Source organism: Solanum dulcamara, chromosome 7 (genome assembly GCF_947179165.1).
Source record: "Solanum dulcamara chromosome 7, daSolDulc1.2, whole genome shotgun sequence".
Classification (NCBI taxonomy): domain Eukaryota; kingdom Viridiplantae; phylum Streptophyta; class Magnoliopsida; order Solanales; family Solanaceae; genus Solanum; species Solanum dulcamara.
Genome location: NC_077243.1, coordinates 14,281,434 through 14,404,232, shown reverse-complemented (window position 1 = coordinate 14,404,232; position 122,799 = coordinate 14,281,434). Strand labels below are relative to the sequence as shown.

At 35.7% G+C, this 122,799-nt stretch overlaps 8 protein-coding genes and 1 non-coding gene across 13 annotated transcripts; 2 read left to right on the top strand and 7 right to left on the bottom strand.

The window, feature by feature from the left end:
- Positions 1 to 13,416: 13,416 nt before the first annotated feature.
- On the top strand, positions 13,417 to 17,253 carry LOC129896592 (protein VASCULATURE COMPLEXITY AND CONNECTIVITY). Its single transcript, XM_055972529.1, has 3 exons — positions 13,417 to 13,709; positions 15,274 to 15,476; positions 16,774 to 17,253. The coding sequence occupies exons 1-3, from the start codon at positions 13,614 to 13,616 to the stop codon at positions 17,105 to 17,107; spliced, it is 633 nt and encodes a 210-aa protein (XP_055828504.1). The 5' UTR covers positions 13,417 to 13,613; the 3' UTR covers positions 17,108 to 17,253.
- Positions 17,254 to 18,592: 1,339 nt separating this feature from the next.
- Positions 18,593 to 21,563, bottom strand: LOC129896582 (cell division cycle 20.2, cofactor of APC complex-like). The gene is made up of 5 exons (XM_055972519.1): positions 21,049 to 21,563; positions 20,283 to 20,552; positions 19,891 to 20,160; positions 19,227 to 19,808; positions 18,593 to 19,114 (listed from the first exon to the last, which is right to left on the bottom strand). The coding sequence occupies exons 1-5, from the start codon at positions 21,142 to 21,144 to the stop codon at positions 18,971 to 18,973; spliced, it is 1,362 nt and encodes a 453-aa protein (XP_055828494.1). The 5' UTR covers positions 21,145 to 21,563; the 3' UTR covers positions 18,593 to 18,970.
- A 1,947-nt stretch (positions 21,564 to 23,510) lies between these two features.
- On the bottom strand, positions 23,511 to 31,440 carry LOC129896581 (uncharacterized protein At1g51745-like). 2 transcript variants are annotated; one of them, XM_055972518.1, is made up of 4 exons: positions 31,064 to 31,440; positions 30,708 to 30,897; positions 27,907 to 28,943; positions 23,511 to 25,012 (listed from the first exon to the last, which is right to left on the bottom strand). In XM_055972518.1, exons 2-4 carry the CDS (start codon positions 30,893 to 30,895, stop codon positions 23,907 to 23,909), a joined length of 2,331 nt encoding a protein of 776 aa, XP_055828493.1. In that variant the 5' UTR covers positions 30,896 to 30,897; positions 31,064 to 31,440; the 3' UTR covers positions 23,511 to 23,906. The 2 variants fall into 2 exon arrangements, with proteins under 2 accessions (XP_055828493.1, XP_055828492.1); XM_055972517.1 differs by having other exon boundaries at positions 30,708 to 31,440.
- A 2,974-nt stretch (positions 31,441 to 34,414) lies between these two features.
- LOC129898062 (U4 spliceosomal RNA) lies at positions 34,415 to 34,567 on the top strand. Its single transcript, XR_008768980.1, has one exon. It is a non-coding gene; the product is annotated as a U4 spliceosomal RNA (small nuclear RNA).
- Positions 34,568 to 35,395: 828 nt separating this feature from the next.
- On the bottom strand, positions 35,396 to 48,330 carry LOC129895844 (serine/threonine-protein kinase TIO). The gene is made up of 23 exons (XM_055971614.1): positions 48,126 to 48,330; positions 47,710 to 47,820; positions 47,554 to 47,628; positions 47,194 to 47,286; positions 46,964 to 47,038; positions 46,731 to 46,823; positions 45,329 to 45,392; positions 45,114 to 45,198; positions 44,756 to 44,828; positions 44,603 to 44,671; positions 44,438 to 44,518; positions 44,253 to 44,352; positions 44,030 to 44,176; positions 43,000 to 43,138; positions 42,106 to 42,277; positions 41,684 to 41,782; positions 41,094 to 41,603; positions 39,087 to 40,187; positions 38,417 to 38,650; positions 36,760 to 36,903; positions 36,501 to 36,581; positions 36,201 to 36,389; positions 35,396 to 35,957 (listed from the first exon to the last, which is right to left on the bottom strand). Exons 2-23 carry the CDS (start codon positions 47,797 to 47,799, stop codon positions 35,709 to 35,711), a joined length of 3,963 nt encoding a protein of 1,320 aa, XP_055827589.1. The 5' UTR covers positions 47,800 to 47,820; positions 48,126 to 48,330; the 3' UTR covers positions 35,396 to 35,708.
- A 534-nt stretch (positions 48,331 to 48,864) lies between these two features.
- LOC129895842 (uncharacterized) lies at positions 48,865 to 58,071 on the bottom strand. 2 transcript variants are annotated; one of them, XM_055971612.1, is made up of 18 exons: positions 57,569 to 58,071; positions 56,782 to 56,840; positions 56,567 to 56,698; positions 56,240 to 56,380; positions 55,730 to 55,786; positions 55,147 to 55,241; positions 54,801 to 54,933; positions 54,533 to 54,712; positions 53,703 to 53,893; positions 53,533 to 53,599; positions 53,158 to 53,291; positions 52,824 to 52,890; positions 52,642 to 52,704; positions 52,248 to 52,492; positions 52,038 to 52,167; positions 50,618 to 50,710; positions 50,181 to 50,384; positions 48,865 to 49,439 (listed from the first exon to the last, which is right to left on the bottom strand). In XM_055971612.1, the coding sequence occupies exons 1-18, from the start codon at positions 57,912 to 57,914 to the stop codon at positions 49,152 to 49,154; spliced, it is 2,625 nt and encodes an 874-aa protein (XP_055827587.1). In that variant the 5' UTR covers positions 57,915 to 58,071; the 3' UTR covers positions 48,865 to 49,151. The 2 variants fall into 2 exon arrangements, with proteins under 2 accessions (XP_055827587.1, XP_055827588.1); XM_055971613.1 differs by having other exon boundaries at positions 56,567 to 56,702; positions 57,569 to 57,707.
- A 1,016-nt stretch (positions 58,072 to 59,087) lies between these two features.
- On the bottom strand, positions 59,088 to 68,258 carry LOC129895841 (uncharacterized). The gene is made up of 7 exons (XM_055971611.1): positions 67,863 to 68,258; positions 66,354 to 66,444; positions 65,364 to 65,479; positions 63,706 to 63,765; positions 63,555 to 63,620; positions 59,611 to 59,810; positions 59,088 to 59,531 (listed from the first exon to the last, which is right to left on the bottom strand). The coding sequence occupies exons 1-6, from the start codon at positions 67,917 to 67,919 to the stop codon at positions 59,619 to 59,621; spliced, it is 582 nt and encodes a 193-aa protein (XP_055827586.1). The 5' UTR covers positions 67,920 to 68,258; the 3' UTR covers positions 59,088 to 59,531; positions 59,611 to 59,618.
- Positions 68,259 to 69,263: 1,005 nt separating this feature from the next.
- On the bottom strand, positions 69,264 to 86,090 carry LOC129895840 (protein EXPORTIN 1A). Its single transcript, XM_055971610.1, has 32 exons — positions 85,773 to 86,090; positions 83,523 to 83,639; positions 82,320 to 82,412; positions 82,130 to 82,201; positions 81,858 to 81,965; positions 81,692 to 81,774; positions 80,785 to 80,923; positions 80,596 to 80,664; positions 80,422 to 80,499; positions 79,128 to 79,190; positions 79,008 to 79,052; positions 78,780 to 78,887; positions 78,605 to 78,706; positions 78,315 to 78,518; positions 78,075 to 78,134; positions 77,379 to 77,489; positions 77,045 to 77,142; positions 76,686 to 76,794; positions 76,182 to 76,247; positions 75,982 to 76,080; positions 75,595 to 75,675; positions 75,345 to 75,434; positions 73,268 to 73,353; positions 73,005 to 73,085; positions 72,748 to 72,930; positions 72,513 to 72,579; positions 71,861 to 71,971; positions 71,590 to 71,697; positions 71,371 to 71,508; positions 71,165 to 71,296; positions 70,956 to 71,060; positions 69,264 to 69,830 (listed from the first exon to the last, which is right to left on the bottom strand). Exons 1-32 carry the CDS (start codon positions 85,869 to 85,871, stop codon positions 69,708 to 69,710), a joined length of 3,228 nt encoding a protein of 1,075 aa, XP_055827585.1. The 5' UTR covers positions 85,872 to 86,090; the 3' UTR covers positions 69,264 to 69,707.
- Positions 86,091 to 102,059: 15,969 nt separating this feature from the next.
- Positions 102,060 to 109,277, bottom strand: LOC129894394 (ERAD-associated E3 ubiquitin-protein ligase HRD1B-like). Of its 3 annotated transcripts, none has more exons than XM_055970068.1 (8): positions 109,076 to 109,277; positions 108,041 to 108,585; positions 106,980 to 107,156; positions 105,624 to 105,773; positions 105,342 to 105,535; positions 104,512 to 104,671; positions 103,237 to 103,477; positions 102,060 to 102,541 (listed from the first exon to the last, which is right to left on the bottom strand). In XM_055970068.1, the coding sequence occupies exons 2-8, from the start codon at positions 108,571 to 108,573 to the stop codon at positions 102,434 to 102,436; spliced, it is 1,563 nt and encodes a 520-aa protein (XP_055826043.1). In that variant the 5' UTR covers positions 108,574 to 108,585; positions 109,076 to 109,277; the 3' UTR covers positions 102,060 to 102,433. The 3 variants fall into 3 exon arrangements, with proteins under 3 accessions (XP_055826043.1, XP_055826042.1, XP_055826041.1); XM_055970067.1 differs by having other exon boundaries at positions 102,060 to 102,492; positions 104,515 to 104,671; positions 109,076 to 109,270; XM_055970066.1 differs by having other exon boundaries at positions 102,060 to 102,492; positions 109,076 to 109,269.
- Between the last annotated feature and the right edge of the window lie 13,522 nt (positions 109,278 to 122,799).

Genomic DNA, 122,799 nt, shown 5'->3' with positions numbered 1-122,799 from the left:
CCTTCTTCGGGGGGCTGCGTTTCGTGCCCGCAGGTACAAATACTCATTTTGGAGAGCCGCCACCTTAGGATTCTACTCAACGGGTTGAAGTGCTCCATTGTCTCGGAGCCTAAACTTTTGGTACTAATCCTTATAATGTATATATTTATGTATTTAGGGGTACGGCGGGGCCCTGTCCTGTCATATGCTATTGTTAATCCTCTTAGAGGTCTGTAGACACATGAGTGAGTTGTATGTAGATGTTGTCTGGTGTACTAGTATGGCTTATATTTTTGGACATTTACATTCAGAGTGAAAGCCTTGTCGGCTTACGTATTATGTTATCTTATTTTTGACAATTAAGACTCCCCAAGAAATAGCTAATTTTGGTATATATATAAGTGACCGTTTGAGACAACGTGCTACCCATATAAATTCTATATCATGTTTAATTGTCGATTGACAATAGATAATATGTGTGTATACGAGTGTCCAATTCGGACACTAGTCACGGCCTACAGGGCTAGGTCATGACAAAAGTGGTATCAGAGCAGTTCATCCTCGGAGTGTCTACAGACCGTGTCTGGTAGAGTCTTGTTTATTGGTGTGTTGTGCACCACATCTATAAACAGGGGGCTACAGGACATTTAGGATGTTATCATTTCTTTTACTTTAAATCGTGCGATAGAGCTGTATTATCAGGATAATTTCTCCCTAACATACTATTATATTTACAGCGATGCCTCCAAGAAAAGCTACAGGTGCCCAAAAGGGAAAGTCAGTAGCAGGAGAGACTAGCCGGACCCCGAGGATTACTAGGGCCCGTGCCCAGTCTATGCCTGAGGTTGTGCTCCAGTCGGCGAGCTCTACTACGCCGCCATATGAGGAGAGAGCGGCAGCAACTGACACTATGGATCGGGGGGTTGCTTCACCGCCAGCTCTAGAGGCTCCAGTACCTGAGCCTACAGCTCCTCAGCCAGGGGCAGAGGATAGGGCTATGAGAGATGCAGTTCAGTTGCTGACCAGAATAGCGACAGGGCAGGCTCGCAGGCATGGGTTAGGGGTTGACTATGCTGATAGACATGATAGTTTAAAGGCTCGTGATTTCTTGACTTGTAATCCCCCAGAGTTCTATGGGTCAAGGTCTGGGGATGACCCACAGGAGTTTATCCGACAGGTGCAGCGTACGTTAAGGATAATTAAGACTTCTGAGACAGAGTCTATTGAGTTAGCTTTCTATCGGCTGTGTGATGTAGCTGTTAATTGGTATGAGTCATGGGAGTTATCTAGGGGCGAGGGTGCTCCTCTAGCGGTGTGGGGTGAATTTGTGGAGGCCTTCCTTGGCCACTTTCTACCTCCAGAGATGAGACGAGCTAGAGTAGACTGGTTTTTACAATTGAGGCAGAATGGCAGGAGCATTAGAGATTATAGCCTTGAGTTTGACTCGTTGGCGAGATATGCGCCCGCTATTGTAGCTAACATGGCTGATAGAGTGATCGGTATGTGATGGGGCTGGATCGTTATTTGATTGATAGCTATATGGCAATGGCTTCTCATCCAGGTATGGATATTGCTCGGGTACAGGCATATGCACAGGGAGTAGAAGATCGGCACAGAGGGTGTCAGTCCGATAGAGATCATGATAGAGGCCAGCGTAAAAGAGCTAGATCGGCTAGTTATTCTGGGGAATTTCAAGGCGGGCAGCCTCAGCAGTACAGTAGATATCCTTCTCAGCCAGCTCGAAGTGCACCCCCATAATTCAAAGGTAGTAGATTCGATAGCACAAGGTATTCAGGATCCGGTCAGAGCTCCAGGGTTTCAAGTTCACAGATAAACAGGGGTTCGCGTCAGTCAAGACCACCTTTGCCTCGGTGTCCTCGTTGTGGTAGGTCACATTTTGGAGAATACCGTTTTACTACAGGTGCATGCTTTACTTGTGGCCGTCAAGGTCATATTATGAGGAAGTGTCCATTTAGGGGTAATTTAAGTGGTGTAGCTCAGCCTACTGGGTCAGTTGTTGGCTCATTTTCTTCTGTAGCTATGCGCCCTGTGGGGCAGGGTATTCAGATAACAACAGGCCGTGGTAGAGGCCGTGGTGGATCTTTCAGTTATAGCGGTCCTTCGAACCGCATATATGCCTTGGCTAGTAGACAGGACCAGGAGGCGTCGCCAAATGTGGTTACAGGTATATTATCGATTTTCTCGTAGGATGTATATGCATTGATAGATCCAGGTTCCACCTTATCATATATATCTCCCTTTGTTGCTAGTAGAATCAGAATAAAATTTGAATCAATAGAACCATTTGAGGTAGCTACACCGGTAGGAGATTCTGTTATAGCCAACCAAGTATATAGAGATTGTTCGGTGATTATATATAGTCGACACACCAAGGCAGATTTGGTAGAGTTAGCTATGACAGAATTTGATGTTATTATGGGCATGGATTGGCTAGCTTCTTGTTATGCTAATGTTGATTGTAGAGAAAAAGTAGTTCGATTCCAATTCCCAGGAGAACCAGTCATAGAATGGATGGGCAATACAGCATCACCGAGGGGTAAGTTTATTTCATACCTCAAGGCAAGGAAAATGGTTAGAAAGGGTTATATTTATCATCTGGTTCATGTCCATAACTTGGAAGTAGAGGAATCGACTCTTCAGTCAGTTCCGGTAGTTAACGAATTTACAGATGTATTCCCAGATGAACTTCCAGGTCTTCCTCCTGAGCGGGAGATAGAGTTCAATATAGATATATTGCCAGATACCCAGCCTATATCTATTCCTCCCTACAGAATGGCATCCGCAGAACTGAAGGAGTTGAAGGAGCAACTGCGAGACCTATTAGAAAAAGGCTTCATTAGGCCCAGTATATCACCTTGGGGAGCACCGGTATTATTCGTGAGAAAGAAAGATGGGTCACTACGAATGTGTATTGATTATAGGCAGTTGAACAAGGTGACAATAAAGAATAGATATCCTCTCCCCAGGATTGATGATTTATTTGACCAATTGCAGGTGCTAAGTGTTTTTCAAAAATAGACTTGCGGTCAGGCTATCACCAGGTACGGGTAAAGGAGGCAGATATTCCAAAGACTGCGTTTAGGACCCGATACGGGCATTATGAGTTTCGAGTGATGTCTTTTGGGCTGACCAATGCCCCAGCAGTGTTTATGGATCTTATGAACCGAGTGTTCAAGCCATTCCTAGACCTGTTCGTGATTGTATTTATTGATGATATTCTGGTCTACTCACGATCGGAAGAGGAGCACGTAGATCATTTGAGGAAGGTACTTGGGGTGCTCCAGCACCAGAAGTTGTATGCTAAGTTTTCTAAATGTGAATTCTGGTTGACTTCAGTAGAATTCTTGGGGCACATTATTGGAGCTGATGGTATTTGAGTAGATACACAAAAAATCAAGGTCGTAAAGACTTGGCCTAGACCTACGACACCTATTGAGGTACGTAGTTTTCTTGGGCTAGCAGGATATTACAGGAGATTCGTTGAGAAATTTGCTTCAATTTCAGCACCTTTAACAAGGCTAACTCAGAAGGCCGTCAAGTTCCAGTGGACCGATGCCTGTGAACAAAGCTTTCAGTTGCTGAAAGACAAATTGACTACGGCCCCAGTTCTAACCCTTCCTGAAGGACCAGATAGCTATGTTATTTATTGTGATGCTTCTGGTGTTGGGTTAGGTTGTGTATTGATGCAACATGGTAGAGTCATAGCTTATGCCTCCCGACAGTTAAGGAAGCATGAAAGAAATTATCCAACTCATGATCTGGAATTAGCAGCAGTAATTCATGCTTTGAAACTATGGAGGCATTATTTATATGGTATACATATTGATATCTATACAGACCACAAAAGTCTCCAATACATCTTTAAATAGAAGGACCTGAATTTGCGACAGAGAAGGTGGCTAGAGTTGCTGAAAGATTATGATGTTAATATTCTATACCACCCAGGGAAAGCAAATGTTGTAGCAGATGCACTTAGCCGTAAATCCATGGGTAGCCTGGCAGATGTACAACCAGAACGAGAAAAGATAGTCCGTGATATTTGCCAGTTAGCTAACCTTGGAGTCCGTTTGGCTGATTCTAGTGATGGTGGAGTTTCTATTCGAGGAGTTGCTGAATCCTCTATCATGGAAGAGGTAAAGCAACGCCAGTATGAAGACCCTATTCTGGCACAGTACCGGGATGAAACCCTTCAAAAGGAAAGGACCCCATTCGAGGTCACACCTGACGGAGTGCTAAGATATAGAGGCAGATTATGCGTACCTGAGATTATAGGGCTACGACAATAGGTTTTGGGAGAGGCACACTATGCCCGGTATTCTATGCATCCAGGGTCGACAAAGATGTATCATGACCTTAGATGTTTATACTGGTGGAATGGCATGAAGAAGGATATAGCAAAGTTTGTAGCCCAGTGCCCAAACTGCCAACAAGTTAAAATTGAGCATCAGAAGCCTGGCGGACTATTACAAGAGATGGAAATACCGACTTGGAAGTGGGAAGCAATTAATATGGATTTTATTACAGGCTTACCTCGCACTCCACGGAAGTATGATTCCATATGGGTGATTGTAGATAGACTGACAAAATCAGCCCACTTTCTTCCAGTTAGAACTACATATTCAGCGGAGGACTATGCAAGGTTATATATCAAAGAGATAGTAAGACTTCATGGGATTCCCATATCTATTATCTCAGACAGAGGGGCTCAGTTTACAACTAGCTTCTGGAGATCATTTCAGAAGGGATTGGGAACACAAATAAATCTTAGTACAACATTTCACCCTCAGACTGATGGGCAGGCTGAACGCACTATTCAGACGCTAAAAGATATGTTACGGGCCTGTATTATTGACTTTAGAGGTAGTTGTGATGACCATCTACCACTTATTGAGTTTGCCTATAATAACAGCTACCATTCTAGCATTCAGATGGCACCGTATGAGGCTTTATATGGCAGAAAGTGCAGGTCACCTATTGGCTGGTTTGATGTTGGTGAGGCTAAGTTAATCGGACCCGATATGATTCAACAAGCTGTTGATAAAGTGAAGCTTATTCGGGAAAGGTTATTAGCAGTCCAGAGTCGACAGAAATCATATGCAGATAATCGACGTCGACCCTTAGAGTTTAGTGATTGGGTGTTTTTGAATGTGTCACCCATGAAGGGGGTAATGAGATTCGGTAAGAAAGGAAAGCTTAGCCCGCGCTACATTGGCCCTTATTAGGTTACTCGTAGAATAGGCAAGGTTGCATATGAGTTGGACCTACCATCTGATTTGGAAGCAGTGTACCCTGTTTTTCACGTGTCGATGCTTCGCAAATGCATTGGTGATCCTTCTAAAGTATTCCCCATGGATGATATCCAAGTGACGGAGGAGCTTTCTTATGAGGAAAACCCTATAGCTATACTTGATCGCCAAGTCAAAAGGTTACATACTAAGGATGTGGCTTCCGTCAAAGTATTGTGGCGAAATAACAATAGAGAAGAGATGACCTGGGAAGCCGAGGAAGAGATGAAGGATAAGTATCCTCACTTGTTTTCTATGCCTACAGGTAATCTAAACCTCTCGATTAATTATATTGATTGACATATGAAACTATTTGTTGTTGCAAAAAAAAAGACTATTCCCCCAAATTTCTTATAAGACTTTATGAGGCGGGTTTAACATTCGAGGACGAATGTTCTAAAGGGGGGAAGAGTGTTACATTCCGTATTTTTGCATTTTGGATTATTCGTAAGCTAACGATTATAAATTCAAGGACTTTTAATTTTAAATTTTAAAAGGACATGATTTGTTGTAGATGCCAAATTATATGAATAATTTATGTGTAGTAAAATACATCTCAAGAAGGACCCTTAAGCCAAATCAAAATAGAAGCCATCAAATATGTTTTTCTTAAAGTTACGTTTCGGGTAAGCTGACTTCGGGAGACCATAACCTCTTTATAATTTGAGAATTTGGGAAAACTCTCAACATGAAAGTTGTAGATAATTAAAATATCTTTCCAACCATAGGTCGTGGGATGAAATGTGATATCGAAATAATAATATATAGACGTTTTAAGTCTGACAGGCCAAACTAAATAGTGAATTCGGCCCAACCCAATTCTAATTCGGGTCAGGCCCAATACCCACGAAATTAATCTAAATTCTATGTCTTTCTTCATAGTTTAGACTAAGAAAATATCCAGAAAAATTTCTAGAGAGAGAGAGAGGGGAAGTTCTTGAGAGAAAAACTAAATCCGACCAAAATTCGAGTCCCAAAATTCGAAGCTCATGAAGAGAAAATTGTTGTACGTCGCGTTGGCTTCAATTTGAGCTAGAAATCAGCCAATAAGGAGAAGATTTTATGTGGTGCTGCAAATTTAAGGTAATATTAAAGTCTCCTTTTTATTGTTAACAAGTTTAGTTAGAGTTTTAACGAATTAGAACGGAGAAAATAGTATTATAAACTAGTTTGGTGATTTGTTGAGAGTTATGGGTTAAGGGGTTGTTTTAGGTAGATTAAATAGATGGAATTATCTTAGTGATGATGTATAATAATGGTTGATATTGTTTTGATGTTGTTGATGAGTTGTTGTTTTTGAATTTGGAGGAAAAAGGTGTATGAGGATTGTGAATGTTCAAACCCGTTTTTGGAATTGAGTAGCTGGTAGTAATTCTGGAATATCTCAATGTGTAGATCTTCGATTTTAGATATTAAACATGTTTTGGAAAGCTAATACACGTACCTACAACTCTTATGTTTATGTCTTAGTCTATATCTGCTGTTATTAGGTCGAAAACTGAGCATGAATCATAAGACAAATTCTGTCCAGATTCTGGATTGAAAAATCCTTCATGTATAGCTGTTCGTATTTTGATGATATCTCTTTGTAGAAAATGATTTTTGAGTTGATTTCTTTTGCATTGGAAACTTAAGACAGAGATATAAATGTTTCATGAAGGTCATAAAGTCCAGTTTTGCCGTTTTCATTTTCAAAATTTAGATACAACGTGAGGTACTTGACTTTCCGAATTTACTGCTTTGGTAACATGAGTCGGGTGGCAATATTCTAGGCTTATTGTCAATAATAAATCTTATTTTGTATCAATATTTTGGATTGTTGATGTTGATTGATGATTATATGGCTGGTTTGAAAGTGGGAAAAGTGAGCGGTATAGGGGAGGTGCTGTCCAATTTTTTTTAGAAATAACCTACTAACGATAGACTACGTTTTATTCTTGTCCATAGCTTAACCATAGTGCTTAACGTTTTAATATAGGTTGAGACAATATTGGACAACATATACGTATAAACGCTAAAGGTATGTAAAGTTAACATTTTCTTCTTTTGGCATGATCCATATGAAACGAACGAATGACGTATGCTTAAATTCCAAAGAAACTCTTATTCGTAGATATACTCGAATGGCTACCATTCTTGATTTTCAAAAATTTATATTGTTATGCCTTGACTCATGTGTATGATTCCAGCCATCCTAGTTGGTATAACTCATGTTGTGGTATAATTCATATTTTAGTATAATCCATAATTGGTGTGATTCATAATGACTATTGTCTTGGTTTTCAAATGATGGACTGTTTTGCTTATTCTATTAAGTCTCCGATAATGATCAAATTTCACAAGGTTGCTAATGATACCTTATTCGTGCATATTATTATGGTATTATTCACTGAGTCCTACGATAGGCCGGGTATGTTATCATGTATGGATTCCACTACATTATTCACCAAGTTCCTTACTAGAGGGCCGGGTACGTGATATGATAATATGATATTATGATGATATGACGATATGATTATGGCATCGAGTCCCATAATAGGCCGGGTACGGTATTAGTGTACACTACTCTATTCACCGAGTCCCTTGCTAGAGGGCCGGGTATGGTATATATATACATATGACGATATATTGATATAATTGTGACACCGAGTCCCATAACGAGCTAGGTACGATATATGATGATGATATGCATGTCTTTATTTTATAAGACACAGGTACAGTGATTTATTGATTATGATACTTGACTCTTGAATCTTTATTTCAGATGTGATCTCCTTTATGATATTTTATGCTTTATATACTCGGTACATATTTCGTACTGACCCCCTTCTTCGGGGGGCTGCGTTTCGTGCCCGCAGGTACAAATACTCATTTTGGAGAGCCGCCACCTTAGGATTCTACTCAACAGGTTGAAGTGCTCCATTGTCTCGGAGCCTAAACTTTTGGTACTAATCCTTATAATGTATATATTTATGTATTTAGGGGTACGGCGGGGCCCTGTCCCGTCATATGCTATTGTTAATCCTCTTAGAGGTCTGTAGACACATGAGTGGGTTGTATGCAGATGTTGTCTGGTGTACTAGTATGGCTTATGTTTTTGGACATTTACATTCGGAGTGAAAGCCTTGTCGGCTTACGTATTATGTTATCTTATTTTTGACAATTAAGACTCCCCAAGAAATAGCTAATTTTGGTATATATATAAGTGACCGTTTGAGACAACGTGCTACCCATATAAATTCTATATCATGTTTAATTGTCGATTGACAATAGATAATATGTGTGTATACGAGTGTCCAATTCGGACACTAGTCACGGCCTACGGGGCTAGGTCGTGACAACCGCACCGCACAAAGATGGGTCCCCAAAGAAGGTTGAGAATATATGTTGGGTATGAATCTCCTTCAATTATAAAATATCTAGAAGCTATGACTGGAGATTTATTTACGGCAAGATTCGCTGATTGTCATTTTGATGAATCAGTATACCCAATATTAGGGGGAGAACATAAGCAGTTGAAAAATGAGATAGATTGAAATTCATTGTCACTATCTCATTTAGATCCTCGAACAAATCAATGTGAGCAAGAAGTTCAAAAGATGATTTATTTGCAGAATATTGCAAATCAACTGCCGGATGCATTTACTAACCTTCCACGGGTTACTAAATCGCATATCCCAGCTGCTAATGCTCAAGTTTGAGTTGATGTCCCGGTAGGACAACTTGTTTAGGCAAATGAGTCTAGACCACGCTTAAAACATGGAAGACCATTTGGTTCCAAAGATAAAAATCCTCGAAAAAAGAAAGGAATAAATGATCAAGATGATCATAATTTGGAGGCGAGTACTCAAGAAGAGCCCAGAGACACAACAAATGGTGATACCACCAAGGAGGTCCAAGTACCTGAAAATAATGAGAATGAAGAAATCTCAACAAGTTATGTCTCGACAGGAAAACGGTGGAACCGAAATGATATTGTGGTCGATAATATTTTTGCTTATAATGTTGCCATTGAAATAATGCAACAAGATAAGGATCTTGAACCAAAATCTGTCGATGAATGCAGACAGAGAAATGATTGGCCAAGATGGAAGGATGCAATTCAAGCAGAGTTAACTTCACTTGAAAAACGTGAAGTTTTCAGATCAATAGTTTGAACACCTGAGGGTGTCAAGCCAGTAGGGCACAAATGGGTTTTTGTGCGTAAACGAAATGAAAAGGGTGAAGTCGTAAGATATAAAGCACGACTTGTAGCCCAAGGTTTTTCGCAAAGACCTGACATTGACTATATGGAAACATATTTCCCTGTGGTGGATGCAATTACTTTCAGGTATCTAATGAATTTGGCAGTTCATGAAAAGCTTGAAATGCACTTAATGAACGTGGTCACTGCCTATTTATATGGCTCATTGGACCACGACATTTTTATGAAAATTCTCGAAGGGTTCAAAGTGCCTGAAGCGTACAAGGATTCTCGAGAAAATTGCTCAATAAAACTTCAGAAATCCTTGTACGGGTTGAAACAATCAGTGCGAATGTGGTACAATCGTCTTAGCGAATATTTGCTAAAAGAAGGATATAAAAATGATCCAATTTGCCCTTGTGTCTTTATGAGAAGGTCTGGATCTGAATTTGTCATAATAGCAGTATATGTTGATGATTTAAATATTATTGGAACTCCAGAAGAACTTTCAAAGGCAGTAAAATGTCTGAAAAAGGAGTTTGAAATGAAAGACCTTGGAAAGACAAAATTTTGTCTTGGTCTACAAATTGAACATTTTATAAATGGGATATTTGTCCATCAGTCAACATATACTGAAAATATTTTAAAGAGATTTTATATGGATAAAGCACACCCATTGAGTACTCCAATGGTTGTGAGATCTCTTGATATTAATACAGATCCGTTTTGGACTTATGAAAATGATGAAGAACTTATTGGTGCTGAAATACCATACCTTAGTGCAATTGGTGCATTAATGTATCTTGCCAACAATTCTAGACCAGATATAGCTTTCTCAGTAAACTTGTTAGCAAGATTTAGTTCTTCACCAACACGCAGACACTGGAATGGAATTAAACATATATTCAGATACCTTCGAGGTACCATTGATATGAGATTGTTTTAATCAAATGATTCCACGTCACAATTGATCGGTTATGCAGATGCGGGATATTTATCTGATCCCCATAAAGGTCAATCGCAAACAGGCTATTTATTTACATGTGGTGGTACAACTATATCATAACGTTCAACAAAACAAACTATGGTTGCCACTTCCTCAAATCATGCAGAGATAATAGTCATTCATGAAGCAAGTCGAGAATGTGTTTGGTTAAGATCAATAACTGAACACATTCAAGAAACATGTGGTCTTTCTTTGACAAAAGACGCTCCAACAATATTGTATGAAGACAATGCTGCATGTATAGCTCAACTGAAGGAAGGATACATTAAAGGAGACAGAACAAAACATATTTCACCAAAATTCTTTTTCACTCATGATCTTCAAAAGAAAGGTGAAATAGATGTCCAACAAATTCGTTCAAGTGACAATTTGGCGGATAGGGGTGGGCATAAAATACCGAAAACCGAATTACCGAACCGAACCGACTATTTCGGTATTTCGGTATTCGGTATTCGGTACTTCGGTTCGGTATTCGGTACCGAAATTTAACATTTCGGTATTTCGGTTTCGGTTTCGGTATTTATTAATTATCCCGTTCGGTATTCGGTATTTACCGAATACCGAAATTAAATGAGTAAATTAGTCCAAGCAGGCTGCAGTCCATTATATTCTGTTGGGCTAAAAGAGTGTAGAAAAGGGCAAAGGCCCATTGTCAAGAAATGTTTAGTCCAGCCCAAATGAAATGCCTAAGTAACCCTAACTCCCTAAGTTAACTCTTAGTCTCTTATAGTGTTATTCACAATGAATTCACAAATACAGAGGCAGCTCAAGCAGGTAGCGACGTAGCATCTTCACTCTTCACTCTTCAGTGCTTCACTCTTCAGTGCTTCACTCCTTGGTCTCCTTCACAGCTTTCAGCCTTTCAGTGCTTCACTCCTTCACAGAGGTAGCGTCTTCAGTGCTTCAAGCCTTCACTCCTTGGTCTCCTTCATAGCTTTCAGCCTTTCAGTGCTTTACTCCTTCATAGCTTTAGTGCTTTACTCCTTCACAACTCTATTTCTCTGGTCGGCGCTCGCCCTTCAGTCCTTCACAGATCACAACTTCACTCCTTTAGTCTTCACAGCTTTATTTCTGATTTCTCCGCTCGCCCTTCACAGTAAAGGTGTTGTATGATTAATGTTAATTTTTGCATAGGATTTTCATTGTATAAGAATATTAAGTGTTCAATTTTAAAAAAATAAACGAGGGGTGTAGCTGCTGCAGCTTATGTTTTTTGTTGCTGTTGTTGTGTGTTGCAGGTGTCAATTGGTGCTGCTGTAGGTGGCTATTGTTTGTTGCTGTTGTTTGTTGATGTTGTGTGTTGCAAGTGTAGTGTAGCAGCTACTGCAGGTGGGTGAGAGTTAAGAGTGTTGATAAGGAAATGTAGGATTTATAGAATATGTATATATTTGTCTACAGATTTCTGGATAATGTTGAGAATAAATGTGCAAACATTTTGCATAAACTGTGAATAGTTTCGGCAGACACTATGTTTCACAGAATACAGTATTGGAGGGAGAGGAGAGAGCACTATGCCATGGTGTGAGTTGTATTGATGTTCAGATTCTGATTTGAATAAGAATGTCATAATATCAGCATGAAATGAATAAACCACATCTTAATATATTTATGTACATTATTTTGATAAGAGTCTTGGTCAAGTACTGAAGAAAGACTTCTGCTTTTTCAATCCTGCAAAGAAAAAAAATATATCAATACTTCAAGATTGGCTTATATGCCATCTTTCCTATTATTATATAATAGATGCTGTAGAAACACAACAGTTTCCTAGTTTTTATGTTTTGCACCCTCCATAGGTGTACATTGCAATTCAAGGCTTGAGAATAATTATTGGACTTAGGGACTTTGTATTCTAAATTGTAAATTCTAATCAAGATTCATGGGATTTGTTTTAGTCTTCATTGTTAAACAGGTAAATGAAATATTCTTAGACTTGAGTTTTTTAGAATATTTCTTACATTTTTCTCATGCTTTTAATTTTTAAATGAAATCTTCACATCTTGCTAATGTGAATATGATTTACTAACATATTCTGTATGGACTTCACTTTAATATGGGATTACCGAATACCGTACCGAATCGAATTTTGATTTACCGATTACCGAATTACCGAACCGAATTTTGATTATTCGGTATTTGGTATATACTTTGAATTACCGAGTACCGAATAATCGAACTCAAACTTTAAAAATACCGAACCGAATACCGAATGCCCAGCCCTATTGGCGGATATGTTCACCAAAGCATTGCCAACTTCAACCTTTGAGAAAATGAGATACAAAATTAGAATGCGTCGTCTTCGAGATATTAAGTGATATTTTCATCAGGAGGAGCAAAATACGCGCTGTACTCTTTTTTCCTTAGTCAAGGTTTTGTCCCACTGGATTTTCCTGATAAGGTTTTTAATGAGGCAACACTCAAGGCGTATTATCAGATTTGTGTACTCTTTTTCCTTCATTAGGCTTTTTCCCACTGGGTTTTTCCTAATAAGGTTTTAACGAGGCACAACATCTATGGATGTTCAAAATAACAATGTATATTATTTTATTTTTTGAAAAGTTTTAACGAGACACATTTCTCGTGAACATCCAAGGGGGAGTATTATCAACCAAGTAAAATTGTTGTCCACTTAAAATGGTGGATAATCCATTTACTTTTTAAGTGGGTAAATTGTCCACTAATATTTTCCTCCACTTGTAAATATGGCTATAAATATAGCCTTAAACTTCAATGTAAAAACACACAAAACACATAAAAGAAGAGAATTACTATTACTCTCTCTATATTACTACTCTCTCTATTAATACTTTCTATATACATATTCTCTTGTTCTTCCTCTTTTATAAAATTGTCAAGTTAGTTAATTTATAACATTCATATATATATATATATATATATATATATATATATATATATATATATATTTTGCACTAAAAGACAATACACAGTCTCTCTGTGTGACGAACTCATCCAGTTTCTGTGCCACTTTTAAAATTCACAAGCTTTTCATTGCTTGCTCTCTACTCTTTTTTCCTCTTTCTTCTTCTTCTTCTTCTCTGTTTGCTGCTCTTTTTTTACTTTCAAAAAGATCAGTTCTTGAGTGACACCAACACTTTAAAACAAGAAATAAAGAGTGGATATGGAGAGAAAAGTGATAATAATTTGTGGGGTTGTGGGATTTCTAGGGTTATTATCTGCTGTTACTGGTTTTGCTGCTGAGGCTACAAGGATTAAGGTAATTCATTTCCCCCCTTAGAAAAAAACCCCCAAGATTCCATTTTTTTATTTTTGTTTTGGGGTTTATAATTTTTTTACTTTCTTGGTTTAATAGGCTCATGTATGGGAAGCTTTAGTTCATCTGTTTAATCTGGAAAACTGTTATGGTTATACTCTGCTATCTAATTATTGTCAAATCTTTGTTACAAATGAACTGAAAAAATTTAGTCCACTGTTACAATCTAAGACAAAGAATACTAATAGGTGGAGGGTTAAATGATGAGTTTTTTCAGTTCTTTGTCATTTGGGTATCCGCCAAAAAAAGAAGGAACTTTGATAAATTGCAGCTGCAATACTTTTGTGGTTATGAACAATGAACAACACAAATTCTATTCCTATTAGTTTCATTATCATTCCAAGCTACTCCCACAAAAAATAGTAATTGTTTTTTTCTTGGACTATTAGGTGAGGTCAAATTTGAGCTGAAACTCCATTCTGCCCTTGAGATGTTTGCTCCTAGTAGAACTTATTGGTTTTATGTGATAGCCACTGTAAGGGAGCCCATCATTTTTAATTCAACTGTTAAAGCCTGGATTTTTATCGTCAAATTTGCTTGTCTTTGGAAAAAAAAACTTTTTAGGCCAGTCTGGGCATATTCAGCTGAATTTTCATCGGAACGACCTCTCTGCCTTCACAAGGTAGGTAGATGTAAAGCTGCGTACACACTATCCTCCCCAGACTCTACTTGTGGGACTACACTGGGCATGTTTGTTGTTGTCTGGGCGTATTCAGCTCAATTTGAATGGTTTCTGAATGTTAAGACTTTGAGCATCTATATATATATAGAGATCTATGTTCACATATGTGTCACTCTCGCTCCATGAGCTGGTCTCGTCCCTGCTGATCTTGGTTGCAGTTCCATATGATTATTCCTTGAATCAGGAAATAGTTAATTTTCATTTGAATGGAGAGAGGATTTCAGCTTATACTGGACAACACAAGCATTTTCTGACAACTTGCTGAATTTCTCCCCTGTCCCTATAATATGTCTATGGGTGAGGTGTATCACAGGGGGTAGGGAATGAATAGTTTTTAGGGGGTGGAGAGTGGAAGAAATTGTTTAATAATATTGGCTTTTAGATTATTGTACTCACTGCGCTGCTACCATTCATAATTACTTGGGAGGAGTTTTACAGGTGGGAGTTGGTAGATGGAGAGAGTGCAAATGCATTAAGAAAAAGAGACCTTTGATGGTAATTTGGTTGCATGCTAAATTTCATATGCCAAGGATGGTTATTACTATCCTGTTATTAGTTCTGCTTGTGTTAAGCTTCCTTTTTAGTTACTCATTAATCTTCTTGTTTGACTATATTATCCAAATTGAGTGATTTCGATTATTGTTAGATTTTTGGTTCATATGCCAAGGATGGTTACAGGATTTAAGTTACTTTCATTTCATGTTTGCTGTTGGGAATTTTGGTTCACTAGAATACTAGAATATAGGGGTAAAGAGAGTTTATGTTTCCTTGTTTGCTTAGAGAGTCGTAGTGACTAATTTACAGTACTATCCAATTATTCTTCAGGGTTCTCAGGTCCAGGTTCCGTCTCCTTCAGAATGTGTATATCCAAGGAGTCCTGCACTGGGTCTTGGATTGACTGCTTCTGTGGCTCTTATGGTTGCTCAAATAATTATCAATGTAGCAAGTGGATGTGTCTGCTGCCGGAAAGGCCAACATCAATCAGCATCTAATTGGACGCTAGCACTAATATGTTTTGTTGTATCCTGGTAAGTTGGTTATGGACTAAAAATTAATTTCAAGTTCAGTAGTCATTATTAGCAATACATGTAGATCAAAAGGAATATTTATTTATTTCTCTGTATCCTTGTAATTTGGCTTACTGTTAATTAGATTCAAGTTCAGCTGTTCGTTATTGTAGTGGATCAAATGGAGGTTGACCCTAATAGCAGATAGTAATTGCTTGTTCTATAGTTTCTGTGAGAATCTTGCTTGTATGTGTTGGGACATATCAGAAACCTTATATATATGCAGTCAAGGCAAAGTAGACGTTCATTATTCCCACATTCGAAGTTGATAAGCTTATTCTGTGTTGTCGCCTCTTTGACATGACAATACCACTTCTTTTTTCGAGAAAGAAAAAAGGCACCCTTTGACATCAGTATTAATTTCACTGGTAAAGTTGCTGTCATGTGACCAGGAGGTCACAGGTTCAAGCCTTGGAAACAACCTCTGGCAAAAATGCAAGGTAAAACTGCGTCTACTAGACCCTTGTGGTCGGGCTCTTCCTAGACCCTGCGCATAGCGGGGGTTTTAGTGCAACGGACTGTCTTTCCCTTACAATGTCAAATCTTGACCAAAGAATGAATGTTGGACCTATTTTGTCTTATATACAAGGATGATTACATATCTATCAACATTCTTGAAGCCAAAAACTTGCCTTACTTCGGTAATGCTGGCTCACATACTAGTAACAAATGCATGTGCAAACTTGTTTAGCAATTTTTGGAAGTATCAGAATTTTGACATGTGTTGTGGCTTGTGGATATGAGCATTTTATAGTGTTGGCCTTCTACTCCTCTTTTAAAGGACGGCAATTAATCCAAATAAAAATATACCATATCGTTCTTATGACTTCACCAACCAATGGTACCTTGTTGGTCCTACAGATGCAAGTTCCACTGCACTGTGTTGAGGTGGTGATGTGCAAGGGGGGATGGACAGAAGCCTACTTTCTTTTGTCTCCCTTTTTTCATCCTCAGCCTCTTCACCTTCAGGGAATGTAGTCCTTTTTGATTACCTCTTCTGTATGTCAATTGGTTCACAGGATATCTTGCTGTGATTCCAAAAATGTGGTCTAGCTGATGATGTTGAACCTCAAGTTTTTGTATGGACCTTGAGATATCATTGCCCCCTCAAACCAGTTTTTTTTCCTTCTAAATTTGCATTTGTTTTGGTCCATATGCATTGGAATATACCATCAGAAGTTATTTCTCTGGTGGACCAATTTGATCTTCCATACCATCTGAAGAAGCCCTAATACAGGTCTACTTGCCACTTATGCAGGTTTACATTTGTTATAGCATTTCTATTGTTGCTAACAGGCGCAGCATTGAATGATCAGCATGGTGAAGAGAGCCTGTATTTCGGCAACTACTATTGCTATGTTGTAAAGCCTGGAGTATTTGCTGGAGCTGCTGTCTTGTCCCTTGCCAGTGTTGCTCTTGGAATCACCTATTATATTTCCTTGACATATGCGAAGAACATCAACCATCCATGGCATCCACCAGCTCCAAGTCAAGGTGGCATTGCAATGGGACATCCACAATTTCCTTCACAGACCAGTCAGGAGCCAGTTTTTGTACATGAAGATACTTATATGAGACGCATATCTACATGATTGTCCCTAGACCTGTATAAACATAAGGAATGGAGGTTTGAAGGGTGAAAGAATACTCTTCTGTGTGTGAACCACTCCTTTGTGAGCTATATCATACTATTTTTTTGTTTTTTCATTTGCTATGGTAATGATAGCTTAATTTTGTCCGGAAAATTGTAGCCTGTAGCATGTATCTGGAGTTGATGTGTTTATGTAATCCAACAATCTGTAGTTTTGGATAGCTACTATTAGTAATGGTTCTTGCTTTAGTTTTACAGGGTTGGATAGCTACTATTAGTAATGGTTCTTGCTTTAGTTTCACAGGGTTGGATTGTCGGTAGAGCAGAAGGAAAGCTGTCACTATTGGTTTCACCTACTTGAACTTGATATTTCCAGGACAACTGCTGGATGTGAATATACCTGCTTCAATTTGGAGCAAAAGTCCCATTTTATGACTTATTATGCAACATGCATTTGATTACCTTAGAACTGGGAACTGGTTAAAACAAATCATTTATGTAGATTGTTTGAAATGTAACATAGATCGAGTTGATGGATAATGGTTCTTGCTTTAGTTTCACAGGGTTGGATTGTCGGTAGAGCAGAAGGAAAGCTGTCACTATTGGTTTCACCTTCTTGAACTTGATATTTCCAGGACAACTGCTGGATGTGAATATACCTGCTTCAATTTGGAGCAAAAGTCCCATTTTATGACTTATTATGCAACATGCATTTGATTACCTTAGAACTGGGAACTGGTTAAAACAAATCATTTATGTAGATTGTTTGAAATGTAACATAGATCGAGTTGATGGATATTTGTTCTTGCTTTAGTTTCACAGGGTTGGATTGTCGGTAGAGCAGAAGGAAAGCTGTCACTATTGGTTTCACCTTCTTGAACTTGATATTTCCAGGACAACTGCTGGATGTGAATATACCTGCTTCAATTTGGAGCAAAAGTCCCATTTTATGACTTATTATGCAACATGCATTTGATTACCTTAGAACTGGGAACTGGTTAAAACAAATCATTTATGTAGATTGTTTGAAATGTAACATAGATCGAGTTGATGGCACATATTGCATTTTCATCCTACTTTGGTAGAATAAGATCTAGTTTAGCAAATTGCTGTCTTGCAATAAATAGTCAGACATACAGAACATGCTTGTCCTTTACAAAGTTTTGCCTTTTGATCTTGAAGGTCAAAAGTTTCACCACTCATTTCCAAGGTAACATAAATTCCCTCTTTGGTGGCTGATGGAGGAAATGTGAGGATGCTGCTAACTTGAAAATATTCTCTGTGATCAATGGCCAGATGACCCCTTGTAAACATCTGTTTACTAGTTTGGTTGTTATATAGTCTTGCTCAGTGATGGAGAAATTTGGTTGCTTAATGAAAAATATTATCGAAGGCCACTAAGGCAGAGCAGGTCGAAGTTTCACCTATACAGAGAAAAAGAAAGGATTTTGGAAAGATTCAGTTCAACTGTATTTATTGGAGAGAGTTTCAACTAAATCAATCACGTTTTTGTTGTATTGATAAATACTAAGTCATATTTATGTATTGAGAAATACATCATCATCAGAAAACTGTACAAGGGGATTATTTCTGGACAAGGCCTTTTGTCACTATTGGTGTGCAGCCACTGTAATAGAATCAAAATATCAAACAAAGAAAAAAAGAATCTCTTCTACATACAGCAGTTGGTCCCGTCCAGGATTCCATCCAATACGTTAATGAAATTTCAACTGAATTTACAATTGTCTTCTTCAGTCAGCAGTCTTTTGTTCCAGTATATATGTTCTTCAGTCAACAATCTTTTGTTCCAGTATATATGTATTGACTGTACAGAAATCTTCAGCATGCAACTTTCCATAGTCATTCAGCGAATACCACGGTTCAGGTGAGCGAATGGTTCAGGATTTGCCTTTGGTGCAGGTTTTGCTACTTCAGGAGTCCCAAATACATTCCAGAATCTGAGAGTTTCATCTCCAGCTGCAGATGCAACTGTGCAACCATCTGGACTCTGCAAAACCGATAAACAAGAAAATGAATACAAAAACAAACCTTCTTTTGGCATTTTTCTTTCAAGAGTTAGACATTGAATGCAAAAGATACAACAAACATGAGATTTTTACCTGAGCCATGAAAAGCACTCTGGATGTGTGGCCAGTAAGCTCAGCTACCTTTACCATAGAAGGGTATTTCCAAAGGGTGAGCTGATTCTGAGTGAAACCATGAGAACTTAGCAGCTCACGTTCGTTCTTGTTCCACAGCAGGGAACAAACCTGAGATCCTGTATCAATTGAATTCAAGCAAGCACCAGTGTGGGTATTCCAGAACTTTATGCACCTGTCACTTCCACCACCACCAGAGGCCAATAAGTTACCCTGGAAAGGGCACCAAGCAAGGGCTTTAACAGCAGCTGTGTGATCTTCCAGCCTGTGAAGCCACTGTGTTGTAGAGTTGGAAGAAGCAGTTGATCTGTCCCATATGTGGAGGAGGTTGTCATTTCCACCACTAGCTAACTGCTGGCCAGAAGCTGACCATTTTAGACCACAGACTTCTTGATGATGTCCTTGGAAAGTGTCAACAATGGGATTTCTTATTCTCACATCATTGTTTATGATTTGACCATCCATTCCCCCAGTTGTCAAAATGTGATTGTTCCAATCTAGAGCACCAACTCGGGATCGGTGACCGCCTTTCAAAGTTCTCAACTGCACCACCGAAGGGAAACATTTTATTAGCATATGAACACCTGGACTAAACAATTGAAACATACGACTTAAAGAAACATACAAGTCGATTTGCTGTGGTATCCCAAAGCTGAACTTCAGAACTGTTAAGACCAACAGCAATATGTCGACCATCAGGGGCCCATTTAATACTTGTAACAGGGCCATTTTCTTCATCAACAGTGACTAGCTCTGAAGTAGCACCATCAGATGCATCCCACAGATATACAGTGCCACCAAGAGCAATGGAAAGAACATTGCTGCTGCCCCAGTCTAACAAATTCAAATAGTAATCATCCATGATATCTGGAGCATCTAATGTCCTCTCAGAGGTCTGCATATAGACAAATTAAACCTTTAAGAACTTTTTACAACAAGTAAATCGATAAAAACTCTAATTTGGTGCAGATTGTGTTTTTTCAGCAATTGATATTTGGACTAGGATAATGCAACTACCTGAGGAATGTATCGACGGGGTTTTGCAGTTTTGACCTGTTGAACAGCGGCAAACTCATTAGGAATGGCCTCAACAGGAGTGGGTGGCTTGTTCTTGAAGGCCAGAATGCGAGTCCTGTTCATGTTAAAAGTTTCTGCAAGCTGCTTCCTGTATGCCTCTCTGGAGGGAGAGTTTACAGCTGGGTTTTCCTTACCTTTTCTTCCCTCTGTTAGCATGTAATGTGCATAGTCGAAATCCATCGCTGATCGATTTGGAATAAACCTATCCAACTGTTAAAAGACAACAAATCAACAGTCAGTACGATATTCCTTTTTTCATCCCCACTCCCTACGGTGTTCATGTTTCAACTCCCAAAAGGAGGAAAGAGAGCTTCTTACTAGCAAACACCCATTCCACCCATCCACCCGCATAATTTGACACAAGACAATGACAGATCAAGGGCACCACCACCAATCAAACTATAGAAAACAAATCAGGCTAAAACTGGCATATTAGAGATGTTCAATCAGATCAAAAGCAAAATTGGCAAATTAGATGAAAACTCATTTCCTCTTTTTCTCTAAAAAGGAAATCCCTTTTATTGAAAAGATGAATTCTTGAGATATGGGAAAACCTTATAGTAGCTTAGTTGTTTGGCTACCCGAACTTTCATCCCCTCCCACATTTCCCCTTCTCCTACCCCCAATTAAAAAAAAAAAAATCTTGAGACACCCATCTAATCGAAACAATTAATAAAGATTATGATTCGTAGTTTAGAAGGCATACATTATCACGAGAATTTTTACGTTGAAGAAGTTGTTCCTGGAGAGGGCAACGAGATTGTTTCTTATTCGATGAGGCAGAGTATGATCCTGCATCCATTACGTTAGCACAAAAAAAAAACACAAATATTGACAAGAACAAAGATAACAAACAAAAGAATCAGAAAACTTGATTAAGAAACTCTGCAAAATCAAAATCAGGTTATAGATTAACAAATTCAAATGAAACAGTTATAATTGCCCAGAAAAATATAAATCACGAGGATGAAATCGCTTGTTGGTTTGCTTGAGAAACTTAGAGAGAGAAAGAAAGAGAGAGATTGATGAGTTTCTTCTCAGTTCATTGATGGATTTATATAAATTTTTTTCAGAATTCTAGGGTTTGCACTACTGTAAAACCCCTTCTCCAACGGCTATATCGCATGACATTAGCCGTTGTATGTTTTTTTTGGGACTAAATTGCCTATCCACGGAAGGAGCACTCTGCATATTCTAGGGGTATTTTAGGTAACTTTGATAATTATTTATGTTAATAACACTGGTAAATACTTGCAAAAACACAATATTTACATCAACTTGAGTAATTTGACTTCATTAGTGATTAATAATTAAAGAGAGAACACATATCTATCAATTATTTGGGATAACTATAAAATGTGTGTGTTGAAGATATATATAAACAATGTGAGCAAATAAATTTTTACCATTATGCACCCTACAAGAAGAAGGTTCAAAAATTGCCCTTGAGCTTTGTTCAGTAATTTAAATTTTCCGTCTGTTAATAGTTAGATAAGATATTCCCGCTTTACAAAATTGATTCAAATATGTCCTTATTTATTAAGATTTACTTTCTAACATACCGTCTTCTTCCTCATAACCTATGAATCTACAGACTAAGCTCAAATTAACCACTCTCAGATCTATGGTAGTGGCCAACTTGATCAAAGACAAGGATACCAAAAACTTGAAGTTGAAAGAAATCATTCGAGACATTGACCAAGCCATGATTGGGGCGAAAATAAATATTTCCCACTTTATATAGAAGCGAACCAAATAGCTGACTTCTTTGCTAAACAGACCTCTTCAAGTGGAAGTGGTACCTTCTATTATTCTTTTCATCAGTTTCCTAAAGAGTTGAAGGGACTATTTCTACTATATAAGCGGCAACTTCCAAGCATAAGGAAAAGATACGACAAATGTAATTTTTTATTGGTGAAACCATTGTCTTTTACTTATAAAATAAAAATTTATGTCACTTTAGACTCTCTGTAGATTGTTTAGTTTATCCTCGTTATTCTCTATCAGAGGTTAGGTCCATATCCCCCTCTGCTTTTGTAACTCTTTGGATTTTATAGACATGGTAGGGGGTTAAGCCTAATCCCCCACACTGTTAAGGTGATGGCTTAATTATTTATTTTTTTTGAAAAACCCTTCTGATGCTTAAATAAACCTAAGTACACAATATTTAACTTTTAAATCATTTGTAATAACATTGTATCGGTCAAGCAGGCTTATACAGTGATTGAGAGATGGTGCTCTTACGTATTAGTATAATAATGACGGAAGAAAATGATAAAAATGAAGGTGTGAGAAAATGGGTGATATTTGTGTATCTCTTAGGCGAATGTCTCTTGGGAGTGTAGAGAATTAATTGTTATGACGATGATTAATTTAGAATTTTGATTGATGGTGGCTGAGCAAATTGAAATCTACACAAGTTGACCACTTTTCCTTGTTAAAAAATCCATATTTTGGAACAATTCGGTCGTTTGTGAATAAGAATATTTGAACTAATTTTACAACGATAAGAGTATATTTACCCCAACCATCAACATATTTGGACTAAATCTTATATCGACAAGAGTACATTTAGCCCAAACATCAACGAAGGGCACCCTTGAACAATCTCACTAAGTTCAAGGGAAAATTTGAATTTCTTCCCTGTTATATAGTTAGCCACATCTGAGTGGCCAATCTATCATCGGATTATCCAATCTCGACTATATAAATGTTCCTTTCTTCGTTGCGCTAGCTTTTGGCTTACTTGCATAAGCCAAACGTTGCTAGAAATTATGGTCTTAAATTAACAAAGTTCATCGTTCAAATAATACTTTCAAGAAAAGAATAAGTATCATACATTTAAAAGAGAAAATGTCACGTCAAAAAACATGTAATGGAAAAATCAAATGGATCGAAGAGCGATTTCCCCACTATTTGTTTAGTTAAACAAAGAAGTATGAATTATACAAACATAATGCATGCCCGTTTGGGTAACACACTTATGCACATAAGCACTCCAAAGTAGGCCTAAATAAATAAACTTATCATAAGAAAAAAAAAAGTATCGAAGAAAGTTCCTTAAACTCGAGTCACATTCTTCACAATATAGCTGAATTTGAGCAACCCCAATCCATGCCAAGGGGTGCTGGCGGATATTGCAGAGAAAAGGTGTATTTTTTCAGCAAATTGCAGAGTTAAAGCCACCAAGTCTGTGGCACCAAGTCATTGCATAATTTCTGTTTTACATTTACAGTCATAATCTCATATATACGAAACATCTAAAACCTGCCTACCCAACCTCAGAGCACCACACGTTCCCACACCTTGAAAACTAAAGAGAAAAATTACATAAGGAAACCCAATATACAACTAAGTTAACATCCTAAACAGAGTCCCAAAGCAGAGCCTACCCGCTTTGCCTTTAACATTCAAGCTGGGGACATGAGACTGCATTTGCCTGGACAAAAAGATTAGCAAGAGATGGATGTACTAGCAAGTAAAAGATTATTTCTTGTAAAATTTTACATGTTACTTGTATATTATTGTCTGTATTGCCTTCCTTTAGCCCCTGCTACAAAATTATTATGGACGACGGCCCACTAACTCCTCATTCAACCTACTGAAGACTAACTTTACCGGAATGCAAGCTACAACAGTTGGCAGTGTCTCTGCTTTGAGTGCCCCGTCCACTAGATAACTGTTGGAATCACTACTTTGTTTCTGCTGTGAAGCTATCGAAGAAAGCGTCCTTATCTTTTGGTTAGAAGATAAACTAACCTTTTTCCCCGGCTTTCTTGAAAATGTTCTCTCTATGGGAGGCCGGGAAGTGGCCTTCCTCGTTGTGCTTGCCTTCTGTACAGTAGGTTTTCGAACATTTCTGTGATGATCAGAACCCTGGACATGCTTGATTCCTTCAGGATTATCCGGTGCTGATGATACATGTGGCCTTGGAACACGAACATTGGCAGTCCTGCGAGCAGTTCTCCATGTAGGTTGGAGTGATGTATCATAATCCAATGTTTCTGGACAATTATCAATATCCCCAAGGAAGCCTTCAGTAGAACCGTTTGCAAGGGTTTCAACTTGGATAGGATGCCCTATTATTGCCTGCCCATTTAGCTTACTCATCAATGAAATCATAGGCACATGTTCTCTCTGATAGCTTGACTGAACTTTCAGATCTACATCTACCAGCATGGTCCTGCCACCAACATGACGGTAGCTATTCATAGGATCAAAATACTCGTCAGCCTCCTCCCAGTATCCTCTAATTGAAGGCTGATCATCCCAAGACAAATCCCCCAAACTGAACATGTTTCGGCTAGCTCTACCAGGAGCTTTAGATCCATATCCAGCCATTTGCACCCTGGATTTTACAACCACATCATCCTGAAGACAAGCATAACCTCCCTTTTCTTTGAAAGCGGACATATGACTGGGTCTCCTTGCAAGATCTCCATCAAAAGAATCACTTAGCCTCTTGTTAAGACTTCGGTTATTCCTTTTCCTTTTTAGTTTCCATTTAGACATCCCAAAACCAGCAGAGGCAGATTCCTGATGACAAGGATGAGAAGTGCCATCTGCGAGTGTAAAATCATCAACCTCCTCGCTGCTCATGCTTCCATGTTCAGGTAGTGCTTCAGATCTTCCAACATATTTGGGTTCTAATTCTATAGATACAGCACCATCTGCACATCAAACTAACTACATTAGCCTACCTAAGCATATTATTCTTCACTTGCCTTCTCTATTTAATGGGAGAAAAAAGGCCACCTGAAGATGGGTGATCTCATTTATTGAAGTGTCATAGGAATTTCAAGCAGCAATATGCGCAGAAGAATAGATGAATAATGTATTTTCTTCATAAACCGATGTGCAATGTATATAAGGGTAATGGGTAGTAAAATGGCACATGGAGCCAGGGGCGTCAGAAAAGGTATTTTTACAGTTCACGGCCACATTAATGCGTTATACCACCCATGTTATGCCAAAATTATGACCAAAAATGATCTACCTTGTATCCGACATAACTAACTTCTAGCATTGTATATCCAGCACTAGTAATGATGCGAGTTCACCAAGACGTAAAATCCCAAGTATGAATATGAAGCATACTACAAATAAAACCATCTATGATAGAAGAACAGGAAATTGAGCAAGCAGCAAACTGTAATAGTTACACACAACAGACACTGTTACATTTTTCGTAATAAGTCCACAGAATATGGATGGAAGGGAGCTCAACAAATTAAATTCAATCATCTGTCATGTACTCTTACACCAATCTATTTTCTTTGAGAAGGATTAAGCATTTTTTTCCCAGATAAGTGTAACTGAGAAGGGTAAACCATTGCAAGTTTAAAACCTGAATACAAAAAGGAACCGACCCGCTGACCCACCTAGCAACAAGAGTCGACTAGAATTGGACAAATCAAAAATAGTACTTGTGCTCACCTAAATGGCTAAGTCCTTGTATGTTAAAAGATCATACAGCATTCTGTGAACTTTCAAATAGGTTCTTCCCTTTCTCTCTCATAAAAAAGGTTGTTCTCTGTGTAAAAACTTTTTTTCCAAGTCTTTTTCGTTTTTCAGATATTTTGTATTAAGCACCTTCTTTATACTATTCCTATTACAAAGTTTGATCAGTTACTTTTCAAAGAAACATCCAACTATGTGGGTGTAAAATTCAAGGAAGTCAACAAGTCCATTCTGGCAAACCCTTCCAGAGAAGTCTTCAAGAAAGGGACCTAAATTATTCTATTCGATGCTTCCAAGTTTTTTGATAAATTTTAATGGATGATTCTGATTCTCTTTCCAATAAACTCCACTGAAGAATGCACCACAGAACAGAATATAAAACACCACAATTCCAACCACATAACATTAGTTGAGACAAAAAATATCATCCGCTTCAGAAGGTAGGTCAAGTCTTTCAGATGGCATCTGCGTCTTAGATTCTATCACTGCAAATGGAAGTCCTTAATTGAACTTGCACATGCTTAGACAACTACATACTGCTTGCTCACTGGTTATGAAGAAGTTTCTACACTAAGAATTCCCAGTACAAACCTGACTCATATGCCAACAAGAATGACAATGATCATGGGAAAACATGTGCGCTAATAGAAAGAACCAGAAAATGGAGTATTAGTTAAAATTTGTTTTGAGGTTCTGGAGTTTATGTTATAACTTGATGCATAGAAAGGGATGAACACCAAAGACGAAATGTTCCTTAAGAAAAATTCAGCACTTTCTACTAAACAAAGAGTAGATCATGCAAAAAGTGACCCAGGCATTAATAAAATGACATAGCTCAGCTAATAATATCTTCTTTCATTCCCATTGTTAATAATATTATTTACCTTATCCAAAAAAATATCAATAGTTCAACTAATTCAGTAATCTTCAAAGACTCCAAATATTTAACTTCTGGTAGGGCTGTTCACAGTTTTGGTTAAAACCAAAACCAAACCGAATAAAAAAACCGACATTTGGTTTGGTTTGGTTTTAAATTTGAATAACCGATAATATTTGGTTTGGTTATGGTTATAGGAAAAAATAACCGAATAAATAACCGAACCAAACCGATAATTATATACATAAAATTTATAATTATTTATATGTATAATATTAGTTTTTCATAAATAATTAAAGATATTCTATACCTTTTAATTATTAATTTAATATTAAGCTACTTATTTTTAAGGCCCAACAATCCAAGCCCAATTATAAATTCTAATAAACACTAAACAGCAGTCCAAGTCCAACAATCCAAGCCCATTAGCCCAACTCTCAAGCCCAATTCTAAATCCTCAATTCTAAATCTTAAATTCCTAATAAGCACTAAGCACTTAAGCAGCAGGCAGCAACATAAGGTAAAAGTTAAAACTTTAAAACCCTAGTATCTATTTTTCTTTTACATTTCTGTTCCTCTCATGTTGGTTTCTCACAAAGTCACAGACTCACAGTCATAGACTAATAGTGAAGGCTCAAAAGCAACCTCAACTCCTCAACCCCAAGTACAAGATTGTCAAATTTTGAGAAGGTTTATAAGAAGTTTTTCAAATTTTAAATTGATTTTAAGTTGTTTTCTTTTTTGTTTCGAATGTTTAAGTTGTTTCCTTTTCTGTTTCGAACCTCTGTGGGCCGTGAGGAAAAAAGAGCTTCGTAAGAATTTGAAGAATGTAGAGAGAGAATATTTGAATTGTCTCGGCTAATCATAAATCGAATAACCGAACCAAACCGACAATAACCAAACCCATGGTTATTATTTTACTTGGTTTGTTTATGGTTTTAGACATTTAATAACCGATTAAATTGGTTTGGTTATGGTTTTAATCAATAACCGACCCAAACCGAACCATGAACACCCCTAACTTCTGGAGCGATTGGGATCAAAGATTTAAATAGTATAATTCTGCTTAATACCCTCTAAGGGATGGCTAGTTCAAGATGCTGAACAACAAGTTTGATTTTGGAATCATTTCTTAACTTGTATTTTCTTTTATCTTCAACTGGAGAAAAATAAATAAGTAAATGATGCACATGTAAGGTTCAAGGGTGAAGAGTAAAAATGGAGAACCTGAGAGTGTAGCCAATTCATCATCGGTATCTGATTCCAGAGAATCTGACTCAGTTGAATCAGTTTCAGTGAACTCTGTTGATCCAGAACCATTCTGTTCACACAAGACAGCAGGACGAGAACAATTGTCATCTTCAGTCTTCAATGTTGGACCTTCAATCTGGGATTGATGACTCTCGTCAACACATAAATTGTTGCTAGGTTCAACTGCCAGATACCTAAACCTGCTATTCTTTGTAAGTGATTCAACTCGAGGCAGCTCCTTTCCTGTACCAGAGGTGGAAATGGAAGCCGACTCCGGCTGAGGGAGAGAAACTGGCAAATTTTCAGAACTCTGCAAAACATGAGCAAGAGGGCGGCGCCTATCGCGTCTCTTGACAAGGACATCTTCTACCAATGCTTCATCTGATGGTTTCCTTTTCTCCAATGTGCTTCTTTTCTCAACATTAACCAGGCCTTCTGCATTATTACTCCCATCAGGAACAACATGAGCACTGCTATCAAGCACAGGTTGGTCCGTATCATTTAAAGCAAGTGATGGAGAATGGTTATGGTCTGAAGGAGCAGTACTAAGACCAAAATCTTGTAAACCTCTCATTCTCGGATGTACACCAGAATTATCAACATCCCCACTAACTTGATTTCGATCTTTGGGTATCTCTTCGGATGAAATATTTAATGCGGTCTTGTCCTCGAGGGAGGCAACAGATTTAGTAGAAACTTGATGGCACTTGGGTCCTGTGTGTCTCCCATTCCCATTTTCTGGGTATTCTGATGATGTTACAGACTCTCTTCCAACAAAATCAGCAGTAGATTTATTGTTCTTATCAGTGGATGAATAACCTGCTCCATATTTTTTGTCTAACAATAGCCTCTCAAGTTCAAGAGCATGAAGTATTGCATCTTCTCGACGTGCATATTTCTCTCTTTTCTTTGGAGGCATACCTTGGGAAGCTTCAGCCCGTTTAATACAATCATCAAATTCACCACAACGGAATGCTTTGACACGTTTTGACTTCTCCAAGTTATACCAATCCCTGGTAAGAAAGAAAAATACCATGGCAGACCATACTAAGAGTATAAGCTGTTTGACCCTTTTAGCCAAAAGTAATAAAGATAGAGGGCATTGGGAATGAAAATGCAGTATTTGACCAATTACCAAAAGCATTTCTAGCAATTAAGAGTGAACAGAACAATTAAAATATGAAATTATTAGTTGTCTTTGGCTTCTTTGTTCTTGCTTTTTCATTTAGCTTGAACATGTGAAATTTTACAGTTCTTTTACCGCTTATCATCACAATTGACTCTTTCAAAGGTCTCAACTATTAAAAAGGCAGTAAGGGACCACAATGAACCCACTTTCCAGGATAAGCAACAGCAGTTCAACAAAAGTTAACCCCATCACCAGGCCAAATGGTTAACAAACTTTACCAGTAACTCATGCAATAGGCAGACTCTTCTCTTAGAGAGAACAAGCAAAAACAGGAGATTAAGCCAAATGTCTGGTCTATTACATGGGTAAAAAATCCTTGCAGATAAAAATGAATTGAGAGATATTCCAATATCAAAAAGAGTTCTGCATTGAATAAATTAAATTTAATCCCCAAGATAAAACACTGTAACAATTCCGAAGTTTTTTTCCCACCTAAAAGTAAGCTTTTCCCTAGCATCACCAAAGCTTGGCTGAGAGGTATCCTCCTCCCCCCCCCCCCCCTTTTTTTTTTCTAAAATCAGTAGTAAAAAGATCTCCCATTTTCCAAATTCCAAGCAAGGTCGCAACTTTGCCCTTTCTTCCTCTTATGCCCTACTTTCTGTCCCTCTTAATTGTGTGTTAGTGGGAGTTTTAGAGCTTCCACAGTTTCATTATAATAGCCTTCCCCTCAACTCTCAACAGTCAAGCTAGACTCCATCAATAAGCTTTGCATGCTTTGGTCTCAACCAATATATTATGAGTAAAAGGCCTACCATGAATATAAACTGTGGAAAAATATGACCTATTTGCTATCTAAGCAGAAGATGAACATAGGACATTGCCCTACCAAAAATCTATGCACAACATTTCCTTTCAGTCTGCACAAAGCAAAAGAAATTTCTTCAACCACTATAAATAAATTTGGCATCCGAATCCATCCAATGTGTAGTGTAGCTGTTACTGATAGCCTTGGAAATTCTCCAGCTCAGGAATCTTTGCAACAAATGCCAAAGAACTAGTGATACCACTCATGTTCATCTAATGTACCATACGACAAGTTTCATAGTTTTGGCAAGAGACTAAATGGGGGCCCAACAAGGAGACTCAAGCAGGAAGCACATTGAAGATACTTGCAAATTCTCTTCTTCTTCTTTTTTTTTTTTGGGGAGGGGGGAGGCAGAATCACTTAACCTATCTTCTTTTTTTTGTTTCTTTTGGTAGCAGATAAATCCATCTTTTTGAGCATTGAAACTTGGAGAATAATGATCCTGCCCTCTACCTTTCCTCACTCAAATATTCACAACAGTGTGCCTACATCACATGCCACATTGTACTACCTTTTCCATTGGACCAGTGCCCAGGGGCAGAATTTACTTCATCTATCTTGATGAAGCAAGAACCTCCAACTTTTACAGTAAACTTATATTTCTCCGCAATAAAGACTCCATGTTTGTCATAAAAAACCATAGTAATACAAAAGTTGTTTCAATTACAAGTCTTCAACAACCAACATACAGTAGTTAGGTTGAGTAAATACTGGAATCATATTTTTCAACAAAATTGAAAGTCTTTCAGGAGAAGGAAAAAAAAATCAAAAAAAGGGACTTACACACTAGCATCTTCCCTGCCAAGAAGCTTGACTGGAGTTCCAGATCGTGGAGACATCAGATGAGAAGCTGAAAGCTCATTAGTCCCCAATATTTTCCCAGGCCACCACGACCCATTTCGCCTTCGGACCCAAACAATACTTCCAGTATCGCATTCCAACATCCCTCCTTCTGTTTCTGAGCTTCCCATTCCTTAAACAAGTATATATACAATCTATAAACTGCTAAAAAGATTATCGGTTCCTTCTTTCATATTTTTCTCGCCAAACCCAATTCTGTACTATAATCCTAAACCAATACAATCTCAATTACGTTTCAAATTCATGCAAACCATAAATAGTTAGGGCCACCAACTCACCTAACCGTCTTCAAATCAACAAAACTCAACGACCCGGCGAAGATTATAAGGGGCTTTGATCGCTCACCCTCCGGAAAAGAAAAGACACAACTGGAATTGAAGAAGAGCAGAAGATGAAGATCTAATAGAAAAAATGAAATCTAGGGTTAGGGTTTCCATTCAAAATTAGGGAAAGTTCATATCTATCCGGTTCTGGAAAAATTGATCACCCGAGGAATCCAAGAATCGCAAGAATTAATCGGCGGAATCTGTATTTTGGCGATGTGAATTGATGAAGGAGGAGATTGAGTCAAGTCTAAATCAGTATTTGACTCATTGATTAACAGTCTGAGAAGTAAACCGAACGAATTGTGTCTGCAAATACGGCAACGCGTGGGGCGTATGTTAGGCCCACTTTACCCTTCACTTTGTCAACTGGGCCCAGTCCATTTTTCACTTTGTGAAACATAAAAGGCCTGGGTGAATGTGAAATACGTGGCATTTTTTGACAAAATTTTAGCTAGCGCTTATAGTATACTGGGAGATTTTAAAATATTTTACGAATTTTTGTTTGGACATGACGGGGTTGCACCAAGATGAGGTGTCATAGTATAAGTTATTCACAGATGACATAATACTGATTGATGAAATCCGCAGCAGAGTTAACGTTAGACTAAAGATTTGGAGACAAACTTTGAAGTCTAAAGGATTCAAGTTAAGCAAGACCAAAATTGAATACTTAGAGTGTAAATTCAGTGATGTTATACATGAGGTTGGCGTGGAAGTATGACTTGATACTCGTGCCCTCCCAAAAGAGGATATTTTCAAGCAGTGTTTTAAAAGACTCTGTTGAGACTCGCCTCGGAGCTCGCCTTGAGGCGGGGCTCTAGCAAAACACCTCAAGACTCAAGTGTGAGACTTAGTTCTGTAAGACTTACGCCCTAAGCGCTCAACTGTACGCCTTAAGCACGCCCAATGCTCGGGGCTCGGGCTAACAGATCTTAACATAAATTATGTGTTAAAATCTTCAATTAACATTGTTGACCCTCATAATTCTTGAATAAATGAATGATACTTAATAATTTTTAATCTATGGAGATAAGAAGAATGAGAGTAACTCAATTAACAAGTTGTAGTATCACATCTTTAATATTTGGTGACACTATGAAGGTTTTATATATTACGTAACATTTCTTTTAAAAATTCGTAGCAAATTTTACCTTTTCACTTATCATTGGTCTTCATGATTTTGTCATATGTCTCAAAATTATTATATTCTATTTAGCTATTTGAAAGTAATTTTATCTTTATTCATGATGGAGTGATATTTTTATTATAATACTAGTAAGTTTTATTGATTATTTTCTTTGGGGGGTATTGTATAGTCTGATAAAAATATTTTGAGAAATAATGGTTCTTTTATTATTAGAAAGTTAAGATATTAGATTATTTATACTTGTATAGTCATGTTAGAAGTTTTATTTTTTATGAGTTTCCTTAATTATATTTGTAATTATTTCAAACTATTGATGTATTTTTATAATTTTGTGTTGTTATATTATTATGCCATATTGTAAATTAAAAATTTAAAGATACATAGGGCTTACGCCCCACGTCTCGAGGCTTACGCATCGCCCTATACTAAGTAAAATGCCTCGCCTCACGCCCCCGCCTTTTAAAACACTGATTTCAAGTACTTAACACTCTTTAATTCAAGTTAACGAGTAGATCAATGATGACATTAAACATTGTATTAGTGTAGGATGTGTGAAATGGATGCTCCATCTAGAGTATTGTGTAATAAGAAGGTATCACTAAAACATAAAGGTAAATTCTATCTAGTGGTGGTTAGACCGGTTATGTTGTATGAGACAGAGTGTTGGTCAATTAAGAAGTCACATGTTCAAAAGATGTAAGTTACAGAGATAAGGATGTGAAAGTGGATGTGTCGGCATATTAGGAGAGATAAAATTAGAATGAAGATATCCGGGACAAGATAGAAATGGCCTATACGGTGGCTAGACAAAATGAGATAAGTGAGACCGACAGTTTAGGCATGTCAAGAGAAGAGGTGTAGCCCCAATAAGAAGGTGTAAGAGGTTGGTAGTGACGGGCATCATGAAAGGTAGAGGTAGACTGAAAAAGTATTTGTGGGAGGTAATTAAACAGAACATGATACATCTTAAGCTTACCAAAAACATGCCCTTAGATGGGAGGGTTGGAGGTCGTGGATTAGGGTAGAATATTTATTGGTAGTTGAGCATTATCTCGCTTTCTTGCTGGATAAACTAATATGGTCGTACTTGGACATCCTATCTTACCAGTAGTATTAGCACTATTTTTGTTCTTTGGGTATTACCTATGTTTTTGGTGCTTCAAATATCACTGTCTGTCATATTGTTCATTCCTCTATATATTATTTTGTTCTCTATATTATTTCATTATTGTTATTAGGTTTTTTTTTTCCGAACAACTTGTATATGCTTTATTTTAAATTAAGAGTCTATCAAAAATAATTTTTTTATTTTTATGAGGTAAAGATAAAGTCAACATGCACTTTACCCTCTTCCAACCCAATTCCATACCAAACGTTGCATAAATCAATATAGATTTGTCCATGATTGGTTTGACTTGTACTTCAAAGCAAAGGGTTTAGGCATTTATACTATGGTATAAACTCTTTAATATCCTCTTAAACACAGGCATTTGGCAATTAACCTCCTAAATTAAAGTTGACAGCTCACTGGCAGATAATTGCAATTTGAGATCATACGCCTCAAAGTAAATGAAATTCATATATTTTCTGAGTCACAATTTAAATGACACTTTTTTTTTTAATTGTCCCAAAAAATAGTTACTTTTCTATAATTAGAAATAACTCAACTTTGCTATGATTAGAGACAACTCAACTCTAAAATTCTAATTTTTTACCTTAATGAAATGATTTATAGTCATACAAATATCTAATGTTTGTTTTAGAGCACAATTTTCAAAAGTCTTCAATTTTTTTAATTTTTTTATGTCAAATTAAACAATATCACATACATTGGGATCTCAAAGTATTTTTTTTCCTTTTTCACCAAGTGTGTCTACCCATTCTAAAAATTCGACTAATTCAAATTCATGCCGAAAGTCTCACTTTAAAGGCTAAAACACTCCCCCCTAAAGGTAATTTCATAAATTGGGAATACTTATCACTTTAAATTAACTCATATATATATGATCAAACATGGTGCTTTATTCGAAATTAAACAATCCATTTCAAATGGTGTGTGTCAAAGACTTGCCCAGAGCGTCCCATATCGAGAAATAAGTGAAAAAGCGGATCTAAGAGAAGATTACAAAAAGCGAAGGCAATACAGAGTAATAGGCATCTTTGCGCTTGGGGCAATGACGCAGCTAGTGAGGTTCTAACCGAGGCGCGTCTATTGCTGGTTGAAAACTATTTCCAAACCCCCTCTTCGGCCTTGGTTCTGCCTTGGCCGTCGAGAATTTTTGAATGGGCTCTCCCTTTTGGGTAAAGCCTTCCAATTCTAGTTCAATATTTATGGCTCTCGAGTGTAAAATGGGAAATCCCTTCACTTATAGCATCCTTGTAGAATATATACTTGCTCTGGGGAAAAAATCGTAGTTTTTAGTGCTAATTTGTGGAAAGTATTAAGTAAAGAGTTTGGGCGATTTATCACAAATTTGCACGTGATATTGTTTGTTATGGTCGGGACTTGAGTTCCCCATCGATATATATTAGTGATTTGTTATGGTCGGACTTGAGCTCCCCATCGATATATATAGCTCAGTGATTTGTTATGGTTGGACTTGAGTTCCACATCAGTGTAAACAGCGTTGTGATTTGTAATGGTCTATTGCAAGTATAGAAATAGGCTGACGTGAGGTTTATATATCCTAGTTCTTCTCCCTTCTTCATGATAAGTAGTGGGTCATAACACTTAGCTCTCCTACCTTAATAACTAGCATAGAAATAGGCTGATGATGTGAGGTTTATATACCCTGAGCTATCCTACTACTTTAGTAACTAGCTTTTAGCTCTCCTACCTTAATAACTAGCTTAGAAATAGACTGATGATGTGAGGTTTATATACCCTAGGCTATCCTACTACTTTAATAACTAGCTTTGGGTATGTGGTCATACCTAGGTTGTATCATTGTTGTTCAAGTTGTGCATCATCAATCAATTTGAAGCATTGAAAAGCCCTTAACAAGGAGGATTATGGAGCAGCTATCTTTAACCCAACGAAATCAGCCATCTTTAGTATTTCTTGCGAGTTACTATAAAGGGATGAGCTTTAGTGCAGTGTAAACAAAAGAAAGGATACACAGAGCTTTGCATCCGAGTTTAAAAGTGGATAACAGCATTATATCATAACGCATAACAATACATAACCGTGAAAGACAAGAATGTAGCAGCTGCCAAAAAAAATCACTAGCTTGTAAGGGTGTTATTACATATTTTGAGACACTTGACAAGTTCTGAAAGCTAGTAGTTACATATATACTTTTGCAACCTCAAGTCATTTAACCTTACGTTGCTCGAACTGAACTAAAGCAATGCATGATAAGCTGACTGGGGGTGGATCAACCTTTTCATAGAGGCACATGAGAAATGAGCTTCAATTCAGTAGCTGGTATATTTCGAGCAAATCAATAATTAATTAACTTCTGCAACTTTCTTGACAATTACAGAGGCATAATTAGCTATTGTTGATTCTGGTGACTGCTGAAGCTGCCTAATAACTGGAAATAGCTCGGATGTGCGCAGGAACTGTCTGCAAGGTGGATGAGCACACATCTTCGCCAGGGAAAATAATGCTATCTTTAAAGGTGACTCATTTATGGTATCTTTTCTACTGGGGCTAAGAGCTACGATGGAACAATCTGTCACCAGCTTCAGTAACGCCTGGAAAAAAAGCACCATCAACTTCGGTAAGGGGAGTTTGTTGAACACATTCAGCATTCTCTATTAAGATACAACACGCATTAAGGCATTTCCATCCAGGCACTCGAAACTAGTATAAAGTGATGTCTCTTGAAACATTCTGGTTTAGAAACAGTATCTTCGCAAATAAAAAGAATCAATAGGTTTGGTTTGCTAAGCAAATAAGGAATTGTGAAAGTAAAACATGATAGGGGCATTATAAACCTGCATGGCTCCTTTAGAGACAATATCTTCGCAAAGCTTGTTGGAGTTGCGGACAAGGTTACTCAGTGCCCCAGCAGCATTGGCCTTAGTTTTGTCTTCCTCTGCTGAAAGCAGCAGATATGAGAGCTGAGGAATGGATCTCCTGAGCTCATCATACAACAGCTCATTATGATAGGCAGCATTGCCGATCTACAAATGGAGAAAAATCTTTCTCAGCCAACCATTTATAACTAAAGTTTAATTGAGATTAAGAAGTAATTTGATTCTATCAAACAGTTTGAAAGCAAACAAAAGGTTTACTGCAAAGCAAGCAAATTTCCGTGTTCTTTTGTCAGAATCAGCACATCGGTCAATGAGAAGACTAATGATACCACGTTTTGCCTACAAGATAAGGAAAAAAAAACAATTGTGAGTTCGAAGAGAGATAGAATTATATTGAAGAGGGACAAATTATAGAACTGCAAAACCTCAATACAAAGTAATGTCAAAACTACAAAAGAAAGATCATTTTGGTTTAAACAAGATTTAGATGAAACCAGAGGTTATTCAGGAAGATTACCAGCGATGCGTAGAAATAGGAGCTGTGACGACACATATTTCCTATAGCACTGCATGTTTTGGCACGCACATTAGGATCTTTATCAGTTAGGAAGCCTTTCAGAAACTCCAAGATAGCTGCCCCATCAACGTATTCATAGAAGGCCTGGATGCATATGACAGATAACCAGCGTCAGCATAGTTAGGATAACCTATGTGGTACAATCAAGTTCTTCAATGATTACGCACATCTGTGTCGAATAAGTATCAATAATTGAGTCCACAACATAGAATCATGCTTTAATATGTCACACTATTTACAAGGTACTCCCTTAATACCGAAACAAACATATGACCTGCTTCCCATGAGCAAGGTTTGAGACTAAGGGGTCGTTTGGTGTGAAGGATAACAACAAATAGTCCCGAGATTAAATTATAGTGCCACTTAATTTGTCGTTTGGTTGGCAAGTCCAGGATAACTTATCCCGGAATTAATAATTAATACCGGAATTCCCTCCTCTTGGGTGGTATAGTAATCCCGAGATAAAATAGAGAAAATGCCAAAAATATCCCTTTAAACCATTTTTATGCATCACTTTTCACATTCATGTGTATTCACATTATTTTTAATTAATAACATATACAATCTTCACTACTCCTTATTTTTATATTAATTATATATTTTTTTAATTAAAAAAATAGACTATACAAATATAATTTTTATTTACTAATTTATTTGACTAATTCTTATGTTTATTTATGTTTTGATTTCTCTACAATTAAATTACATATTTTTAATTATATATTTTTTAGTCACTTGAAAGCTTGTATTTTATATATCAACTAAATTGAAAACTTTAGTATTTTACAATTTAAGAGTGATATGTGCTTAAATGAAGTGATATAAATAATAAATTCTCTTTTACTTTAACAAATTTAAGATGAAAGTTCTATTTTTAAGCTAAATAAGAGGAAGATTTTATTTTTAATTACATATGGCACCATCATGGGAAAGCACGCACAAAAATATTTAGGCTAAATATGATGAAAATTTTATTTTTAAGAATGAATAACTAAAGTTTGCAAAGAAAATATAAAAAACTTGATAAAGTGAAAGGTATTTTTGTAAACAAACAACTTGTTCTCAAAATTTATGCAATGAATATAATTTTGAATACAACAAACCAAACAATCAATAAGAAATAATCCCATCATAACTAATCCCAGCATAACTTATCCCATCATAATTAATCCTATCATAACTTGTATTCAAACTAAACGACCCCTAAAATCCTTGATTGAACTATGATATCACGTTTGATATAGATAACAGATTTAAACACAAAAAGTAAACAATCCCTAACAGTTAAAATCACTTAAAATGAATACCCACCTTCAAACTTACTTTTGACAAATTTAGTTAACTATGACCATACAAACCCAACTTTAAAGATCAAACATTCCTATTTTCCACATATTGCAATTAAAAAAATCACGAATAGTAGAAGAGGTATCAAAAACGTTTAAATAATAATCAAGGATACATCACACAAGAAATTAAACAGGCAGTAAGACAGCCCACATTATCAAGACAGCCAATGACATTATTAATAAAGAATTAAAAGTCACTAAAGTTCACCATTGATCAACTAAGAGAGTATGTGCAGTTAAGAATTGACCTTATCCATGCGGGCTAAATCTGAAACAATCATAAGAACGTCCAGAACAACTTCTCCAGAGCATGAACCATCCAGTAGAGACTTCATTCTTCTAGGATCCAACAATCCTTTACCCAATAGTTGAACAGCAAGAGGTCGGTGAGCTGTCATTTTAGCAAGAAATGCAACAGGTCTCGCTTTATCTCTGGATTCCATGTGTTCCAAACACCGAAGAATAATGCCTGGAACTCCTACCTGCAAGCACAAAGCATATCTATCATGGGTTATCCAATCCAAAGTCACTTGCCATCAATGCTATACAAGGATGTGTTATCTCATTAATTTTCCTATAGAGAGCACAAAAGGTGAAATACAGAGGACCATGTGTGCCATCCATGCAGTTGAACGATGCTAGGAAATGTGTCTCTATATACAGACTTGGTAATTCAAAGCTTAAAAACTATATGGAGAATCATTTACTGATGACACATATAATGACTCCTAGTTAGTATAATGCCCAACTTGCAATTTGCTTGGCTCAATGACTTGTACTTCTGATCGTTCATGCATACGTTTCCATGATTATCTTAAGAATTTTGGCCAACAAACTGTAAACCACAGTCAGAACCTAATCCTTGAAGTACACAATATTTCAAATAAAATTATTTGAAGGGAAGATGCAAAGTCAAACCTCCAATAGGATCTGAGTATACTTTCCCAAATGTGATTCAATTGCTTTCACCATGTCCTTGTCTTCAGGACAAACTCTTCCACCAGGTGAACCAACATTAAGGAGAAATCCACTATTCACTGAAGCAGTAGCAGATGGCAAACCTAGACCATTCTGTACAGCCACAAAAGGAAATGCCAAAAGATCTATAACTGTATTTATTGTATCCCTAACCCCATCCACCCCGCCACCAGGTCCACTCCAAGATTTGATTAGCTTAAGATGCATGTCCAATATCAAATCTGATATGAGGTTGACATGCTCCGTCTTGAGCAATATATGACGAAAAGTGGATACTCCCCCAGTAAGGCATTGACAAAGCAATGAAATGCTCCATGGAACTCCGATTGGTGATAGCCCAATATGATCTTTCGAAAAATTGGATTCTTCAGAGGCCTCTGTAATGTTGCCTGATAACAAATCAATAAGAAGCTGTGGAATACCACTTGCACAGGAGTGTTGCACAGCCAATGGTCCTTCCTTCTTCAGTCGTATGTCCAATAACCCAATAGATCCATCTCTTAGGCCATGCCAATGTGAAAGCATTCCACTAAACATACTTATTCCATCTTGTTCATTAACAGGATTCCTAAGGTATTCGCATAACTTGGCAGTCCTAGGGATCATTGGCACAGCTATGTCAAGAATGGTAGTTTCAACTGTGCAGCCAGTTTCAAGAGACAGAATGGATGCTAGAGCTAGCATTGCAGATGCAGAATGAGGTTGGCATAATGACTGCACATCAGCAGAGAAATAATGTGCAAGATCAGAGAGCCGAGTGAGCTGCTTTCTTGAAGATGTAGTTAACATGAACAAGGCAGAATTCCTTCCTGATGACTTTAGACATTGGGCGATGGTGGCAAGAAGAAGGCTTAAGTGCAGAACCAAGGTATTTGCTTCTCCTCCACGTGATTTCTTAGCTGATGATAGTACAGAGAAAAGCTCTGAAACAATAGTGCCATCTCCTCCTCCACTCACAACTGTAGTAACAGGAAGAGAACTAGGCAGACCACACAGGATAGTGGCAACAATTCCACTATGCAAACAACACCTCAGAACAAGCTGGAAAAAAGAAGCATTAGTTAATAATTTTGACTATGCAAAATATAGCTACTTACTCATCACACATAAAAACTAACCTACTTTTATGGTGCATTTTTATGTGAAAAAACAGAACAGAATAAATTTTCACAATTAGATGTTTCTTTAAAGACTATGCGTCAGTCTCATCAAAAGTCATTGCTTCGTCGCTTAAACCAAAGCAGCAAAGTCAAGCAAGGAGGTATCACTTTAGAGAAAATGAACCTAATGAAAACTGGTTGGTTCTTTGAATATTAATTTTGAAGAATTGGATAAATATCAGCATTATTATATATTGGATACGGATATCAATTATTTTTATTGTAATTTGACCGTCATAGTACTAAATTCATATATGTTTGGTACTTTAGTGTCATGAATTGTGTACTTCACTTCAAAGAAGCACCCATTTCACTTCTTGATTTTTGCTTCAAGCTCAACGGACCTTGTCCTGCTGCTTTGACATGCATTATTCTTCCTTTTCATGCTACATTATCAGAGGTCGTGTCTAGGAGAAATGAAGGAGAGAACAGTCTTGCTTTACTGCATCCGCTTGCTATAAGTGGGAACAAAAATACTTGGGCAACTAACTATGCAAGACCAGGAGCACCAAATAGATCTAATGGTCAATGGCTGAAATATAATAATAACAATACTAATAATAATAATAGCACAGAACCTTCTATCAAATGTCAGTTAATGTTAGCCTAGACATGGTAAGGTTAGCTGCGAAACAGACATTGGTGATCTGTAAATAAAACTGAGAGAAACAGAGAAAATAAAAGATCCAAGTTACTGTGCTTCATACATCCATAAAAGTCCAACAACTGAAAACTTATTAAGCAAGTACCAGTAAAACATAGTAAATGACAGCAAAGAGATAGACACCTGTACTCCACCACAAATAGAAGCCTCAAGACGCTGATGCAGACAATAATAAACAGCAAGTTGTACGGCTTTGGACCTTAGAAATGCTTTTGTCATGGCATCAATAATTTTTGTTGAATCTCCTCCAAGTAATGGACCTCGCTCATGGTCCTTGATGTCAAGTCGATGTAAAGAAGGACTTCGCAAAGAGCTAATTGGAAAATAGTATCTATTTTCTCTTAGAGAAAGAAGTTCAAATGCATCCACCAGCAACCAAAGAGCCCTGCAGGCTTCAGCAGCAGCTCGCAGTAAATTTGAGGAACCTGACCCTGATGTAGCTAAGCACAAAATCAAAAGGTCCGCTATGCCAGAATTGCTAGCATGGTCTAGAAGCTCTTTCAGAGTTCCTATTAGGGTTGGTGGAGAAGATGATACTTTAAGAGCCTGAGTCACTCGAAACAACATAGCTGCAATGCAACCAGTTGACTCAGACAGAACTCGACCAGAAGCATCATCCAGATTATTTATGACCTGTACATTTGTGTATAGCAGTTCAAAACAAATATACAAGTTGACATAAGTGCATAATCTTCCATGTTCGAAAACCTAACCTGTGAATACAACTCAAGAAGAGTTCTCCAATGCCCTAAACATGAGCTACCAATAGCACCTCCACAGATATCTAACATTTTTTTGGTGACTGAAAAAATCTGCAAAACAGTCAGACCACAAGATCATAAATTTTTTAGGAAGCAAAACAAAATCAGAAATATTAGTGAAAATTGTATTGAAAGATATATGTTATTAAAAATGCATATTAGTCCTAGTGAGACGTGGCTCTTTTTTTCTTCTTATTTAAACATTAATGTTTGGACAAGAATGAAGATGCAAAATTTGAGATTTTAGCTATATCATCGAAGTTCATGGAAAAGATGTGTAATTAAGGTTCACAAGGACAGAAACCCATATCAGGGAAAAACCTCTTCCTTTTCAATTTTGGTCTGGTGAATGAGGATGGTTCTCACAAAATTACCTTCATCAGCAATTCAGCTGCATTAGAAGACTTGACTTTAAGTACAGTAGAAGTCAAACCAAGAAGTACACAGATAATTTGATCAAGTGTCCCACTTGAGTTGATGGCACCGGCTGCAACTAAGTTTGAAAGAATTCTAAGTGATTGGTTTAATATGACAAAATCGTGATCCCTGTGCAAGAAGCAAGCAGGTTAGTAATATCAAAAGTATCAATTTTGTGTCTACTTACTTCAACCAGATGTCAGTTCTTGTAACCATAAAGTCTTATCAACTTTGGCGTGATAAATGATACAAAAAGTGAAACAGGAGTAAGCAATGTTCCTAAACAGATCTTCTAATACATGTGATACATAAAAGCAAAACCTCTGAAAAATGAAAACTAATCTTTCTCCTATAATCATTTACAGACACACAGATGGAATTTATTCAAGTAGCATTATTGTAGCAGGGTAAAGGAATCCTCAATATCATAAACTCTATCAATTGGAGGCAAATTAGACAGTAAGAACGTCACAAAACAAAGGCGAACAATTAATCTAGAAACTACCAAGCACTCTCTCCATTTCAATTTGTTCGTCTTAATTTGACTTGGCACAAAGTTTAAGAAAGTAAAGAAGAATTTTGAATCCTGTGGTCTTAAACTAAAGATATGTATAATGTACCGAAATGACCTTTAATTTTGTGGTCTTAAACATCTCATGCGGGATACTGAAATTAAAGAGTTTCCAAATAAGGGGAAGAGACATTATTTTTGAAACAGACTAAAAGAAAAGTAAGATAAACAAATTGAAACAGAGTAATAATTAATATGATACCTACTTGTTGAATAAATATACTATATCATGTCTAATCAAATAAGATGCTACACACCTCTTATACAGAACTCTATATACCTGCTAGGAATTTTTAATTCATCACACAAGTTTCTTAGCGGAACTAAAATAGCTGATAATGCATCATTATCTTGACCAATAACTTTTGCACCCTTAACTGTTCGGGAGTTGCTTTCCAGTCTGTCCAAAACCTGACAACCTGAAAAGACAATATATATCATGGATATCTCACATGGGAATATCTATTATAAAATACTGTATGTGATTTAGGAAAATTTGGTAAAGATTATTTGATCCTCCCCTCTCCAAAACAAACACAACAATGAACAGAAACATATGAATGGGATATCATTAACTACACAGTTAGAAGCATAAGGGAGAACTAACTTGTGATGAAATTCAAATGTCATAAGAAGCTAAGAAAGATGAGCTAAAGAAACTGACAGAAAAAGAAAGAGTTATTACTTGTGCATCTAAAATTCAGATAAGTAATAATATTACAAATATTGTATAACATGCATACAGCATCAACAGACAATTCTTCAAGAAGCTGAACATTGTGTTTGTCCTTCGTACAGACGAAAATTCAATGCTAGTGTCAGTGATACAGTGTAACTGATAGGAGCTACTATACCTCAAGCAAAACCTACAGCTGGTGGTCGTTTGTCTCATAGTGGTGCGAAAGAAGAAAATATTCAGTTACTTGCATGATCAGAAACAAAGAGTGTAACTATAGAGCCACTTTGAATCAATTTTAAAAAGAAAATTAAATGAACGTCATGACAAGATTTACATTTACTCCATCCCTTACGTATCATGGTTTGACTCTTTTATGAGATATTGGTCTAATTATTTTAAAGTTCAGGATTTAATACTAATTTTTTTGAAAAAGATTATACAGGTCCTATGTTTTACTCAAACTACAATTGGTAAAGAGGTTATAAAAGAATAAAGTTCTTCCTTTGTTCCCTATGTTGAAAACAGTTATATCAGTTCCATTGTCTATGAGCTCATAGAAACCTCAATATTTTGCAGCTTGATCACATAAGTAGAAAATTTAGCCTATTCTATAGATCCAAACACAACTAACCTGACAGCACAATATCATCAGGTTGTGAGAAACCAGGGAACTCTTCTGGTGAAGCGTTTACTGTGACGTCCGAGCTCTTCAAATGAACCTCAGTCTGAAGGTTCCTTGTGTTTCCATTTCCACTTGCAGCTTGAATATGATTTTTACCTGCAATGGTATCCCTTGAGATAGATGAATTGGGCAAAATTAGACGTGCATGCTGATATGTAAATGGAAGTCTTACTTTCGGGGGCTGCACCATTCAGCTGAGTTGATTGACTATCTCCTTTCCCCCTCCAAGTTGCATCAGATCCCTTTGTAGTAGCTGCTGCAGCACGAATCTCCTGTTATTTTGATAAATTGTTCCATTAATAAAAAAAAAAAATGGAAGATTCAAATTAAGTAGCTTGCTTTTCAATTTGTAATTACCCTAGCTTCCAAATCCTCTAATGTTTCTTGAACAAACGGATGATCAAGAAGTGCAGGCCAAGTCAGTCTATTCTGCGGTACCTGATTCACAGAATTGATCACTAGATCAAAAGTAGGAAGCTAAAAATATAGAAGTGTAAGGGCTTTAATTTTATAGAGGGAAACCTTGTTAAGCAGGCCCTTCAGAAAACTCTTGAAGGTTGAGCTCATATTGTCTGGATACTTAACTGGGTCCTGAGCATAAGTGTGTTTACAAGTTAGAGGTCTAATCAACCACAGGTCTAGATCCAAAATCTATTCAAGAGTAATCTTGGTTACCTTGATGATGTGACGAACAAGAGCATAAACTGAATTAGTGTAAAATGGAGGCTGACCAACAAACAGCTCATATCTGCATAAAATCAGTTGATTAAATTCATTAGGAGAATAGTGTTGCAGAAGGAGGTCAATTATTAATAACAGGAGATTTATCTGTAGCTGTAAAGGTTGTAATTATTAATGCCTCCTAGCTGTAAATTTTGTTCTTTTTTTTCTTAAAACCAAAGGAGCTCATTTTGTCTAAGAAAGAGGTCAAGCTTCCCTCCAGCTAGACGGCAATTTGTTTCCAATAATCACGAAGAATCTTTTTTAAGTTATTCAAAACACTGAAAACATTCCTAAAGTAGATGTTACATACAAGATAACACCAAGAGACCACAAATCAGCAGTGTGGTTGTATGGTTGTTCTCGTACCAATTCTGGAGCCATATACAATGGTGTACCTAAGACAATGGAAAGAGAACTGAGGCTCAGGAGCAGAGTAGACCAACAGTAGTTTGTATCAACCACATGATGTCCATTTATTGACTGAGGAAAACAAAGCAATCCTACTATGCCTTTAGTGAAATTCACCTTTTATGGATCGCAGAACTACTGTGTTTGTGGACATGGCTCGTGCAAAACCAAAGTCACAAAGCTGTTCAATAAAAAAGAAAAATAGAAGAGACATGAGAAAAGTTACATCTTTGCTGCTGGACGCAGAGTACAACAAGCACCACGTTATACACTGGCATATCATTCACTAAAAAAAACGAAGATAAACTAGCTCTAACACATTTCCAGTATCTTCACAAGTTCTCGTTCTGTAATAATACTTTAACAAATTTAGCAGGCTAGTTATCATATAGCCACAGAACATACCAATAAATAAGCTAATTATGTTCCTCCAAGGAACCAAAATAAGAGTAGATCCCTGGAAAAAAAGTAGCTGAATGCATGAACACAATGCAACACTAAAACTATGTTGAATCAGTTGAGCTCATCAATAATAATCTATATAAACCCTAACTATCCATGTCACTCCATTTTGATGCATCTAGATGCAATGCTCAATAATTGAACCTAAAGTAAGGAAATCTCAACAATTTTCACTAGCATACAAATCTTACTCCAAATGGACTGGACCTAAAGTAACGAAATCAACATGAATAAACCTTAACCCCAACTTGATGGTATCGCCTCTATGGATCTTTTTCTTCCATGCTGCTCTATTTTTTTTCTAAGCCTGTGTTGATTCCAGGAATTGTATGTCTTTCAAGACAACCCTTTCCCATGTGATATTAGGTCTACGTTTATCCCCTTTTAGCTCAATTATCATAATTTCACATCTATAGACTGATGCATCTAAAGGTCTCTGTTGGACATGACCAAAACTTCAAGTGACTTTCTCTTATTTTATCATCTATCTATACTAATTGCACCTTTTTGCCTAATGTGATTATTTCTAACCTTAAATGATTGCATATCCATCTTTACACAGTTTTGCCTCACTCATTCTTGTGGATATGTTGGCCCAAATTGCATTGCCAGTCTTACAATTGTTCTATTGTGCAAAGTGCAAACCTCCAGTCAACATTCTGCCACTGCTGCCAGTTGAACTGAATGAAGTCAAAATATACTCACAAAGGAACTGATGGTGAAGAAAGAACAAATAGAAAACTGTACGGTTATCTTTTGTTTTAATTTTGTGCTTATCCCACTATAACTCAATTTCTAAGCATGTTAGGAAAGACATCACCTCATACACAATCATAAACCAAAAAGAAGGAACCACTAACTGCAGTTTAACATGAAATCACAACATTTTGAATGGGCAAAACCATATTACATGAACTGTTTAACAAAGAGATCATAACTAGAATAACATCCATGAGAAAACAAATGTGTGAATTGTGTTTTATGTAATATCTAATAACACAATTCCATGAAACTATTGGTCCATACTACAAATTAGACATAAAATTCAGTTACTAACCTTGACAATAGATCCAGCACCAATGAGAATATTTTGCGGTTTCATGTCACGGTGTATTATACGATTTGAATGTAAATAATGCAGTGCTCTTACCTGATAATGAACCAAACATACAGTTAATAAATAAATAAAAAGATATAAATGTGGGATCATGATGGAATTCCTCTGCAGATTAGTAGTTGACGGAAGAAAGTATGTACATATTAAAAGAATCGAAATTTTGTGTAGATTACCAATTGCTTTGCAATTGCTTGGACTTGTTCCTCAGGGAGGCATTTGTCATCTTCAAGAATTTCAAACAGCTCACCCTGGATATGATAGTTTTCATTAGTCAGTGATGCTGCCCTGTTACTAAGCGATAGAAATTCAATATATCTCTATGCATGTAGACATGGAGGAAATGCACATGGCATTATGCCCTAACATTTTTAGGAGAGAAAAATAGAGAGAGAAAACCAATTACTTGAGCAAATTCTGTAACGACACAAAACTCCTGTGGGCTTTCAAAAGAATCAAGCATCTCTATGATATTTTCATGCTTCAACTTTCTTAGGATCTGCACCGTTTAAATAACCACTATGAGAAAATAGAGACAACACAGCAGAGCTTAAACAAACGGTAAAATCTAGATGAAACAGAAATATCTGGCACAAACTCAATTGAGAGAGATTAGAACTTAAGATCACAGAGCAAGCATAATCATTATATCTCCGAAAAATCCAAGGAAATATTTTTTGAACCACATTACGTAAACCTAGCTGCATTCTCAAACGGGAATATTCACAAGCAGAAACACCCAAAAGGTAAGTAGCACCGAGAATACCTCGATTTCCTGCCTTAAGTTATGAATGTCCTTCTCGCTTTTCCCATGTTTCGGAATAAATTTCATTGCAACCGTCTGAAAGTAATCAAATTTAAAAGTATGAGAAAAAAAATTAGAACGACCAGCAAAAGCATTAAGCACTAAGATAAAATGTACCTGGCCAGTATACTTTCGCCTCCCTTTGTACACCTTCCCAAAAGAACCCTCGCCTACAAGCTCTATCACATGGTAGTTCTCCACACCCATCTCAAAAACAGATGGAATTTTCTGGGGAGAAAACAAAATCTTTAAAAAAAAAAGAAACAAACATACAAACATGTACTATTCTGGCAGTAATTTCAGAAAACCAAAAAACCGCACAATTACTGCAGACAACCAGCTACTTCTTGTTTAGCTTGGATAAATACAGATACAAATTCAGATCGAAATGCATCGGAACTGACGGGATGAGTCGAAACATAGAGCAAGTCAATTCCTAATCTACAAGTTCAAAAGTGACAATTTCTAATCTCTACTAACAACTGATGAATGCTGCAAAATCCGAAATAAGTGAGAAGAATTGGAGAATTTACCCTTTATTGATGAAATCCTGCACGACTTGTCGTGTGAAATTCGAAAAGAGGAACAATGGATTTTGGGGAAGAAATGGAAACGTTAGGATTTAGACAGAGAGAGGTGGATTTGCATTTGAAATACCATATGGTCCCTCAAAACCTTTTCCCGCTCGTCAGATTTTTGTGTTTACTTTTAAGACTCATTGGAAATAAATGTAAATGACAAAAATGATCCTTTATGTTTGAGAAGTTCAAAATAATCCTTTAAATATGCTTTGAATAGTTTTTTGATCCTTTTAAGTTTATCAAATATCTATTTTCTAAAGTTCGTTGCATTTTTTAGGTGTAATTGTTGTTATTTTGTCTAGTGTAATTTTTGAGTTGCAATTTCTAAGATTTGATAAGACTTTTTGATCTTTTTAATTTATTTTTTATTTTTCATCAAGTCTGATGTACGACATTCATTAAATATTTGACACTGATTAAAAGTATCCAATTTTTGATAAATGTAAAGGATTAAAACTATTCAAATACATTTATTAAACAATTGCTTTAAACCAACCTCCAAACATAATGGACTATTTCAAACTCTTTTCCCAACTTATTTAAGAAACTTCAAAAACTAATTTTACAAAACATGTTTTATATATCAATTTTTTTGTAAGAAAAAAATAAAAATTCCTCTATCTTTTTCTATAAGCAATAGAAACAAAGGGAAGTTTTGTCAAATCGGATGGAATGAACCACAAAAGAGGAATTAGAATAAACTTTTTTTTTTTCATTTTTTTTCAAGAGGGTACAGCAGTCGCCCTGCGACAAAGAGTTTTTTTACATTTGAGCCTTTTAAGTTAACAACATGTACAATTTGAAGAGCCACTCCAAGGCCTAACTATGAACAACAAAAGGACTTTGCTCAGCAGATAGTGTTACTGAATTACTCTGACCCAGGACATAGAATTTCAATCTGTTGCGAGCACCTTCCCAGAATTGCAATGAATATACATGCTGTACAGACCGCGCGTGATTGAACATAGAGGAACATATCTACATTCTGATCTCAACCACATCGCCATCTTTTAACTTTGTATTGGGCACTACCAGCTGTCCATTTACTGAAACCAACTTCCCCTCCAACCCTGCCCTCCTAGCAGCATCAGCTGCGGTGCTACCGGTGCTCAGGCGCATTATCTCACCATGGGGCCAGCATACGATGACCACCTCGCCTAGCAAACCGGAGCTAGCTTCGTATGGTTTTGTAGCAAGCTCCACTCGCTGACTTGCTTCAGAGCGCAGTTTCTTCTCCCATTGAAGCATTGTCCTCAGTAAATATACCTGTAGGTTTTCAAAATTGCAAGCTGAATTCATCAGCTAAATGAACCATAAAGAGTCAAAAGAGGGACATGTTTAAGATTGAAGGATATAGGAATTGATAGATCACCCAAGGCTGAAAAGAAATACAAAGGCAGGACCCACAAATGCTTTCTTATCAAGTTATTGTTTCATGTTCTACAACCTTTGTCTTTTCCTTGCTTAAAAAAATAGGCTCATATTTACTTGCACTCTTTAGTCATCTCACAAAGCAGCTTTTAAGTTTTATCCATTGAGTTTATCCACTACTTAGATGAATCAATCCATCCTCTATCTTTTCCCCCTCTTTTTTTTCAAATACCCTACCCACCACACAATTAGCTGACCATGAGGCAAAACGCTATCTTGTGACAACATTTATTATCAAAATGATAGCTTATGTCAGACAATGGTAAAATAGGAAAAGCAGGATAATTAAGGGTAAGCAAATGAATTTCACACACATGTCACACTTTTGGTGTCATGGCACTGATCAGTGCCAGGAATAAATACTTCTGGATTACTGATCCCCTTTCATTAGTCTCTTCCCATACACTAGATGGACATTGATCAGAAGAACACGCCTAAAGTCCATTTCATGGCTTAGTGGCTAACTTCTTTCATCATCACAGATGACATTATTACGTGTCTCGAGTAAAAGATAAGAGCATAACAAGTTCATCATATTGCTATTGAACTTTGGGCATATACTAGCAGTCAAAATACCTTATTGTTGACTCCAGAGTCCCTTAATGTCGGATTAGAAGAGTTATAGCCCAGCTTATTCTCAAAACTTGGGTTAGATGTAACAGAAGCAACAGGTTTCCCCTCAAAGATGGCAGACATGATAGCCCAGTAAACATTTTCTTCCTCCTCTGTCAATTCAATAATTTGGATAAAAGTGGGCAACAAGCGCTCGAACTGGTCTTGCTGCATCAACAATTTAATAGTTGTTACAGGATCCCAGCAGAATAAAGAGACATGTTAACTGTTTAGTCTCAACTACTCCATACATCCAATTCTATGTAAATTATGCTGATACTAGTATACAAACATATTCAAGCAGTACTTTAGAAAGTATCAAAGGGAAAAACATCACATCACGGTTTGACTTTGAATTCTTAGAATTACACTTCCATGTCATGGTTTGAGGCTTCCCATACCTTGTGGTACATACCATCTTGACAAAGTGTATACTTTTCCAGGCAAGTGCACCAATCCCCATGTCCTGGTTTGCACCACCATTCATCAGATACCTGAAAACCATGTTGTAATCCCTAAAGTTAAAATATGAAGATCTGAAGCACTAAGAGATGACTATTTTGCCTGCAAATTTGCTGATATGTCAAACAGATGTATGTTGTAAGCAGAAATTTGAAGAGACATGAACTTACATCACCATTATCATCATGTTATTATTGTTGTTGATGTTGATGATGATAAATAATAGAAGAACTTACTTTTTCCTGTATCCCTAAAGTATAGTCTAATTTATTGATTCTTAATCCAAGGGCTAAATAGGAATACTAATGGTGTGTTTGGTATGGAGGAAAATATTATCTAGGAAGATTAGTGGTTGTCTTGCTTATTTTCTAGTGTTTGGTAAGTAAGCTAAAAAATATTGTTCCAAAAGCATTTATATATAATCTAGAAAATTACTATGGGGTGGGAGCGAGGGTGGCCTAGGGTTGGGAATGGGGGTCGGGGTGGCGCGGGTGGAGGTTGCGGGCATTGGGGGTGGGGAGGAGATAATGAGCTTGAAATATCAATTTTCAAAAAAAAAAAACAAGTTTCAGAATGTCATCTTTGGAACTTGTTTCCCCTACTCCTACTAGGAAAGTCGTTTTCCAAAACATTCTGACCAATCAAACATAGAAAGATTGGAAAATATTTTCAAGGTAAATTTCCATGCCAAACACACCCCAAGTGTTGCAATATCAGCTGCAGATTAACTTGGACTCAATAACATATTTTTACTAATACTCCAAGTAAACTTCTCTCTGTCAATTTTGTCTCTCCTCGTCTCAGTTCTAATTGATTAGCTTCTTTCTCCTACCCCTGTTTTCGGATTTTGATCTACTGCTCTATCTGCATTTGCATATGGACACCATGGAACTATCTAATTCTATCACCACAGATGTCAGAGCAAGCTAGCTATTAGGTAATTCAAAGAGGCAAGATTGGTTTCACAATTCTATTTTTTATCAAGCAGTCTGTTTTTAAGGTGAATGAAGCTATGAAAGAGGAAAAGTTCCAGGTAACAAACTTAAGGCATTTTCATGATTATGGGTGATAGCTAGCTTATCAGTTACATCAAGAAATGAAATATAAGGCTTTTTTTTTTCATCCAGCAGTCAAGGTCAGCTAACTATATCTTTTTTTCAAGGTCAATGAATTGGAAAATGAGAAGTGCTTGACATTTTACAAAGAGATGTGATTTGGTATTTCCTAGGTAGAAACTTGCACCAAACATGAATAGGCCAACAAACATAAAGTGATCAGCCAACCATTCAGCACAAGACTTGCTAGTTAAAATAACCATATTATTCTGAAATGACAAGTTATAAAACTTCCAAAAATTACCTTCTTATATAATCTTGCATAAGCTTCCCATCTTTTTGTTTGAGAAGAAGATCTTCTGTCAGCTACTGCCTCAGAAGCTGCTAGCCCAAAACTTACAGCAACAAGCAATTCTCTTGCACCCTTGTCCACTCTGGTGAAAAAGAACATTATGCACATACAAGTAAATTAAAAGCATTCGAGATACATAAAATGAATTCGGTGATGGTCTACCTCACAATAACTGCAGCAAGCAGGTGACCTGCTTCCACTCTGAGGACAGGATCTCCCACTTTTAACGAGCTATACTTATGTGACCCATCATCTTCAATAGAACCTTGATCTTCAATATCTGTTGAGAAGAATGAGGGTGTAGTTGTTCCAGAGCCAGTTACACTGGTCACCAAGGGCAGTTTATCTTCAGTTTCTTTATAAAGCCAATGCGCAGCAAGTCCATGTTCAGCACACTCATGCATCCTCTGAATATTCAAGATCAGCATTTTAGAGCTAGATAAAACATAATGATAATCACCACTCTACTAACTAAAAAAAGTAAATGAAAAGCAAAGACCAAAAAATAGAGTGCATCAATATCAATGATCAACTGAAAGATTTGAGGATGTAATACCTGGGTTCTTATTTGAATTTCCAGAGGTGAGTTGTCGGGACCTTGTACTGCAGTGTGTAGGGACTGAGATCAGGAGGAGAATATAAGGTTGGATAGAAGTCAGAACAGTGATTATGCCACAAAGATAGCAAATCTAACTTAATGAAAACAGTAACCCATTGAAGTAAATAAGAAGTTCAAACCTGGTAGCCACTTGGTTTTGGGTTAACAATGTAGTCATCAAACTCTCCATCAATTGGGGACCATAGCCTAAACATTTTGAAAAGCAGAATAGGTCAAGTTTGAACCTCTATAAGCACATCTATTGGCATGCATATTCAGTTGAACTTGAGAAAGTTTATAGGATATCTAAAAATTAAATTAAAACAAGCAGATGATATGTATGCTGTTAATAAATGTGCAGATTCTTCGAAGGGCACAAATCATTTCCTCAATATTAGTGCCATTGCTGCTCACAGATGTAATTCAACAACAAGTAACAAAGGTGACATTCAGCAAAAAATATCCAATCTATACCTATGCACAATGTTGAGAAGATTATAGCAACACTGAACTGCCTGGCTATGTAATGCCCCATTCTTATCTCCGACGATAACCCTCAATGCACGGGCATCATACACTTTGTTTATGCCAATTTCTTTTCTTTTCATCTGTGCCAAGTAAAATTAAAATTTAAATTGTCAGCTTTTTTCTTAAAATCTGTATGAAAAAGAAGCAATGCATGAGAAGATATCGAATATGAAGCAGCAAAACGAAAAATGATAATCAACAAAGAGCTCAGAGTCTTGGTAAGTAAAACATCATTAGCACCATAATAGATTTTCCACTTTTCTGATAATTTGTAACAAGAACAACTTTGCATAATTGTGCTTAATGAATTTATCCTTCTACCTTACTGTAAATACTAAACAAGCTTTTTAAGCGTCCAGATAATGTGACTTCCATCCCAGGCACATATCTGCAACATAAACAGATGCACAAAGTTAACAAGCATTATGATAGGTCATGTGGCCTTTTCTTTTATTCCAGAAGTATTACATCGATTTTTGAGCAAAACATACGAGGTAGAAATGAATAATTCACGCTCCAAAGCCTCCTCACAAACTACCAGAGTTCCTAGGGCAAAGGCAGCATCTCTCACAACCTTTGGTGTTGTCTCCAAATTTGAATTTGCCACAAGCTTGTTGAAAAAGTCAATACGCTTCTTTCTATCTAGTAAAAGATCAAAAGGAAGTACAGCTTGCAAAAGAACCTGAGGATTGAGGATAGTTAGACTCAAAATTATTAATTGTTTAATACTACAAAAGGAGACATAACCACAGATGAAGGAGTACCTGCCCCACCCACCCACAGAAACAGAGTGACAAAAAACTGTTGGAGGAATGAATAATACTGGATCCCCTGCCCATATAGGAGGCAAAGGAAAAGGTTCTGGGTAAAACTATCAACTTCTTCAAATCAAATTATGAATCATAGACTGTGCAGGAACAGGAAATTCTGAATTTGCTATCGGAAGTTACAAGTTCAGAAAAGACCATCAGTCTATACTTTTAGCATAACACAATTCCTGTAATGCCTCATTGCCCACCTTTGGTATCAGTTGAAAATGCAAATGACATTTGGCACCAGCTATGCTTTTAGAAGATCCCAATAAGAAGTTTCTTTTGACAAGTTATGCACAAAAATGAGAGGGACAAGGCAAACATAATATTACCAAAACAGAAGCATATGAGCTTGTATGATATGGTGATTCTCTTGACATAATTAAGATCATTCGCAGAGTGACAGGTAACAGAAACAGCAAACCCAAATTATCAATTAATTATCACTGCAATGCATTCATAACAAGTTTCACGAATAAAGATAATACAAAATCTCAAACTGTCTTCACCTTCATGCATATGTTTTCCTCATCAGTTTCCGAAGGTTCTTCGTGCTCAACGGTCATACTTTTCATTCTCTGGTGCAAAATGGAGCTGAATTTGCCATATATTTTTCTTGCATTGCCTGTCCTGTTTGGATGGCTCCACATGGATGCTAGGTCAGCTCTCATGCGAAGAAATATTTGAGGCTGCATTATATATTCATGCTGTTACTAAAAAAAATTGCCTTCCCACATGACAGCATTTTCTGCATAAATGACCAAAACATGAGAGCACCTGAAGCACTGCAAAACATAGATCTTCAAGTTCAGCCTTTAATGCCCAAAGCCCCAATCTCGAAGCAAGTGAACACCAAATAGCCAGCGTCTCCTGAGCAACAGCTTGAGCCTTGGCTGGAGGTAATGCATATCTAGAAGAGTTTCCATGAACAAAAAATCAGCCACATCAATATTAGAATCATGCTTCAGTGTTTAGGATGAAAGATTTGCAAAGAAAGAGTAAACGGGTAAAAAACTACAATGAAAAAGTCAACATTTTCCTAACTATTATAATCCAATTGGACACACACGTGCATAAATCAATCCAACTGAGACAAACTAAACTATTGGTTCGAAGACTATACATGGTTCTCATGTTATGAAGACGATCCGCTAGTTTGATAAGCACCACACGTGGATCATCAACCATGCCCAGTAGCATCACTCGTAAATTATTTGCCTGTACACAAATATACATACAATGAAATAAAAAAATAAAGCATAGTGCATACTTACTAAATTCAGGGAATAAACAAAGCTATGCTAAAAGGCACGTTCAAAGCCCTTTTTTTTGTTGCTCTCAGAACTCAGAAGTCACACTTGTTTGATAACTTCAGTTATAATAAAGAGCTCAACATGAGAAAAAATATAAAATACGAGATTTAGGGACATGAAATCACTTACTTCCTTACAAAAAACTTGGATGTCATCACATCTATTCATACATTACGTTTAGTTAAAAAACACTGAGAAGAGTATGCTAGCAAGATGGAAGTAGCAGGACTATATCAAAGAATAAACAAGAATGAATCAATAGCTCTTATTATCAACATTTTCCAAAAAGCCATCACATTGTTTCAGATTCTATGCAACGGTGAACTATCTTAACAACATACAAAATGTCTACATATTAGATACTTCAAATGATCTTAATGTGCATTCAAGTACCTCGTCATGGCTAAGTGCAGCTTGATTCACATTTAACCTGCGGTGCCTCCTCAACAGCTGCATGGAAAATTCCACTTAAAAGTCGGTACATAACAGACAACTGGAAGACAAGGAAGGAGAAACCAATTGCTCCACACAAATCGACAATCTTGTTGATCATTTTGGAGTGTCCATAATTTCACTCATCTAAAAGAGAAACTTTTTCTTTTATACAGTAGCCTATTTCAAAAATCATGAGTATTACCTCATAGATACATTTTTTTAAGAGTAATATCTATCTTTCTTTTTGGGTAACTTTCATTTGAATACAGTGACATTCAATTCTTATTCTTTATAGATATAGGGCTCCGAGGGACCGCAATTTTCAGAATTTAATTGAGGCATATCATTGACTCATCAAGTTTTGTATTTACAATGTCCTGAGTTAAACTCGTGTCACCATTCAAGCTATGACTACAGCCAGAGTTGTAACATAAAATCCGTCATAACTGATCATAGTTCATACAGTACCTGATTGATGAAACTTAACCTAGAAACACCTGCTACCAAATTTGCAACATCAGTGTCAAACTCTCTCTCTATAGTGTCCAAACTTTCACCCGTATCATCAACCACATCATGGAGAATTCCAGCAACAACAGTATCAATGGCCTACAAAAATTTAGCAGTTACAATATGCAAATTGACTTAGGAAACCTACATAATACCGTTTGTGTATTACTTTCAACATAAATTACAAGACAACAAGGAACCTAGCTAAATATATCAAGAGACACAGTCTTTCAGGTTATGTGAGATGTTCAACAAACTACTGTCATTGGAAGGACAGAATTGTACTCTTTTCCCAGTCGATGGAACCAAGACAGCTACAATTTTTCCAGTGTGAATACAATGTGTTAAATACGGCTCTCCAGTTCTGCGTAGTTGTCCATTGTGAGCTTTTCGTGCAAATGCAATAGCCTTCTGCACCTGCCTTCACAGATTCAGAATTTAGGGGCACTATTGGCAAATGTTTATATTGACATCAACAAGTGCAAGTTGAGATGGTAAACCTTATCATCGTTAAAGATGGGGTATCCGGTGACATCTACTCCATCCAATAAGAGTGATCCTGCAGAAGAACTACACTTACTTACTAGCCCTTTTGGTGTATAATCTTTATCAGTTAAGAAGAAATAGATGTTTAACTACGTAAACACTACTATCAAGTTCCATGAATTCTATAGAGGAAATTCATATGAACAGATAGTTAACTAAAGAAGCTTCTTCATCTCCTTTCTAGACATCTCAGGCACAAGTAATCCAAACACTTCCATATATCGAATGGAATATAAGACTTCTTCATATGCTATAAATCATACACTTCAATGAATCTGATAGGGGGAAAGTTCAGACCATACATATTTATAGGCAACAACGGAAAGGAAAAAGTGAGAACTGCTTATTTACTAGAGTAGTTGAACAAGTAAGAAAATGCATAAATCTAAGAATTTCCCTAGCAATAGTTGCAGTTTACAGACCATAACACATGCAAAGGTTAGGGGCAAGCTACCACTAAAGAGGTAGGAAAAAATAACAATTTTACAGACTTTGCTACTGTTCACTGGGATCCCTGAACTTAAAAGTGTAATCTACATTGCTATGTTTTCTTCTAGTTTAACAGAACACAGAAATTCTTCTAAAATCCAACTTCAGTCAAAGTTGCATCCATGAAAACAAAAACTGCCGGCATAGTCACAAACATTCATGCTAACCTACTAAAAGCGTCACTTACTTCTAACGGAGCACATACTTCTCCAAGCTAAAAAAAAGGAGAGAGGACAGAAAGTAGGAGCTCACCAGGTTGTTCATCCACTTTGGGCCACAAAAAATCAACCTTAGTAGAAAGGCAAGCTCCGGATGCAATCGCCACCGCGGTGACTGCAACCTGTGTTATCGCCGATGAAACCGCTCCGTGAACGGAACCACCGCTGACCGCCGCTGCCGCAGCAATCGCGTTGCCGGAAGTCAACACGGAGCTTAGCGACGATGAAACAGCGAATTTGGGCACAATATGATCGAGAACACATCGGAATTTTGCATTTCTACGAAGACCTTGACAGGGGAAAAAGAGCAACAACGGATTCTTACGCAGAATCAAAGCACGTCTGTGGCAAAACATAGTGGAGTTTTGACATGAACGCATCTCTTGCTTTAGAAGAAAAATGGAATCAAATCAAAGCAACTGAAAGAATCAAAACTCGAGAAAATTCCATGAAAATTGGAGTTCAACATGAGATTTGTGTGATTTAACAGTAGGTAATGTGTGGTACAAAGTGAGAGACTATTTTATGTGTACTGGTGGTTGTGATTTCTTTTCTTTTTTTATTCTATTGATTATTATGATAGAGAGAGTGACAGTTAATCAGTTAAAAAGGAGACAAATGTAAGCAAAATAATCCTATTAGTGATTAAAAGTACAGTCCGGTGTACTTAAGTGCCCTGTTATGCGCAGGATTCGAAAAAGGTCCAACCACAAGAGTCTATTATACCCAGTCTTACCTCTTGGTTACATGGTAGCAACTTTACCAATCACTCCAAACTCTCCATAAATACTATTAGTGATTGATATTATAAAAAAGATCTTTGATTAAAAAAATATATATGTATATATTATAATTAAAAAAAAGTTAAAATTAAGGTAATTTTTCAACGAGCTAATTGCAGCTTTTTAATTTTTTTCCCCTAATAGAAGAGTTGTAATTTTTCTTTGTTTCACTTATTCAATTGGGCAATTATGAGACCTTTATGTGATATTCGTCGGTTTTTGAATAATAGAAGAAAGGTCATATATGTAGCAACATTATTATATTTGAGTGAAAAACTGTTTTACAACATTGTAATTGATCAAAAGCAAGGATTTTTCTGTTCGAGCTTATCACACCAGACTTGTTTAGTATAAATTGCACCGGACTTGTCTAGTGTAGATCATTTTTTCTGTATGATTTGCGAGCTATTGCATGGAAGCGAAAGTTTTACCCTATACACACCCAAAGAATAGCGACTGCGAATTTCTCTCATTAAAAAAAACCTTTTTTTTTATTAGTAGTTTGTAAGTTAGAAAACAAATTCTCCCCTAAATTTCATATATAAATTTTAATGTCCACGTCATTTCTTTGTTGGTTCTTATCCCAGGAAACCTAAAAAGGCACATCGGATCCAGCAGACAGTGGATGAGTTCGTCTATCCAAAACAAAAGAAATAGAAAGAATTTGTTATTAATACATATTTCTCTATTGATGAAACTAGTCAACCGAAATTATGACAGCAAATATTGTAGCAATAAGGTAAGTTTATAACTTCACTCATACATAATTCTAATAACATTGGCATTGCTCTTCTTTCTCCAGAGCTTACTGTTCGCCTTGCACCCCAACTTTAACAAATATGAAACAATTTGCGTTAAAAGAAATTTAACTCGAAAATGGCACAAGGATGGAGCAAGAAAATCTCGTGTTAGTCTTCTGTAGTCTAGATGATTAGTCACAACCATATTCACATGGAAGTATACAACAGAAGCATTCGTAGTGTCAGGTTAACATAAACAGTAAGGCCCAGTTTCAAATATACAACAGAATCAAAGATAAAGAATCACACTAGGCCAGGAAACAAGTGCCTTGTCTTCTCCACTAGCATTAAAAAACACAGACCTAAGAAGAGAAGGGTAAAAACTATCATCACGAGTTCATGATCCTCCAATTTATAAACAACTGGATATTTAGTGATGCCCCTCGAAAAAAGAGGATCAAGTTCTTTAGTAAGCCTGCAAAAGGTCATTGGTAGTTAGATCAGCTTATGGATAGTAGCTACAACTGTGTAAGACATCCAGGTTAGGTCTAAACCTGATCACTCAGAAGGATGAAGGGCCTATTGAAGAGTATCCGACGGCCTTGTGTTCTTTTAAAGTGCTGGCTAACCAGTCCAATCCCTCGTATAGGCCATCCCCTCTAAGAGCACATGTACCTTGTATATGCCATTTTCGGTTTTTAAGCTCATAGAGACCAAGACCTTCACACACTTCCATTGGTGTCATTGCTCCTTTCTGGACAAAAAAGATATTCAAGATAAAACTTCAACCCAACACTTAAAGGGAGAAAATATCATGTTGGTAGATGAAAATTTAATTTCTTGCCAATGGGGTGATACATGAAACATTCATCGTAATTTGTATGTTGTTTGGTATGATTAGCTGGGAAATAAAAGAGATCTAACTCGTCCCCACTCCCCATACAGTGTTAAAGGGTCTGCAAGAACTGCTATTGTGGGATTAGACACTTTCCACCTTAATTTCCTAACCAAATGAGAAGATTACGTGGAACCATCACATCCATCTTTAATTTCTCCTACCTCCATACAACTTTTCATCCTAATGATTACTGTGCAAGACATTTTTTGTTGATGAAGCTGTGCAAGACATAGTGATATTAGAAAAACAAACAACCATCAGATTTGTAACCATCAAGCAGGTGATGGTGAAACATCACAAGGATAGAGAGAGCAATTTCTATTACAGAATGGTACAATTTTTTCTAAAATCTACCCTAAATCCTCACCCCACCCCACCCCACCCCACCAAGCCTTGGGAATCAGCAGTAGTTGCCCACTGTTTTCCCCTGTACGTAATACGAACTACCTCCCAAATGGTCAGAAGTGAAGGGCTCTACCATTAGAGCAACCCTCTCGTTTCAGCTGGTATGTAATTTTTCAGATCACAATTAGACAGGAAAAGACTGTTCATGTCACACTGTTGAGCTTAAAAACCCAAAATCTCCAGAGGCCAAACCTTGGGGCACACAACACGTGGCTAAAACATAATTGAAAGCAAGTTTGTTGGATCCAAGTAAAAAAAATCTTTTTGATAGTTTTGTTGGATCCAAAGCTTTAATCAATGTTGAAAGCATTGCACATTTAAAGATATCATTTGTTTTTTTTTAGTAGTTTAGGATTTGCACAAAAATACTAAGAGGTTTGCTAACTAAGCAGTAGTTCCAGTCTTGAGACACTTTGGCTTATTGAGGGATGAAAAATTCCACTTTTGGGTTCTTATTGAGGTATTTAAATGTGATTCATACCCCCAGCAAGTGAGTTAAAGCGACCAACCATTAAGGAGGATACTTTAGTAAAATAAAGAGAAAAGGGTTAAATATGCCCCTGAACGTTGCGAAAATGTCTAGATATACCCTATGTTTGTAGTTTAGCTCATTCATGCCCTCGTCTTCTATATTTTTGCATATATATATCATTTTCAGTGTTAGTTGTTTTGTTGGAAAATAACTAGCTTTTTTTTTTTATATTACACTTGGAATTACCAAATTCTCATTTAATTGACACATGACATTTATATTAAATAATAAATTCAGCCATTTTAATATAATTAGAATATCCGACCGATGTCCGATCCAAAAAATTCCTTTTAACCCATTATCATCAAAAACCCTAAATTGGGTCATTTCCTAAATATCCATTTGTACTTGAGTAGGGAAGTCTTCAGTGGGAGAAACCTTGGCTTCACTGATCCTGGAAAGTCCGATAAAAGGAATGGAAATTGCCTTAACTTCTTCTCCTTGTTTTCAAACGACAACGATAGATGAAGAGCTCATATGCATCTTCGCGTGCTACATCTTCTCGGTCTAAAACAGGAGCAAGCTCGTCGTCTTTTGCCATCACATTCAATGATAGTTACAGAAACAGAAGGGTATTCGTATTTGAGAATGAGTTCTCCAGTTTATCCCCTGAGTCAATTTCCCCAAAGAGACTAGATCAACCAGTATTTTTCTTCTTGTCTTGTGTAAAAATGTGTATAAACGAACAAGTCTGCATCAATTGAACTAACCTAATGGACCGTGAAAGCCTAGTATACGTGTGCAAGTGTTTAATTTTGTTATATCTGGCTATGCTATTTAACAAAGAAAATGGATTCTGGTTAGGCCTTATAATCACCATCAGCTTTGAAGAAGAAATGACCCAATTTAGGGCTTTTGATGATAATAGGTTAAAAGGAATTTTTTGGGTCGGATATAAGGGCATGGGTCGGATATTCTAATTATATTAAAATGGCTGAATTTATTATTTAATATAAATGTCATGTATCAATTAAATGAGGATTTGGCAATTTCAAGTGTAATATAAAAAAAGAGCTAGTTATTTTCCAACAAAGCAACTAACGCTGAAAGGGGTATATATATGCGAAAATGTCGACGGCGAGGGCATGAGTGAGCTAAACTACAAATGGAGGGTATATCTAGACATTTTCGCAAAGGTGAGGGGCATATTTGACCCTTTGCCCTAAAATAAATATCTAGAACAGTGTTTCTAAAAGCAAACAGGGCAAACAAACCAATAAAGGGTCCCGTGACTTTAAGGGAGCAGTGAGAGGCAAAGCAGAAGTTTCTTATGAGCACACAATTATATAAATACCAAAAGTTATCTAACAAATAAATACAGTATTAGCATACATAATGCAGTTAATGTTGCTGATTTCATCTTGTAATTACTAACATTACAGTATAAATACCAAGACCACTATTCAACATAATAGAAGCTAATATCGACAAATCCACACAAGAAGTTCCAATTGCAGAATATATTCGGTTTTCAGCCAATCAGCAGTAAAAAGAATTATTTTGCATCATTTAACATACATCATAGTTTTATTGCTCTATCAACAATAGCAATAACCAGCTTTCTTCATAAAAAATTTAAGGAAAAATTATTTTATGTGATTTCTTTTATTTACTTTCTCTTTTTAGTTTCCCTAACAATAACCCCATATGTGAGGAAATGGATGGTAAAGAATGGAAGAGTAAACAGGTAAGGAATAGAGCAAAACCGTTGTAGGAAGAGAGTTGAAAAGAGAACTGAATCAGAAAATGAGAAGCAGTAACAGAAGAAGAAAAGATCAAGAGAAGAAAACGAAGAAGAGGGCTAGAAACCAAAGTCGAAGAAGAGTCATCACACACTAGAAACTGGAAGGGAAAAGAAGGCTGAAGCTTAGATGTGACTCAATTTTCTCCCTTTTTTGACTTAAAAGGTCTAAAGAAATGAGAGATTCTCACTTAAATTGCTTCGCACTTCTTCACCTTTTAGATGCACGATCCCTTGCTTCACCACACTATTGCTTTTAAATGACAAAAAGTTTGTTTTGCTTTTAACAACACTTATCAAGAAGCTCACCCAGCCACAAGAATCAGTAGCCAGTATTACAGATCATATCGACAGAGCCAAGCAATTCAATGATTATGGAGGTCTACTTTCTGAAGGTTTTGTTGAAAAGACAGAAAGAAAAGGAAAAAGAATGAGCTGTTTCTTTGGTGGAGACTGGAAAGCAAGAAAGAGAAATATGGGCGGTTGCATGCACTTGTTCATTGGAGACCATATTAACCTACCTTGATTACTGGAGAATACTGAAACAGACAACAGTTCGGTTTCACTAATCAAGGACCAGAGTACATGTGTTGAGTCTACTCAGATAGGTCGAACCTATCTTATATGGACAATAGCTAGGCTTCACTAATCAAGGAGTTGAGGCCTTAAGTATATCATACTCGTGCACAGGAAATTTTAGTTAACAAAATACACAGGGAACATCTCAAAGTCCAGGACAATGGATCTGATAAATTGCTAAATAGCATCCACAGTACCTTTGAAACTCTATTTTCTTGGGTTCATTTCATAGCTTTAGCCTAACTTTTTTTATGTCTAAAGACCAAGTAAGAAGAGCAAAATAGGAAATACATTTAAATCCATTATGTGGAAGAGGAAACATTCTGGAACAAAAGAAACTTACCATATCTTGTTTGTTAGCAAAAACCAAGATGATTGCATTAAGCATAAATGGATCTCTGATGATGGCCTGAAAACACATGATAAAGGCCATTCGTTAGATTATGTCACCATCAAAGAAGCCTGAGACATAAAATAAATGTTCAGAAAAAAACCTGAAATTCTAGTTTTGCCTTTCCAATCCTCTCTCGATCCAACGAGTCGACGACATAAATCTGTATAAGATAAAAGACTTAGTGAAGCGATACGGCATCCAGTTTAGAGAGACAGTATGTGCAAACAAGAAAATGAAATACATAAACAAGGGAAATGATAAGTTTTGTCAATCATGGGAAAATGGGCCTATACATTTAATAGTATATGCTTATTTCGTACACCAAATTCAAACATTTGGATTAAAAAAATTCACGTGTCATCTTATTTGAAATATTCATCTCGTCTTGATCCCTTGTTTCCTTCTGCGTGGTCTGTGGTTGGGGTTGAGAAGGAAGGGGGAAATAAACTTGGCTCCAAGGGTTAGAGGGCGAAGGATAGAATGGATACAATTAAATGTACGGTTAGCTCCTCAATTACTAATCCCATCATACTCGAGATTTAAATTCTTCTTTGCCTTAAGGCAATGTTACCTCCCAATGAACCAATGGAAAATTCACTTTTGCCACAGGCAATCATGTGATATCCGGAGTTAGATGCCACTGAATACAAACTAAAGAAATGCCTGGCAGATTGAGAGCAGAAACCAAAGAATACTACTCCGTCAGTCTCAGCCCAATTTATGTGATGGTGCTTGACTGGGCACAAAGTTTTAGAATAAAAGGAAGACTTTTGAATCGTGTGGTCTAAATTACGCATTGATATTTGTGTGACTATAATCATCTCATAAAGGGTAAAATGACAGTTTAAAGTAAAATAATTACTAAATATAAAAAATGGTGTCATTCTTTTATGAACTGACTATAAAGGAAAGAGTGTCACATAAATTGGGACAAAGGGAATATCTTTTCTGTTGAGAAATAGAAACCAAAAGAATGTGCAGGATTGACAGCTTGATGAACTACTCAACTTACTTGAAAGACGGGATAGTTGCAAAGTCGATGAACATAGTTCAGACAGACTAAGATGGGGCGATAAAGCTGCTGACCTCAGCTTTGTTAAAAAACGAAATTCATTCATTTGTGCCCATAATGAGATGGTGGATAATTGACCATGGAAACTAATTTGGAAAACAAAGTTACCCCCCAAAGGTGATTTGTTTCAGCTGGACAGCACTGATTAAAGCATGTTTGACCCAAGACAATATTAGTAGGATGAGCACCCATATAGTCAATAGATGTTATACATGTCAACAATGCATAGGAACCAACCGGCAACTCCTATTACACTGTACAATTGTTGTAGATATTTGGAACATGTTCATTTCAGTTTTTGGACTAAGTTGGGTCGTGCCTGAAAATTTCAAGGATCCTACAAGTGCTGGAGTTCTTGGAAAGATGGTGGGTCCATCAAGAATATCTGGAAACTGATTCCTGCCTGTATCTTTTGTTGTGTTTGGACAAAAACAAAGAAAAGATGTTTCAATGAAATACCAACTCCAAGCCACTCCCTTAAGGCTAGACCCTGGAAACTCCCTTGACACTTTTTTGGGCTTTATAGCTCCCTATCTCAAGTATAGGATCCCCTGTAATGGAGTTAACAAACTCACTTTTGTACTTATTATATTTTTTACTATTTGCATCTTCTTGATTCTAGCAATGAAACAACTTCATCAAAAGAAATAAATAAAAAACAAATACTATCTAATGGGTGCAGTTACCAGTCCATCTGTGTAATTGAAGTAATGCCTCCAGAGTGGCCTTAATTTCTCTTGTCCACCAACATCCCACACAGTAAAAATTACATTTTTGTACTGCACTTTTTCCACATTGAAACCTGCAAGACATGCATATACAATCATCTATTATAATGCTTTCAAACACACACTGACAATATACAGATAGTGACAGTGCTTTAGGTATTTTTCTCCGAGAACAGAGAAATTTTTACATCAAACTCAAGATTTCAAACTAACCTTGCACAAATATTATGTTTAGATAATAAGCAATAACAGAATTAGAAAACCATAAACTATGGTAAGCCACACAAGATAAAATCTGGGTTCCAAGATGTGATAAAACAAAGTAATTTAAGAAAATGAAAAGGATTACCAAACAGAGGAAGAGATGTAGTAGGATGAATGTGACTCATCTCCCCCCCCCCCCTCCCAAAATAAAGATGTAGTAAGTATGCCATGTAATCAAGTGTTGCACCTGCTCACTGAGAGGCAGTTTGCAAGTAAAGAACAAGTAAGTTAGATTGGAGGAGGAAGCATCCATTACGGTTCTATTAACTTTTTTGGTTAGACTTCAATTTCTCAAGAAAGTTCATGAAGTAGCACGTACCAGCCACTTTCGAGAATTTGTAATGAACTAATTATGACCAACAAAAAGTAATAAACTGTGGTCTCGTACAAGTTCTTTCCCCATCTTTATTTTATTTGCATAACAGTAGTGTCTGAAACACCTTGCGTGCACCTTGGCTAATCCACTGGACACCTGTTACCTCCCACCCCCGCATGTACCGATAACTCTGTTAACGAGAAACAAAAAGGAAAGCAACATGCTCAAGCTGACCCTGATATTACCAAGCAGATCTATTGAATTTTTTCTTCCTTTTTTTATGAAGAGCAGATCTATTGAAGTTTTACAAATACAAACTTCACAATCAAAATGCCACACAACAGTGAGCAGAAGCTAAGACAGCATACCGATGGTAGGAACTGTTGATAGAACTTCTCCTATGTGCAGTTTGTATAATATAGTTGTTTTTCCAGCTGCATCAAGTCCAAGCATTACAACCTGTCCCAGTTGAAATTAAAACCAGAGACGAGCAAATAACAGTAGAGACAGCAATATGAAACAAGATAACAAAATCTTAAAAAATAACTACGCATACAAGCAGAAAAATCTAATATCTATAAATAGAGCTCCTGCAAGAAACAAGATGAAACTCAGGTTGGTGAACATAGGTAGCAAAAATGCAAGTTCTCGAAGAGTGGATAATAAAAATTGCATGCTTAGATTAATTATCGCTTCTATTGCAGAAAATGAATTTCAGCTACAAAAACTACACCAATTTGAAGCAGTTATTTGTTAAGAGAGAGGGACAAAGTCACTAAGGGAAGCAAATTGGTTTTGCCCTAAAGAAACTCTCATCCCATTCCCTCCATGTTTCAACACACTGGACGTTGTACTACTAACCTAAGGAAGAAAATTTTATTTGATGATATTTCATATCTAAGCGGATGACGCTGACTAGGATCACATCATCAATGACATGGTTATGGTAACTATAAATTTATGAAGTACCTTTTCAGCCTCCCTGAATTTAAACTGGTTACCCTGTCTACTTAAGGTCTTTCTTGAAGGGGAAAGTGGAAACACACAGCATTCCGAGTTAGTAATTCTAATTTGGTAGCTAGCATATTGCATCAAAAAAAAAAAATTCAACTACACCTCAATTCCAACTAGTTCGGGGAGGCTATATGAATCCTCTGTAACTGTTCAACTCCATTACGGCTCCTTTCATTCTAAGTCTTAGTAATTTGCCTGATGAAGCAAATTAAGAGTTCTCAAAATTAAAGGTTCTCTAAATCTCACATTGCTATACCAACTTGTAAGTCTCAAACTAGACTAACAAACTCTTTGCTTTGCAGATATATATTTTTAGTTCTTACTCTTTAGAGCATATGATCAATCACCACCTACATACATGGATAGGTGGTTTTGGCCATCTCTCACATGTTTTTGCTGAACTGACCATGAGCAGTTCTCTATTTCAATTAAACTACTTTGGTGTTTCTAAGAATATAAAAAGATCCTCAACTATATGCATCACTAAAACCATGTTCAAACATTAGATACAATAGTTCATCCAATTGAAGTTAAAAAGGAAGAAACCTTGAAGGAGCGTACTAGGTGCAGTAAGTACATATCAAATATTGCTAACATTGGTCAGCTAATGGAAGAAAAACAATGTCAATCAATCTTTCTAACTAGCAATCAATAACATGAAAAATGGATCATATTGTTGCACAGAGTAATTCTATTAAAAAACACATCAGCACAATTCAGCTAAAAACAGTTAGTTTCGCCTGGAAAATCTTCGTAAAATACTTCGTTTCATCTAATCCAAAGGAAACGAAATTAGGACATAGAGCAAATTAACAGATCAAATTATATAATGGAAAATAAGAGGATAAAGGGGATTGTTATACCCTCATCTCAGAATTCCCGAAGAAAGTATCGAACAGCTTGCGAAAGGCTTGTCCCATTTTGCCTCTCCGCGAATCAGAAGCAACTGAAGAGTAAAGCTTCAACAATCAAAAACGAAACACAGAGGCTATTTCACCTAAGTACTATATTTTTGATGATCGATTTGAGACGAAACAGAACTACGGAAGATGCCTACAACTTGTGCTTCAAGGCTGGCGACCTCTCTCTGTTTCTACAACTTGTGCTGTTGTATCTAACCAACACATCATAATTGACTTTTCTCTCCCTTTCTCTTTTTTTTCCCTTTCTTTGTTTCCAGAAGAAATAGAGTCGCATAACAATATTTTTCTTTTCTATACTTGCAGAGACTTCCATATTCTCATTCACAATTTTGTATCTTTAGAATAATGGTGAATTTTTCATATAAATTTCTAGTCTCCTTACATTTTTCACTACTAATTACGACGCCATATCCAATATAATTCCACAAATAGGAATTTGGAGAGGGATAGAGTCAGAATGTATAGAGAAATTATTTAGAAAACCTGAACTCAAATGCAACAAATTAAAGTATTTGCGACAAAAGAATAAGACTAGTGAAGAAATATCACCCAATAAGAAAAGCAAACAGAAACAACAACAATAATAAAATAATGCAGTAACTGAAAAGGAAATACATGTAAAAGACTAATACACAACAAAAACAATGCTCGCTTCCCACTAATCATAAACCTGCTGAAAAGCAAGTAAAGCTCAACTATCTACACTACCCTTCTACCTTATCTAAGCTGAACTACTTCATGTCTTATCGAATCACCTATCTAAGATCATATCATCCTTGATAAGCTGAACTACTTCATGTCTTATCGAATCACCTGCATAAGCTAAAACTACATCCTTTACCAATGTTCAAACCATCTCAATCTCACTTCCCTCATTGTTATCACTGCTAAGTCAAGTGACAATATCAAAACACACCATATTGGCTATGCATTTCGAACACACTTTTTACATTAGTCCTACACTTCTTTCTTCCGTCATAATTTATTAGGCATTCAATAAATTTGAGCGAGTTTACGTCCTTCCCAGACAACGAAGAGAACACGTCCACCAGACACATGATCAAGCCGTCAAAGCATAATACGTCTACTGAATATTTTATCCCTTCCTACATGGAGAGGAGTTTTCAGCAAGAACGAAGCAAATAAAATAGAACAAGCCACACACGTGCCTATACTCATCCCTTACTGTTAAACCATTTAATCCTTATGGGCAAGACATGGCAGCAATGTTCCCGTAATGAAACAGAAAACTTGCTTAAAATTTGATGACAATTCAGAAATGCCATTCATTAATACATTTCCAACGCAACTGTTGCAGCAATAAGCCACACATACCAGTAATAATAAGGCAACAACTAAATATCATACTACTGCATAGTATAAAAATACACCGCTGTTTGGTCCAAAAATGATTACTGCACAACCGGCCAATGCCTGTATACATTAATAAACCTACTCTTGATGGCAGAAATGTCGAGGTCATCTCAACAATCCATCAATTCCCCTAGCCAACTAAAGTATCGAAAATGAAACCATGAATGTCCATACACATGTTGTATTCCTAGATTAGGATCTAACTACCTAGACCCAGCCAACCCTTTCCTTGAACCACTGCCACAAGACCGAGAGACCACTTTCAGTACTACTGTGAGAACTTCTGCACGACAGAATTTAACCCAAAAACAAAAAATAGGATGTGCTGGCCACTACAGTTTGTGATTACACACTCCACGCACCCACACCACCTTCAGGGGTATAAACGGGTATATGTGAACATGGTGCATTTCATGAATCCACCATTTCATCTTGGATCTCATTAGGTGCAATTAGACCAGGAATAGAACGCATCCGCTGACGTTCCCTCTCTCTCTGAGCAGCTGCTTCCTCAGCATAAAGGTCGTTATTGTCCTGCAGGAAAAGTGAAGAGTCCAAGTGAGTTAAGTGGTACAAAAAACAGCTAAATACCAGAAAAAATGAATAAGCTAGTTAATAAAATTAGTACACTAATAAGACCAAGATAATAGACTAATAAAGCCACCAAGATAATAGACTAAAAAGCCCAGAGCTCATGAGGAAGCAATTCATCTATATCTAAACTTCTGAAAGGAAAGGGGATAAAACTAATGACATTTGTTAAACTTTTTGACCTTTGGAAAAAAAAAAACTGAGCCTGCTTTAAAGAAAAAATCAAAAAAATAAAGTTTGCCAAAAAATTACACAAAAAAGAGTTATTGCCCAAAAAAAAAATCTAGAATAAGTGGTTTTAGGGTACTTATTAGAGAAGTTCTTCCACTTAAAAAAATTCATCAGAGGGCTTCAAAAATAACCAAACTATTCAAGCAAATTTTCTTTTTTCACAAACTTCTTTTTTTTTTCCAAAAACTTTTTCCCAAGTCATCCCCACAGGCTCAGATCTGAGCTAGCATGTTGTCAGGAACTCACAATATGACCTATATCTGTAAATAAGCCATGGTAAAGCCCAACACAGACACTAATAATTCAGAGTTTTTATGACAAATATTCCTCTATGGACATAGGGTAGAAAAAGTAGCATGTATATTGATGTGGAACTCACAATATGACCACGGTTGCAAACAATGACAAAATAAGACACAAGCCAAAGCTAGACACAATTTAATTCATCAGAATCATTACAAAGTTCTTTTTAGTCCCTGTGTTCCATTGAAATAGTCCCTCAGAGACCTGGCATAGAGATTAAACAAATTTTCGAAATATGAACTTTTTATTTGTTAGGGGAAAATGTGAAGCCAGTGGCATATTTTCTTACATTTTTTTTGAGATTTTGAGTAAAAAGGGGAAATGGATTAGATTAAAAGTAGGGTCCTACAACTTATAAATTTTTTTTCTTTTTTAGGATATTGCTTGCCAAACCCAGAAACAAAGTATTGACAATCTATTAGGTTCTTCTGAAGCATGTACATACAGAAAGGGTAGAAAAATAGAAGACCTTCACACACCTAACCCAAACAAACCAAGAAATCTTGGAACAAATGGTCTACTTGTAACACTAACCTGAGCAGAGAACTCTTTCGATTGCACAAGGAAGTCCCTTATGTGATTCTTGAATGTGGGAAGGTCATTTGTTGAATCAAATAGCCCACTGACAAATTGAGTCACCTGAAAATAGAGCAAACCATTAATAACATCTAAATCAAATATATATATATATATATACACACAAATTAACATGAAAAAATATCTTGCAAAACTAATGTTCATACTTCAGCAGATGTCATGTTGGGGAAGGATGTACTAAGAAGCTTAATGGTGTATTCACGAACAAATTCAACATTATTTGGATATGGACAAGGCACTGTCGATGCATCCCATAGAGGCTCAGACAACATAACCACCTGAAATCATAGCACTATGTTACCAAAAAAAACTAGTACAACTAAGAAGACCAATCTGTTGGGTAGACACATACCATGCAAAATAAATGCTGTAGCACCAAAACATGCAATTTAAACCCAGGCTTATGAAACGTGTCTGTCAGAACAGCAAAAATTTCTTGCTCGATCGTCAAATAGTAAGTCCTATAAAACTGGTTAGCAAACTCAGAATTCTGCCATGAGAGAAGAAACTGTTAGACCTCCACCACATATGTTGAACAATCAATCTGATGGCTAACAAAATAAAGAAGCACCTGAAAATTTTTCAGCATTGCCAGCAAGAGATTAAGCCCGGTTTCAGCAATGTTCCTCTCAGTGTGCCGAAACGCCCATATTATAGAATCCATGACAAGTTTTAATTGCTGATCAAAAATCAGGAGAAATGAGATCTATCATAAGTTCATCCAAACATTCAAAATAAAGATGACAGCCAAATAGTCTCTGAAGGAATGCAAGCTTCATAAACTAGAATTGGTGGTCCATACTCTATACAATATACCAAGAGCAGGAAAAAAAAATACATACCTCACTTGACAGCCGTATTAAAGCAGCAAAACAATGTGTAGCAATTGCACGAAGTAATGAAAAGAACTTGAGCCGATGCTCCGGATAATCTTCAAAGTTTTTGGTGATCATCTGTTGTACATAAAATGAATTCATCAAATAGATAATGTGAGATCACGGTGCTTAACTCGTCAAATGATTATTGAAGTACCAAAATTATCTCTAAAGCAGATTACAGTCTGTTGTTGTGTCACCCTGGATAGGGCATACAAACAACCTTATTGCCTGTTAAAACTGCTTGAGATAAACGCAGGTAAAGACTCCAAAAACAGATACAAATGCATGTATAAAGAAACAGAATAAAGAACTCTCAATCAAATAAATGAGGAAGGTGAATAGTATCACCAAATTAATGCCTAAAGCAAACACATCAATAATCTTCATGAGAAGATGGAGCGCAATGCAGAAATAGGAACGCCCTTTATCAAACAAGTAGCTTATGTAAGACTCTTTCTAGTTTAATAATGCGGAGGATGACGTTTGGAACAGAGGCATAGTTGGTGTACTGTTGGGATAACTTAATATAGAAGAAGAGGGGCTACATATAAAGTTATTACACAATTAACTAACCTAGAGAATAGAAGTAAACTCGGAAAAAGGGGGGAAAACAAACCTCTAGAGTACATTGGAAAGCAGCTTCAAATATTCGAGGGACATCCTCAATCATAGCACCCTTGTACCTAACAACAACAATGTTACACATAGAAGTAGGTGTGCCATGAGAATATGGGCAAAATGGTGCATAACAGAAATTCCTGGACATCTTAATCTTTGGAGCAGACAATTTATGATTTCAGTCATGCTGAGTGCTTGGGGGGTTTGGGGGGGGGGGGGGGGGGGTAGCTTACTTGTTTATAATTGTAGCGAAAAGAGAGAGAACTTCAGATTCCCTAGCATCAGGCACATTCCTTGCATAGTCACCTAAAACTGGGTCCATCATCGGTGGCACAAATTGTTTCCCAATGTGTGGTTGATCTTCGGCCTTGTCCAAAAATGTTTCAATAAGCTTTAACGTTTCCCTTTTTACCGAGCTGCCACACGTCACACGTGTAAGTAGATGCATCTTATGCTGGCAAGAAAAAAGAAAATCAAAAATATAACTTACCGCAAGAGTTTCACAATGGATGTCCTTGAGGCATAGGGCCCTCCTTGTGCGATGCTTGTAGATATAAGCTCACTGTACATTCTGCAACAGAAAAGATTCAAAACTAAAAATCACAAAAGCCCAATAACTGTCGGAAAGTGGGAATATAATGCCATAGTGACCACCTAAACACCAAATACATGCAATCAAGTTACAATAACGAGACATCTAGATATTTAAAAAACAAAAATCAAATAAAGAAAAAGAAAGTATGATACCAATACCTATAAACATTGAGCATATCCAAGAAGATCAGGGTAATTTGAGGTAAGAAATAAGTTCCAAGTGAGCTAGCAGCACTAGTATTTGTCTGCAAGGCAAAAAATGCACAAAAGCCTCATGTTCAGAATAGAAGAATTTTAATGCAAAAGGCATTGCTGAGTAGGATGACATTTTAAACAAAACAGGATACGAAGACTGATCACCAAAACTCCGTGATCATAGCACAAAGGTAGCCACATGATTTAATTGACGTTTGAAGTAATAAACAAACTTGTAAAATACAGATTTGCAAATAACATGTATGTACAAACGCCTACTAAGTTTAGTTTTTAAAAAATACAAAAGGAATAGAGACTACTAATGAGAAATCTGCATCAACAACCCCAGATATATTGTAGCTAGCTTGTTTAACAACTCCTAGTTAATAATATCCTGTCATAAAGACATGACAAACATACTACATTTTGCGACTACATAGTATTCAAGGTAAAAACTCTTAAACATGCTGTTAAACTTGAACTGGCATGCTTCAAGTCTAAATCACCAAAGGTTTTTTTACGAAAAATAGATCACCAAAGGTATTTTACGAAAAATGGATCACCAAAAGTTAATACTGAAAGATTTGGAAACACTACTAAAATTATTATAGAAAATGGATCACTACTTATGGACTCATTGAGAATGATTCTGACCTAGTTAATGACCTATTGGAAGTAGAAAGCACTCGGCTTAGGGTCATTGTCCCCCTCACCTGGCATCTTCCTTACCCTAGCAAGTATTTGTGAAATACCTCCAATGAGAAGAAAAAAGAAGGCAAAGAAACCTAGAAAACTGTGAGGGATAGCTGACTAGGTTCCATACATAGAATTTTTCAAAAGTGGCTATTGACATTTGACGAAATGAACAAACGATTAAATAATTGTAACATAATCATAATAATAAAACGTAATTCAAATATATTAACATAATTGCCCTTGATGACAATCTTTAAGAAAAAAAATCTAAATGCAAGTAGTGAGGTTGGTGTATAACTGAGGTGATGTTTGAAATTATTGATGGACAATTTTATGTATATATTAAATTACATTCTATTTACCAGATTAGCCTAGAGATGTCATTTTTAAACTGGTAAAAAAGCCTTGAAATAATGTTGCTTATTAAAAGGAAAAAAACATCCTTGACATTTTGGTTAAATGATAAGATTATACAAAATGAAGCACAAAGTTTGTACCAAATTGCATGCAAATCAGTCGCTTTACATCACAGTAAGAAGCTGAGGAAATCTAACATTCTATCTACTGTATTAACATCTTCTAGTCAACACCAGAAATCCAAAGACATCCATTTATATTTCAATATATGCATATTTATCTACTGTATTAACATCTTCTAGTCAACACCAGAAATCCATAGACATCCATTTATATTTCAATATATGTATATTTTCACATTTTCTTACAAAACATTGTTGGTTTCTTATCTTCCAGATAACCCACCATATGCAGAAAGGACTGAAATGTTGCTTTTAAAACTGTTAAAGGGGCTTTGAAATAAATAAAAAAATTCAATTCAAACCAAAGGCTTCAACAAAAAGAAAGAAGAAAAAGAAAAACAGTGCTTGAACAAAGTGAATAGGAGGTTCGAACTAGTAACCTCTTCAAATTAAAGGAACAGATAACTGCTGGACCAAGGATGCATATCTGACAGGTGCTGGCATTCATATTATACTATGAGCATGTTTGGATAAGTTTTTTTAAGCTGCTTATAAGCTAAAAACTGCTTATTTTAACTAAAAAAAGAGTTGGGTAACCCAACTTATTTTTTTGGCTTATAAGCTGTTTTCAGCTTATAAGTTGTTTTAGATAAGCTAAGTCAAACAAACCCAATTATTTTTTGGGGCTTATTTTAAGCACAAAATGACTTTAAGTTGGCCAGCCAAACAGTCAAAAAAGTTGAAAACAGTTTATAAGCAGCTTATAAGCTAATCCAAACAGGTTCTATGTCTATCTTCACATATCATTTATCACCCAACACTTAATGAAAGAATCTGAAGTAGCGGTGCTGGATATAAAAGGTAACCTGCAATATATTTAGAACAGCTCGAATAACATCTTGATCTTTCAGGTAGTCCACACTTTGTCGTGCTTGTCCTATAATTTCATTCCATCTCTGTAAAAATTAAATGTTCATAAGCCACAATTATGTATTGTAAACTCCATGAGTAATCTTATGTGGGGCCTTCAATGGAGGCAAAAACATATGAATAAACTAAGTAATGGATAGTATCCAAATACATCTAATCTAAGACCATACGTTAGTGGCCGCTTACCTGATTTGGAAGCTCCATCAACCTCTGCAGATACTCATCTCGTTTTTGAGGATCAGGTTCTGCTTGAATCATTTGACCAACCTAGTAAAATACAAAGAAACCCTTTCAGTATAAAAGATTAAGTCCTACTCCCCAGTTACCATTTTGTATCACTTCTTAAATTTGTTTCGAAAAGAAAGAACCTATCTTTATATTTTTGGGAAGTCTTTAACTTAACCATTCCATTTTACCCTTTTAATGACTTTAAGTTTGTGCCAAGTCTTTCATTTTTTGAACTTAGTCCCCAGTCAGATACCTCCATATAGAACAAGGCAGAGGCAATTTAAAACATCAAAAGAAAAAAGTAAAAAGAAATGAAATTTATTCATTAGAACAAAAAACTCTTACAGATTCGTAGAAGGTATGAATCTGATGATGTTCTAAATCTGCAATAGTTGTGGGAAGAGTGGTTAAAAGTTCTGAGACAAATGGCTCGTTTTCTCCAACCTGAGAACAAGATAGTCACCAGTTCCAGATCAGTGTTCAGTAATTTTTTCACACTTGTATCTTCAAAAGAAACTGATGCTATTGACAAAATATTCTATTACCTGGACTACAACGAACTTGCGCTTGCATTTCTGAACGATTTTCAAAAATGTATCACAGGCCATATCCTAGAAAAAAGAGACAGAAGGTCCTCAGGAACAGGAATGGCAGCACCAAAATGAACCATTGCATAAAAGCACAAGAAAGTAGTTGATTGCAATCCAGTGCTTTAGGCCATAAGGCGAAAAAAGTACTTCATTCTAACCCATATCGAACCACACTCGCTGAACAAAAGAGGGGGTTGTAGCTCAACTCAGCGTGCAAGTCATTTCATCACTTCTTTGGAAACCCAATGCCAATAAACAAGGAAAGACCTCATTACTGATACCACATGGCATAATTCCATATGACTCCACAGTGAAATCACCAAAAGATCACCAGTTGTATACACCACAACAACTGGTGATAAGTGAACCAACCACTCAGTAACTAGAGGGAAAAGCAAATTCTGACAAGGATAAACAGTAAAACAGCAGCTGAAAGTTAAATCATTAAGAAGTAGTAACCTGCACTCCAGGATGTGTTTCATGCATGAACTCAAACAATTTGTTCACAACAGTCTTCAAGAACTTCCAATGAGCTCTCAAAAATCTAGGATATTGCCCAACTACATACCTGGCAGTTAAACAAAACAAGTTGTGACTACATTTCTTAATTGAAAGAATACAGTGTAGCTGTAGGCCATACACCATCTATAAAAATTAGTAAAAGCAACATTCTGGAGATGATTAAATTTGTGATTTTTTGAGAGAGGTAATTGTAAAACAATGAATAACGTTGAATTAGACTTGTAATCACTATGCACTGGAAAACTTCTGGCAAAGAAAATAATAACTGGCAAACGACAATGACATCACATCCATACATTATATTACTTGCAATTACGGCCTTGTTGTCTTTTCCTTTCGTGATTTCACATAGGTTTAGCAAATCGCGTATAACCATGACAAGGAATCTGTTCTCCTGCCAAAGAAAACACAAGGAAAAATGTGAAAAATCAAGATCTTAGCATTCAAATGATACAAAAGAGTTTTTGTCGTATTGCTCGGCTTACTGCAAGAAAATAAAGATGCACACAGAAAAGTACAAAGAAAAAGCAAAACTTTAGTAAAAGTGACAGTATGAAACAGCAGTTAGGATGTTCTCTTGAATCTTGAAAGCAAGAAAGTTGCACAACCAAACTAGTTTAAGCAAAATACCTGCTCCTCCACCATTGAACCAGATATGGAACCAATTGCCCAACATAATGTATTTAGATTGTTCCACGACCAGTCCTCACCATTAAGTTGGTTGCTAAGTTTCTTCAGCATCTGGGAGTGATACACAAATATGAAATCATTATGAACCTCGAAAAAATGCAATTGTGCACCATGAAACATTTTTGCCCGAAACACTGTGTCAAAGATAAGAAATAGTAGCTAACAGCACTTGGAACAAAATCAATGAACTTCAATCACAAGTAAAGATTAATCAAGCCAGAAGCAATTAGCAACAGCACTTGGAAGTATGTTGAAGATAAATAAATGAACAGCTCAACTATAACTAGGACGCTGAAATATAAAATACATTGCAATTAACCAAAAGACACTAGAAATTGCTGAAACCTACTATACCATACTTCAGAAATAAGGATAGAATCATCATCTCAACTAATTCTTCAAAAGATAGGGAATTTATGCATTTAAGAGCTCTCCAAGCAATTAGCCATACACTCACCACAATTGAGAAACCCAAACCATCTATTTCGAAATTAGACTCTTTGATGCCAATTAGCCATCCAGAAAAGTACGATATGAAAATTGAGAACCGATACAAACTTAATGAACATTCAGCATGAGGCTTCAACTACATTTATTCAAGTCACAATAAAGTTGATGGTTTTAAAGGAAGTGCACCTGCTTTTCCGTATCGTCATGATCAAGATGTGACAAGTAGATCAGAGTTTCCCTCATGATCTGCAAAATTAAACATCATCAAACAAGTAAAAAAAGGACTCAACATTGCAAAACAAGAATCAGGCAAAGTGCTTTTCGCCAAAAATAACATGCATCTCTTAATTTACTCCAAACCCAACAAGAACCAAAGCATGTCAATCGTTCAACAGGTTATTCTGTCAGAACTAACAAGATAGATACCTTGTATTGCACAAGGACGTCATTGTCCTTCATTGTTTCACGGACAATGTTCCCATTTTCATCTTCAACAATGAGAACTTCTTCAGGTTTTGCCATGCGAGATATCATAAGTAACCTCAACTTGGACATTGGACCAGAATAAAGTTGTCTCCTCTGCATAAGTTGCGCTCCAAGACCATCAGTCATGCCAGGAAGTAGTGGCATCTGCTTAATTAACACAAAAGACATGCACATGAGCAGTTTGGTTTGGGAGAGTTCTAGGCAAAAAGGATCCAGGTGCCTTGTCATACCTGAAGGCCCATCATGTTCGCAGTCATTGCAGGATTATCTAGATTATGATGTGCTGCTTCAAACAGCTCAAGAACTAAGGAATTCCAGTAGTCCAAGCAAACCTGCCAAACCGCACCTTAGCAATCAGACACTTCCAAGAAAGTTTTTGAATCACGAACAAACAGTGAACAATACCTTAAAAACCTCTGTATCATCCACATACGAGATATTAATAAGATACTCAAGTCCCAACAAGAGGGCACTTATATTCTCTTGTGATGATTCTAGCACACGTATATGAGACTGCATACAAAGTAGCTTGTAAGAGACGATGCTGACTACAACGTTCCAAAATCATATTATCAATACACAACTTCAAAGTGAAAGTTCTCATGTCGCAAACACAAAGTAAAAGAAGCTTGCCTTAAAAAATGATGTAAAAAACAAAGCCAGATTTTGAATGAATGCCTGAATAAAGGAAAGAGAAACATCAGTTACAAGTGAATACAACAATAAACTAACAATTCACTATCTCAAACAGACCTGTTCTTCGTTGCTTCCATTTGCATAGGCCTCAGGAATGTTAGTGTTGGGAGGAAGAACACTCTATACATGTGAAGAAAAACCATCAGATAATGAGCACAATAAAACAAACATAACTAGCCAAACAATGAGGTATAACTAAACAGCCTATATCAACAACACTAACACCTAGGATAGCAGGTGAATCAAGTTCAACTGCAAGTCTGGACATTCTGCTTAAGCGACCGAGTCTACAGCAAATTTCCAACTCAGATATCACAGTAACTGTATCCTTCAGCAAGTTGAACGTGATGTTTACTAAATCCATATAGAACGGGAAACTCAAACTCATCATAGCATCTGCTAAAGGACAAAGCCGACACAGACAAAAGTATCTAGACAGGACTAGAATGAGCAATTTAAAGAGGGCCTTGACTCTGTCAACAAGAGAACAATAACCTAGTCAAATAAGTGGTACCACTCTTGCTGTAACCATTGTCCTAGAAAAGATTTAAAAGTTTCACATATCTCCTACTCAGATTATACAACATTTTTGGTGAGTGATGGTTTCACAGATGTTCTGAGACAGCCCGGTATACAAGTGTTATACAAATTAGTAAACAAACCTAGAAAAAGATATGGTTCACTGCAGACGACACCAAATTATTCAACTTCCGCATGTAATCTATCAATATTGTCCACTATTATCAGACCAAATTTCCTCTTTGCAGTATGTCAGTGATTGAATGTCCTCCACAAAGGTTTTCATAAAACTAACATTCACCTTTAGAATATTCAAATTTATAAATTAAAAAAAATTATCTATTCATTCGATACAAAGTCAACTAGCAACCCTTGAAGTACATAGGAAAAGTTAAACAACAGATATATTTGATTAAAGTGCTAAAGAAAATAGAAGGTATTCACAAAGGGTGTGATTGATACACAAGTAGGGAGAAAAAGACACTTCCTGTCATCAATTCATACAACTATTCAAAAATTGATACACGGAGAAGGTTATGTAATTCTTCTAATAACTTCTACCAATGTGAAGACCAAGCAACCAATTCTAGGGAAAACTCTCTTAAGGTTCAATTGAAAAACAAAGAGAAGGGTCGCCTAGCTTTGGAGTAAAAACAACTAGCCTTACCCTGCTCAAAAATACAAATCCACTGTTAACTGTTACAAAGTTGACAGAGAAACTAGATACAGTTAGACAAAGATATAATTAAGAACAATAGACAGATTTCATCTGCGGTACACTTTTGAACCAATTAAAAAAGAATAAAGCAACATCAAGGATTAATTAGCTCACCTGCAACTGCACCATGAATATGGTGTACATCTTGACATACTGTTCGTTATAAAAATCCCCAAAATTAAGGGCAGCAATCTGTCATATTAACACGGAAACCAAAAAGTATACTGAATCCTGAGGATCATTTTAACTGTAAAAAGAAACTTCAGTAGAGATCTTGCCATAATATACCTCTGTTAGACACTGAAGTGTGAGGTTGCGATAAGATGGCACAGGGAAAAATTTAAGCAGAATTTCCAACTGTAATATGAAGAGACACAAGTCAGGCAGCACTTCTCAAACACTTCTGTATTAAAACATCAAATTGTAGAACATGCTTCAGTTAAAAAGATTAATAATAAGCAGCCGAGAAATACAAACCAGAGTTGATTCAAAAATATAGCCAAGTGGAATCCATGAAAGGAAAGCATGCAGGGTAGCAAGCGTAGCCCTGATGAGCTCAGTTCTTTGAGATGCTGATAGCACATACAAGCATAGCTCATGGATGAGTTGAAACTCGCTGTAAACAAAAGAAACAATATTTTAGAAAGACAAGTCTTAATTTATAAAAGGAAAGGAAGATATCTTATACCATAGTTAATATGTGTTTAATGATTATATTAGAAGACCCTCTTCTTTGAAATTATAAAAGAAGCTCTACAATCCATATGATGTATAGAACCTTTTAATTCTCAGGTCAAAACCGACTGTTTCACCCAAGCATAGTAGAAATAACCAGGTTTTAATTATATTCAATGTTTCAAAAATAGAATTAAAAAAAAGGCAGGGAAGAACAAGTGTTGAGTGTCTTAAATAATAGGCCAGTATAAGCCAAAAGAATAAAATACTCGATCAAAAAGAAAATGCACACACTTATGCATTTATCAGAAAGGAAGAGAACAAATTAAATCTATGTAAATAATTTTTCTTTCATAGAATGGAGAATTATTTGCTACTGAGCCCATTAAGTCTCACCAAAACAGTGATAACTCTTTACATCATATTTTCTTTTTTTCTTTAGAGAACTCTTCACATCCTATTTTCTCTGGCAACCAACCAAGGGAAGATTCTGCATTTCGGATTTCTCTACCATTTCCCTGCCTGCTTCTACTTAATTCCTTCTCATCTATTCCCCAATTTCAAAATGGTAACTGATTTCTAGACTCTACTCAATAACAGAATGTAAAAGCCAATTCAGGTTATCCCATAAATCAAACAATCCTGTGTTGAAAAAATCCCAAGTTAAAAAATAAACCAAAAAGAAACTCATACAGATATGGAACTGTACCTGTTTAAAGATTGTTTGAGCTCCTTGATCTTTTGTTGAGTCATTTCACCCCTCGAGAAATCGAAAACCTCCTCACTGAGAAGCTGAAGATAATAGTTTCAAGTTATCAAGGTGTACTTGATTCTAATGTTTTCATTGGAAGATGAAAATGAAGATGTAGAGAAACCTTCAATATCGCCATGCAGTTTTCACATATTGTTTCGCTTGTTTTTGCAGCCGCAACTAAGTCAGGAATGAAGCTTCGCCATCTTGCAGGCCACTCGTGCTTCAAAATCTGAAAATATAAACGCCAAGAAAAAATGAATTCTGCAAGACCTTTCAACTTCATGTGTAACTAAAGCGAGTCACAATCAATGAGAATGAGGGTGCTGTATGAGTGGCTCAGTCTGTGTGTGTGTTTCTTTTTGATAAAGTGAGTGCTGTGGGTATTAAGAGTACCTGAACCAATATTATGTTTAGCTTGCTAATATACAGCCTGTCCCGCCGAAGAGATGCTTCATCACTGGAAAGCTGAGCTCAATATAGGGATAAGCATAAATGACTTAGTCAATAAAATCCATGGAAACAGAAATTCAATTCAAGGTCCAAAAAAACTTGAAGAGAGATGACAAGAATTGTGTAGTTATACCTTCACAATAACTTCAGAAATATAGTTTTTCATTCCATCTCGTTGTTCGACAGGCAATGCATTCCATCTATACTTTATAACACCTTCTAGAACCTGCAGGGTGAAGACAAATAAATATCTTACTCAGCTTTCTGCCATATATAACTAAACTAGAAGTCCCAAGCAACCATAGAAAAAGAACTGAAACAAAACAACAGTTCTTTTTATTTGGGCAGTTACGCAATAAACGCCACCTGAAAGCATTTCTTCTTGTTACTCCCTCCGTTTCAAATTGATTGTCAAGTTTTGCTTTGGCACGGAGTTTAAAAAATAAAGAAGACTTTTGAATCTAGTGGTCTTAAACTACAAATATGTTGTATATATCAAAATGTCCTTTAATCTTGTAGTCTTAAACATGTTAGGGGAAAAGTTGAAATTAAAAGGTTGTCAAAAAGCGAAAGAAGCATACTTTTTTAATGGACTAAAAGGGAAACTAGGACAAAGAAATTGAAACAGAGTTAGTAGTTGTTAATACACAAGACACAAAATTTTAGCATTCTGCTCCAATTTATTTTCCAAAAAACAAATTACTCAATTTAAACTTCCCAATTTTCAAATATTTGGATTGTCAGCCCTCCCAGCTTATCTCCAATGTCCCAGAATAATTCCTGAAGCTTATCTCCACTGTCCGAGAATAATTCCTGAACTTCACGGTCAGCTTAAATCATGATAAGTTTATACTCCCTTTGTCCCAATTTATATGACACACTTCCCTTTTTCGTCAGTCCCAAAAAGAATGATACATTTCCTTATTTGACAAATATTTAACGACATTACAAAGATTTTACCCAAATTGGGTCCCACTTATATGGCAAAAAGCCCATAAAGATGTACTTTTTAAGGGTAATTTTGAAACATTGCAAGGTCTTCCCACATTTCTTAAACTCGGTGTGCAGTCAAACTACATCACAAAAGTGGGAAGTACACGAATTACTTTTTCCCCTGTATCAGTCAAAGTCACACTTACCAACGAAAACATCAATCACAGTTTAACAGTTACGTTTTAAGCAATCTCAATCCTAATTAAACACTGATACTAAAAATAAAAACACTAGTCACGGTATAACAGTAAAACAATCTCAACCCCATTTAAACACTGATACTTAAATTGAATAAAAGAGTCATTGCTGCAAGTCCAACATCACAAAGTACTGTAAAACTGACCTGCAAAGCGAAAAACTTAGTATTCAGGCTTTGTGTGCTCGATAGAATGTGAACCACTTGAAGCCACATATCTGGGTTATTTTGCAAATCACGCAAAATATGGTCCGCTGCAGCTCTCTGCAAAGCAATACATAGTGTATAATTAACAAAAGAACAGCGAAAATATTTCTAAAACTAGGCATGATTGTTCAAAAGAGGAATCAGCAGCAGTGATGACATAGCAAACCAATTGACAAGCTATATATATGATCTTTTCGGGATAAGCCATCGTTTGTTTATTCTCTATAGTTGTTCGTCGCAATAGTTTCCTTTTATCCACAAAAAAACTAATCCATAATCTACATTTTTAATTTGGAACAACAAATACTTGAGATTTCTTTTCTTCCAAATCTAGCAGGAAATTGAGGGGTCCTCATAAATATCCGGTCGCCATAAATAAACAGATGCAAAACAGCAAAGGTCATATTAAGTGACAGATGGAAGTTTGTAACGCTTACCACTATCATTATTATTACTATTATTATTGTAATCCAGATGGAAGTTTCTATCGATTATCACAATCACTGTTATTATTGTAATCCGGATGGAAGTTTCTGTTGCTTTCCGCTATCATAATTGTTATCGTAATCCAGATGGAAGTTTCTATCACTTATCACTATCACTGTTGTTATTGCAATCCAGGTGGAAGTTTCTATCGCCTACCACTATCAGTATTTTTATTGCAATCCAGATGGAAGTTTCTATCGCTCATCATTATCACTATTATTATTGTAATCCAGATGGAAGTTTCTATTGCTTATCACTATCACTATTGTAATTGCAATCTAGATTGAAGTTTCTATCGCTTATCACTATCACTATTACTTTTGTAATCCAAATGGAAGTTTCTATCGCTTATCACTATCACTATTGTTATTGCAATCCAGATTGAAGTTTCTATCGCTTATCACTATCACTATTGTTATTGCAATCCAGATTGAAGTTTCTATCGCTTATCACTATCACTATTACTTTTGTAATCCAGACGGAAGTTTCTATCGCTTTCCACTATCATTATTGCTACTGTAATCAAGTCTTTGAAATATTATTGTGACTTGGCTAGCAATGAGAACAAAGATTTTGCGAGTTCCACTCCTCAAACTAAATCCACTCATGTATCAAACTGAATTGTTATTCACACAATCAAACTAAACACTCATAAGTGATTTGTCTTGTAAAAAAAAACGGATGCTTACTAATTCACAGAATATAGACCCTGTTATTCAATTGGTGAATCTACAGCTCTACAAAGCATTCAAGTGAGACTTATAGAAAGCAATAGACATTTTTTTAATTTGTTCCAGCAGCAACCTGCCATTATACACCAAAGGGGTAACTAGTGCATTACTAGAGAACTGCTGAGTGAATTGTATAAGTTCAAAAAAGGGTATACAGATCCCTTGTGTTTTTCTTTATTCATGTAGCTGGTTTGAGAAACCTTCTAATATGCCACTATCTACCTACCTTTAAAATAATGAGGTTAAAATGTGAGATACCAAAGAGAAAGAACCGCCTACATCCAAAGCCTTCATTTTTCTTCATATGTAGGTGAGGACTCCCCCCCCCCCTTTTTCATGCAGATTTCTCTTACTCTTTTCCTTTTTTAAAAAAGTCTGGGGTGAGGGGGAAAAAACGGCAACATTGTACATTCCAAGCATTTTAAACTACGAATCCTTAGGAATTGAACAAACATTAGTCAATGTCTTGGTGACATCAATGAGTTTAACAAAAAAAAAATACAGGGATGGTTGGCGTAAGCAATAGAAATTCTTCAAATTCCCAAAAGGAAGTAACGCCTCTTTGTAACCAATAACAAACCTAATGCCACACTTAGAGACTGTTTGGATAGACTCATTTTAAGTGATTTTAAGGCTAAATAGCTTTAAGCACATTTGGAATGTTGATAAATTAAAAAAGTGTTTTTAAGCTAAAATGATAAAAATAAGAAGAAAAAAAAACTTATGACTTTGGGTTTATAAGTCAAAAACTAAAAGCCAATCCAAACAGAGCTCTTACAGAGCAAAAATAAGTAAAAAAAAAAACGCATCCTCTATATAGAACGACGACATTCCATTCAACTAAACACCAGGAATCAAAAAAGTTACAGTGGTTTCAAGCCATCAAAAACGAAAAACAGGGAAACTAACCATCAATTGTGAGATAAAGTGGAGAAAATGAACAAATGAAGAGCAACAGTAAAAATGCTCTCACCTCTTCCTTAGATCCGGTGCCATAGAAAGCGGCAACAGTAGCGTCAAGCAACGAAACATCAATGGGCTGACTCAAATCTCTTAGCTTCTCCGCCGCCATGGTGAGAACGAACAGAGTGATAAACCCTAGAAATCACAAGCAGAGTAGTAAAACCCTAGAAACGAGAACGAAAACCCTAAGCAAACAAAAAGTGAAGCGCCTCAATCCTTAAAAAGTGTTTTCAAAGATGTGGATTTTGTAAAACTTGAGTTTCTAGAAAGAGGCCAAAAAGGGAGAAAACATAAAACAGAGAGACAGCTTCAATTTGACGCAGAAAGAGTATATACAGAAAATAGGGGAGTGTATATATATATATACCATTCCTAAAAGAGGGATTTCGGGAAGTTAATATTCAAGCGTTTTTCCCTCCTCTCTTTTTTTTTTGTTTTTTTTAATAATTAGTGTGGGGGAGGAGCGTTTTAGCTTGTATATTGTTTTATTTTGAATTTTGATTTAATCTTGAGTTGAAATCTATCAGAAATTGTCATTTTATTTTTGAGGTAGAGTTCAAATATGTATATATTCTTTCATCGTGTGGAATTATACTACATACATTATTGTTGTTGGATTTTTTTATAAGGTTAGTGAAACATGAATGTTTATGTTCAAATTTGAGTTCGATCTTTGATATTTATGTTCAAATTTGAGTTCGTGCATTATTGAGCTCCTTTCTGGAAGCGATGCTGTCAACAGAAAGTTTTTCATATTCAGATTTAATCTAGAAAAATGTATGTTTGGGAAGAAACTTGTACAGTTTGGAAAGGAGCTTTGATTGATTAAAATAACAATCTACTTCAACGGATATGTGTTTAGTAGAGCTACTCAAAATGAATCATAACCAATAAGCCAACTGCGAAATTGATTTATTAGTATTGAATTATCGGATTAACGATTGATGAACGGATTAAAAAATTATAGTTAACGATTTATCGGTGCTGGGGTGGATTGCTCAATTTCCTTATTGAATAAATCATTAATCCGTTAAGAATTATCACACTTATATTTTTACCGTAAGTGTATTTGTTAAATAAATGTATGCACCCTCGAAATTTAGACTTTCATATATTTCTCATTATGGTTTATAATTACGGAATTACCAATTTAAGTAGAGGTGAAAAAGAAATTATTTTGTTTGATGGGAGATCAATGTCTTGGTGAGTGAAAGTGAAAGTGAAAGTGAAAGAAGAGAGCGTGAAATGATTGAGCCAATATGCCGCTTAATAACCGTTGGTTTATTACTAATATGATACTGAATCAACCGACAACTTACTGATTGGCTAGCGGAATAGTATATTTAAAAATCGATATTAATAAGTCAAATCGTTAAGTATAATATTCACCCAATCCGTTAAATAAGCAACCCTGATCCTTAGGCGCAATCATACATAACATAGCAACCACGCTTTGAAAGGGTGGACAATTTTAACTCGAGCAACGGGGCTATAGCGAAACTGATTACGGGAGAGGGAAAATCAGCCACATTAAAATTATCTTCTTGTAAAGATCGTTTGATATCCCAAAACTGCTAAGCAACAGTTGGACAAGTTTGGATAGAGTTGAATCTAAATATTGACTAGATAAACGCTGAAACTTCTAAATAAGTGCGAAGGAATATCAATGATAATTCATCATTGAAAATATGTAATAAATATCGAATGTTGAATATGGTATTTATTATCGTTACAATTTTCTAGGATAATTAGGTGTTTTGTTATGAGAGAATACTAATATTTGACTCCTTTAATATTCAATTTCTTGATTGTAGTAATAATTTTAGGAGTCTACTATTTATTTATTTGTTTAATTAACCATTTATTATCTTGTGATTAATAAATTTTTAAGATATAGATTTTCATTAACATTTTCAACCTTGTTGTTTGCATCTCACTTTAATTATAACAATAAATTCATCCTTTATCATAATTATATTATTTAACTCGATTTATATGTATTGCGAATAATTTCACGAGATACACTCGTTTCTTGATAATACATATATCATGTAATTTTGTTTCTCAAAATTTGATCATATAGAGATAAATTACTTAGGGGGTGTTTGAATTGATATTTTTAAATACTCATTTAGTATTATTTTTTACCTTCGAAAGAATTTGAAATCAAAATATGATGTTCCTTAACTCACTTCATCGGGTCACAGTACTTGGTGTTAACTAATATAATCATATTTCTTTATTTCCTCAAAAAGGAAAACTCACTTGTCAATTGTTATTTCAAACAAGCAATTACTTTGGATATTAATTTTTTATTTGTCATAATTAATTTCATTACTACTATTTTATTTTAATAATTATGATGTCTACGCCAATTTGTGTATCTCAATTAATTTCATATGGTGTATACCATCTCCCATTAACACAAGTATCAAATAATTTTATTCGGCAAATATTATTTATAAGAGAAGAAATCATCTAATATATTTACTTCCACTAAATTAAATACAAAAATGTCATGATTCCCAATCTACTTCACTTAACACTAAGTCACACTCGAAAGTGTTGCAAATATTATTTATAAGAGAAGAAATCATCTAATATATTTACTTCCACTGAATTAAATACGAAAATGTCATGATTCCCAATCTATTTCACTTAACACTAAGTCACACTCGAAAGTGTTACGTAATAACATTATATTTCTTTTTTTAAATGGTTTAACGCTAAAAAAAATAATTCAAAGTTCAAAAAGGAAATTCGAAGTGAACAAAATTTGAGAGAAAATAAAATCATGTGCTCTATTGCGTCAAACTGTCAATATGCAACTCTACATTTGCAATATTAATTCATAATTATAAACATGTCTTATAATTCAATCCAAACGGGCTCTAAGATGCTATATTAGAAGATGAAGGAAATTATTATCGCATTTATACACAGTAGAAAATTCTTACTTTTTTGATAGATTTTGAAAAATAAATTTTATCATATGATACACAGTCTTATTTCATTTGTTCTTTGAGGTAGCTGGGGGCATGTCCCGGTACCTACTCAAAGTCAGTTAGAGGCTTCATACACAGAGATAGAGATGAGTCGGTTTAACCTTTCAGTGTTGTTTTAAACAGTATTTTGTTATACATTAAGAGTTTTATTTTGAGATGCATGAGTTATTTTTAAAGTATTTTAAATACTTACCATCATAATATTATGTTTGTTGAGCTGAGTCTTCCGCTTAGTAGTTAGCCAGGCCAAGAATTTACTTGGGAATCAACGATAGTTTCTGAGTGCTGGCCACGCCTAGCGTGTAGGCTCATTGCGTGACATTTTACTTTATTGTAATTGATTTGTGAATATCTCTCAATCTCTAATATTCAAAAGGAATAAAATGTCTTCTCTCTTCTCCCTGCCTTATTCTTCTTATTGTTTTATATAATTTCATAACACGTTATCTTCACGAGATTCTAACGTCTTAAAGAGTAAATGTTTAGTATGAAGGCTAAGGTATTATTTATTTTCCTTCATTTTAATATACTAATCTTATAAAACTTGAGTTCGTTGCAATTCATAATTCGGGCAAGAACTACCATTTATGGGTATTTGATGTTGAAATCCATTTGAATGCTATGGTCTTGGAGACACCATTAAGAATAAAAATAAAGCATTAAAACAAAACTATGCTAAAGTTATGGTATTCTTGCATTATCATCTCAGTGAAATTATGAAAATTAAGTATCTCACAGTTAAGGATCTATTTATTTTGTGAAAAAGTCTGAAAGAAAGATATGACCAATTGAAGATGGTCATACATCGAAAAGCATGATATGACTGGATGCATCCGAGGCTACAAAGACTTTAAGTCTATTCACAAGTATAATTTTACTATGTTCAAAATCTTGAATATCTTGGTATCACCAAAAATATCTTTGAGCAGACATGTGTTATAAAAAAAGCTCTCTGCTTTATCTTTTGACTTGTATTGGACAAGAATTAGTGCAATTGAGGCACGTTTTATAGTAAATCAAAAGTATACTAATTTCAATACTTTCGACTTTGGCATAATCGTCTAGACATTCTGTGTCTGTAATGACGAGACAAATTATAGAAAATTCAAATGGACATCCATTAAAGAACCTAAAGATTCTTTTAAATGGTAATTTTTCTTGTATTGCTTGTTATCAAGGCAAGTAATTGTGAGACATCATCAACGAAAATTGAGATTGAGTCTCCTGCGTTCTTGGAACGTATTCATGGAATACTTATGGACCTACTCAGCCACCTAATGGGTTGTCTAGATACTTCATGGTCTTAACAAATGCTTTTTCTACAAGATTTCATACGTGCTTATTGTCATCTCGCAATTTGGCATTTACAAAATTATTGGCATAAATAATATAATTACGTGCATAGTTTTTTGATAATCAAATTAAGTTTATTCGTTTTTATAATGCTGCAGAGTTTTCATCTCAATTATTTAATGATTATTATCTATCGATTGGGATTGAATAAATCCAATACTGAAGTGAATATGATAGTGTAAAATAAAACTTATCAAAACGGATGTGCATTTTATTGTAATTGGATCACGACTCACCTCCAGAAGAGGTAAAGTAATTGAGAAGAAATAAATCTGAAATTTACTTTCGGAATAATAAATTTGATATGTGTTCATGTGACAGTAAATCAGAAATTTACTAAATCAAAAAGGCACACGTCATAGCAAACTTGGAGTTTACTAGTACGAATAATTTAATCATTTGACATGAAAGATTTGACCATCTGAATGATGTGTATATTAATTGTTCAACATATACTAGAAAATCTTCAAGAATTTTGTCTGTTGCTTATTCTCATGGTAAGTTGATCGTATCAACTAATGCTGGTGCTAAATTTTTAAATTTCTCAAAAGTATAAAAAGTGAATATGGGTCCGTTCACCTGTTATGTGACATGATAAATAGATGCATTTATAGTCACATGTGCGTTTATTTGTTAACCTACAGTTTGACATTCGCAAAGTTACTTGTGCAAAATGATTGAGTTAAGATCACAACTTCTAGATGATGTAATCTAGATAATTCAACTAGATAACATTGATTAATATTCAAGCTAATTTTGTCACGACCCAACTCCGTAGGTCGTGACTGGAGTCCGACCTGGACCCCTGTATACATATAAATCAGTTGTAGACCAGTCGAACCATGAACGATGTGATACAACATATGGGGACCCCAATGGGTCATAACATTCTCATATACATATAACCTCTTTTATTTGTGTTATATCATGAAAGGGCACGCAATCCGATAATGTTGTCATAATATAACAACATTTATAACGCGTCATATAGGCACAGCTGAAACAAACTTATAAAAAACCCACATACATATGTATACAGACCTCTAAGAGTATCAACGGTATCATATGGGGGGACAGGGCCCCCGCCGTACCTTTGTACAAATAAATATATATACATCAAAGCTGAGTACCCAAAAATATGGGCTCCGGCACAATAGAGCACTCCAAAATAGCTGAGTAGAGAGTCCTAAGCTGGCGGATCTTCGAAATGAGTATCTGTACCTACGGATATGAAACGCAGCCCCCCGAAGAAAGAGGGTCAGTACAACATATGTACTGAGTATATAAAACATACCATATCATAAATGAGATCACATCTGAAGTAGAGGTTCAAGAGACAAGTATGATACTCAAAAAATCACTGTACTTGTGCCTTATGAAATCAAATTATACATGATCATATCGTATATCATATCTGGTACATTATGGACACAGTGAATCTATCATAAACTGGTATCATATCTTTTAGTGCCAAGGAACATATGGCCCGATCCCTATATACATATAATAATGCCGAGGAACATACTGCCCGATCCTTATATAGTAAAATAATGCTAAAGAACGTACGACCCAATTTATATATATATATATATATATATATATATATATATATATATATATCATACCCGACCCTCTAATAAGGGACTCAGTGAATTAACCATATCATTGCATCATTATGTCATCATATAGCGTACCTGACCCTTTAGTGAGGGACTCGATGGACAATGCAGTGAGCTGTGCATAAATACATACCCGATCCGGGACTTGGTGAAAGATATGTTACAATATACACGAGCAGAGTAGTGAGTAACCATATGCAATTTAAATCATCATCTGAGACTCAATAGAAGAAATGGAATAAACCATCGTGTGAGGATCAGAATAGTAATTATCCCAAGTGCCCTTTAAATGTCATTTGGGGCCATATCAAATGGAGTCTCAGGAATCATAAACATTTATTAGGATAATGCCAAACGGCTTATGACATCAGAGACCCTTGTCACCGTAGAGTCCTTAGGAATGAGAGTTTATACTTCCAATTATTATTCAACATATAAAAGGCTCGGGGGCCATAGCTCAACTACTTAAGAGTTTTAGCATCAAACAGTGAATAACAGACACGAATCATGTTCAGAACTTGTGAATGGAGTTGTCCCAAAGTTCAAATCATTCACCACCTACATCTAAGACATTCCAGAAGAAAGAAGGGATAAGCTTTACATACTTCCTACTTTTCATCACATAGAAGACTTGAGAGACAATAACTCAATTATTGCAAGAGTTCTAACATCAAAAAGTGGACAAGAGGCATGAATCATACTCGAAGCTTTATGAATGGAATATCCCCACATTTCATATACAAACCACTTATGGCTAAGACATGCCAAGAGAAAAGAAGGATAACTTTACATACCTTTATGGATCAACCGTAACCAAGTTCGACTCGTTCCTTCTTTAACCTATTTAACACAAAAGTAACACTATTATGAATAGACTTCGACTTGTTCACACCTCTCGACTAGTACATCGATTAGTTAAGAAGTTAACGGAAATTAGGCAGTACCTCCTCTATAACTTGCCCTATCCGAATTTCCACATAACCTCCGAGCAGTACAGCCATACCACCACCAACAACCAGCAGCCATATACAATTAAATTACTTTAATACTACTCAATACAAGCTCCAAACAACCCACCTAAAACTATGACATTAAAATACGATTTTCAATCCTTATTTTATAAAATCACAACCTTACGGAAAGGAGCACAACGTGGCTGCAACCAGCACCAATTATACCCATATTTAACCATGTTTCCATCCCTGCAACATATACAAACCACCTCTAAATACAACACTATACTAACAACAATACTAGCCAACTTTAACCCATCAGAATAGCTTCAAAACAGCCCCCTACACGGCTTTGACACCCTTCAACAGTAATGTGTATAATTTTATATTTTCAGTCCATATTTACACATCCATGACATGTTTAAACCCTTACTAAAATGTGTGACAAGAGAAGCAACCCTTACCTTAACACACGGCTTCCTAAACTTGCTAAAAATTGTAGGCGCACGTTGAACCTCCTTGCTGCCCCAACTATTAATTTACGTTGTTAAACACCTTCATTTAATCAAAGAGTACTTTGGATAATTAATTCACAGACCAAAATTCAAGCATTACCTTGCTGCTAGCTCTTGCCGTAACTCTCCTCTCTTTTCTCTCCAAAATTCTTCAAGTGTGAAGATGAGAAATGAAACCCACATAGCTAATCACCTTCTAATAGGTCAAAATTACTTTAGAGAATAATTTTCAGAGATAACTTTGTGTCTCAAGCTTGCTGCATCCATTGGCCGTGACCCTCTCTTCCTTTTTTCTTTAGGGCTCTAAGTTAGAAGAATATACGAAAGGAGACCCTACCTTGACTTAGCCATAGCCGAACCTTGCCAGGGCTTTGAACTCTCTTCTCCTTCTATTTATTTCTCTTTAGGGTTTGTAAGTGGAAGGTGAGAAAATGATAACTTATGAACAAGTTAGTCATCAATTCAAGCTTATATACACCTTTTTAAGAGTGACACGTGTCAGCCCCTAAGGATGATATGTGTCCAGCCCCTACATATATCCAACCCCAAGGGTGACACATGTCCAGTTCCTATTCGTCCATCCCCTCCATGCTCCAATCAGTTGCTGCCACGTGGCTTGGTGGGGGGCCACTTTCTAAGTAGGTTCATCACATACTTACTTTTTTTTTCCATAGGTTCGTAATCTCGTCTCACTTTAAGAACCTATGTAATCCTTGCTACTTTAGTTCAACATGTACTCAAGTAGCTTAATTATGTAAGACATTCAAGTCGATAGCTTACGCAAGTAGGTCGATTACCACAACTCACTACTTTCCCTCCAACTCCTTTCCAATCCTTCCAAACCTATTGCCAACCATCACTACTCACATAGAGCTAGCTTCTGCAAAAGTTGGGACGGCCTCATCCTCCCTTCCTTAGAATTTTTTTAATAACGTTATGAGTCATATGTTAGCTCTAGAGAAGCTAAATAGATGTTCCCATGTATCAAAAATGCGGGGTATAACAAGTTTGAGTTTAAATATCTTAGATAAATAGTTGAATCATTATGAGAACAAATATTCATGTGTTGATCTGAATAATTATATATTGTATATAATAATAATTGTCAAACTAATAAATTATGATCAATTTTTTCCTCAATTAATTTACGGTCAGGGACCAAATTTATTCCATCTAATAATTTTGATGTGCGATATATGATTAATAAATATACCATGATGTACTAGGATGGATTCTCCAAAGTAGATTGTGATATATGTTAGTTTATCTAACATAAGGGGGAGATGATAAGCAACCAAGAGTTATAAATGCTTCTGTTGAATGTCACATAATCTATAGCATGCATGAAGCATGATAGACCAATCAGTCTAAATAAAATAATTCTTGGAAAAAGAGAGATGAGCAAATGATTAAAATAATCATAATGAGGAGGTAATGTGCTCTTGAAGAGCCCACGATATAATACTTCATGAAACCTCATGAAATGGGTACATACCAGAAAATAATGAAGTAATGAGATCATAATAAGTTATGTCACATTGTGAATCGATACAAAATGATATGTCATCGATGATATCTTTGATACAATAGCGTGCAATATTGTAAAAGATTATGAGGATCTAAATTTTACAGTTAATTAAAGCATGCTGACGTAGAAATATTTATCAAATGAAATGATATATTTTGATAAGCGTAAAGTTTATTTGACTTGCAATCTAGATACTAGAAGATGACGTACATTTAATATTGAATATTGTCACTTGACAAAATTGATACAAAAATATCTGAAGAATTTAAAATACATGAAGCATATACAAATTCTTAAAAAATCTGTTTATAATCCTCACATGGATTAAATCAATCAAGAATCTTTTGGTTATGCACTTTAATAACTTGAATTGAACTTTTGAAGAGTTTTCAAAAATAGATTATTTACTTAAATAAGTTGAAGTGAGCAACTTGCAAAATTCTTTGGTCCTACAGGGAAGATTCATAAAAGGAGATAGAACGAAACATATTTTGCCAATGATTTTCTACACACATGAGCTCCCAAGAATGGTGACATCAATGTACAACATATTTTTTTAAGTAATAATATGGTTGATTTATTATCGAGTCTCTACCAACTGCAACTTTTGAGAAGATGGTGTACAAGTTTGAAATGCGAAGATTCAAGTCTTTGGATTGATGTTCTCATTAGGGGGAGTTAATACACAATGTACTCTTTTTTTCCTCTTAAGATTTTATCCCATTGGGTTTTCCTTGTAATATTTTTAACGAGGCATCCAAAATGCGTATTATTAAATATGTGTACTCTTTTTTCTTTATTAGATTTTTTCATTGGGTTTTATCTAGTAAGGTTTTAACGAGACACATAATCTATCAAATAGACATCTAAAGGGGTGTTATAAATATATTTATATTATAGTGAATGTCTATTATGTGTATTCCTTTGAAGAAAAGTTAGGAAGCTTACTTAGGGACCAAGTCAATTTTTCCATATGAATAAAGGGTTTTACTTAATTATAGTTAATCTGTGAATATCTTTCAATCTCTAATACTCAATAGAAATAAGAAGTCTTCTCTCTTTTCTCTATTTTTTTCTTCTTATTGTTTTATATAGTTTCATGGGATTTTTTATTAAAGGTGAAAAAAGTTTCAAAACTAAAAAATAGTGACACAAATCTTAATTATTGAGTATATGTGACAATTTTAAGATTAGTATTAATGACATTAATATTAAAACCCTCAAGTTTTATTATTTATACAAAGACCCTTCTACCCCACCCCACCCCTCCTCCTCCTCCTCTGCCACCAACATCATTTCTACCCCTTTATCACGCCCCGAGAGGGTACCCTAGACATGATCGACATTCAAAAACCATCTCTGACCTCCGAGAGAACCACTTGGTCTCATCACTTATTCGTTCATCAGCGGAAGGCTTAAGTGAAAATAAGAATACTTATGTGGGCTCACCATAATCAACATCAAATGAAATAAAATAATCTTTAGAAGAAGTAGTTCAAAGGATAACTACTCCAATTACATCATCAAACTCTGTCTATGAAGCTTCTAACACTATCAGGCGGTGTCAATGACATGTGTATGGCTACCTCAAAAGAAATATAATTCTCAATAATAATAAAAGGATAAAGAGTTCCTCCAAATACAAAAAGGACTCACCAAATAACTGAAAAGTAATGATCTTCAACGATGCACCTGTTGAGGATCTCTAACACCTGTATTTGTATCATAAAATGATGTAGGTCAAATGACGTCAGTACGTAAAATGTATGAGTATGTAAAATGGCAGAAAATTAAAAAGAGTTATCAAAAAACTCTCTCAGGAAGACTCGACTCAGAACTGCACATCATCTCAACATCAATATGTAATGCAAGTTTAATAATAATAATAATAATAATAATAAGTAATGCTTACTCAGTTGGGAGTTTCTCTAACAGAAAACCATCACTTATGAGCTAGTGATGATACAACAAAGCAATGTCGTTGCCACATCCATCCAATACCTTGTCAGGGTAAAGGACATCACCATTTTGGATCCAATTAGCGAAATCCTCTTTTTGGAACTTAAGAGGTATAACCTCCATCCTACACTGGCTACATAGTTTTGGGATTTAAGTCAATTATACTCTTACCCAATTCGGTGCTCAATACTACTCCCAAAATATTATTACATCTCATCAAACTCATCTTATTACCTCTTCATCAATCATTACACTTCAAAATATTATTACATCTCATCAAAATATCTTGCTCAAAACATCATTTACTCAAATTCATTTAAACTCAATTCTTTTGCTCTTTCAAAAACACAATAAAATGCATATATAGTATTAATTCAAATTACTCTTTTTGTCAATAAATATTAAAGGCTATCATCTTTACTCAAAAAACATGTACAAATATTCATGAACATCAAATCAATTAGGGTTCATTGGAAAGTAGCAATGAACAATAATTCCAATAATATACAACAACAACAACAAACCCAGTATAATCCCATAATGTGGGGTCTCGGAAGGGTAGAGTGTACGCAGACCTAACCCCCACCTTGAAAGGTAGGGCAGCTGTTTCCAAAAGACCCTCGGCTTTAAGAGAGGACAAGATAAAAGGTCAGATAGGGACAAACATATATAAACAAGATGAAAATAGAAATAGCAAAAGGGAAAGTCGTGGTAGAGTGGTACCGGAAGAAAGAGGCATAACTACAATAAATAAGATAAGATAAGATAAGATAGATAAGACAGTCAAAGTACAACGGCGCCACAACTATAAACAATAATACCATGCAGAAATCAAAAGGCAATAAACAATGGGCAAAACTACAACTACTATGGTGCAAAAGATGAATCATTTAGCCTTTAATCCTAGTCTGAGTTCTCCACAAAGGAAATTATAGTGCGCTAATGCGCCTACTAATAGGGTAGGATAATGCGGGTCTTCCACACACTCCTATCTAAGGTCATGTCCTCGGTAAGCTGTAACTGTGACATGTTTTGTCTAATCACCTCTCCCCAATATTTCTTCGGCCTACCCCTACCTCTTCTGAAGCCATCCATGGCCAACCTCTCACACCTCCTCACTAGGGCATCTGTGTCTCTCCTCTTCACATGCCCAAACCACCTAAGTCGCATTTCCCGCATCTTGTCTTCCACTGAGGCCACTCCTACTTTATCCCGAATAGCCTCGTTTCTAATCCTGTCGCTCCTGGTATGCCCACACATCCATCTCAACATTCTCATCTCGGCTACTTTCATCTTTTGGACGTGAGAGACCTTAATTGGCCAACACTCCGCCCCATACAACATAGCCGGTCTAACAACCACTTTGTAGAACTTGCCCTTAAGTTGTGGTGGCACCTTCTTGTCACAGAGCACCCCGGAAGCGAGCCTCCATTTCATCTACCCTGCCCCAATACGATGTGTCATCATCGTCAATCTCCCCGCTGCCTTGCATGATAGACCCCAGGTACTTGAAACTATCTTTCTTTTGGATGGCCTGGTCACCAAGCATAACTTTCGCGCCAACCTCATGAGGTGTCTCACTGAACTTGCACTCTAAGTACTCAATAACTCCAATAATATGAGAGATGAAAATAATAATAATCTCGATGCATAAATATATCTAACTCAATAGAAGAAGAAATAATTCATTTAGAATTTAAGATTTGGATAAAACTCAACTATAACTCAATTACGATGAATTTAAATATTGGGCGCATGGACAAACTCAATCCAATGCTATGAATAACCTTACATACCTAGAATTCAAATCTTTACTTCCAATTGAAGAAATGAATGACCACTCTTGAAGCCTTTTCTCCTCGCCGGAGCGTTTTGTGTACTACCCAAAGTATAAGAATCGCCGAAATAATATTTCTACAATACTAAAAACAAAAATTATATTTGACATTGAGTAAAGAAGTATATAAAGAGAAGAGTTGTTTGAGAAAACTTGATGAATAAAATGAGAAAATAAGGTGGGTATTTACAGGTGTGGAGAAAGGACGTAACAATAAATAAAAATAATTACAAAGGATGATCTTGAAAATTCAATGGAGGACTATTGATGTCATGGGTGATGTCAAATTGATCTAGATCTTTCCATGGATGGTGAGATGAACTTTCTTTTAACGGAATACCCTTTTTCATAGCTGCCTTTGAAAAAGATAACTTCCTAATTAGGATTTGGTGTCAACATATGAATTGTAGATATTGAAGTATGCTTTCATTTAGTTCAAGAATCAATTGATTTGGAGCATTCTACTGTGAGATATAAATTTTCTTCTACAAATACTCTATTTCATCACATCACCATGTCTTACAAAAATTAATTTATGTGACCTACTTATCCTCCGAATATTAAGATATGATCTTCATGAAAGTTATAGGTAATACCGTTGGGGTTATTCAAAAATTTGAATCTCCTAATTTGGACTAATTTATGAAAAGTTATGCCCAAAATACAGAAGCAGTATCATTTTCGTTGAGAATTGAAACACCATATACAACGAAAGCCGCCGCCGTTGCTCTCACCACCATCATCTCCTCTGTTACTACCGCCAACTCCTCCTCCTCCTACATCACCACCACCAACACGTTATTCTCCCTACTCCTCCATCACCATCACCATCACCATCACCATCACCTCCTCCTCTACCACCACCTCTTTCTCTTTCTCCAACTCTTTCACCATTTATTGTGGCTATAATTACACATGCAAGTGTACGTAGTCTCTCAAGTAATAATTCGGCTCTTTCAAGCCAGATGTCAAACCCACAGAGACCTTAATGAGGCGAATTATTTTTTTTTCAACGAACTACACTAATTGCAATTGTGTGATGGATTTGAGATACTTTGTTAATAATTTTTGGATGTAAGAAAATTTTCTACGAATAAAACCAATGAAGTAGTTACATATATTAATCAGATTACGAGAAATTTCAGGGCTATAGCATAACGTGAAGTCAAGCTTACTACTCTTCGATCTCAATCTCTAATGGGTTATTTAATTACTGATCAAAAAAGGTTATTAATCCAATAATGATCACCCGACCTATAATTGCTTAACTTTATCGTTAACCTAACTACATCGTTGAGTGGGGATAGACATAAAACAATAAAGACGCATTTAAACTATCATCCTTTATCATGACAAACTTGATATATAGGTATGTGTCACGAGCATCCTATATACGAATCATCCTAGGTTATTTTAGTATAAACACATTCCATCCATTCTTTGATCCATCTACTTGTCCTCTTCCGAATTCAAGGTAGACAACACATATATTCTAATGCTGGCCAAACATTAAAATCTTAACCCCAAGAATGCAAGAGTAATTAAAATCAATAATCCATCATCAACCAAGCTCAAATAATATTAAACCATGACTTTGTAGCTATAGCCCCAGAATTTGGGTGCTTAGCTACTCATATTCAAATGATAAAACAAGTATTTAATTTCATACAAATCAATGGGTACAAGAAAAAGAAAAAAAAGAAAAGGAACCTAAAATGCTTGTGAACTTCTTGCTCTTCCTTCTTTTTCTGCTCCAAAACACGGCTGTTGCTCTTTCACAAGCCCTAAAAATCTATTTAAATGCCCTCATTCAATTTAATTCGGACCCAGAAAAATAAACAAATAAAATGTCTTGGGAGCTGCAGTGGCGCGACACACCACTATAGTGCCAAGAAGTTATCTCTGTAATTTATATGCTGGCGCGACACGCCATTATAGCGCCGACAGAGAATTTGTTGTTTTTCTACTGGAGCGGCGCACCACTATAACGCCTGAAATGTGACTCTGAAGTTTTGGCTCTACCACGGCGCGACACTATAGCTCCTACAGGCCAGATTTCTCCCTTATTCCCTGTGCTTCTCCAAACTTCCTGCATTTACTTAAACACAAATCTTAGTGTGCACTTGATTGGTCTTTCATTCAAAACACACAATTTAGCTCCAACATCTTCTCAAAACGTCTACCAAATATGGGCAAACATGGCACATGGGCTCATAAATGTGCCCAAGATCACCATTACCACAACAATAATCACCTTTTCTTCCACCAACACCACCAACCTTTTCCTCTACCACAACCAATATCGTATTTTGGTACTCCTCTTATGTACACCTTATTTTTTATAAAAAAAAAACAATTGTCAAAGTTGCTGCAACAACTATGTAGAAGTTGCTACAATAATTCAAACAATTGTTAAAATTGCTGCAGAAAATCAAGCAATTATTGTAGTTGTTGTAGCAACTGTGATAGTTACTGCAACAACTATTTTTAGCAACTATCGTAATTGTTGTAGCAATTATCATAGTTGTTGCAACAACTATCGCAATTGATGCAACAACTATTATAGTTGCTTGATGTTCTGCAGAAGTTTTTTCAACGACTAATTTTATTGTTTTTTTTGCAATTTTCAAAATCAAAACAAAACAATCCGTAAAAATATAAACAAAAAAGATAAATAAATAAAAAATGTGATAACAAAAATGAACAACGGCGGCGGCGACGGTGGTAACAACAATGGAGAAGACAAAGAAGAAGAAGATGGAGGAAAGGAGAAAGAAAGAAAGAAGAAGATTGATGGAAAGAGAGAGTGAATCTGAAAAGAAGGAGAGAGAGAAAATAAAAGGAGTAAGATTGATATATAATAAAAAATGGAGAAAATTTTAAAATTTGAAAATGAAATAAGAGAGAAAACATTTTAAAATTTCTAAATTTTAATATGCACTCCAAAGTCTTTAATTAATCTAATCAGATCCATATTCTATTTAATGACATTTGACTAAATCAATATCACCTTTTTTAATTCAAGACTTTTTTGTTACCTACTACTAAATTTTCTCTAGTTTCATAACAACATCTAATTTGTAGCTCAGAAAATTTAATTTTCAAGTTTTTGTCGAACACTTATAACAACGTAATAGATGGTGCTGATCCTGTGTTAATCAAGTTGGGTCAAAATTACAATTTAAGAAACTTAGAAAGTCCTACAATCTCCAAAAGTGATGCCATTATATGTGTTCCTACTGAACTCCTCACAGATCATAGTATCTTCTATATTTTCTAATGAATTTCTTATTTTATTGATTGTACTCAAATCAGGGAGTGATCTTCAAATTTCAAGAAAGATCGAACACAACTTTGTCAAAGGAGACACGCACGCTATGAGTAATTTAAGCCTGCACAAATTCAGCTATAGTAGTGAGTACTTCTAAGTAATAACGTGCCTTATTTCAGTTCTGAGTAAGCAAGTTACTAGACTATTGAGTTAGTTGTTTGGCTAGATATCTATGTTAATTCCCAATTCACTAAAAATACAGAAAGTAGTTTATATGGCTCTTGAATTAGCAAACGAACTTGACACAGTCGTACAAGATTTATGTATACACCATAAGTGAAAAGTTAAAACTCACAAGGCGTACAAGATTTTGAGATTCTCAGGAAGAAATAATGCTATCAGAGAGAAAAATAATCAGTTGCTGAGCTAAAATACAACACTTTCCATAGCGCTCGAGAATTGTACAACTTACAGAACAACCTCTTATAAATTCCATTGCTCAATTGTTACTATTTCTAACTGTACGTTTGAAAATATACAATTCTGCTAGCTTCATATTTCTGCACCTTCGACTTGTCCTCGAGAACTCTCTGATGAAATTGCTTTCCCTTTACTGTCAGAAATTCCTAAATCATCTGCTTTTTTTTGTGTGTTTGGATGCTCTAAAAGCTTGAGCTGGGTTTGCAGAACCTGACACAGATACAGTATACACCAGTGGCATAATTGAATGAGAATTAAGCTGAAAGTGAGAGAGATTAAATGAATGTGTTACAGAAACTAGAGAGAAAGGGCAAGGAAAAAAGAATCCTCCAAAACGAAAATCAAGTTCACTATAACGTAGCCACGTGCGTGATGAATGGCATATATCCAATTGCAGAGAGTCTTATGTTTCATACATCTCATCTCATCCACCTATAGCATTAAAAAATAATTCACCCACCCCTAAAAAAAGGAATGATAAAGACAAATAAAGCAAAGCTTGCAATTGTCTAAAAATAGTAATAAAATCCCTGATTGACATTCCAATCCAGACTATGTTATTGAACTATACCTAGATATCATTGCCCACAAAACAAAGTAATGAATCCTAAATACCAATTAGGAGCCCATATGAGCTCTAAATTACTGGAGAGATAACAAAAGGATATACTCAAGAATAAACTCATCTAAGATCAGATAGGTTATCAGATGTACCTTAATCCAGAACTTATATCTAAATCATGCTTTTCTCTAAAAAAAAAGTTATTTTGCAGTTCACTGAGATTAACATTAGTTTTTCAGAATATTAGATGGAAAAATTTACACAAATCAAGTTTCATGCACGTAGAAATGATTTGTGCATTGAAAATTTTCAACTCTTTTACATAATAATACCAAATGTATAATAGAGGCATAATAGATAAAGATATCAATCAAGCAGAGAAACTTTAATACCTCAATTTGTTGCTGTAAAAGTATCTTATGGGCCTCAAGTTGAGCCTTTGGAATACCAAGGTTGTTAGCACCTGGATATTGGAAAGGGAGAAAACTAGATTGTGGATATTGAGCAAAGGGCATATTTGCTAATTGATCGTGTGGTGATTGTACATTCAATGCCCGTTCCCCATCTGAGAGCACATTGGCAGAACTGCCCACTGGACTATGGGACGGAGGAACTGGAGCATATCCAGGAGACCTGCAAGCAAGACCTGTTGTTTCAATTTCCTTCCAACAGTTACGAAACCTACTAAGAAATGCAGACTCCCTCTTCAACTGCCAAAAAAAGAAGAAAAAAAAAAGAACAGGGAGGGGGTGCACTGTCAAAAAGTTGAACTTGAATCAGCCACCTTCCACCTCATTCTGCATTGACCACTAGTTTATATCAAGTCAAAGGCAACCGCATTGTCAGTCATGGACAGCTAAATGAGCAGCTTTTAATAGGAGGTCCAATAATTCCTAAGAAACTGACCCCAAAATGAATATATCGGAAATGGCCCACAATCAGACTAGAGATTACATCACAATCCATAAAGGCATCTAAAAATGAAATTGTTAACTTGCAAATAATGTCTCTTGTTAGCATACAGTTTCATGCTCACTTTATCTCAAAACAAATTTATATTTGACTTTCCAAACTAACATGATGACACTTGAAATGGGTCTGTTTTAAATGTTCATTGAGGAGCACGCAAGAGACCCAAGTTGCTTAGTGCAGCTTCATAAAAATTGGAATAGGAAAAAAGAATCGCGGAAGTAAAGATGTAACTTCTGTACCATGTAATATGCTAACAGATATTCCTTTTTAAGAAAGATATTTATTTGGTAAGCACAAGAAATGAAGGTTCAATGTAGCCATCAAACAATAATAGCAACACAGGGACGAAGAGAGAAAACAGGAGTTGACTTATCCATACAATTTTAGAACAAAAACCAAAACAGCTCTACACTGCGTAAAAGAGTAGTGCAGTAAAAAATTGCACTAGAGCGTGGATGAAGCATGTATGAAAAAGCTGAAACTCTGTCTTGCTGGTTTCCAAAATTAAATCCTATCTAATTTTTACCCTGCCTGTAAAAAGTTCCAAAATTACTTATCATTAACTAGTAGGCTGAAAAAGGAATATAGAGAGGTATGATTCAGCTTTTCACATCTGTAGGATGAGGAAAGGTCTAATAAATATGCAAAGCAAATAATCAATAGTGCATGTACATAAAAGATAGGAAAATCAATACCACGCTAGTGTTGGTACAGAAGGATAAACAAAAGACTTCTGATAAATTGCTGCTGCTGCTGCTGCAGCTTGGATTCTAGCTTGGTGCTGGCTAACATTATTACTTGGCGTGGTGTTTGCTTGCGAACTCTGAGATGCACTTGCTGAACTTGATCCAGGGCCTGAGAGAGAATTAACAAAGGGTTCAATAAATATATATAAGTGCCACATTCCTCCATTACAAAAAACACATACACATATAAGTGTCCCTTCTCGGGATTAGCTCTTCCGACGTGAATTTCAGCCTTTAGGATAAAAAGCTAGACATACAATCACCTTTCGAAAAAGGGAAAAACTAGAAATACACTCCACAATCAGTGACAACTACCAAATATAAACCTCGAAAATAGAAAACAATAAAAAATCAGAACTATCCTCAAATGTCTTAGGAAGCACACCCTTGAAATGGCCTGTTATCGACTTGATTCACACGTCAGCACTTAAGATGCTTGACACAGATTATTATCAATGAATGAATGACTTAGCCTCCAAGTCCAAGTGCTACATATAGTTGACAAAGTCATGTAGATTAAGACTCCTGAAGATAAAAGTCCACTGTCTCTCACTCAAAGGAATTGACTTATTTTAGTTTATAGAAACAGGGGCACAACTACCTTTTGTGAAGGGGGTTCAATTGAATCCCCTTCACCGGAAGATTACACTATGCAAAAGGGTAAAAATAATTTATTGCATATAAATAAACTGTTGAATCTCCTCGACACAGGTTCATGTGGCTATGCCACTGGACACTAAAGTATGATTAGCTGAATATGATCAAGCTATAAGTTATACCTTGTTGCACATCTGGTTGTGATCCTACCACATTTGTCCCGTTTTCAGTTGGCACAACAAGAGCTCTGCAGGTAGGACAGGTATGTTGACGTTCTAGCCATGAGCGGAGGCAATGCACATGAAACAGATGCCCACAAATAAGTTTCTTAGCAGTGGTCATCTCCTCACGACAAATGATGCAGGTAGCATCACTTCTACATAAATATAGAAGTAATTGTTTAAATGATTAAGAAAGTTCTGAAGGAACAAAAAATATACAAACATTAGAAGTGAGCAACTTACGCATTGAGCTCTTCTGGTGTAGCATCTGGAAAACGGTCATTCATATTTGAAGTAATCTTCCGATAACGTACATAATCGGCAACTCGAATCTTGAAGTTGCGGAATGTCTCATAAAGCTCCCGAATCAAATGCAGGGGCACGCCATAGTTCCTAGAAAGTACAATTAAATAAATAATGTGAGGTGTCTCAATGTAATAATAACAAGAGCAAAAGGAAAAGAATAGGCCTAATAGACAAGCCTGGGTCATCAAATAAAAAGTAACATCAAGTCATCAACAAGGACAAACAAGAAGAGCTCCTCTATCAAAAGTCAAATACAGATCTGCAGAACACGCAACTAATGTCGCACACCAACTTGACTATGTATCTATGTATACTTGAGGAACCTTAGTAACGCTTTAGGACAGTGTGCTTCCCTATTTCTACATGCCCCTCATAAGAAGACAGGATCAAAAAGAAAAAAGGTAAATTCTTTACACCCCCTCCCCCCATCCAAATAAAAGGAACATGGTAAATTGCCGGCTGCTGCAGGGGGGGTTTCTTTACCAAAAAAGTAAGTCTCCGACTATACATGAAGCAAAATGTGTTCCAAAAACTCATCATAAGATGTAAAGACCTCCAGGGGAAAAAATGAGAAATGACGTACTCAACCAGGTTCGTTTAAGTATCGGTTTACTACCAGAAAAGTACTAAGCACATACAATACAAGAGATGAACACGCTTCACTGTCAGCTACTTCATAATCACAAATGATAACTTCCATTAGGGTAATTAAATAACTGGGTATCCTCTGAACATTCTAAAACATAGGCAACACCACAACTAGTGGCCACATAATTTGCAGACAAGAGATCTAACAGGGACTACATACCTATATATCCAGCACACTTGGTTTCTTTATTGTTAAATGTGGCACATTTGGGTCAGAGCAACGACAACCCATTATATGACTGCTGATGCAAGGCCAAATTAATAACTCTCCGTTCATCGATACAGTAATTCTGTCTATTTTGAACTCTATTCTAAATCTTGTATTGGTCATGCTAAGTACAACAAGGTCGAGGAGAGCTTTTTTTGCAACAAAGTTGGCTGCTACATATCAACAATTAATCTCTAGAAGGAATTTTTTCCTGATATAGCTAGGTAAGGAATTAATCATCAAATAAATGGATGGATGGAAATTTCTACAAGTATGGCAGCTTTTGATCACATCAGCAACTTCATGTTAGGGAAGAATGAAGGCTTTTATATCCAGAAGAGAGACACTTCTATACACTCTTTTTCCCAATCTGCAGAAACACCTCTATACACTTACGAGTAGAGAAAAATAAACTGCAAAACTTAAAATAGACTTACATGAAAATCACCATGAAGAAGCACAAGTACAGAGACAAGTGTAGCAAGTCTCGGATAAGTTCTAAGTAGAAAGTATAGACAGGCTTATTCTCCCATTGTCCTTCCATAAGCATGTCACTTATGTAGAAGACATATTTTACAAAAGTTGAGACAGTTGTTGTTGCAAGTATCATGTACCTGAATCAGTACCAAAAAGAAGTTGCTCTTCATTAGGGAGAAGGATATAGGATACAGTTAACACAAGCAAACTGCAGTAAAGGAAAACAATAAGAGAAGTAACAAGTTCAAGAACATATTTCCCAGCAATTACAAATATGATACATGAAGCAGGCAAGTGTTAATAAATTCATTGATATAACAATGTAAGTACGTGCATGAAAAAGCCAAAAAATACTAACTAAACAGTGTCATTTATTAAATTATACATTATAAGAGGTCAACCCTAACTAAGGGAATCGAAAATTGGGTGTACTAACATCTTTACCTGATTAAGATTTAGAATGTAGTTTTACATGAGAAACGAGATAAGACTGCTATTCCAAGAGATTTGACATCATCCAGCCCTTATGATAGATAAATCAGGTTTCTAAACCCATATGAGGCTAAGAGCTTTAACATTGCAGTACTAACAAGTGTACATAAACTACAGCACTTTGCATCAGCTTTGAAGATAAGCAGAGTAAGAACTGAGTAAAAGAAAATAGCACACACAGAACAAAAACCTAATTTCACTTTTGCCAACGTGTCAGCACACAGGTAAACATGATACATCCCCATGCCCCAACCAAGTGAATATGTAAGGCATAAAACAGAGACTATGGAGGCCCTTGGTCTAATAAGATCACTAACATCTCTAGTTTCCCTTGGAATATCACTGATAATCAGGAATCTAGTTTATAAAGGTAAAGGATTAAACAAAAAGTACATGGGTGTGAGTTTTTGTTCTTTTTTCTTTTAGTTTAACAGCGGCAGGGAAACCACCACTAACTAGCACTGGAGCTCAAGGAGCATATATTAACCAAAAGAGAGCAACAACAGTGAGTAGGAAGAGTTTGACTTACTCAAATGCAAAGAAGAGAGAAACAGATGCCTGTCTTGTCTGTATCAAATAGTTCATGGAGTCGTACAAAAAGAGACTGTCTATGAAGAGGAGAAAACCCAGGAAGGAGACTATGCGAATGTGGGACAACCTAGTAACAGTAGGAGTCGTTTCAATGTACTCAACTCTCTTTTGAGCCAACCAGTGCAAACCCTTGATAAGCAAGAGAGCCGTTACCATTGCAAGAAAGGTAACAGAGAAGTCCTGCCGGAAAATTGTGATGGCAAAAAGTATTTCCATGAGTTCCCGCCAAGACTGCTCGTTCAGCCTCTCCACCTCAGCCTCTCGAAGGGGACCAAGGAAGATTTTCTTAGTCAACTGCCACAAAATGCACATGACAACAAGACCCATATTGAGAAGAAGCACCAAACTAATCTTGGAAGTTGACAGATAAACCATTGCTGGATAAAATTGTCCTCTGCTATTAAAGGCATGATAAATAACAGCCAGTGTAGCTATTAGGCTAAGCCCCGCATAGGTTTGTAACCTCATCATCTCCTCTAATTCCTGTCAATATCAAAAGTTTCAAATCAAATTAAAAAAAGGAATATCTGTATATCCATAATCGTGTATCCATAGATTACAAGTGTTAAAGAGTCGATTTTTTTTTTTAATTTATAAGCTAAAAAGTGAAAGGGAATCACGTTTCATTACACCCTAGGTTATAAAAATAACTTTTTTAGATCGATTACACCAAAAATTAGGATCCTAACCTGATTGCACAGTAAAAAAAACTAATTTGTAAAATTAGGGAACAGATGTAAGAAATTTAATGTTAATTATGAGATTTATAGACCCTCTATGACCCAAAGACATTATCTTTCAGTAAAATTTGAATGAACTAGACCCGAGTAGAGCAAAAACAATGGATATAGAGGATTCGTATGACTAACTCAACTAGTTAGGGATATGATTAATTGATTGACTGAAGATAGAAACAACAAACAAAGTGTTGCGAAACCCTATTACTTTTGAAATGCTGCGTAAATCAATTTACCTTTCAAGTTTCTGTATCCTCGCGGAGATCCTGAACCCTTAGCTATTCACGATTTCATACATTAGTAGCTGAAGAAAATAGATTTGGTAGCCATGGAAGAAGATGAATAAGGAGGAAGAATCGTCATCGGGAGAGACTTAGCCAATTGTTATTCGCCACGTATGCATTCACAACGCACAATTGACCCGACCCAGAAAAACAAACCCGTCGGTTCACTACAAAGTACAAATCTAGGAAACATTTTTTATTTTTCAAATTTTTGAAACTTCGAAAATTCAACTCACGACAATTTTTTCAATATTATATGATTTTATTTCAAATAATAAAATGCTCCAACACATTGATTAGAATGATATGATATTTGAAATTTTGTGTTATTATATTTATCTTGTAAAACTTTAATGAGTAACAATCAAGCTAGTTCATTTTCATGCTATTTTGAGTCTTTTAAAATTAATCTATCGTGAGTAATTATTATCATAAAAAATTTAGAAGAATTTATCTGCTGAAAAATTCTTTCATGTAGCATCTATCGTTCATTCAAACTAATAATAAAAGAAATATTTGTCCTTGATTTTCTTAAAATAATATAACAAATTTCATAGACAATTGGAACATGTTAGTGTGTGACAATGTTAGTTAATAGTTTCAACAAATATGTGTCTACAATTTTATAGCAATTAAAATAATTCTTCAAAATAAAGATTGAATCAGAAATACAGAATACGAGAGTGAGGAAAATGAATTTTATTCACTCCCCACAAAGCGAAGGGGAGCAATGCTGACAATAACAACAACAGCCCAGTGAAATTCCACAACGTAGGGTCTGGGAGGGTAAGTATACGCAAACCTTACTCCTACCAAGGTAGATGACTGTTTTGGGAGACCCTCAGCTCATTAAAAGCATAAAAAGAAGTCAGATAAGACTAAGAAATGCTGACAAAAACATTGTTTTAAAAAAAAATCTAGTGTCATACGATAATTTGTTGGAGTTGTTAGATTTATTACCGCAAGTTTAGACTTCACGATTTTCATCGCTTTCAACTTTCAGTAGAAACTAGTGCTTTGTAACCGTGACTTCATTAAATAGAACAAATCCATTGAAAATCAACCCACTAATACATCACTTTACTACTCAACCAACATTATTGCACCTTGCGAGAAACAACACCTTAATCACCTTCCCCTTCATACATCTCCATTATAACCATGAACGATAATATATTTGATAAAGCAATAGGTATTATAAAATAAACTAACTTGGTAAAAATAAGAAGGAGAGAGTAAGAAAAAAATCAGAAGAGAGAAAGCAGTGTATTTGTGTTTGTATGTCTCACCGTTTTCGTTGCCAAAGTTGACATTATACAGGTAAGAAAAAGGTGGGCAAATTGCCAAGAAAAGGTGGGCAATTTGCCCAAGTGGACATCCACTTGCGTAATATTCCCCCCTTGGATGTCCACGTATAATAATTAAAAAAATTACAAGAAATAATATACATAGTAATTCTGACCCCCCTCCATAGATGTTGTGTCGCGTTAAAACCTTACTAGAAAAAATTCAGTGGTAAAAAGCCTAATGAAGAAAAAAGAGTACACACATCTGGCAATATGTCTTGATTGCTGCCTCATTAAAAACCTTACCAGAAAAACCCAGTGGGACAAAACCTTGGTTAAGGAAAAAATAGTGCAGCACGTATTTTACTCCCCTGATGAAAACTTCATTTGATATTTTAGAGACGACGCATTTCAATCTTATATCTTAGCTTCTCAAAAGTAGATGTTGGTGATGCCTTTATGAATAAATCTCAAAATTATCACTCGAACGAACTTGTTGTACATGAATATCACCATTCTTATGAAGATCGTGTGTGAAGAATAATTTTGGTGAAATATGTTTCGTTCTGTTTCCTTTTATGAAGCCACCTTTCAATTGAGTTATGCACGCGGTATTGTCTTCGAATATAATTATGGGTACTTTGACATCATTTTCTAAGCCGCATCTTTCTTTAATGAACTGTATCATCGATCTCAACCACATACATTCTCTACTTGCTTCATTAATTGTTATTATTTCAACATGATTTGAAGAAGTAGCAACAATAGACTGCTTTGTAGATCACCATAATATAGCAGTTCATTTGTGTGTAAATAGATAGCCTGTCTGAGATCGAGCTTTATGTGGGTCTGATAAATAACTAGCATCTGCATAACCAATAAGGTCTGCACAACCTTTGTTAACCCATATCAATGGTACCTTTTAGGTATTGCAAGATATGTTTGATACCGTTCCAATGCCTTCGCGTTGGGGATGAACTATACCTTGCCAATAAATTAACAAAAGATATTATATCAGGACTGATTGCGTTAGGAAGGTACATAAGTGCACCAATAGCACTGAGATATAGTATTTCAGGACCAAGAAGTTCTTCATCTTCCTCTGAAGTTCGAAATAGATCTTTTTCCACTTCAAGTGATCAAACAACCATAGGAGTACTTAATGGATGTGCTTTGTCAATGTAAAATCGTTTTAAGATTTTCTCAGTGTAGGTAGATTGGTGGACAAAGACCCCGTCTGCTAAATATTCAATTTACATACCCAGACAAAGTTTTGTCTTTCTAAGATCTTTCATCTCAAATTCTCTCTTTGGATACTCAATAGCCTTTTGGACCTCTTTAGGGGTTCCAATGAGATTTATGTCATCAACATAAACGACGAGTATAACAAACATTGATTTCGTTTTCTTAATAAAAACACATGGACAAATGACATCATTTATATAACCTTCATTTATCAAGTACTCACTAAGGAGATCATACCACATGCGCCTTGATTGTTTCAGATCATATAATGATCTTTGTAAATCATTGAGTACATCTCCCGAGGTTTAGCACGTGCTTCAGGTAGTTTTAATCCTTCTGAGATTTTCATATAAATTTCATTATCAAGTGAACCATAAAGGTAAGTTGTAACTACATCCATCAGATGTATTCCAAGATTTTTATGTACAGCTAGACTGATGAGATTACAAAATATTATTCCATCAATAACAAGTGAATATGTTTCTTCATAGTTGACCCCGGATCTTTGAGAAGGCGTGCCTTGTATCTTACAATTTCATTTCTCCCATTTCATTTTCGCATAAAAATCCATTTATATCCAACTGTTTTTACACCTTTAGGGGTTTGGAATATAGGTCCAAAACCTCACGTTTAACAAGTGAGTCTAATTCTAATTGAATTGTCTTTTGCCATTCTAGTCAATCACATCTACATTGATATTTTTCGATGGATTTAGGCTCAAGACTTTCACTATCTTACATGAGATTAAGTGCAACATTATATATAAAAATATTATCCACCATAATTTTCAATCGATCTAAATTTATCTCATCATCGGTAGAACTTATTGAAAGTTCTTCATTCACTTGAGTCTCGAGTTTACTGATTTCTTCAGGAATATCAGGATTACTTAAATCTTGACCTTATTCGGGAGGTTCTTTTGTAGTATCAGTTTTGTTATTCTTTACGCTTCTCTTTCTAGGATTTTTATCCTTTGAACCCAATGGTCTACCACGCTTCAGGCATCTTTGAGATTCTGAAGCTATGATACTAGTAGATGGCTTTTTGGAAAATCAATTCGAATAGGCACATTCACTGCAGAGATTTGTGACTTAGTTATCCGTTTCAAATCAGCAAATGCATCTCGCATTTGATTTGCTAATGTCTATAAATGGATGATCTTCAGGACCTCCTGCTTACATGTGCGAGTGCGTGGATCAAAATGAGATAGTGATGAAACTTTTCACGCAATTTTTCTTGCGGGGTTCTTTTTCTCGCCCCCTAATGGTGAGAAAATTATTTCATCAAATCGAACAATAAATAAGTCTCCTGTCAATGGTTCAAGGTAACGAATTATAGAGGGTGAATCAAACCCAACTTATATGTCTAACCTTCGTTGAGGGCCCATCTTTGTACGTTGTGGTGGTGTTTTAGGCACGTATACCACACAATCAAAAATTCGTAGATAGGCTATATTTGGCTAATGACCAAATACTATTATGACGGAGAATATTTATTATAATGTGTCGGTATGAGACGTACAAGTGTTGCTGTATGTAAGATAGCATGACCCCAAATAGTAATTAGCAATTTTATTTTTATTAGTAGAGGTCTTGCTATCAATTGTAGACGCTTAATAGATGACTCTGCAAAGCCATTTTGAGTATGAACATGAGCATCACGGTGTTTAATTTTTATCCCAATTGATTAGCAACAATCATCAAAAGCTTGGAATGTAAATTTTCCAGCATTATCAATGCGAATAACCTTAATTGGATAATCTGATAATTACACCCCTTAATCTTATTATTTATGCCAATAACTTCGCAAATGCTAGGTTGCGAGATGATAAGAGACACATATGAGACCATCTAGATGATGCATCTATTAGGACTATAAAATATCTAAACAATCTACTAGGTGGATGAATAGGTCCACATATATCTCTATGTATATATGCTCTAAAAAGCCAGGAGATTCGATGCCAACCTTCAGGGTCGATAGTCTGGCAATTAATTTGCCATGATAACAAGCAACACATAAAATTCATCATTCGTAAGAATCTACTGTTTCTTTAACGGATGTTCAGTTGAGTTTTTAAGAATTCGTCTCATCATTATTGATTCAGGATGACCTATTCGATCATGTCATAGTACAAATATATTTAGATCAGTAAACTTCTGGTTTACGATCATATGTACTTCAATTGCACTTACTATAACCCACTAGTAGGTAAGTCAACCCGTAAATTCAGAATATCAAGTAATGGATTATAGGTTGAAAACTAAACAAGAGTGGCGAATTATAAAAGTAAACAGAATGAATAAGCGAAAGTAACCCAAAACATGATATAAACAACTAAAGATCCCTTCTAGAACCTGAAAGTCACAAGTACAAATCTGCTACAAAATAAAAGATGAGTACAAGTCCCGAAAGTGGACCAAAAATATATAAACAATAACTGGCTAGTCTTGAAAGGAAAAAGACGGCCATCCATACTGAAAGAGACACAAATGATCCAAAACGCCAAGTGCTCACCCTAGTCTTCGAATCTGACTGCAACAAGCTCGATCTATTCGTGACGGTAGCTGGTGCTCGATCCTGCATCAGGAAAGTAGATGCAGAGTGTAGTATGAGTACCAAGACAACAGGTACCTAGTAGGCATCATAGGCCGGCTGAGCAGAAGAGATAAAAACAATATGATAAAGAGGAATAAGCCTAAATAGGAGTCAACATAAACATTACAAGGAAAAAATGTACTACCTATTAGAACTACAGCTAACTATACCCAACTGGACCCCCATAAGCCCATATGGAATACTCATGCGCAAGTTAAATAAAAACCCGGATGAACCCCCATAAGCTCGCTGAGTACACAGTGTCGCACCCTATTTTCGAACGGAATCGAAATAGTTCACAACATAAAAATGGCTATGCCTCTGATTTTGTAATTGTTTGTTTAGAGCCGCCACCTAATTTTAAGGAAAATATTAGGAAAACCATTGTAAATGTAAACTCTAATTTTATTTGCGAAACCTGTGAGATTCTAAGTAAGGGTTTTAATTACTCGAGGGAAGGTATTAGGCATCCCTCAGAGCCTATCCAAAGATAGTCCTTAAACTTAGTTTTAGAAAAAATGATTAGGGATATTTATTCATTTTTGTTTATTTTAGAAATATTAAGAAAAAGTGTTTTCATTAAATTTGAGAAAAAGGTAAAAATATAAGGTATGTCATATATATACGTCTTATATATTAATGAACCAAATTTAATAATAAATATTTTATTGTATAGTAAAAATAAATAATAAATAATATACTTAAAATATATAAAAAATTTATATATGGAAATGCAAATGTATACTTTAAAATCATTTAAATAAATAAACTTACCTAATTTATGGTAACTAAAATGAATGTCTAATATTAGCAATAGTTACTTTATTTGTAGCCACAATAAAAAAAATGAATAAGATAATAGACAAGTGTAGATATATGAATATGTAATATGTTGTAAATCTAATTTGGGTGAAATCTCTAATAAGATTGAGGATGCCTAAAAATCATTGAATTTTAAAATATTAAACTACCTCAAATATATATATACAAACAAAATATTTAAAAGTCGACAGGAAATAAAATTATCTACGTTCTTATTTTCTTCGGATCAGCGCCGGCTCATTAATCGGAAGACAAAATATATAAAGTTTTTGTCATTTTTCTGCTCGGGTCAACTTCCATCATTTCCGAAGGGCCTAATTACCCCTACCCCTCTTAAGTTTATTTATTATTATAATCCTAAAGCGATCTAAAAGAAATAATAACTAACGTCCTAAAGCGTGTCTATCGATCCAACTTAATGTCCAAGAGGCATTGGATATACTATTAGGGTAGGTTTTAGACCAAAGAAAATATAGGCGTCCTAATTAGACCCATCGTCAAACAAAACAGATAGGACAAGCAGTTAGCACATAAAATCTCAAATAAGCCTCTAGATTAATTAATTAGCATGCTTGAAAACACAGATAAGTTGTGAAGGTCATTATAATTATGTGTGTGCATATAATCAGACGTAGATATTGTAAAATATAAAACTTGAATAAGATAGACAATAAATTTCATTATTTTAAATATATGAAGGCAATGTTAATTATAAAGGCGATTGTAATAAAGAAGGGATGCTTGATAATTTTAGTTATTAACTAATAGTGTTTATAAATCCTATTAATATGATTTTAGTTAATAACATGCTGAAGATTTATTAAAATACTATAGATATGGTTTCTAAATGAAATGAAAATTTATTAAAATGTAGACATGGCCTCAAAATGGAATAATACAATAAATATTTGTTAGAATCTTATAGATATGATTTTTATACATAATGTCATGATAAACATTTATTGAAATTTTATAGGCATAGTTTGGCTATAAAAAATAATTATTAAAATTATATTGGTGGGATTATTTCATATTGAAACTACCTAATAATATTTTGCCAATATTTATTACATCCATATAACGAGCTTAAAAATATTTAGCAAGGCCCATAATATTATAAATACTTAAATATTCATTAAGTCTTATAGACATGATTTGCTATATGATATTTAACATAAAATCTTATGCACATGATTTCCAAATGACTAGCATGTTAAAAATATTAATTAAAATATTTAAACATGATATAATTAAAATTGTAAATCCTATGAACATGATGTCTACACAAAATGACATTTAAATCTAAATATGATTATTAGCACATTCAAAATTATTTAGTAGATCCTACATATATAATGTCTAAATAGTTAATATGATAAAGCTATTATTTAAAACTATATTCATGATTTTAGGCTTAAAATACAAGTTATAATGTAGAAATATCATCAAAGTAATTATTTAATAAGATTTGTCATAAACAAATATAAGACATATAAAATAGACAAATTATTTTTTAAACATATATGATGATAAATAATATTTAACAAATTATTCTTAGATCATTTTGTTTTATTATTATTTATTATTATTAAAGCAAACCTCTTGTAAAAAAATAAAATTTTCATATCGTGAATAAATGAACCTAAGCATGTGGAAATGAGTAGTATAACTAATTTCACATATATTTCAAGCACACATAAATTTAAGATGAACTAAAAATAAATCACTAAAGCAAGTAGCAAGTATATTCCCTCCCCATGTATTCTTCCCCTTTTTATTATATACAGAGTTTATTATTACACGCCAAAATAATCAAGAGAGAATAATACACAAATAGAAACAATAGGACAGGAACTAAAACTATTTGAATCTTGTTCCGAATGAACATCTTCGTGTCTTGCATTTGAAATCCAAATCCTGCTAAACCATAAGAAAAATACGAGCAATATACAAATATATAGAGGTATAACATAATCTTATGATTTTACTCTGATAAAGTAAACAAATAAAGCAAGAACATTTTTAAAATAATAAACTAACATATAAAGAAAGATTGGAACTAACCTAAATACTTTAGTTAGGAAGAATAGGCAAATAGAATCTAGCTTATGATGTTGAGAACAAGCAAAACAACAATAAAGTATGTAAGAAATTTTTCTTATTGTCTTTGTTTTGGTTTTAGGTGCGTAAGAAATGTAAAGTAAAATATTTTTTTGCTCTTTTCCTTTCTTTCTCTACTCTTTTTTTTGTTGTTGTTATTTTTGCTCTTGTTTCTTTTTGTTTTTATGTCTCTTGTCTCTGTCTGTCTCTCCCTTTTCTTCCTTAAATGAAGATGTGAGTTCTTCATTTATAATGAAGAAAGGTATTCAAGAAAATCAACAAAAGTAATTTCACTATTCTTAGTCAAGACTTTTTTCAAATAATTCAAACAAAAGGGCAAATATTTCAAAAGGGGTACAAAATTTCAATAAATTCAAACAAAATTTTCAACAACAAATCAATTAAGATTTCAACAATGAAATCTATCAAAATTCAAACAACCAAATCAATTTAGTCAGATATATTCAAAACAAATGGTGAAAAAGTCAGAAAGAACAACTCCATTTGTCAAAAAAAAATCTCAAATATCATGCCAAAAGGGACCTACTATCATTAATTGCACATAAATTATTACTTTAATTTACAAATTAACTTGTCTCATAATTAGGCTAAATATACAAGAAAAGAACTCATACTACACAACACGTAAATATCGATCATTTATTCGTAGCTAACTGAAATATCAACAATGAAGTAATATAGGCACAATAATACTAGTATACTTCAAAGGCCGACTAAGCAAGTTAATAACAAACATTACATTCACATACACAGAAAGAGGGAGGGGACAAGCATGTTTTTTTTTATTATTATAAAGTAGCATGAGTGCTAACTTTATCAAAAGTGGTGGAGCACTAACTTTATTTTATATTTCAACTATACTTGTCCATAATCAAATATAAGATTATAAACATGGACAAAAAACAACACAAATACGTATAATAATCTTCATTTTTAAGAAACAAATAAACATTAAAATAAATGATCTACATTTTACGTATAATTAAAATATAAGCTTATGAATATGAATAAGAACAAAAACAAGAGCAAAACAACATAGTATGCTTTGAAATCTTAATCGATTATTAATGAGCAAAAATCTTTGAATTTAAAGTTTAATAAATCATTTGAAGTAGACAATCAATCCAATATTTGTTTTGAATACAAAATCTATAAATGGAGTCTAACATGAAAATACAAAATATAATCAAACCAACATATACACAACAATCATATGAAATTTAGATCTGCAAGAAACATAACATATATATCTATATACACATATAATGAAGTAAAAATTTAAATGCAATCATATCAACATATACACAACAATCATATGAAATTTAGATCTGCAAGAAACATAACATATATATTTATATACACATATAATGAAGTAAAAATTTAAATGCAACCATACCAACATATACACAACAATCATATAAAATTTAGATTTGCAAGAAACACAATATATATATAAATCTATATACGTATATAATTAAATAAAAGTAAAATGAAATCATACCAAGACGGATCTATGAAGATCCGTTTTCGATTTATCATTTTGTTCGTTTAGAACCGACGCTCGAAGAGACCATCGTCACTGGTTGGAGGCCGCCGTCGTCACTGCCGATGTGCGCCGTCGGAGGAGGAGCTGCGAGCTGGAAGCTGCTGCACGTCGACGGAGCTACTGGCTACCGTTGCGCCGCCGTTAAGAAGTTGCGAGGAAGGAGCAGCAGTTGCTGCTGCTGCGTTCATGTGGCTACTGTGTGTGTTGCTGGAATCGTTGGCACCACCGCTGTTGCAGGTGTTGCTGAGCAGCTGGTTCGCGTGCTGTATCTACTGGACAACATCTCCAACTGCTTGGAGCTCGCTGTCGCAGCTGCTGTTCGTCATCAATGGCTGCTGGTTGCGCGAGGCGGGCTGCTCGCGTGCTGGAAGCTGGGGTTGCTGCTGTCTTCTCCGGACAGCAGCTCGCGTGGAGTGTAGATGGCTGCGGCGTGTTGCAGCTGGCGGCGCAGTGAGGAAGAGAGAAGAGAAGCGGCGGCACATGTGTGTCTTCTTCTCTTTGGAGAAGAAGATGAATAGAGAGAGTTAGGTGAAGAGGTAGAGAGAGAATTAGGTGAAAGAGGTAGAGAGAGAATAAGATAGTTTTAGGGTTTTGGGGTGTGAAAAAGGATAAGAACGAATGAGAGCAGTCCGATCAAATGCAATATACGGTTGAGATTGAAATCGAGATTAAAATAGACTACATTAAAATTTGATTAGGAAATAATTATAATTAATTGTAAAAATAAAATGTCATCTAATTAATTGTCAAATACATATTGAATAAGTAAAATCATAAATTTATAAAATTATAATATTATATATAAAGTAAATATACATGTTCATACAATATAAATATTTGCGTATATACATATAAATACACACATGTATATAATACGTACTAAAAATAGATGTTTAATAGGTATGTTAACATAAACAAATTAAAATATATAATAAACTTAAATAATAACCCTTTTTTATATACATATGTACATAAGACCTATTAAAATAGATGTAATACGTATATATTAATATGAATAAGTAAATTACAAAAAAAAATTTAGTAAATAACATATTTTATAAAGAAATACTTATGTATATACTATACAAATATATATATATATGTATGTATGCACACTAAAATAGATGTATGACATGCATACTAACTAAAATCCACAATAAACTTAAATAAGTAAACTTTATATGCATATGTATATAAGTCGTATTAAATTAGGTATGCGACATGCACAAATAAATATGAATAAGTAAATTGATAAAATATACTTAGTTCAGTAATATTTTATATGAAGAAAATACACACATACGTATAATATATACTAAATAATGTGTAAAAATATTTGAATGTACAAAGCATGTTATTTCCATAAACGATAAAAATGATGTTAATAATATTAACAAATAAAAAAAATATTATAAGCTATGAAATCCAAAATATATAATTTTTTATTACTATTATTATTATTATTTTTTGGTAAAAACTAAAAATAATTAACTTTATACATAAATATATAATTCAAGAAAATAATTTTTAAAAATGCCTATCTATTAAGATAGTGATTCAAAATAATTATAGGTCGGCCAAAATTGGGTGTCAACAGCTTGCCCCTTCTTTGCTTGGGAATGAGGGATGAATTAACGAGCAAAGAAATTTGACGGAGTAGCCAATTTTGTCCGACCGATGAGACAACCTCAGAGGGACCTAATGAAATGAGTGGGAGTTGAAAAAAAAATATTGCAGTCGATATTTCAGTTTCAAGTTGCCTACATATCTTTGGTTATACGAGAATCAGGCCGTGTGTAGTTCTGGATTGTAGAATCACAACAAATTTTGATCGAATTCAAAATTTGCCCCAGTGTTGGATTATGGTGACACCGAGTTTTTAAGAGGGATGAACGTATGGGGATGTTAGCACGAATAGAACGAATATGATCAACGCTCGAACCGAGGTTATTAGCATATTCTAGGATGTGGAAAATTAGGTCAAAGGTAATTCTAAGAAACAAACTTGGAATGAGAAAACGCTCCGTAGTAATTTCTACTAAAGACCTATGGTAGAGAAAAGAATAGGAATTTTCAAAATAAATTGCCCAGTATCGAGTCATGGTGATGCTGAGACATGAAAGAGTTATTCAAATCCAAAACTTGGAGAATCGAGTCTAGTTGAGTTTCGAAAGAGAATCCTTGGTATAGCTAGGGATGCTTGACATTCCACTAGCTTGCTCTAGTTTGTTGCTTAAAAGGAGTTTCATGTTGTAGTGTGGTGTCCTTATAATGTAAAACCGTCGTCTAGCGGAGTGATTGTAATGTAAACGCCTGTATCCATCGGTGTAGAGCTTGTAAATATAACGCCTATATCCGGCGATGTAAAACTTGTAAATGTAACGCCTGTATCCGGCGGTGTAAGACTTGTAAATGTAACGCCTGTATCCGGCGGTGTAAGACTTGTAAAGTAACGCCTGTATCCGGCGGTGTAAAACTGTAATGTAACGCCTGCATCCGGCGGTGTAAAACTGTAATGTAACGCCTGTATCCAGCGGTGTAAGACTTGTAAATGTAACGCCTGTATCTGGCGATGTAAAACTGCAAAGTAACGCCTGTATCCGGCGGTGTAAAATTGTAATGTAACGCCTATATCCAGCGGTGTAAGACTTGTAATGTAAATTTAACTGTAGATGTACGACGTTGTGAGTAAGGGTTGTTTAGCCTTCCTAGCACATCTTAGGGACGATAATTCTGAAGTGCCGACGATTGAATCTATCTCTATAGTTCGTGAGTTTATGGATGTTTTCCCCGCAGACTTACCTGGTATGCCACTTGATAGAGATATAGATTTTTGTATCGACTTAGAGCCCGACACTCGCCCTATTTCCATTCCACCTTATAGAATGGCCCCAGCTGAGTTGAGGGAGTTGAAGGCCCAATTCTAGGAGTTGTTGGGTAAAGGGTTTATTAGACCGAGTGCCTCTCCTTGGGGTGCTCCAGTCTTATTTGTAAAGAAGAAAGATGGTAGTCTTCGTATGTGCATAGACTACAGGCAGCTGAACAAGGTGACTATTAAAAATAGGTATCCTCTTCCCCGCATTGATGACTTATTCGATCAGTTGGAGGGTGCTTGTGTTTTCTCAAAAATTGATTTGAGGTCTGGTTACCACCAGCTGAAAATACGGGCGACAGATGTACCAAAGACGGCTTTTCGAACCAGGTATGGTCACTATGAATTCTTAGTAATGTCTTTGGGGCTTACAAATGCGCCTGCTGCTTTCATGAGTCTGATGAATGGAATCTTTAAGCCATATTTGGACCTCTTTGTTATTATTTTTATTGATGATATATTGATCTACTCAAAGAGCCAAAAAGAACATGAAGAGCATCTGAGAACTGTTCTGGGATTGTTAAGGGAGAAGAAGTTATATGCCAAATTCTCCAAGTGTGAGTTCTGGCTTAATTCAGTGTCTTTCTTAGGGCACGTGGTTTCTAAAGATGGTGTGATGGTGGATCCCCAGAAGATTGAAGCAGTGAAGAGTTGGGCAAGGCCCACTAATGTCTCAGAGGTAAGGAGTTTTATTGGTTTGGCTAGCTACTACCGCCGGTTCGTCAATGGATTTGCTTCTATTGCTTCCCAGCTGACTAATCTGACCAAGCAGAAAGTTCCATTTGTATGGTCGGATGAGTGTGAAAAGGGCTTTCTGAAACTCAAGACCTTATTGACTACTGCACCAATTCTTGCCCTGCCAGTAGAAGGTAAGAATTTCATTGTTTATTGTGATGCATCATATTCTGGTTTAGGTGCAGTGCTAATGCAGGAGAAGAAGGTAATTGCCTAAGCTTCAAGGCAATTGAAGGTGCATGAGCGTAATTACCCCACTCACGATTTAGAGTTGGCTGCGGTTGTATTTGCATTAAAGCAGTGGAGACATTATCTATATGGGGTAAAATGTGAAGTGTATACAGATCATCGCAGTTTACAACATGTATTCACTCAGAAAAACTTGAACTTGAGGCAGAGGAGGTGGATGGAATTGCTAAAGGACTATGATATCACTATTCTTTATCATCCA

What these genes read in the sequence shown, in the direction of transcription:
- LOC129896592 (XM_055972529.1), top strand. Translation starts at nt 13,614, where the DNA reads ATGGAGAGAAAAGTGATAATAATTTGTGGGGTTGTGGGATTTCTAGGG. An exon ending in CTGAGGCTACAAGGATTAAG is followed by an intron (nt 13,710 to 15,273) that starts GTAATTCATTTC and finishes ATTATTCTTCAG; the next exon opens with GGTTCTCAGGTCCAGGTTCC. An exon ending in ATATGTTTTGTTGTATCCTG is followed by an intron (nt 15,477 to 16,773) that starts GTAAGTTGGTTA and finishes CCACTTATGCAG; the next exon opens with GTTTACATTTGTTATAGCAT.
- LOC129896582 (XM_055972519.1), bottom strand. Translation starts at nt 21,144, where the DNA reads ATGGATGCAGGATCATACTCTGCCTCATCGAATAAGAAACAATCTCGT. An exon ending in ATACCACAGCAAATCGACTT is followed by an intron (nt 19,809 to 19,890) that starts GTATGTTTCTTT and finishes TCGGTGGTGCAG; the next exon opens with TTGAGAACTTTGAAAGGCGG. An exon ending in GAGTGCTTTTCATGGCTCAG is followed by an intron (nt 19,115 to 19,226) that starts GTAAAAATCTCA and finishes TCGGTTTTGCAG; the next exon opens with AGTCCAGATGGTTGCACAGT.
- LOC129896581 (XM_055972517.1), bottom strand. Translation starts at nt 30,895, where the DNA reads ATGGGAAGCTCAGAAACAGAAGGAGGGATGTTGGAATGCGATACTGGA. An exon ending in GGCAGGGAAGATGCTAGTGT is followed by an intron (nt 28,944 to 30,707) that starts GTAAGTCCCTTT and finishes CTTTCTTACCAG; the next exon opens with GGATTGGTATAACTTGGAGA. An exon ending in TGAATTGGCTACACTCTCAG is followed by an intron (nt 25,013 to 27,906) that starts GTTCTCCATTTT and finishes TTTGATGTGCAG; the next exon opens with ATGGTGCTGTATCTATAGAA.
- LOC129895844 (XM_055971614.1), bottom strand. Translation starts at nt 47,799, where the DNA reads ATGGGTGTGGAGAACTACCATGTGATAGAGCTTGTAGGCGAGGGTTCT. An exon ending in AAGCAATTGCAAAGCAATTG is followed by an intron (nt 46,824 to 46,963) that starts GTAATCTACACA and finishes GTTCATTATCAG; the next exon opens with GTAAGAGCACTGCATTATTT. An exon ending in TAGAGGATTTGGAAGCTAGG is followed by an intron (nt 44,353 to 44,437) that starts GTAATTACAAAT and finishes TCAAAATAACAG; the next exon opens with GAGATTCGTGCTGCAGCAGC.
- LOC129895842 (XM_055971612.1), bottom strand. Translation starts at nt 57,914, where the DNA reads ATGCGTTCATGTCAAAACTCCACTATGTTTTGCCACAGACGTGCTTTG. An exon ending in CAAAGTGGATGAACAACCTG is followed by an intron (nt 56,841 to 57,568) that starts GTGAGCTCCTAC and finishes GTTCTTCTGCAG; the next exon opens with GATCACTCTTATTGGATGGA. An exon ending in TATGTTTTGCAGTGCTTCAG is followed by an intron (nt 54,713 to 54,800) that starts GTGCTCTCATGT and finishes TATATAATGCAG; the next exon opens with CCTCAAATATTTCTTCGCAT.
- LOC129895841 (XM_055971611.1), bottom strand. Translation starts at nt 67,919, where the DNA reads ATGGGACAAGCCTTTCGCAAGCTGTTCGATACTTTCTTCGGGAATTCT. An exon ending in ATCAACAGTTCCTACCATCG is followed by an intron (nt 65,480 to 66,353) that starts GTATGCTGTCTT and finishes CATGTCTTGCAG; the next exon opens with GTTTCAATGTGGAAAAAGTG. An exon ending in AGGCAAAACTAGAATTTCAG is followed by an intron (nt 63,621 to 63,705) that starts GTTTTTTTCTGA and finishes ATGTGTTTTCAG; the next exon opens with GCCATCATCAGAGATCCATT.
- LOC129895840 (XM_055971610.1), bottom strand. Translation starts at nt 85,871, where the DNA reads ATGGCGGCGGAGAAGCTAAGAGATTTGAGTCAGCCCATTGATGTTTCG. An exon ending in TTCGCTACAATTATAAACAA is followed by an intron (nt 72,580 to 72,747) that starts GTAAGCTACCCC and finishes TGTTGTTGTTAG; the next exon opens with GTACAAGGGTGCTATGATTG. An exon ending in CGAAAGAGTTCTCTGCTCAG is followed by an intron (nt 69,831 to 70,955) that starts GTTAGTGTTACA and finishes CTTTTCCTGCAG; the next exon opens with GACAATAACGACCTTTATGC.
- LOC129894394 (XM_055970066.1), bottom strand. Translation starts at nt 108,573, where the DNA reads ATGATGAGGTTACAAACCTATGCGGGGCTTAGCCTAATAGCTACACTG. An exon ending in ACAACCAGATGTGCAACAAG is followed by an intron (nt 104,672 to 105,341) that starts GTATAACTTATA and finishes ATTCTCTCTCAG; the next exon opens with GCCCTGGATCAAGTTCAGCA. An exon ending in TCTGTACCAACACTAGCGTG is followed by an intron (nt 103,478 to 104,511) that starts GTATTGATTTTC and finishes TCTTGCTTGCAG; the next exon opens with GTCTCCTGGATATGCTCCAG.